This window comes from Haemorhous mexicanus, chromosome 10 (assembly GCF_027477595.1).
Source record: "Haemorhous mexicanus isolate bHaeMex1 chromosome 10, bHaeMex1.pri, whole genome shotgun sequence".
NCBI classification, from domain to species: domain Eukaryota; kingdom Metazoa; phylum Chordata; class Aves; order Passeriformes; family Fringillidae; genus Haemorhous; species Haemorhous mexicanus.
The window spans coordinates 25,825,065-25,966,694 of NC_082350.1; the positions used below are offsets into that span (position 1 = coordinate 25,825,065).

The window sequence follows — 141,630 nt, forward strand, 5'->3', positions numbered from 1 at the left end:
AGCACCACAAACCCCAACCACAGCGTCCCAACAGAGCAGCTTTTGTTGAGCAATAAGGAAACCTTATTCCTCCCCGTGCAGCAGGGAGCAGCTGCAGCTGGAGCTCTGCTCACCAGGGACATCAGGGGCACAGGGACCAAGCTCTGCCCTTCCTGTGGTGCCCAGGCTGTGCCCAGGCTCCTCTGCTGTGTGCTCGTGCAGAGCCCCGAGCTCTCAGAGCTCTCAGAGCTCCGTGGGTGAGGGGGAAGTGCTGGGTGTTGTAGTGGGTTTTTAGATTTGGGCCCATCCAGCACTGCTCCTCTCCTCTGGCTGCTCTCCTCAGGAGCTGGGATGGTGCCTCAGCCCCCCCAGTGTCCCTGCTGGAAGGTCCCCTGGAGCCCTCCCCACTGCCAGCACTGCCATTGAATTGGCACTGAAGTATCAGCTCACCGTGGTACTTTTGTGCTTTTAATATTTGAAACCTGAGTATTTGTCAGTTTTCTTCCCTGTGAGGGGGCTGAGCTCCACGGGAGCTCTCACGGGGCTGGACTGGTTTTATCACCTGGCCCTGAGCACAGGGGTGTGTCACTGTGGCCATCTGGGGACCACCCAGCTGCTCTGTCCTGGACTGGGCTGGGAGAGACTGGGGAACATTTCCAGCTGGAAGGAAATCTGTGCCTGCATGTCTTGTTCCAAGCTGCAGTGGCTGGGGAAGCCCCAGGGGCAGAACCTCTGAACACCTGTCCTGATGGGCCTGGGATAGGTGCTGGTAGCAAAGTTTCATCTTGGATGGAGCTGTTCACAACTCTAACATGCAAGTATTCATTTCCTTGAGCTATCACCAAACACACACTTCATCCCTTTCAAACAAAACACTCTCAACTTTTTACTGTGTCCAGCTGACAGAAATATATTTCAATTAAATATTATATCACAACTTATGATTTTCACTGAGTGTATTAAATAACCCCAAGAATCTTGCTGCTAATTCAATATTACTATTTCACTCAGCTCTAATTGATGTTTAACAGGGTTCAATTTGAATCTCATTATTGTTTGTCAGGAGTTAATTCTGCTGATCTTGGAGTTCACCTGTTCTTTGTGGTTTGGTCTCAGTAAGCACCATCAGAGCAGGAGAAGGGTTTGATCCCTGCAGTGTCCTTACACAGGGACACACATCAGTGCCACAAGCCTCTCAGCAAACACATGATGTGGGTCACATTCTGTGCTGCCTCTGCCTGCATTGGTAAAACAGGTGTTTTCTTGCACCTGAGTATACATGCAAATTGAAAAGAAACTGGTCAGGTGGGTGAGGTATAAAATAGAATCAGCAGCAGTTACCCAGGTGCAACATTTCTACAGGAGTTGTGTTTTATAAATCCCTCCTAACTAAAGGGAGCAGAGGTTCTGTGAGTGAACCTTCCAGGGTTTACAGTCCTGAGTGCTCAGTGTTGGCATAACCTGCCAAGGTCAGAGATAAAACTCCTTTGGAGTCAGGAGTGGGAGAATGAACCATTATCCAATGCTCCAGGAATCCTGTGGGTTGTAGATTTTGTCTGTCTTAGTCCCCCCTTCCTTCAGTTTTGAAAGCTTTATTACTCTTTTTTGAAAGAGCAGTTGTTGTTCTGGTAGAACCCAGAATATGCCCACAAAATACAGCCCTGAGGCACAGCTGTGTGAAGTTACAGGGACTGACCCCTGAGGAAAGAGACCTTCCCAGATTCTCATTCCGAAACATCTTGTTCCATCAGGAACTGCACTTTGTTCATTCTAAGAACCAACCTGCTAATAGGCATTTTGGATTTAATTCAGCCCAGGAGTGAGATTCCTCACTCAATAGGGGTCACTATTTCATGCTCACTTTGGTCTGGAAAGCAGAAGCCTGTCTGGATTATGAGCATTGCTTGGTGACTTGCTGATTAACGTGCATGTCAACATAAGAGACTCTGCCATTGTCTTCTTCATTTTTTCTGCTGAAAAGACAGTTATATTAATAAAGTGGATATGAACTGTTAGTTTGGGGTTTTTATCAAAATAGGCAATCCAGCTAGCATGGGACAATCATATTTATTCAGTTTGGGCACTTTAGTTAATAATGGAGGTCTGTTTTTCAAAGGACAAATAGGGTTTAATATATTGGAGTGAATTTCCATAAAGTCAGAAGCCCAAGGCAGCACAAAAATATGCTGCATTTTCATGTGCTCACCACATTTCCATGCACAAATCAACTTAATTGTGTGCATGTTTTTGCTTGGGGCCTTGTGCTTCTGCTTTAAAATGAGGCAGTCTTTTATTTTGTTTTATCTTAAAGCAGCCTTTCTTAGGAATTGGCTCTGCAGCTCGTGGTTTCTGTGGGGCAGTGGCAGAGACAGTGGGAAAAGTCAGGAGTGAGACTGCATTTGTGCTCTGGGACTGTAGCAAAGCCAAAGGTGCAGAAGAGACTTGGTTCCACAAATCCACAGTGCCTGAATAGCCAGGCTGAGCCCAGGCTGCCAAAACCTCACCAGGTCAGCGTGCAGCCCCTCTAAGAGCAGTCAGGGGGGAAAGAGCAGCAAGGCACAGAGAGGTGTTGGGGCAGGGAGGGTGCTCCTGGGGCCAGGGTCCCTGGGAGTGTGAGCAGGCATTCCCAGTGCCCTGAGGGCCCCCAGGGATCCCCACTCCGTGTTGGGGGGCAGTCAGTCTCACAGCCAGCAGAGGTGTTTGTGGTTCCTTGGCTTGTCTGAAAACAGCAGCAGAGCCCGTCCCAGCCGTGTGTGGGCACAGCCTGGGGAGCTGCTCCCATCCCTGCTCCAGGCTGGGCTGGCTCATTGGGCACACGTGGAAACGGGAGTGTAAGGCTGGACACCTGCTTTGGGCTGAGCTCAGCCGTGGGTAATGGCAGGACAGACCCTGGGGGGCCCTGGAATTGCAGTTTGAGTGGTGACACCTCAGCCAGGTGAGACGGCTCCAAAGGAGCTCTGTGAGAAAGAGGGAACCTGACCTGCAGACACCTGAGAGCCTTACCTGGGAGCAAAGGCAGAGACAGACCATCCTGGGTTGACCCTGGGTGTCCTGCACAGTAATTCTGGGATCAGAGCTAGGCCATTTCCCTGTGCTCTCACCTCTGTAATCGGTGTTGCAGCTCCTGCCCCCAGTGCACAGTGCCACACCACCTTGCAGCAGCCCCCAGGCTCACCCTCCCTTCTCCTGCTCACCCTGCAGCAGCCAGCAGGCTCACCCTTCTGCTGCCCACCCTGCAGCAGCCAGCAGGCTCACCCTTCTCCTGCTGCTCACCCTGCAGCAGCCAGCAGGCTCACCCTTCTGCTGCCCACCCTGCAGCAGCCCCCAGGCTCACCCTCCCTTCTCCTGCTCACCCTGCAGCAGCCCCCAGGCTCACCTTTCCTTCTCCTGCTCACCCTGCAGCAGCCCCCAGGCTCACCTTTCCTTCTCCTGCTCACCCTGCAGCAGCCCCCAGGCTCACCCTTCTCCTGCTCACCCTGCAGCAGCCAGCAGGCTCACCCTTCTCCTGCTCACCCTGCAGCAGCCCCCAGGCTCACCCTTCTCCTGCTCACCCTGCAGCAGCCAGCAGGCTCACCCTTCCTTCTCCTGCTCACCCTGCAGCAGCCCCCAGGCTCACCCTTCCTTCTCCTGCTCACCCTGCAGCAGCCCCCAGGCTCACCCTTCTCCTGCTCACCCTGCAGCAGCCCCCAGGCTCACCCTTCCTTCTCCTGCCCACCCTGCAGCAGCCCCCAGGCTCACCCTTCTGCTGCCCACCCTGCAGCTCAGTCAAAGCTCACACTCAGGTCTCCCCTCTTTGGCTTTCCTGCTGCCCTTGACCAGCCTGGAAGTGACTCTGCTGGGGCTTGGCTGTGGAAGAGCAGGAGGTTGGAGAAGGAGGGGGCTAGTACAAGCCCACATACCCCATTATTCCATGGCACATGCACAGAGGTGCTGCTGGGGCCACAGGCACCGTGGGCTCTGGCAGTCTAATGCCCCCAGCTGTTCCCAGGGTTTTGGTGCTGGCAGACAGGGGTGGATTCCCAGTGTCCTGCCAACACTCACTGCTGTGCCCTGCCGTGGGTGAGTGTGGCTGAGCTCTGCCCCACAGAGGCAAAGCAGGGCCATCCCCGGGGCTGTTCCAGCCCTTCCAAAAGCAGAACTTGGCAGGCACTTTTATGAACTGACAGAGGAAGGTAGAGGCCCATAAAGTGGTGCTGATATGTGCAGTGTGTTTCAGCAGGAGGGAGACATTCTGTTCCCAAGCCTTTGAGATGTTGTGGAGAAGGAAAACACACAATTGGCTTCTCAGCTTCCAGCCCCATGCACCAGTGATGGCAGTGCTGGGACATAAATGCCAGATCTAAAATGAGAGCAGGGACAATCCTGGAATGGTACCTGCACAGGCTGATGCTATCACTGTACTTGATCTGACAGGGAAGAGCTCCATGCAGATGCTAAAATAAAACTGACTCTTCCAAAGCTCCAAGAAGCTGTCCCTGGGAAGAGCTGGTGCAGCTGGAGAGCCCTGTGGCCTCCCAGGCTGGGGGGCTGTGGGATGGCTCCAGTCTCACTGCTGGGCCACAAGGAGCTGCTGCTGGCAGGAACAGGGTCCAGCTGAGAGCAGGGCTGCTCCCTCCCAGCCCTGGGCTGTGGGACAGTGCTGGGACTGAGCACCCTGGCACTGCAAACCTCATGTCCATGCTAGCTGCAGGAAGGAAAACTCTTCCCACTTCTCTTCCACAGTTCATTGTTTAGCTGCCATTTGGTTGCTGGTATCAGGAGAAAACATGTTTTCCATCAGGAATAACATTTTTTTTTCCCCCTGTAATAAACCACAGTGTCTTTGTTGTATGGTTCTGATTAATTGAGTGAGAAGTAAGACCTGTAGGGTTCTTGCTGCTTCTTCTTTCTTCTGGTATTTGGTATTTGTACAAGAATGGCCAGTTGCCAGCTGAGCTGGTTGTACAAGATGAGGAACAGTTTGCATGCTGGGTGTGTGCATGTTACATTTGGGGTTGCTATTAATCCTGAATTTGCTGTTCATGGAAAGCTCATTGGCGTGGCTGCTAAGATCTGCAATGCACTGAGGAGTCACAGCCAGTGCCCACCTTGGGCTGGCAGCATGCCTGCATGGATCGAGTCAGAAATGGGGAATTCCATCAGGATTCAGGGAGAGATTTGTTTAAATTGTGGAGGGATTGACTTGGGAAAACTGCAAGGCAATTTCTAAATTTGTTCCCTGATTGCACAATCTAAATTCTTCCCAGAGTCCCACAGGTGATGCCAGGTTATGCTGCTCTGTCTTCCCACTGCCAGTGGGATCTCCAGTGGCTCCAGGGGGGCTTTTCACAGCTGGGGACTGGTGATGTCACCAGGTGTGGCTGAGGTGAATGTTCCCCTTCCCGCCCTCTCTCCTTCCCTCCCGTGCTCCCTGACTCCAAAGACTTTGCTAATTCTCCTTGGCTCCCCCGTGTTCTCCTTCAGCCCCTCCAGTGCTGCTTTTCCTGGTGCTTTGCTCTCCCCTTCTCTCCATTCCCATGTCCTGAGCAAGCTCCCATCCCTGCTGCTGTTCCTGTTTATACAAGCTGCCTCACGTGAAGGAAATTAAGAAGTTGTTTAGCCAAACTGTCTCACTGCACGTTTTAATTCTCTAGATTTATGATAGAGCAGCTGTGGCTGAATCCCGTTTGAAAAGCTTTTGGGACATTTTCCTATAAGTGTGAAATGATATAAAACCTTGGAAGGGGTGAAAGATTTTTATCTAAAGCAATAACAGTAAAATCTGTTTATGTTCAGGCTGTTTGTAATACAAGACTGATGCATTCTTTCACCAGGGAACTTGCACCTATAGATAATTTTAAGCCCATCTGCCATGTGGATTGGGGTCTCCCTAAAAAGTCCCCACAGTGCTGTTGTTCACCAGAAATGAGTCCTGAATATTTTAGAATTGAGGGGGAAATGGGGCACCACGTGCAGCTTAGCCAACATGCCAAGCAGGTCTGAGTGGGAGTGAGCACAGATTGCTCACATGAACAAAAGCAATCACAGTCTGATCAATTCAGTGCTGGATTCTGCCCTCAAAGGACAAGGAAAGGAAGGAAATTCCCTGTGGAAGGATGCCAGGAATGACAGTGCAGGCAGATTTGCTGCACAGGAGAGTTTGGGTTGCCAGGGGAGCAGCCTGGTGGCATCCAAAGTGCCTCGGGTTACCAACTCAGAGACCTGATGGAGCATGGCTTTACTGCCTTCCTGCCCCAGCCACAAAGCCCATGGCATGCTGTCCTCCAAGGTGACAAGAGACCCTTTATCACCGAGCAGGATCTCAGTTTGGCTTCTCCTTTCAGGCTGTCCTCTGCCTGTCAGAGTGGGGACTGAGGCCACGGGGGCTGGAATGGTGTCACTGGTCCTTATCCTCAGTGTGCAGGGCTACTCTGTGCAAGCTGAGTAAAAAATGCACTTTTCCTTTCCTCTTTCTTTGCACCCTACAGTGGAATTGGGAAAAGAAAAGGAAAAGGACTGTCTACAAATGAAGTGTAAAGATAGTGTGAAAATGAAACAAATTTCCATGGCTTCTTCAATGTGATTTTACAGAAAATGCAGGAATATTTTCCCAGTGGATTAACATCTGATGTATTTCTTCTTTCTACATAAGGAAATGTTAAAAAAACCCAGAAGCTTTAAATAATAAAAGATTCCTACTGGGGCTGAGCAGAGCAGTCCCAATTTAACTAATGTAACTGTACATTCACTCTGGACCTTTGTCAGCACACATTAAAAATACCTCATCAGTTTAACCCATTTCCTTCTCTAGGAGAATCCTGGGAGATCATTGCTGCAGAGTGAATGAGGAGCCACAGCCAGGCTGGGAAGGGAAGCTCTGAAAGTTTAATTTCCTTGTTGCATAATGCCCTGTGTGACTCGGGCTGTCTCAGCACACCTCTGGCAGTGAAATGGGGGCCCTCTGCTATTGCCAGGAGAATTAATCCTGATTTGCATAAAGCTTCCAACTTCCACCACAAAGAATCGTGGCTGATGAAGTTGATGCATTTGAGGTACCTCTGAACAAAGAAAAAATTAAAATTAAGTCTATTTTTTTATCCTTCAGTAAGAGACTGTATTTGCACTAGTTTCTATCACTGCAATGGGACATTTTAAGAGAATAACCTGATTTAATGAGCCTTAGTTATCTCATATATTCATTACTATGAAGAGTGGATTTAGATGAAATAGTATTTTCCTTTTTATAAATCAGGCATGGTAGCAGTGGTCATGTAATGTCCCATCTGCTTTTCCATAATCAAAATTCTCAATTTAGATTTGTTTGCATTGGGTTAAGATAAAGTTGGATTCCTTTAGTGGCTTTATTTTACACTTGGCATGGTCCAGTAACATGAATGGATTTGCTTGATTTGTGATTAATTTTGGAAGGTCAGATGCAAACCAGTGAAGACAGAAATCCCAGGAAGGGTGAGGCTGGAGCACCAGGAAGAGGGGTGGGTTTGTGGAAGCCCCCAAAGCAGCAGCTGATGGAAAGGCTGTGATTAAATGGAGGCACTGCTATTGTGCCATGACTGACAGCCCCAGCCTGCTCAAGGCACGTGGGAAGGATTTATTCACAAACTGTGCCCCAGGTGAAGGAGAAGCCTGAGCCCTGTGCCAGGAGCTCACCCAGGTGTCAGGGTGCTCTGCAGAGGCTCAGTGTGTCCCAGCATGGCCAGGGGGCTGTGCCAGGGATGGGGGCACTGCCAGGGATGGGGCTGTGCCAGGGGCTGTGCCAGGGATGGGGGCACTGCCAGGGATGGGGCTGTGCCAGGGATGGGGCTGTGCCAGGGATGGGGCTGTGCCAGGGGCTGTGCCAGGGGCTGTGCCAGGGATGGGGCTGTGCCAGGACACCCTCGGCCACCCTTGCCTGGCAGAAGGAAAGCCCAGGGCAGGGTAAACAGAGGAAATGACTCGGGATGCCTGGAATAGTTCTGTGTGGGGAGGTTCAGGCTCCCACCAGGAGCCAGCTGAGCCTGTAGCTCTTCCCTGGAGACAGCTCAGGTCTTCTCCCAGGATGTGCAAGCTGCCCAACACTAAACCCACGGGTCCTTGGGATGGAGGCTCTTGATGAGGAGTGCTAAGGGAGAAGTTTGCTTGGTTTTCCTTGTCCTGTCAATCTGTAGTTGATCCAGGTTCCTGTGCTGGACTTCGGGACACATCAGAGGTGCTGGTGCCAGCAGGATTGGGCTGGAAGGTGTGTGGCCTCTCTGCACTCCTTGTTTGGGTTTTTCTCCATTTTCTGGAGGGAGATTGGGATGGAACCCCTAAGCCAGTCCAGTACACAGCAGTGCACTTCAGACTCAGAGATGTGCTCCCACGGCTGGGAAGGTGAAGGATGTTCCTTGTGAGGGCTCACCAGCGAGAGTTTCGTGCTCAGAAGTGACACTCGTGGCTGCTCCTCCCTGCTGTTCCTGCCCTGCCAGGCATGGTGGGCTCAGGGGGCCAGAGCTGCCCTGCCAAGCAGCCCAGGATGGGATGGACTGCTGCCTCACCCTCCTGCAGCACAGACTTTGCTCCAGTCCTGCCCTGGAAGGGTTCCCAGAGCCCCTGGAGGGTTCTGTGCAGGCCCTGCCCTTGCACTGCCAGCTGCACATCTGCTTAGGGAGGTGCTGCACTCTCACTGAAAATAATTATCAAGGGCTGGGGAGAGTTTTAATTTCAGGCCATTTCTTTTAGCAGAATTAGAAGCAGTGAGATTTCTGTGAATTTTAGGGAAAGTTCTGATACAGTTCTGGGATTGACTCCTGAATTTGATGGACTGTCACACAAGGATCAAATCGAGCTGAAAGAAATTGAAGTTGTAGCTGTCATGTGGAGTATGACAGCTGTAACTGCAGAGAGGGATGATCCAAATGGCTTGCCTTCAAACCCCTTCATTTTCCTGCTCACTTTAATCTGTTTGGACAATCTCAGGTCATCTGCTCTGTTACCTGCCACAATTACCTGTCACGGAGAATCTAGAGTCAGTTTTACAGGGGGAGCAGCATTCCCAAAATATCTTAGTGTTGTTCCAGTGTATGTGAAAGAATTCCTGGGAAAAAAAAAAGATCTTTTGTTCTCTTGGCAGTTCTTTATGAAAAGTTTGAGCTTGCTCACTTACAGGGTTTAAATGATGTCTGTTTATGCAGCATTTGTATCAGAAAGGATTTGCACACTGAATGTCCCCAGGTGGGATGGACACAAATGCCTTTTTGTGCTGGACTCTATTGGTTAGCCCCTTTCCTTTGAATGCTTTATCCCTGGATCCCTGATATTCCAGGTCTGTGGGCCAGTGTGCAGCCAGGCTCAGTGTGCAGGGAGCATGCAGGATGGGTCTGACACCCCGGGGGATCAGGAGATCAGGACTGCAGGGATGCAGCCAGGCTCAGTGTGGAGGGAGCATGCAGGATGGGTCTGACTCCCTGGGGGATCAGGAGATCAGGACTGCAGGGATGCAGCCAGGCTCAGTGTGCAGGGAGCATGCAGGATGGGTCTGACACCCCGGGGGATCAGGACTGCAGGGATGCAGCCAGGCTCAGTGTGCAGGGAGCATGCAGGATGGGTCTGACTCCCTGGGGGATCAGGACTGCAGGGATGCAGCCAGGCTCAGTGTGCAGGGAGCATGCAGGGTGGGTCTGACTCCCTGGGGGATCAGGAGATCAGGACTGCAGGGATGCAGCCAGGCTCAGTGTGCAGGGAGCATGCAGGATGGGTCTGACACCCCGGGGGGATCAGGACTGCAGGGATGCAGCCTCTGCCACTGAGCACATACTTGAAACAGTTCAGTGACCTTGAGCATTGAAATGTCTTGGAACAACCTTGGGACAGCTTGCTTCCTTCCAGCATCATTCCATTCTTGTGAAGGGGGTGGCTGAAGGGGGCAGGAGGATGAAAAAGCCAGGAGAACTTCTGCAGGAACAGTGTTCATATATTTAGTGGCAGACAAGATTGCCACAGAATGTTCAAAGGCACATTTCTGCCTGATTTTCCTGTTATTAGTGAAGCTAAAATAATTTCTAGTTTCATTTTTAATAATGGTTATAAGGAATGGACTGGATTCCTGTTATTGGGGTATTTTTATACCTCCCCAAAACGGAGCTCTAAGTGGGTGCAAATTACCTCTGTAATTCACAGGTGTAAGTATCTGCTCCCATTATCAGAAATATTTAAAGGAGGAGTTGGTGGAAAAGCACTTGCCTAAGCAGGGCTCACTGCAAAATAATTATTCCCAGACTTCTACTTTTTCTTTTCCTTCTCCCTCCTTCTAGCAAAGAGTGGAGAGAAGCTGCTGCTAAAGAAATGTTGATTTCCCAGCCCAGAGGACTTGAACTGTGCTTTGGTGAGTGTTTCCTTCCCAGTTCAGTCCACATGCCTCAGCTGGAACTGTGAGTCGGGGTGGAATCTCTGCTTAGAGCCCTTATTAGCCTTATTAGTCCTTATTATAATCTCTGCTTAAGTCCTCATTAGCTTGTACTCAACACTTCCTCGAACAGGTGAAGCCCAAATGGAGCTGGGATTGCCTTGTTTAGTGTGTGAGTGAAACCTTGAGCAGCCTGTGCTGTGACACCTGGGGTTTGTGAGCACCCAGGGGTGCTTTGCCCATGCCAGGGACACACTGGCAGGGCCAGGGTGGCAGCTCTGCCTGCTGTGCCCAGGGACAGCCACTCCTGGCACGCTGTCACCTGCCAGAACTCCAAGGAAAGCCAGGGCATCCTGTTTTCCAAGCATGCCCATTCTCCTGCTCCACTCCCAGGGGTGCACACTCCTGCAGGAGTCTCTCTCTGTCTGAAGGAGAGTTGCTTTGCACAGCGTGGCACAGTCAGTGCAGGGCAGTGGCACACAGAAATGGGCCAGGCTGCAGCTGGAGTGGCCTCTCTGGGGCTGGCCCTTGTGCAGAGCTGTGCTGCTGAGGGGACAGACCCTGCTCTGGGACAGTGTGGGGTAGCTGCAGCTTGCCCACGGGAACGAGAGGCTTTCCTTTGCCAGGACAGGCTGCACAGGAGGGCCCTGAGGTTTGTGGCTGTTTCCAGGTGAGCACTGAGCTGGGCTCCCAGCAGAAAGCAGCTCAGAGACATGGTCTGTCTGAGGTGTGGGTAGGGCTGGCTGAGGTCATCCAGCCTGCTGTCTGCCCCGTTTGAAGCTGGTCAGAATGTGAGAGAGCAGGAAATAACACGGCTGTCATCAGCAATTTTCCAGGCTTTGTCAAGGGACAGCTCAGCATGAGGAAGGCTGACTAGCACTGCTCTCATTCCCAGTGGAGAATAAACTCAGGTAGCCAGGATGGTCATGGGGGGGAAGAAAAGAGATCTCTCACAATTCTTGTCTTCCCTATCCCCTGTACAGAAATGCACATCCAGCTGCTCCAAATGGCAATATTCCCACTTTGAAGTGTTAGTTGGCAACAGCAGTGGGGCAGTGCTAAAGAAATGATGGATTATTAAATTGTAATAAAAGGACTACAGAGCTTTCTCTTCCTTGCAGCCAGGAAGGAATTAATGCCTGTAAGTTCTGGTAGCCAGGGATGATAAAGAGACAGAACCACAGATCTTCATTAGTGCAGAGGTTGCCTATTTGAGCTCGTCATATCCCAGCTGGTGTTACAGAGAGGGGCAAACAGAGCCAGTTCTGTTCTGTGAAAGATGACCAGAACCTGAGGACACTTTTCCGGATGAGCTGTGTTACAGACAGGCTTGAAAGACCAAGTTCTAGAAATATCAGGAAGGTGAGAAATCCTACTAAAGTGAGTCAGTTCAGTGAGCTTCCACTGAAAACTAACTTTTTTTGCTCTGGGATTAACTCTGCATCTTGAGTGGCCAGTGAACCAGGTCCTGAGGTTTTGATTCAGCCCTTGTTCATGTCTGATTCAGACTCCCACGGAATTCTGTGAGAAAAAATGAGTGAAAGTCTGTCACCAAAACTCCTGCAGTGTGCATGCACCACAGCTAGAGATCTGTTCTGTCTGAGCAAACTGCACGAGTCCCTGTAACTTCTGAGACACTCTAGAGCAGTGTGAAGGGATTTCAGGGAATACTGACCATGTGGTTTCCATTACTTTTATTCTTCACACACCAGGGCTTGAAACTCAGATGAAAGACAGGTAGAATCTGGCTTTGGAGGGGTCAAAAAGAGAGCTCAGTCTTCCCTTCTGGCTGGTGCAGCAAAGGTCTGTGGAGGAGAGGGATTCCAATTCTGTCACCCAGCCTTTAGAGCCTCCTGTCACCTCCCTTAAGGGCTGTGGGAATGAATGCAGGGAGCTGGATGACACTGTCCAGCTACATCATTTATGTCTGAATTGATTTCCACACGGAAATTTGCCAGAGTTCCTTTTTTCCAAGGTGTCCCTTCTGGGAAAACTCACTCCAGTGTCTGATCAGGCTGACCTACCCTTCTGCAGCCTCCATCCTGCAGCCCCTCCTGTTGTGACAGCAGTGGGAAAGGGCTTGGAGACATCCTTTTCTCCAGAAGTGTCACTGTGCTGCCTTTTATCCTCTGCCCTTTCTGGGGCAGTGTGAGATTGAGTGGCACTGGGCCATGCCCTAAGTGAGAGGGAGTTAAATGAGCTGGCTCCTGCTGGAACGAGGGGTGTGCAGCTCCTCTCCCCCACGTCCTGCCTGTGCTCTTTATTTCTGCCTGCAGGGTTTATGCTCAGCAGCATTTCTGAGTCTCCTGTGCTGGTGTCAGCTCCAGCTGCTCCCATCTGCACAGGGGGATACAATTCTGTGTGTGCTGCTTCTCCTGAAACAGCACATTTTAGTGTAAATAAATCCCCACGGGAGAAACACATGAGAGAGGAGGACTTGGAGCAAGTGCAAGTAGGGAGGTCTGAAGTGTTCCCCAAAAGTCCTGAAAGCTCTCAGGGATTGCTTTTTTTGCTGAAAACTGGGAAATACGTGACAGGAACAACTCCACAGACCCCCTGGAAATGCCCATGAGCCACTGATGCTCTACAAAGAATTCAGAGAACTTCACTGGCTGGTGATTACTGCAAATGAGGAGGGATTATCTATTGCCTCAGAGTTTGGGCGAACTTGAATTACGGAAACCCCGGGTTTCACCTGCCCAGAGTCTCCTCCGGGTCGGGTCAGAGGCACCGGGCTGTCCGGGCCCGGCTCACCCTGCCTGCACCTGCGGGCTGTGCCGGGCTGTGCCGGGCTGTGCCGGGCTGTGCCGGCTCCCTGCCCGCCTGCGGGGCTCGCTGCCGATGCGGTGGAAACGCGGGGCTGCAGCTCCCTCTGCTGCTGCAGGAGCATCCCCGGGCCGGGCTCCCTGCAGGATGGGGATGCGGTGCAGATGCGGTGCAGATGTGGTGCAGATGCGGTGCAGATGTGGAGCCGCAGCTCCCTCTGCTGCTGCAGGAGCATCCCCGGGCCGCGCTCCCTGCGGGATGGGGATGCGGTGCAGATGCGGTGCAGATGTGGTGCAGATGTGGTGCAGATGCGGGGCAGATGCGGGGCAGATGCGGGGCCGCAGCTCCCTCTGCTGCTGCAGGAGCATCCCCGGGCCGGGCTCCCCGCAGGATGGGAATGCGGTGCAGATGCGGTGCAGATGCGGTGCAGATGTGGAGCCGCAGCTCCCTCTGCTGCTGCAGGAGCATCCCCGGGCCGCGCTCCCTGCGGGATGGGGATGCGGGGCAGATGCGGGGCAGATGCGGGGCAGATGCGGGGCCGCAGCTCCCTCTGCTGCTGCAGGAGCATCCCCGGGCCGGGCTCCCTGCAGGATGGGGATGCGGTGCAGATGCGGTGCAGATGTGGTGCAGATGTGGTGCAGATGCGGTGCAGATGCGGGGCCGCAGCTCCCTCTGCTGCTGCAGGAGCATCCCCGGCCGCGCTGCGCTGCGAGCAGCGGGGGCTGCCCGGGCCGGGTCCCCGCCGTGGGTCCGTGCCAGAGCACAGCCCGCAGAGGGCCGCGGCTGCAGAAACCACCCCAAAGGGGATTTTCACCGTATTAACAATAGGACAAAACTTGTAATGCATTTTGTGCTATTTCCCCCACCTCCTTGGCGGTTTTAGCACCTCATCCTGCAGAAGTGGCCAGTACAGCTCTGCTCCTTTCTCACTCATTGTGCTGCTTGGGCTAAAATTGCCTGTAATTACCATTCCTCTTTTTCCACGGAGCACAAGCCTAGTCTGGACTCGTAGGAAAGCCACAGAACCTTTGAGGACTTGGTGCTGAAGACACGGGGCATTCCATGTGCCTCTGCTTCCAGAGGCTGCTGGCTTTGTCCTGGGTTTGCCTTTCCCCCCTCTTTCAAACTCAAAGAGGGGAAATTTGGGTTAAATCTTGGGAAGGAATTGTTCCCTGGCAGGGTGGGCAGGCCCTGGCACAGGGTGCCCAGAGCAGCTGGGGCTGCCCCTGGATCCCTGGCAGTGCCCAAGGCCAGGCTGGATGGGGCTGGGAGCACCTGGGACAGTGGGAGGTGTCCCTGCCATGGCAGGGATGGCACTGGGTGGGATTTAAGGTCCTCCCAACCCAAACCATTCTGTGATTCTATGACTTTAAAGACTATAAAGAATGGAGATGTGATTAACAATAAGTATTTTAATAATAATAATAATAATAATAATAATAATAATAATAATAATGGACAGAACAGAGTTCTTACCTCCAAAATAAATTTCCCCTTATGCACAGGGAAAGAACATGGTTCTTTGTAAAATTCCCTTTAATGTTGACATTTAGGGGCATTAGTTTAACCTCTCCAAGGCTTCAAAAGCAATTTCCCCCTTTATATTTCAAGCTCACATCAATGCACTTGTAAGGAATATGTAGGTTTTTGCTTTGGTGTTATTGTACCTGGTTTTTTTTCCTCTTTGCTTGTGTTTTTCTGCTGTCAGCCATAGTATGAACTTAATTGTTATAGAAAGCATATTCACTACATGAGATTTTAAATTTACATGTACAGATGAAAATGATTTTTATGAGAAACACTTGTATGCTTCCAGGCCCTTTCCTGGGTCCTGTCATGGACAACACTGGTGGAAAAAATGAGTGTCTAAAACCCACAGGAGCTGGTCTGTCCTTAGTGCAGTTTCTTTGGTTCAAAGCAGGTTTTTCACACTGTGTGTATTTATCAGCAGTCCTTTAAAGCACCATTAGTGTTTGCTGTGATTGCTGCTCCCCTTCTGTGGCATTCCAGCTGCTGATTCACTGCTAAAGAGCAGGGAAATGTGCAGGAAAATCATGATCAAACACCCCCTCCAGAAAATACACAGAGGAAATAACTTGAACTGAGCAGACACTGAGAAAGAAGGTATTCCACTTCACACCGTGTCAAAATGCCATTTTTATTTCATTCTATAGAGTTGAGCATGAGAAGTGTGTGGTGAAGTGACTGAACCGCTCGCCATTAGCCATGCTGCTGACCGCACCAATTCCAGAGGAAGCACTTAGCGATTCCATGGAGTTTAATAGGCTGGTAATCAGCAGGGATTGCAGCTCAGTGTGGAAGGGAGAGTCCCTGGTTTGTTCTGTAATGAGATCTGACAGGAGGGAGCGTGCCCGTGCAGGGGGTTAGTGGCTGCCTGAGTGCAGCGTGCAGCCTGGGGCTCTGCTGCCACCTCTGCCTCCCTGCTCCATGTGCCCCAGCCCAGTGCTGAGAGATGAGCTCTGTGCTTTCCCACCTCTGCCTCCCTTGCTCCATGTGCCCCAGCCCTGTGCTGAGAGATGAGCTCTGTGCTTTCCCACCTCTGCCTCCTTGCTCCATGTGCCCCAGCCCTGTCCTGCTGCTCTCTGCTGAGAGATGAGCTCTGTGCTTTCCCACCTCTGCCTCCCTTGCTCCATGTGCCCCAGCCCAGTGCTGCTGCTCTCTGCTGAGAGATGAGCTCTGGGCTTTCCCACCTCTGCCTCCCTTGCTCCATGTGCCCCAGCCCAGTGCTGAGAGATGAGCTCTGTGCTTTCCCACCTCTGCCTCCTTGCTCCATGTGCCCCAGCCCTGCTGAGAGATGAGCTCTGTGCTTTCCCATCAACAGCTGCACAATTCCAGGGGCACTCCCCGTTCCCATGTCCCTGGGTTGTGTGTGTGGGAGCAGCATCCTGCTGGGCCAGCCAGCTGATGGGAGCAGCTTCCTCAGCTCAATTCCCCCTTGTCATTTTTCAGTCATTCCTGCACTCCAGGCCTTTGGAGTGAAGCTTCTTCATGGAACATCCATGTTTTACCATTTCATCATGAGAATGGATGTGGACTCCATCATCTCCAGTGGTGGTGTGTCTGAGCCTCAGCTGTCACTTCTTCACCCCTTTGAAGGGTGACTGAAGGCAGAACTTGGCTCTTGTAGTGCCAGCATGTGAGCAAGAGCTGTGCTTTTTGTGACTCATATATGTTTATTTTTCTTTGTACGTGCAGTTATCTTGCATATTTCTGGTGCCAGGCTTTCTGCTCAAAGCAGCTGAGCAAGAACAGAGACATTTAGAGGGGATAAGTTGTATCACCAGTATAAATTTACAGGTAATTAAGTGAGATGAAAAAAAACAAACCAGAAATGCAAGCTGGAAAATGGGTCCCTGTTCTGTGCCAGGAGTCCTGGCAATGCATAAAGACAAGGAGAGCTGTTGAAATAACCTGATGCTCATCAGCCACCAAACTGGGACAGGAATCCAAACACTCGGGAAAATGGTTTGTGGTGGTTCTTGTCACACCTGATCCACTTTCCTGGATGCCCAGTATCCACTTTCCTGGATGTCCAGGATCCACTTTCCTGGATGCCCATCCTCCTGTGTCCCTTCTCCCTCTGCTGGAAGAGGGAGCTGAGCAGTGCCAGAGTCTGGGACCAGGGCATGCACTGAGAGCAACTCCACAGGAGTTTCCAATTTCAGAAGGGAAAATCCTTCTCTATTCCCAATTACAGCTTGCTTTGTCCTTATTTTGGGGGGTTTATTTATTATTTCCTAAATAAATTCAGTTAAGTAGTAAGGATTTCCCTATTTTGGAAAATCTCAGGGCCTCTTCCAAATTCTGTTATAATTAGTTCCAGACTATCTCCAACTGTTTTCCTGAGAGGAAACCTTTCCTTGGCTGCAGGACTGTTGGCTCCAGTTCCCTGGAATCCTTTAGCAGTGTGATATCTCCTGACAGGATGCAGGTTTTGGAGTGATTGCTCCAGGCTTTAGCAGAGCAAGATACAGGTCTGGGAGAGATTTCTGGCTCTGCTGCCTGTTCTGGGAGCTGTGTCAGAGGTTGGGTTCCTTGATTCCAGGGGCTGAACTTGGGCTCCAGAAGTTGTTTTGATGTTCTCACTCTGCTTTCAGGGACTTTATCCTATGTTTGAGGAGGTAAAAATAGAACAAAAGCTGCTCAGGATTGTCAGGAAGGACTGGACTCCATCAGGGCTGACCAAGGCAGAGGTGCAGCACAGTCCTGTCTGCTCAGCCCTCACTGAGCCCAGCTCTTGGCAGAGGTGACTGTATGTGATGAGATCAATGTTTCTTTAATTGTTCTGTTTTAGCCTGTGATGTCAGCCTCACTTTCTGATCTCAGGGAAGTTCTACACAGGTGAAAAGGAGGAGCCATGAACTGGGCACTCCTGAACAGTCATAAAAGCAGCAAATGAGGTGCACATGAGCAGAATGAAAGTTCAGATTCTTCACTGTTGTCATGTGAGACCCTGGAAAGCTTTGATTTTCTTTGGTCATATCAGAACCTCCTCTCACACACTGCAAACTCTTCAGTAATTTTGTCTGAACAATCCCACTTGAAATCCCAACAGGCACAGATGTTCAGGCAGATTTCAGAGTGAGAATGAATAATGAAAGTTCATTATGTTCTACAATGTCCCATTTAGAGCAGTCAGGTGGTTCTGAGCCCTGGTGTGAGCTGTGGTGGGCTCTGGGGCTTTCTGAAGGGGCTCTGGTACAGGAGACAGCCACGGGTGCTCCTTTCTTCTGCTGTTTGTGCTTGACAGGGAAAGGTTTCCTGCCTGGGAAGGTGCTCTGGGGTCTCTGCATTCAGCAGGGGGGTGGGACTGCCAGAGGTGACAGAAGGTCTTTGAAACTTCTCCTCCAGTGGCCTGAGGTGGAGATGCTGATTTCTGACGGCGGTGTCCTGTCCCAGGGGATCCCACACAGAAGCTGTGGCTTCAGGCAGCCCCTGTCCCTGCCATCAGTGTCTGTCCCCTCGTGGCAGTGCCCTCGTGTGCCCAGGGCAGCTGTGCCTCTGGCTGTCCTCACCCTGAGTGCCTCTGCTCTGGAAACAGATCACAAAACCCGATCCATCGTGGGAAAATGAGTGTGGAGGAAGTTAAGAAGGAGTAAAAATCTCCCCCCATATTGTTCCTACCCTAATCCAAGCCCTCCTTGGGTGTTGTGGTGATGTAGGGAGACTCCCTTACCTGCTGCCATCCACATGTGAGCAGCAAGGAAAGAAGGAAATATCCATGGGAATGACTTCATTGTTTCCTATCCATGATGGAAGGACAGTCATTTTATTGTGGAGCTTGGAGAATGCAGTGTATAAAGGCAGGGTGGGTTTTCTCCTGGGAGCACAGTAAATGAGTGAAGGATCTTCCTTCCAGTTTTTCTTAGCACATTGTGGAAGATGGAGTTTTCCTGCCGTGGGTTTTGCTGGGCAGGGAGGTGCAGGGGAGCAGGCTGAGGTGGTGGGGAGCAGGGCTGGGCACACTCCCTCCCTGTGTGCAGGTCCTTGGGGGCAGCTCTCGGGCTGTGAATTTCCCTCTGAGGTCAGGCCGAGGCAGCAGTGCCCATTGAGGACACACACAGGAGGGGTCCCTGCTCCTCCAGCAGCCAAGGCTCTGCTGCCAGCCCTCAGCCTGGAGGCTCTGCTCAGTGCACTGCACGTGTTCCTCCTGTTCTTTCACCTGCAGCTTGTTTTGCACCTCGCAGTTGTGTTGGGACAACATGTGCCATTCTCTGTGCCTTTGGGAAGCCACTGACTCCAGGTTTTTTGGATTCTGATTTAATTCCCGCTGGAATTTGGCTTAGTCATTTTGTTTCCTTTTTCTATTTCAGTGTCTTTTCTCTTAAATGTCTTCCCAGCATTCATACAGACCAATGTTCATTGTCTGCTCGTGGCTGCACTTGCACCAAGTGCCCACGAGCCCCACAGGGAGCTGCTGCTCTGATCAGGATTGCTGTTTGAGATGTTTTATAAGCAGATATTTAGGATTCCTACTACATCTGTAAGTGGCCTTGGCAATGCTCAGGGATAAATCCATCCTGTGCTCAAGCAGTTCACAGTTCCCATTGTCATGGTGACCTCTGCCTTGTCCTCATTCAAATCTGGCAGGAGATAAAGGGTGGAACAGTTCTGAGAAGCAGAGGAGAGTGAAAAAAGCTCATTAATATTTCACTGAAGAGTGGTGAATGAAATCACACAGTTACTCCCATGAATTTTCTTATCAGCAAAATGGAGTGGAGGGATCCTGGCACTGGCAGATGTTTTCTTGTGGGAAGAGTTCAGTTCTGCCTTCTGTTTGAACAGATTTGGGGGTTTAAGAGACGTGTTCTCATTGAACAAGGAGCTGTGCCAGACTTGACCAGCTCCCAGTTTTCCCAGTGCCTGTTGCTGAAGGTTAGAGACACCCAGTGAGTGATCCCAGAACGCTGCCTTAAGATCTTTGTTCTGTTCTAATTGAAATTGAGGACTGAAGGGAGGCTGGGCATTGCCAAGGAAATAGGAAATTTACTGTCTCAAAACAGGAGAGCAGATAGGGCACTCTTAGGGGCTCAAAGACCAGTGATATCTTCACTGTGAAAAGGCTTCTGGCAGGTCTTTCAGAGGCACTGATAGATGAGACATTAAAATAATAACAGAATCTGATTCAGGAGCCAGCTCAGTTTCAGAGCTGTGCTACTGGATGTCAGGCCCTGGTGGAGTGCTGGCACAGGAGTGAATAATACAAAATCTGTAATAAAAGCACTGGTAAAGTGGCCAGGAAAACCAAATTACTGCACCTTTTCCTATGAAATAAATCTCTTTTCTGTCCCCTAGGGCTTGTTTTCTGCCATTTGTGAGAAAGAAAGGCCCATTTTGCCATCTAATGGAGCTTGCTCCAAATGAGTTTCAATTTTCTCTAGACTAGGAAATTTTTTGCAGATCCCAACAACTTCAGGAATTCTAGCAGTAAAGGCTTTTGATAGGATACTGAAAATGGGATTATCTAACTTGGGCTCAGGGTCTAACAGTGACCTGTTTTTCCAGGCCCAATGCATCTGGCAGCATCTGGGCATGTAATCCTGGGAAAAAGGGGTTCCTGGTGATTAAAAATAATCCCAGCACCCCAGCACCCCAGCCCAAAAATAAAGCCATCATTTTGGGCTTGGTCTTAACACTTTGTCTCTCAGGTTAATAACTGTAAGCTAAAGAAAGTTGCATATTTGCATTCATTTTTGCACTCATAGCAGTGAAGTTAAATTTAGTTGGTAAAAAAACCTCACAAAAATACCATGTGAGCATACAAATCAGGCTGTTTTGTGAAGCTCAGTAAACATAAAGGAAGCAGCATTTTAATCAAAATGAGGAATTGCATCCTAATCACCTCTCAGCACATGCATATTTCATAAGTACATGTTCTGCAGAGCAAACGCTGTGTCAGGGGCAGGATCCTCAGCTCTCCCAGCCCTAGCCAGGCTGGCTCTGCATGAACCCAGCCTAGTGGGAGCCCAGCCTGTTCTTGGCTGTGGGAAATGTCTGATAACATGGACCAGAGCAGCAGCCATGCTGTGGGGAGCAGCACAGAGCTCCCTGCTGCCAGAGCTGCTCCTGCCTGTGCCTTTGCAGGGCACAGCTCTCAGGTCCCTCCTTGTCCCCAGGTGATGCTCCCAGGAGGGGCCTGGGCTCCCCTGGAGGAGCGGGGTGTCCCCAAGGAGAGGGGACTGGCTGTCCCAGTGATGGGGACACTGTTTTACCAACAGTGGCACTGATGGAGACTCCACTTGCCTGTGAACACAGAGCCCAGTTTGTCATCAGCCCCAGGGAAATAAGATAAACACATGAATTGAAAAGATTCAGCGTTTGAAAATACTCTGGCTCCTTCTCAAGCAGGATTTCTTTTATCTTTCTCTGAAACCTTCCTCTCTGGGGCAGTGAGCCATGGTTTCCATCCAGGCTGCTGAAGGAAGGTGTTTGTGGCCAGGCTTTCCATGGTGCCTGGTGTCCTGCTGACACACTCTGTCCAGCTCGGGCTGGCACTCAGCCTGGCTTCTGCAGTCTCTGTCACACCCTGAGTCCCAGAAACCACCAGCAGAGGGGCTGGCACTGTCCCTGCAGCTGAAAGGCTGTTTGCTAAGTGTGATTTTATCATCTTTGGGAGGTTTCCCCTCACAATCCCATTAAAATATTCATGAGTTCTTTCTCTTGACTGGAATCATTAATAAATAGTTGATGTCAGTGGCATAGCTCTGCACTTCCTTTCTGGATGGGTCTTTGAATATTCCACATGTTCCCAATCTGAAACCTGCTAATCAGGGTGCAGAGCTTTGTCTTGTCAGGTGTTCACCCCCTGAGCATCCCTTCCTCAGGGCCTCTGACCCTGCCAGGGCACTTCCCAAGGCACGGATCCCCAGGAATTACAGCTGGTGGCAGCCCTGGAGCCTGGGCTGAAGGTTCCCCATCAAATGCAGGGTGTAGGTAAGAGCAGTCCTAACCAGCTCGGTTCTTACACAAGTTCCTGGTCCTCTAGAGGCAGAATTTGGTTCCAGAGCTTTCAATCTGTCATTAAAACTCAGTTTGATCTCAGGTCCTGGGCCTGAATTTCCCAGTGTGCTCCCTCTGCCTTCCTTGGAGCTGGGTGGGAGAGAAGGTGATGGGGAAGTAAAGGTGAAGCACTGAGGGGCTGAGGCAGCCCACGGCAGAGCTCCTGGGAATGCACAGCAGGCAGGGAAATGTGCAGCTTTACACATGGCTCCTGCAGCCATTAATTTTATCTTTATTGGAGAAAGTCCCATGGACACAGCTGATTTTCTGCTGCTTCCAGATGGGGTCACAGCTGGGTCACTCCAAGCATATGCCCTCTTGTTTTTATTCCCTCCCTTCAGAAAGGGATAACTGTTTCTTCAGCAGTTTGGATTCTGTTTAACCCTCCCTGTGCCGTTTCCCACCGTGGTGTGCTGTTACAGACTGCACAGCATTGGCTTTGTCTCCAACATGCCACAGACATTTTGGAGCCTCCAAAGCAGGAGTGGCTCCCGAGCAGAGGCATGGCTGGGTTTGCTCAGGGCCAGCTGTGACCTCACTGACACTCTGGGTTTCAGGTGCTCCACTGCTGCTGCAGTGCCACAGCAAACCCAGAATCACTCACCTCCTGCTGCTCCATGAGTTCCACTCCCAGCCTGCTGGGCTCTGTGAAGAGGGGCCAGAGGGGAGCTCCCATCTCAGTGGATCTTCTCTTTGGGACCACTCCTGAGCGAGGAGAATTCACAGCAGGAGAAGGAATAAATCCAAACCACTGAAGGACAGTTCTGGTGTTGGGATGTTCCACCATGCAGGGATGGCAGAGAAGGAAAGAACAGGCACGAGGAGCCTGCAGCTCCCTGCCTGCCTGGCACCGTCCTGCCAAGGACACACACAGAGGTGCCCCCAGGCTTCTGCCCCATCATTACCTGTGCCTTTCTGGCAGAGCTGTGTCATTCCATTCTCCCTGTTTCTTTAGAAAATCTGGGACATGGGGGGCAGTGATAACAGGAGGAAATCCCACCATATTGTAAGTTATGGTAAAAGCTGCCACAGAGAGTAGCAAGGTGCAGTTCAGATCACAGATGCACCGTGTGAGAAGACAAACTGAATAAGTAACCTGCCTTGAACGGGCAAGGCAATAAAAAGTGCCTTTCTTCCCAAGAGCACTGATGAACATTTCCTTGCAAACAGAAGGGGGGAACAGGATGGGCTGCTCTGCCCGCAGTGCCAAGAGCTGCAGAGAGGCAGAGGAAGGAAGCAAGCAGGGCCAGGGACGTGGGTGAGGAGGAAGATCTGAGGGACCCTGCAGGAATTTCCTGGCTCTGTGCCGTCGGGGCAGGGTGCCTGTGGCGGCTGAGGGCACAGCAGAGCAGTTTCTCAGCACCTGGTGAGGCTCGGGGTGGGGTCGTGCGAGGAACGAAGGTTTTCAGACCCCAGGCTGAGCGGAGCGGCCACGGGCGGATGCCAGCGGGGTGCCTCAGTCCCACAGCTCCCTGCTGTCCCCGAAAGGTGCCCGGGAGCACCCGTGTGCCCGAACGGGAGTGGGAATGGCGCAGGGAGGGCAGAGCCCGTCCTGCATCCCGCCCATCCTGCACGGAGCCAGCGAGCACGGGCACTGCAGGCGGTGGGCGAGCCCCGGAGCCGCTGGGCACTGCCGGCAGGGACATCCCGGGCTGGCATCCCGGGCTGGCATCCTGGGCAGTGACATGCTGGGCTGCCATCCTGGGCAGTGACGTGCTGGGCTGCCATCCTGGGCAGTGCCATCCCGGGCAGTGACATCCCGGGCTGCCATGCTGGGCAGTGCCATCCCGGGCAGTGACATGCTGGGCAGTGACATGCTGGGCAGTGACATCCTGGGCAGTGACATCCCGGGCTGCCATCCTGGGCAGTGACGTGCTGGGCTGCCATCTTGGGCTGCCATCCTGGGCTGCCATGCTGGGCAGTGCCATCCCGGGCAGTGCCATCCCGAGCAGTGACATCCTGGGCAGTGACATGCTGGGCTGCCATCCTGGGTTGCCATGCTGGGCAGTGCCATCCCGGGCAGTGCCATGCTGGGCTGCCATGCTGGGCAGTGCCATCCCGGGCAGTGCCATCCCGGGCAGTGCCATGCTGGGCAGTGCCATCCTGGGCTGCCATCCCGGGCAGTGACATGCTGGGCTGCCATGCTGGGCAGTGCCATCCCGGGCAGTGCCATCCCGGGCAGTGCCATGCTGGGCTGCCATCCTGGGCTGCCCTCCCGGGCAGTGCCATCCCGGGCAGTGCCATCCCGGGCAGTGCCCTCCCGGGCAGTGCCATGCTGGGCAGTGCCATCCCGGGCAGTGCCATGCTGGGCAGTGCCATCCCGGGCAGTGCCATCCCGGGCAGTGCCACGCTGGGCAGTGCCATCCTGGGCTGCCATCCCGGGCAGTGCCATCCCGGGCAGTGCCATCCCGGGCAGTGCCACGCTGGGCAGTGCCATCCTGGGCTGCCATCCCGGGCAGTGCCATCCCGGGCAGTGCCATCCCGGGCAGTGCCCTCCCGGGCAGTGACATGCTGGGCAGTGCCATCCCGGGCAGTGCCATCCCGCGCTGCCATCCCGGGCAGTGCCATCCCGGGCTGCCCTCCCGGGCTGACATCAGCCGGCCGCGCTCAGCGGAGGTGTGGCTTGGCGGGGACGCGGCTCCGCTGCCGCTCAGCCGGGAGGGGCCGGGCTGGCAGCATCCCTGCTGCCCGCTCCGTCCTGCCGGCACGGCTCCTCCCGCCGCAGCTCCTGCAGCTCCCGCCGCCTCTCCCGATGCTGCTCCGGCTGCCCCAGCCCGGGCACGGCCGTGCTCTGCCCGCTGCAGCCGCGCTGGCCGGTGAGGCAGTGCCTGCCACCCGGCACGGGGAGCAGCATGCGGACACCCCAGCAGCCCCAATTCACCACCTGACAGCACCGGAACGATCTTGAAGAATTCCTTTTTTTTTTTTTTTTTTTTTTTTCCCCAGCACCTTTGCTGCTTCATTGTTGCCTGGCTTTTTGAGAGCATGAGTTCTGGTCATTAGGGGTGCTGCCACCTGCATATTTCTTCATCAGATGCCACAGAAGACAGTCTAGGAAAACAAAGAAACTTGTTATGTGGAGCTGACAGTTCTGGTTTCAGCTGATGAACACTTGCAGAATCAGTGAGAAGGCAAAGGAAAACATGCCCAGGACAATGTCGGTAACTCCTGGTAATTTGTCACTCAATGGGACGAGCTTCTTGACTGAGCATCACAGCATTACGGACAAACCCAGTGAGCAGAGAACTTGGAATGTCTTTCTGTTCTGCCTGACTGTTGCCATTGCACTCCCGGCCCTTCTGGGCAGCATTTATTCACTAGTTTCCCTGCTGAAACTGCAGACCAAAACCACGGTTTCCATGATTGTGACCTCTTTGGCAGCAGATGATCTGATCAGCATCGGGCCAGTGATTATTTTCATGCTCATGCAGTGGTCAAGAGAAGTCCTCCCCCAGCCTCTGTGCACCACCTCAGCGTTTTTGTATTTATTCCAGGGCATTTCTAGCAACCTGAAAGGGTCTCTTATAGTTTCTTACAACTTCTGCACCCTCAACACGACCGGGACGCTGAGCTGCAGCTCCTCCAAGCGCCGTGTGAGCGTGGTATGGGCCATCCTCACCATCTGGACCGTCAGTCTGCTGCTGTGCTTTTTGCCTCTCTGTGGCTGGGGCAGGTACATCCCCACGTCCTGGGGCTGCTTTGCCGACTGTGCCAGTTCCTACATCCTGTTTGTGTTCGTGGTGTACTCGCTGTGCTTCTCCCTCCTGGCAGGGCTGGCCGTTCCCCTCACCCTGCAGCTGCTGTGCTCAGGTGAGCCCCAGCTGCTGCACACCGAGCACCTGCAGGGCTCTGGAGGCTGCAGCTCCCCCGGGACACGGTGGGGGGATGGAGCTGCTGCCCCTCCGCTGCCACTGCTGGACCCTGGGGACAAAACCCGGGAGCCTTTCCACACCTCGGAGGCGGTTTTTGTGAAGGGTGTGGCTGAGAGCAGCACACAGAGCAGGAGCTCCACGGTGGGCTTGGCCCAGAAACGATTCTCGCTGATCCTGGCACTGACCAAAGTCCTTCTCTGGCTGCCAATGATGGTAAATTCTCAGATGGCTTCACTTTGCAATGCTCACTTACATTTCAGTGGGACGTCACCTGTGGGCCATGGGTTGAAAGAGATGAACAGTGGCCATTGCAGCTGTTCCTCATAGTGTAGTTGAGCCAGCAGAAGTCCTCTCCAGCAGGTCTGTGTCACTGCATGAGTTTCACTGGTGCCCAGTGGGTTTGGCAGAGCCTGGTTCAGAGCTCTGACGCTCTCCCATCACATCATTCGTGTCACGTGAACACCAGGGCAGTAAGGTCCCCCTTGGCACTGCCAGCTGTGGGACAGGGCTTGCTCAGCATTCTGGGGCTGGGAGCTGAGCTAAGCGCCCCTCTGTCCTGTCCTCTGAGACACATCCTTTGGGTTTAAAAATAGGAGTTTGGTAGAAAAATGCAGTTTGGTGGCACCTTTGTAGTGCTGGGGCAGGAGGGAGTGCTGCCGTGGGCATGTGTGTGTGTTTGGGAACAGGAACCTGAGAAAGGGATGGGCTGGGAACAGGGAACATGGGGCACTTCCCCCTGCCCGTGGCTGTGTGAGGCTGGGGCTCCTCGCTACCACACGGGACTGGCTGGCACTGGCAGCTCTTCAGTGGTGCTCAGCATCTATATTTAGCTCCAGTGAGGGTTTTTCTGAGAAATGCCCCATGAGAGGAGAGCAGTCAGTGCATCTCCTGCGCTGTCTGGTGGAGCCAGAAGTGTTGTCCTCAGCAAACACTAATGGCAATCTGTGTCCTACAGTGGTGTCATATCCACAGTGAGATGTTCTCCTTGTTCCTGGAAGCATCTCCTGTGCCCAGAGTGATTTAAATTTCAAAATGCTCTGCCTTTCAGATACAGATGGCTGTCCAGTACATCACTGGGCTGCAGAGCCTTTCTTTTGAGACACTGAGCTTCCTGCTGACCGTGCTGGCTGCTGCAGTCACCCCGGTGTTTGTCCTGTCCCAGCACTGGCTCCACCTGCCCTGTGGCTGCATCATCAACTGCAGGAGGGACTCCTATTCAGTGGCTTCACAAGGGGCCAAAAGTAAGTGTGGAAGGGTTGTTGGTGTGACAGAGCTTGCCACACCTTCCCTGGTAACTTTCTTGGCATCCTCTAGAGCCCTGTTTTTCCTTGGGCTTTGTGTAAAAATAGATGGAGGAACGGAGTGGGTCAGGTGGAAGAGGCTCACAGGGATCATCTGGTCTCAACTGCAAATGTTAAGGGCTAAATATTTCTGAGGATGTGGGAGTTGTTTCCCATTGTCTGTGGTGAAAATCCTCTACCATCAGTGGACGAATTCCCGACATTCCCTCCTTGCTCAGGGAGAAAGAACTCCTGAATCTTAGAGAGAAGCCATCCTCAGTGCATGGCTTTCACTTGCTTTAAACACATCATCCAGGTGCAGAATGGCTTGTGCTGCCCCTGCTGCCCTTTTAGCCACTTCCCCAGAGAGAACACTGCAGTTCATCCAGAAGGCAGCTCCTTCTCAGAAGTCTTTCTTCTCAACAATTCATTTTTCTAATGGAGGGAAAATTGCCTGTTTCCAGCAGAAGCTGGATAATTTATTCCATGTTTTAGCATGCCATTTGCATTGTGTTTGTAATCTCATTTTTCTTTTCAGTCCCAACTCCTAACACAGTTTCTTTCCTTCCTGCTTAGCCAAGCGCGGCGGGTTTGAGTTCAACCTGTCGTTCCAGCAAGGCTGTGGCATCTACAGGATATCCCTGGAGAGCCCTCCCCAGGCCAGCAGGGATGGAAAGCCCTCGTCCTGCCCCAGCCTGGTGAGCTCTGCCTGCGGGCAGCCGGGCAGGGGCAGGGACAGTGGCACCAGGGCAGTGACACACGGCCCCCGGGGCACCCCTGCTGCTGGCCCAGGGCCCTGCCAGGACCAGCAGGGCACCAGCACTGGCCCGTTCCCTGAAGGACCAGAGTGGAGGCTGTGCCACCAGGAGAGCCCCACACCCGAGCTCTCGGACTGGGAGTGGTGCCGGAGCAGGTCTGAGAGGAACCCTCGGCAGGTAAAGGGGCAGTTTGTTCTTCTCTGATAATAACAGTTTCCTTAAGAAATAGGAATGATTTTCACTTCTGCGAGTCCCATTTTTTAGCAAGACTCATACGTGGCATTGTATAATGTTTAGTAACCACAGACCTATTTGCAGGTGTTGATCCTGCAGTAATTTCTCACTTGTCTTCTTAATCATGGGGTTTTCTTATTTTGTGTGCACCTGCATGATTTGTATGTGGTGAGAATTAGGTATGAATTATGTTACCTTATCTTAAGGAATAGGAAGTTTCTCTCCAAAAGATGACATTTTCCAGATGATTCCACCATGGAATTCAGTGGCCATTGGGCATTACAGCAGGTGGGAGTGGGGTGAGAGCCCACGTGAAGTCTGTGAGACAGGAGCTCTGGAAGGCTTCATGGAGGAAGGGATCTCTGGAAGTCACCTAATCCAAGCAGGGTGACTTCAGAGCCAGATCAGCTCGTGCTCAGCCTCTGCACGTGCACAGGAGATGGATAAGGTGTATTTTGTATTCAAGTATGGGCTTCTCTCTCCATCTGATAAACACAAATTTATCATCTGAGTCACAGTAGGAATTTGGCTGATATTTCAAATGGGACTGATCATCCCTTTCATAAAAAACCAATGCTCCCTCTGTGGCAGTGTGCAGAGAAGAATTCTGCATTTGGGGGCAAAAGGGAGTGATGACTCAGCCTGGTTTTAATCTACCAGTTCTGGCCAAAGCCTCATGTGCCATGTACAGCTTGGTAAATGAAATCACTGTATCAGGTTCATAACTCCTTGCAGGAGTTTACAGATGATGTTAAAAAAAAAAAAAAAGAAAATTTCTTTCCCCATGTCCCCTGGTGCCAGTTCAGCTGCAGCCTTGGGACTGCAGCAGGTGTGAGCAGCTCTTTGTGAGCAGCTGGCAGTGACTGCCTGGGGGTGTTTTATGTGCCCTTCTGGACATGCTCTTCCCTTCCTGCCTTACAAAGAATCGCAGCTCATCCCCTTCTGACACCTTCCCAGGTATAACCCCCTGCCAGGCACCGAAGCTCCTATGGGGTAAAAGCTCCAGGCTTTGCAGTCACAGTTCTGCCTGGTTCTGACATTCAGCAGGAGCTGCCAGAGCTTCACAGCTGACATTTGCTTTGCAGCTGGGAAAGGGCAGAGCCTGAAACCCCTGCAAGCTTTGCAAAAATAACTTTAGTGCATTGCTCAGGTTTATGTTGGATGAAAGATCAATTTGGGCCACATGTTGTTAAGCTGAAAACCATCTCCTTTATCCATCCTGCCTGGAAGTCCCAAAGCCTAAGAAAAGTCACTCTGTTCTCATTACTCTGCATTTCCTACACCTGTTAAAGAGGGAGACTCCCCCAGCATTGATTGGCCACATCCTTCTGCAGGAAATACAGGGGCTCTTCTGGGAGTCCATCAATACAGGGGCTCTTGCTGGAGTGCTGCTGATTTCCTCATCAGGAGGAGGGGCTGTAAGAACTGACAGCAGGAGGGAGAGCAGCCATCCCCGTGGATGTGGGATCAGCCAGTTTGGTGGAGTTTAATGTTTGAAGAGCAGGTGCCAGACAGGACCCAGGGTGCCTTTGGTTCCCTCTGGAAGCTGTGGGCTTGGAGAGTGGCACTTCCTTGGGGTGACAGTAATGACTGTGGAGCTGGGTGTCTCTTCATTGTCTGTTCTGTGAGTAAAGAGTTGCTCTATCAAAGTGTTTTCTCTGCAATAATAGTGGCATGAGAGAACGAGGCAGCAGGGTTTATTGAGTATCTGATAGGATGGCTGTAATGGAGAGGGAGAGAGAAAATTGTACTTGTCATTTCCAACGCCTGCTCAGCTGCATTTTTGAAAAATACCTTTAACATCTCATAAAATACCCGTGTATCTCCCTTCCTAAAGGGATTGAGTGTAAATATGTCATGTCTTATTTTGTCTATGCTTCAGTGCCCTCAGGCAACAGGAATCTCCCAGGCTAGCAGTTTGTTCCAGGCTTGCTGATTAGTTTTCTCTACCTCATCTGTGGGTTGCCTGAAGGAAACTCTTAGAAGAGGCTGCACAGGGCCTATTTATGTGCCCTGCAAGGAAAGAGAGGGGGAGGCTGTGCCAGTGACTTCACTGAGGAGCAGGCAGGAGTGCTTAACACGAGAAATACACAGCATCTCACTGGCTGCAGGAAGGCTGTGAGCACTCCCTTGAACCCCAGGCACAGCACAGAGGCTGAGTTAGGAATGGCCTTGAAGGTTCCCATTGCTTCCCCCTGGCTGGTGGGAATCTGCACCCCCTCACCCCTGCTGATGTGCTGAGCTCTCCCCAAGGGGGCTCTTCCTGCTCGGCTGCTTGGAACTTGTTCCTGATTTCCAAAGAGGTTCCTGTGGCTGGAAAATCAGTGTAACACTTCACCTTCACCTTCTCTCCCTGCTGCCAGAGGCGTGTGCCCTCTGCGTGGTGCTGGCTGTCCCTGCTGCAGTTCCAGTGCCACTGGCTGTCTCTGGAGCTGCAGAGGAATGCTGAGAGGAGGGACACGTGCCCAGGAGGGCAAGGCTGGGTGGAGCTCCCACAGCCCCTCCCTCCAAGGTGTCCTCACCTTGGTGCTCTGTTGCACCTCCTGGGACTGACAGACACAAATCCAGGTCTGTCTGCCCAGACAGGCAATGGCAAGTGCTGGGCTCAGCCCATCTCAGGTGAGCTTGTCTCTTCCTGCCATGCCCCCCTGGCTCTGCATGTACTGCAGCCAGCCTCAGAAAAGGCAGATCATTGCAGTAATTAATTTCACTCCACTAATTTGCACTCTTAGGGAAGTAGAAGACTAAGCCTCTATTTTAAAACAAACAGAAAACTCATTGTCTCTGGAAAGAAAAGGCTGGGACCCTTACTGGAAACATTCTAAAAATAGACCTTTTCATCTCAAGCCGTGTTTGACCAAAGTAATTAGGAATGCAAACTCCTCAGAGCTGTTTGAGATTGCTGGTTTTCTGTTTGGGAAGGCAGCAGGGCCCAGTGGAGCACCAGGCACACGGCACGGGCTGTGTGTGCTCTGGGTGCAGAGCCTGTCCCAGGCAGGAGGAGCAGAGTCCAGTGACCTGTGCTCACTGGGGCACTGCTGCATGGGACACTGCTGGCACACCTGTGCTCCCTGGGACACTGCTGGCACACCTGTGCTCCCTGGGACACTGCTGCACACCTGTGCTCACACACTGCTGCACACCTGTGCTCCCTGGGGCACTGCTGCACACCTGTGCTCACACAGTGCTGCACACCTGTGCTCACTGGGGCACTGCTGGCACACCTGTGCTCACACAGTGCTGCACACCTGTGCTGCATGGGACACTGCTGGCACACCTGTGCTCCCTGGGGCACTGCTGCACACCTGTGCTCCCTGGGGCACTGCTGCACACCTGTGCTCACTGGGGCACTGCTGCACACCTGTGCTCACACAGTGCTGCACACCTGTGCTCACTGGGGCACTGCTGGCACACCTGTGCTCACTGGGACACTGCTGCACACCTGTGCTCACTGGGACACTGCTGCACACCTGTGCTCCCTGGGACAGTGCTGCACACCTGTGCTCACTGGGACACTGCTGCACACCTGTGCTCCCTGGGACAGTGCTGCACACCTGTGCTCACTGGGGCACTGCTGGCACACCTGTGCTGACTGGGGCACTGCTGGCACACCTGTGCTCACTGGGACAGTGCTGCACACCTGTGCTCCCTGGGACAGTGCTGCACACCTGTGCTCACACAGTGCTGCACACCTGTGCTCACTGGGACACTGCTGGCACACCTGTGCTCACTGGGGCACTGCTGGCACACCTGTGCTCACTGGGACACTGCTGGCACACCTGTGCTCACTGGGACAGTGCTGCACACCTGTGCTCACTGGGACACTGCTGGCACACCTGTGCTCACTGGGACAGTGCTGCACACCTGTGCTCACTGGGACACTGCTGCACACCTGTGCTCACTGGGACACTGCTGGCACACCTGTGCTCCCTGGGGCACTGCTGCACACCTGTGCTCCCTGGGACACTGCTGCACACCTGTGCTCACTGGGACAGTGCTGCACACCTGTGCTCACTGGGACACTGCTGGCACACCTGTGCTCCCTGGGGCACTGCTGCACACCTGTGCTCACTGGGACACTGCTGCACACCTGTGCTCACTGGGGCACTGCTGCACACCTGTGCTCACTGGGACACTGCTGGCACACCTGTGCTCACTGGGGCACTGCTGCACACCTGTGCTCACTGGGGCACTGCTGCACACCTGTGCTCCCTGGGACACTGCTGCACACCTGTGCTCCCTGGGACACTGCTGCACACCTGTGCTCACTGGGACACTGCTGGCACACCTGTGCTCACTGGGACACTGCTGCACACCTGTGCTCACTGGGGCACTGCTGCACACCTGTGCTCCCTGGGACACTGCTGCACACCTGTGCTCACTGGGACACTGCTGGCACACCTGTGCTCACTGGGGCACTGCTGGCACACCTGTGCTCACTGGGACACTGCTGGCACACCTGTGCTCACTGGGACAGTGCTGCACACCTGTGCTCACTGGGACACTGCTGCACACCTGTGCTCACTGGGACAGTGCTGGCACACCTGTGCTCCCTGGGACACTGCTGCACACCTGTGCTCCCTGGGACACTGCTGCACACCTGTGCTCACTGGGACAGTGCTGCACACCTGTGCTCACACAGTGCTGCACACCTGTGCTCACTGGGACACTGCTGCACACCTGTGCTCACACAGTGCTGCACACCTGTGCTCACTGGGACACTGCTGCACACCTGTGCTCACTGGGACACTGCTGCACACCTGTGCTCCCTGGGACACTGCTGCACACCTGTGCTCACTGGGACAGTGCTGCATGGGACACTGCTGGCACACCTGTGCTCACACACTGCTGCACACCTGTGCTCCCTGGGGCACTGCTGCACACCTGTCTGCTATTCCAGGGCCTGGGAAACCAGGGATTGGGAGGGACAGTCTAGCGAGGGCCTTGTGCTTGAGTCTGTCCCCAGACACTGCAGAACCAGCTGGGATGGTGTGCAGGGTCCCACTCAGCCCCAGCTGCTGCGTTGGCCAATTCCAAATGGAAATCTGTCTGCCAGAGCCTGTTCCAGCTGCTGTGGGCCTCAGATACACCCAAGCTTCCCTATGGACAACATCCTCCCTGGGGAATCCAGCCCAGACCCTGCTCAGGCAGCGGGAGCAGGACAGGGAGCCTGCTCCTGACCCACAGGGAGGCTGGGGGAGGCTTTGCCTCGTGGCAGCCACAGCTGCTTCCTGTCTTGTGTGAGCTCTGGGAGGTGGATGTGTAATTAAATCATGAGGGGATTTGCTTGATGGATTCCGCAGAGATTTCTCTGCTCAGAATGCATCAGCATTCCCTAGGGAGCAAGGACATTTGTGATCTATTCCACTGGGAGTTTTTGGTCTTTGCTTTTAAACAATGCCTGTGCTGGTACAGGGAGCTCTCTGGTGAAATCCCTGTCCCAGATTCCAACAGCCAGGACAGTCTCCAGGCACTGTGGGCAGGGGCTGCATGGGGGATGCCCTGACCTGGGGAATCCCCTCCACACTCAGTGGAACTTGGTGAGGGAAGGGCTGGGAGCTGAAGGCAAAGACTGAACTGCTGGGAACCGTGGGAGTGGGAGGCAAAATACTTCACAGGATGCTCCAGAAGAGTCTGGTTTGCTGGTGGATTCCTATTTATTGCCATGGATGTGTCATGAGAAGCAAAAATGGGTATTTAATAATGGTATCAAGGACAAGATAAAGGTCACTTTCTGTTCTCATTAATAATAATTTATTCTGAAAGTAATTCCAGTAATAATCAGTGCTACTTGGCTGTACCTAAACCCAGGATAAATGCATTTATCCCTCCCTTGGGCCCCATAACCATGGGTTTAGTCCCAGCACTTGCATCCACAGTGCTCCCCAGAGCACAGCATTGTGGTTTGCTCTGACAAATGGATTCTGTACTTTAGAAACAGGTAAAGGTGTCTGGAATTGAACATTGCCACTGGAGCTGTTCAAGTGGGAAATGACAGCATTCAGTGTCTCCCTGGTTACTGACTGGGCAGTGACAGAGGAGGCTTGATGGATCCTTTTCACTTTAACAGTAAATTCTGATTTCTCAAGAGAAAGCTTGAGAAGACTTTCAGAAAGTGATTGGGAAATGTCTCGTTCTCCAGACCTGGAGTGCTCATTCCAGCAAGTGGAGATTCATTCTCCCTCCAGGTGCCTCGTGCTCAGTCTGGCAAATCAGAGTTTGACTAACCAGACATACCCCTGCACTGAAGGAATCAGCTTTTATTTAAACTCTGGTTTTCATATTCTCTAGATTTCATAGTGAGTCACAGGCACTTGGGACTTCATGCACTAAGGGGTATAATAACACAAAAAACTTCTCGCCACTCTTCCAGGTCATAATACCAGGTGTGCAAAATCCTGCAAGGAGCAGGCAGTAAGAGGAGGTAACAAGGGAGCACAGTGGCTGATTTGGGCTGATTTTGGGCACTCTCAGCACAGCAACTGATTGGTGCTGATTTTGGGCAATCTCAGCACAGTGGCTGATTTGGGCTGATTTTGGGCAATGCCAGCACAGTGACTGATTTGTGCTAATTTTGGTGAATCTCAGCACAGTGGCAGATTTGTGTTGATTTTGGGGAATCTCAGCACAGTGGCAGATTGGTGCTGATTTTGGGCAATGCCAGCACAGTGGCAGATTTGGGCTGATTTTGGGCAGTCTCAGCACAGTGGCAGATTTGGGCTGATTTTGGGCACACTCAGCACAGTGGCAGATTTGGGCTGATTTTGGGCAATGCCAGCACAGTGACTGATTTGTGCTGATTTTGGGCAATCTCAGCACAGTGGTAGATTTTGCTGGATTTTGGGCAATGCCAGCACAGTGACTGATTTGTGCTGATTTTGGGCAATCTCAGCACAGTGGTAGATTTTGCTGGATTTTGGGCAATGCCAGCACAGTGACTGATTTGTGCTGATTTTGGGCAATCTCAGCACAGTGGTAGATTTTGCTGGATTTTGGGCAATGCCAGCACGGTGGCAGATTTTGCTGGATTTTGGGCAGTCTTGGCACACTGACTGATTTGTGCTGATTTTGGGCAGTCTTGGCACACTGACTGATTTGTGCTGATTTTGGGCAATGCCAGCACAGTGGCAGATTTGTGCTGATTTTGGGCAATGCCAGCACGGTGACTGATTTGGGCTGATTTTGGGCAATGCCAGCACAGTGGCAGATTTTGCTGGATTTTGGGCAATGCCAGCACGGTGGCAGATTTTGCTGGATTTTGGGCAATGCCAGCACAGTGGCAGATTTTGCTGGATTTTGGGCAATGCCAGCACAGTGGCAGATTTTGCTGGATTTTGGGCAATGCCAGCACGGTGGCAGATTTTGCTGGATTTTGGGCAATGCCAGCACGGTGGCAGATTTTGCTGGATTTCGGGCAGTCTCAGCACTAACGCTGTTGTTCCCTGCAGCGCTCGGGCGGGGCCCTGGCCGTGCCCCTGTGCGCCTTCCAGGGCACCGTGTCCCTGCAGGCTCCCAGCGGCAAAACGCTCTCCTTGTCCACCTACGAGGTGAGCTCCGAGGGCCAGAAGATAACCCCCACGGCCAAGAAGATCGAGGTGTACCGCTCCAAAAGCGTCGGCCACGAGCCGAGCCCCGGGGAGCCGGGCTTTGCGGACACGAGCGTGAAGATTCACCTGGAGGTGCTGGAGATCTGCGCCACCGAGGAGGCGCTGGACACCGTGTCCATCATCAGCAGCATCAGCCAGTCCTCGGCGCACGCCCGCTCGCCCTCCCTGCGCTACTCCCGCAAGGAGAACCGCTTCGTGAGCTGCGAGCTGGGCGAAAGCGCCTCCTACTCGCTGCTCGTCCCGTCCAACAGCGACTTCAGCATCTCCATCCCGGACACCGTGGAGGCTCATCGGCGCAACAGCCAGCAGCAGCACTCGGCCAGGGCGGGCTACCAGGAGGAGATACAGCTGCTGAACAAAGCCTACCGAGAGCGGGAGGAGACGGGCAGCAGCTGAAACAGGGGTTTAATCCACACGCCTCAACTGCTCCGGCAGACAGAGCTGCTGTCTGTCGGTTACCCGGGCAAATACAGTATCGGCTGGTTTTTTCCTATCATGCAATTTTTATTTAGGTGCACTGTTGAATCAATTCAAACTGTTAATGCTCTATCAAGGGGATAACAAATACTCAAGTGCTTTACAGCTGTCCATAGTGGATTTTAAGTTATTTATTTATACACCTATTTATTTGAGGCACACGTGGGTCTAAAGGGAATCCTAAATAAAATCTTAAACCCCAGCTTTGGTGTTTGTTGGCACTGGGTGCGTGTCTGCAGGAACCTGTGGAAACGAGGGAGCAGCTCCACATGTGGGAGGTTACAGCAGTTTTGATTCACTTGCAGTCCTTTTCAGTATCTAAATCAACATAATACTAGAAATATTTTTCTAACACCTGGACATCACTTAAAGCTCATTGGCTGCTCTTTGTTTCACGGATTAAATCTCTCTTCTTGTTGATTAAGCCTGAAAGTATACGAAGATCAAACATTAAGAAAACTATACAAATTCCCCATTCTGCAACACACCGGCCGGTCGGGGCGGGCCAAGGGGAGGACCCCAACCCGGGGTCTGGCGGGTGGGTTCGGTCGGGCCGGGACCCCAACCCGGGGTCTGGCGGGTGGGTGAGGTCGGGCCGGGACTCGAACCCGGGTCCCGTGCGCTGCGGGGCAGCGGGCGGGCGGGCGGAAGCGCGGCGGCGGATGAGGCGGGCGGTGCCGGCGGATGAGGCGGGGCCGCGCCGGGCCGGGCCGGGCTGAGCCGCGCCGGCACCCGCGGCCATGAGCTACGAGCAGCGCCGTGACTGGGGCCGCGGTCGCGGCCGGGGCCGGGGCCGTGGCGGCGATGGCGGCGCCGCCGCTGCCGCCTCCCCTGCGGCGGGCGGGCCCGGCGGGCGGGGACGGCACCCCGGCCACCTGAAGGGCCGCGAGATCGGGCTGTGGTACGCCCGCAGGCAGGGCCAGAAGAACCGGGACGCCGACCGGCAGCAGGTGAGGGACGCGGGGACGCGTTCTGGGGCGGGGGCCTGTGCCTCTGCGTGTGGGCAGAAGCGGAGGTGTGTGGTCGTGCCCGGGCCGTGTGAGGGCTGGTGCTCGGCTCCGCGCTGATGGAGGCTCTGCTTTCGGGCCGTGTGAGGGCTGGTGCTCGGCTCCGCGCTGATGGAGGCTCTGCTTTCTGCCCTAGAGAGCTGTGGTGCGCATGGACGAGCGCAGGGAAGAGCAAATCGTGCAGCTGCTGAATTCTGTCCAGACTAAAAACGACAAAGAGCAAGAAGCCATGTCCTGGTGGTCCGGGGATGAAGAAGGGTAAAGAAATATAATTATCAGTTCTTTTATTTATTTTGAATTGCACAAACTTTCCATAAGCTGGCAGGAAGATGTGTCAGAAGTGATTGACCTTTATTGAGTGTAGTGGTTCAACTGGTTCAAATATCCTCCAGTTTCTCCGCATGTATTGTCACACTGAAATGGTTGTAGTCATTGCTGTAAAACTCTTTCATTATTGCTGAGTTTGGCGTGTTAAATTTCTGCTTAAACTCATAAAACTTCTAACTCATCTCAAGACCTACTACAGTGGATACATGGGACTTTTCAGCCCTCTTGGCCTCTGGAATTACTCTTCCAGAGGTGGCTTTTGGCTTCTGTTTTCAGTTATTGTGCAGTCTTGGAACAGGGTCTGTTGTGGAGTCGTTAAGGATTTGCAGGAATAGCTGGAAGCAGGCTGGTGTGCTGAATGAGGGGATTGGGGCTCCATTTGGCTGAGGGATGCAGTTATGGGGCACTGGATCACACAGTAATTCTCTGATGATGTTTTGTTGCTTTGGGGCTTTGTTTGGTACCGAAGAACGTGTTCTTTCTTAGATCCTGATGTCAGGTTTTTGGTGGTTGGTAGTTTGAGACGTTATTTGGTTTAATGATTTTCACTGTAGTGACAGACCCAGAGCAGCTGGGGCTGCCCCTGGATCCCTGGCAGTGCCCAGGGCCAGGCTGGACACTGGGGCTGGAGCAGCCTGGGACACTGGGAGGTGTCCCTGCCATGGCTGGGGTGGCACTGGGTAGGCTCTGAGGTTCTTCCAACCCACACCATTCCATGATTCTCTGTTCCCATGGTCTGCTGGTTCATTAACTGCTGGATGTAATTACCTGCACTCTTCATGTGGCCGGGCACAGCTGGGGGAATCTGAAGTGCTTGTTCTGTGATTCCAGCCCTGCTCCAGAACAGCCTGCCAAAGTGAAACCAGATGCTGAGAAAGCTCCTGTAAGACAGACACCAGCCTGGGAAAAAACATCCCTGGATTTGGATGTGGAATTTCTCTGTGAAAAAACCGAGCAGGATGCTGATTTAGATGAGCAACTTAAAGAAGACTTAATGAAGAAGAGATCTGATCCCAGATATATTGAAATGCAGGTACTTTTCCCTGTGTTAAGTTGAAAACTTTTCATTGGATTTTTTTTTAATTAAGCTAACCTCAAAATGTAGTATCTTGTAATTTACTAGGAAGTTGTCATGACGTTACTTTTGCTAAAAATTATCTTTAGAATTCATAAAATTCATACCTATTGATAGAACAGTGATTAAAATGGGAAGTTACAAATTTCAGAAACAGTTAGAATCTGACATGTTGTTTTATTGGGTGGGTTTCTCTTTCTTTTTTATGGATTGTGTCCCTGTAGTTATGTCTGAAACTGAGAGCACAACACTGGGCTCTGAAGAAATGGCCTCTTGAAAACAGAGGTTTTGTTTTGAACAGCCACATAGAGAAAATTGTCCTTCCCTGAGCACCAGTTCTCTCTTCCATACCAGGCCCTGCTCTTGCCCCTGTATAATGTACTGAACTGTTGGGCTGAAATAATTTATCTAAATTGAACAAAACTGAAACAACACATGGAATTAAAGTTATTTCCCACAGGCCTGTGTTTATACAAGTGTTGCTGTGCAGTTTGTCATTATTTTGCAGTTTAGCCCAAACTAAAGGGTGAAATCTAATCGAGGTGAAATCTGTTCTGTTGCTTCAGTGCTGAAAAGGTGTTTGAAGAGAAACATTTTTTCTTTTTCCCCAGAGGTTCCGAGAGAAGCTCCCCTCATACGGGATGAGAGAGGTGAGTGTGTATTGAGAGAGATTCTGTGGTGCAGTGCTCCACAGCAGGGGAGAGCACCTGTGCCTGTGCCTGGCAGCAATCCTTGGTGGCCCTCAGCAGGGGGAGAGGCCTCCCAAGTTCTGACCCTGGGGCTGATTCCTTTCCAGACAGTAGCTGGGGCTCACTGATTGTGATGTGGGGCTCAGTACAGCATTCTCATGGGAGTGTAACTGGGAATATCATGGGAATACATGGCTGTTACATACTTTTAATAATAGGTCTTCTTTTTCTGCCAGTTAAACTTCCAGAAGGTTCCTGGTTACACAGATTGTTGTGCTTTCTTCTGTGTATAAAATTGTGCCCTTTGTTGAACAACTAGCCAGTTTAGAATTGAATATAATGCCAATTAAGCCTTTTTAGCTTTAACCACAGACTTACTGGCTGCACTGCTGGCCCTCAGTGCCATTAGTTTCCCAGTCACAGGATAAGGTCAGTGACAGTAGGGGCTGTCATTAATTGATGTTAATTCTTAGGCTGATATCCCCTGTATGCAGTAGAAATTGAGTATTCTGATATGTTTGCTTTTGCAGGCTCAGTGGGTGGTTAGTGAGCTCCTTCCTACAGTCCCTCTATTTGCCATAATGTCCTTGCTGTTAGCATTTGTTTCTTAAAATAGTCATGCTCCCCTTAACAGTCCTTGGGGTGGGGAGGACGAGGCTGGGAAACTCTTCCAGTTGGTGCAAGAAATGTTAAAACATTGTGCTGAAAACCTTTAGTTTGTGCAGGCTTGGAGTCCAACAGGGCAAACTCTTGTGTTCAGCCTTCAAAGATCTACAGGAGCCAAGTAGGAAGCAAAAAGGTTAAAAATGTGTTTCAGGCTTTCATTTTAGTTCTTCCACGTTGCTTTCATACAGGATCTAAAGTATTTAAAGCTAGTGTTGAGGGTGGGCATGATTTAAACCCTACGCATGGGAAGAAATGGCTTCTGTGAGATTTAACTTCAACTTCTTTGGTAGTATTACAGCAAGCAGCCAAGCATTTCTTCAGCTGTTGATACTTGGCTCAGAGTTCATCCCGCAGGAGCAGAGAATTCTCAAAACCCTCTCCAGTGTGTTTGCAGCAGCAGCAGCAATGGTTGTGTCTTTGTGCGGGCCAGGAGCTGGTGAAGCTGATCAACAGCCACCGCGTGACGGTGATCAGCGGCGAGACGGGCTGCGGGAAGACCACGCAGGTGACACAGTTCATCCTGGACGACCACATCGAGCGGGGCCTGGGCTCCACCTGCAGGATCGTGTGCACACAGCCCCGCAGGATCAGCGCCATCTCCGTGAGTGCCCCTGCCCAGGCTGCTGCAGATAACAGCGCTGGCAACCTGCACTAGCTGGGTGTTCGCAAGGTTTGGTGTCCGTGGAGCTCTCCCACTGCAGCCTCCTTCTTCCCTGCCTTTAGTCACGGGTTATATCTGTGGTTTTAATGGATTTGGGCAGTGCAAATGCCCATTAAGATAAAAACTAATGTTGTGTCAGGCCCTCTAGAGGTGTGTTAATGAGCAGGAAAGAATCTAGCTTTCAAATGCTCAGTAGTTACTCTCCTTGAGAGTTCAGTGTCAGGTGGCCAAGCTCTGAAAGGGGAACCTGCTGCTAGTGCCCTGTGTTCCTCGAGAGTCTTGTCCCTGGGTTGCTGCTCTCAGGGGAGGAGAAAATGTGCTCTTCAGGGCATTTCTTTATTTACAGACCTCTCAGTACCAGGTGTTCTGCTGGTGAGCAGCTCAGTCACAGATCAGCCTGATTTTCTTTGTCCCCCTCAGGTGGCTGAGAGAGTGGCTGCTGAGAGGGCAGAGGGCTGTGGCAATGGCAGGAGCACGGGGTACCAGATCCGCCTGCAGAGGTGAGCAGCTCCATGGCAAGGGACTCTTGTTATCCAAAGGGGACAATTTGAAAAGTTCTAAAAAGAAAGAACTCTTTTCCTGCTGGGATTTTCCCCTGAAGGAATTCCTGCGGGGAAGGAATGAGACTTTTGAATTTTAGGAAAAGGTTTGAGTGCATTTACTGTGTTTTATGCCCCATGTGACAGTGACTGCTCTAAGTTAGGCTTTGTCTAATAAGTCCTGTTTTCAGCTCTTGTAAAAGGTTCTGCTGTGGGCAGAAATAAAACTGATGTCCCCAGTCAATGAATTTCAAGGAAAAGTGAAAATGCTAAAGGAGAGAATGCTCCAAACCATATTTCTGTGGAAAGCTGTGCATTTGCTGCACATGTTTATGGACTAATTCTCTGGGACCATGTAATAGGTGCAGTGACAGAAGCTTGCAGAGCAAAAGCTTTTACATTTGTAGTTGGCTATAATTAAAAAATCAGAAGTGGTACCAGCGCATAAGGGAACTCTTTTGTTGAAGTAAAACTGCTGGTGAGAGAGGAGAGCTGAGCCCTCCCAGCATTTTAATTGGGGTTCATAGAATCTCTCTGCTCTTACTCTTTGCTCCCAGTGCTGTGCATGTGAGTGCCCTCTGTGCTGAGCCTGGAGAGCTGCAGGAGATGGCAAAGGGTGCCTGGGAAGTCAGGGCCTCTCCCTGCTCCGTTCCCCAGCCACAAAAGTGATGCAACAGTGGCCTAATTCCTTGTGCTGTGAGTGAGGGAGGCAGTGAGGCACAATCTGCATCATGTCTGCAATGGCACCTGCAGCTGGGGTTTAAGGTTTTAGAGCATTTTGTTAAATACAGAGGAAACTGAGGAGTTCTTCTTGTGTCTCTTTCAGTCGCTTGCCAAGGAAACAAGGTTCAATTTTGTACTGTACCACAGGAATTGTCCTGCAGTGGCTCCAGTCAGATAAGTAAGAGCTCCTGTTTAATGAGACACTGAGTGCAATTATGGAATGAGTCCTGAGCTGTTCCAAACAGTCATGGCTCTGCTTTTTCTTTTTTCTAAAAGCAAAAGTTTAACTTCTTCCCCTTCTATTTCAGGCACTTGTCCAGCATCAGTCATGTAGTTCTTGATGAAATTCATGAAAGAAATCTTCAATCAGATGTTTTAATGAGCATTATTAAAGATCTTCTGAATGTTCGGCTGGATCTGAAAGTCATACTGATGAGTGCTACTTTAAATGCAGAGAAGTTTTCCGAGTACTTTGGTAGGTGAAATGCTTCCTAGAAATGTTCTTCTTAAGTAATTTAGGCTTCTGCAGTATAGTGCAGTTCTTGAATTATAGAATTGATTTGTATCAAAAGAGGAAATTACTTCAGTTTCACAAATACCTGCCAGCTGCTGGAGATGCAGTTTCTCTCAGTTTTATCTCCTTGCAACCTGATATTGCTTCTGGTTTTGCTTTTCAGACACATTATGGAAACAGAATCCACAGAATTTTTTCCTAGTAAATATTTACCATGTTTTAGCATTCTTGCTGTGAGGGGGCAAGCAGATTGAACTTTGAGTTGTTCAGTCTGACAGCTTTTTCCAGTAGCTGGATATATCCAGTTGAATATCCTGGTGTGCAGAATACTGCCTGCTGCCTGTCCTTTTTTTATTCAGCAGCCTTGTTTGGGGGTGAATTCACCATCTTCCCTGACAATTGGAAATGTCCTGTAGACATGGCAGCTATATTGCAGAACTAGTGAGGAGTGTTTATTGCTTCTGTTCTTTCAGTGCAGTATTTCGTCAGCAGTTTTAAAACTGAGTTCTGCCTCCCTCCACAGACCATTGCCCAATGATTCACATCCCTGGGTTCACTTTCCCAGTGGTGGAATATCTGCTGGAAGATGTCATTGAGAAGTTGAGGCAAGTGTTTTTTCTGAACATCATTTCAGAGAGTATTGGGGGAGGCTTAGCTTAGTGTATGTATGCTCAAAGATTAACTTGGCATAAAGAAGAGTTGCCTGTATTTTTCAACAGGAAACCTCCTAAGGGGTGCCCTGTACAGCAATTACAGGTGGCACACAGTTACCTGGGAATATTGGCTTGAGGGGGAGAACAGTTTCTCTGTTGCTGTGGTGAATTTTCAGGTCTCTAAATCAAGCTAGTCTTTCTTGCTGTTCACTTTTTTTACTACATGTTCTCATACTTACTAGGGTTGGTCCCTGCTTTTGTAAGATTTCTGTCAGAAGAAGCTGAAGATTTTTACACATGATTTAGCTAAAGCACAGCATATTGTCCATGGTTTGGAAAACTGTGCAGCTGCTCTAAATTCCCTTAGTTTCAAATGGAATTGTGTTTGCTCCTGCTGTGTAAAGGTACACCCCGGAGAAGACGGACCGCCGGCTGCACTGGAGGAGGGGCTTCATGCAGGGCCACATGAGCAGGCCAGAGAAGGAGGAGAAGGAAGAGATCTACAGGCAGCAGTGGCCAGGCTACCTAAGGCAGCTGCAGGGCAGGTTGGGCCCAAATTTCTCTTCTGCTTTTGGTTTTCAGGCAGCTCTGAAGTGACAGCCATAAATTAGTGCTGTATTGTGTTGCTGGGCTTTAGTAACAGTGGAGTAGTGGCTGCTGTGAAAAATGGTGATGGAATTGTCTGTACAGTTGGCTGGCAACTAGTGAAATGCTGTAGAGACAGCAGGATTAGCTCCCTTTGCCTCTGAGTTGTTGAAGTTAAATTTCAGTTCATTACCTAAGTACAAATTGTCAGTCCCTGGCTCATCAATGAGAAGGAGAGGTCGTGCAAGTGCTTCAAAACAGTTCAGTCCTGACATGGTAATTCTACAGCTGTTCTGAACTGACAATCCCACTGAACTAAATGTGGAGAGCACTTTGGAAGTGCAGGAATTGCTCAAAGAACTGAGCTGATTGCAGGTGGGTTCATGGCTGGGTGGCTCACTCAGAGCCAGGCAGCAGGAGCCCTGGCTTTGCATGTCTGTGCTTTCCCTGCTGCAGGTATTCAGCAAGTACAATCAGTGCCCTGGAAATGATGGATGATGACAAGGTGGACCTGGACCTTGTAGCAGCACTGATCAGACACATTGTGCTGGAAGAGGAGGTACAGTGGGACTGAGCTGGGGGCAGTGCCAGAGCTGGAATGGCTTTGGCTGGTCACACAGAAAGAAGAGAAATTTTTGTTTGCTCTTCTGAGTAATTGAACAGTTTTGAACTGCTGTTATGTTCAGATAAATACATGGAGGTAGCTCTTTTATAGAAAAAACCCCTTGACAGACTGTACCAGGCTGGGTCAGTGAGGTTTCAGATCTCACAGGCCCACCATATGAGCTAGCTCTCTCTGCAGTGTGTGATGCCTTCTGACCTCTCTTCCCTTCACTGCCTCTTTTCCCCATAGGATGGTGCAATTCTGGTGTTTCTGCCAGGCTGGGATAACATCAGCACTTTGCATGAGCTCTTGATGTCTCAAGTCATGTTTAAGTCAGGTAAAACCCAAACTCTCTCTCTGGGACTTCTGGCAGTGGCACTGGGGGCAGACTCCTTTTGCATGGGGTTGCTGCAGTTGGGCTGGATTCATTTTTTCTCTCGTCTCCTCTCCAAAGTGTTCAGCAGTTTTCGTGTGTCTGCTATCCTTTCCTCTGCTAACAGCAACTCATTTTTCTCAGTGTGGGAGTGACAATCTGAAAAACAACCTGACCTGCATCTTCTTCCTCTTGTGCTTTCCTGCAGCTGGGAGAACTTCCATCGGAAACTAAACTCCATTCTGTGTCTGCTTCCTCTGTGCTTCATCCTTGAGCAGCTTCCCCTGCTTTGCTGATAGTTCCCTTAAGTCCTGTTCATTTGAGAGTTTCTTACAACTCTCAAGTACTCTGTGCCTGTCTGACACACCTTAACTTGTCCTTTTGCATCTCTCACATTTCCATCTCACCTGTCTTAGCTGGCTCTTGGCTGTTCAGATGGTGACTTGCAGTGTGGTTGTGTACATTCCACAGATACAGAATTCCAGTTCATTGAAAGATTGAGTGTCAGTTTGTGTATTAAACTTGGCCCATTATTTAATATTTAATATTCAGATTTTAAAAAGGAAGTCTGAATTACTATACATAACTTATTACCATACATAACTTAATGTATTGTCTTAACTCATCATGTTATAGCATCATAAAAAAGGCCTTTATACCTTTTTACTTTAGAATTTGCTGTTATGATACAAATACCTGTGATGTCAGAGCAAGAAGCAGTAGCCTGACTTGCAGCCTATTTTCTCTGTTCTGCATAGTTGATTTAATAGATTTTCCTGTAAAATTGGAAGTTTGTGCTTACACCGTATCTTTTACTGATTTTTAACTTTCAGACAGGTTTATTATCATCCCTTTGCATTCACTGATGCCTACTGTGAACCAGACTCAGGTATGCTTCTCTTTTATTGCAATATTTCACAACTTCAAAAAAAAAAAAAAAAAAAAAGAAGCCCATGTTTGGTTTTGGCAAAGACATAAATGGGCCCTGGATAATTACAGGTGTTCAAGAAGACCCCGCCAGGAGTGAGGAAAATTGTGATTGCAACCAACATTGCAGAAACCAGGTAAGTGCCTGGCTGCCCAGAGCCAGGAAAGCTATGTGTTTAACAAGAGAAGTGGAAGTGATAATTTAAAGTATAGACCAGTGTGGGGTTCCCAAAAATACGTTTGTGTTTGTGCCATTAATTTGGAAATATTTATAGACTAAACAGAGTTTTCCTACAATTGTTTTAAACAATTCAACCAACTATGTTGTTTTGAACAGTTAAACTACAGGAATGCTAAACAATTCCTCGAATGGTTTGTACAGGATAATTTGAGCTGCCTGTCCTCTGTTCAGAATCCAAGTGGGGATTTCTGCCAGACCAAGGAGAATAAATCAGCTCTTTCTCGAACTGTTCAGTAACATAGTTCTTAATGAAATTCCAAAGACAGATTTTTTTAATTGCTGACTTTGGGAGGGAATAAAGAGAGGCCAAACCCAGTCCTAGGTCACACTTGCAAAGATGAAAAGTTGCCTTTTTTTCCCCTCTTTTTTTTCAACAGCATCACAATTGATGACGTCGTGTTCGTTATAGATGGGGGGAAGATAAAGGAGACTCACTTTGACACGCAGAACAACATCAGCACCATGGCAGCAGAGTGGGTCAGCAAAGCCAATGCCAAGCAGAGGAAGGGTCGAGCAGGAAGGTGGGAGCAGTGGGGTGCTTAGGGAAGTTTGGGGATGTTGAGTTTCCAGCAGGGCTGAAGGTTCTTTATTATTTGCATGTGCTGGCCCTGCTGGCTCCTGTTCCTGGGCAGGGAATGATTTCCTTGCCTTCCTGGGAAGCTGAATCGACCTGTGCTGTGTTTAACTCCAGAGTTTCCCTCCTACAGAAGAATGTCCTGCATTTTGTAATTTTTGTCACTGCCCTCACACCTGATTTATGAGGCTGATACAGTAAAGTGGAAACAGTGTAAAAATGATTTCTGTGTTCTCCATGCCTCTTTCCTGCTGATGGGTCTGCAGTAGACTGAAGTGGCTTTTACAATTGAATACACTTCAGCTCTAATTCCTTGTGGAGTTTTGGGAAGCTCTTTGTACGAAACAGAACCATAATGTCACAGTTTCATTGGTCAAAAGCCCCCAACAAATGACCAAACCCATAAGAATAGTTTCTTTAAATCATGGCAGGGTTCAGCCAGGCCACTGTTACCATCTGTACAACGGGCTGCGTGCCAGCCTGCTGGATGATTATCAGTTACCAGAGATCCTGAGGACACCCTTGGAAGAGCTCTGCTTACAAATCAAGGTAAAGGCAGGAGTCTTCAAATATATTTATTATCTACTTTTCCATTGGGATAAGTGGTTGAGAGAATAAGTTAATGCAGCTGTTCAGCCAAAATTCTGTTACACCAGAAATGCTGTGTATTTAGCCAATAATTGCAGCAACTTTTGTAAATGCACACTTGTGTCTGGGTGCATCAAACCCAGGGGAAACAGAATTGTCTGGTATCAATAAAGGGTGATGTCCACTAACAAAAATATGGGCTGTGCTGTCCCCCAAATATCACATATCATTCAATCAGAGAAGCTTCAGTGAGAACGTCAGTGAGTCAATTTATATGATCTCTTAAAAGAATTTTACTACCAAGTAGTTTTAGAACTGGTGTGAATTTCCTTTTTGGCAGTTTGCATGGAATTCCTCAGGAAAGCAGAAGGATTGCCATGTGTATGTGAACTGAATGAAGAATAGATCCTTCTGCTGCAAATTCCATCACTAGTACATTTTTTTGTCCTTAGTTCTTAACCAAAGAAATTCTAACTGGGGCTGTGAATTACTCACACTATTTCAATGGCTGTGGTTACTGCTAACCAGTTTTAGACAACCATCTTTCTCCAGCTGCTGTGATTTTTCTTTCAGATCCTGAGGCTTGGTGGAATTGCCTATTTTCTGAGCAAGCTGATGGACCCCCCATCTCGTGATGCTGTGATGCTGGCCATAAATCACCTCATGGAGCTGGTAAAGCTCTGCTTTGTCTGTTCAGAGCCGTGGTTCTGTGGGTGTCACCAGGCAGGTGTGACTGCTCAGCTCTGGCCACTGCAGCCCCTTACCCTTTGTGCAGGGCCTTGATGGACCCTCACTGCACAGAGGGGACATTCCACACCATCCATGATGCTTAGGGGCCCTGCAGAGTGCTTCTGAGGGACTTTGTAAATGACTCCAAAGAGACACATGACCCTGCACTTCAGCTCCCTGCAGGTGTTGATGTGACTCTCTCCTCTGTAGCCCTGCTGCCTCCCTGCCTTCTGTTGCAGGTGGGTCAGTGAGGAGTTGGAGACAAATAAGGCACGTGGGAGAAGCACCTTGTGTCATTGTTCCCTTGGCTGCTGAGGAAGGAGAGGGTCTTGGCACGTTTGTTCTGCTGCCTCCTTGCTCTGGTGATATTTGTACAAATGAGTTGTAGCCATAGACAGAAACATCTGGTTTGGATGTCAGTGGGTGATACCCGTGTACCAGTGGCTTTCCCAAGGAAATCCTCCCCCTTTCACATGGTGTGTTTGTTCTTTCCTTTCTGCCCTTGTCCTGGCAGAATGCTCTGGACAGGCAGGAGGAGCTGACTCCCCTGGGTGTGCACCTGGCCCGGCTGCCCGTGGAGCCCCACATTGGGAAGATGATCCTGTTTGGAGCCTTGTTCTGCTGCCTGGACCCCGTGCTGACCATTGCAGCCAGCCTCAGCTTCAAGGACCCTTTTGTCATCCCTCTGGTAAAGTCTCACAGATGACCATTACCTGTGGGAATTTCAGAATCCCAGGAGGATGCTGGGACTCAGTGAGGTGTTATAGCTTAAGAGCACTTTCATTAATGTCGTGGTAATTACATTTTCACTAGTGACATTGCCTTTGCATACTATGAATTACCATTTTTCCTGTGTACTGTTTGAACAAACACTAATTTTCATGTGTTACATGCAAAGTACTGCTGTTCAGGTGTACCTGAATTTGCAGAAGAGAACTGTCATGTCAGTCTAGGTATTATGTAGGTTCTGATTTTTAGGGCAAAGAGAAAATCGCAGATGCAAGAAGAAAGGAGCTGTCAAAGAACTCAAAAAGCGACCATCTGACTGTGGTGAATGCCTTCACTGTAAGCATGTTTTCATGTGTTTTTTTTCTTCTAGAATTTTAATTTGAGTAATATTAATGATCCTAAGGAAAAAGCTGATCAGCTTATGCTCTGTAGGCTTTCTTCTTGTTTGGCTTCTACAGAAACATAAAGCCAAACTGACTTTCACCCTTTAGTGTTACATAATCTTGGTTCCAGGCTCAGTAACCTGACTTCTGGTGATCAAGTCTGAAAAAGAAAACATAGTGTTATAGTTACCTTGTTGAAGTTGTTCACTCTTGTCCTTCTGACCTCTACAAGAGGCTGAAGCCAACTTCAGAAGTGTTGGACATTGTGCTGTACTGTGTTATGGTGAGGAGAGGAGGAAATCAACGGCCTGGGAAATGCAGTTACTGCCCAGAACTTTAACTTTGTTCATTCCAACAAAGGGTGGGTGCCCTGGCAAGCACACCCAGCTATCCCTGCCCACCAGGGAAACAGGAAGGCTGTGATTGAGCACATTGTGAAGTTGTGCTTTTCTGCACTGTGGAGTGTGCACATAGACAGGGAGATCAAAGGAGTTCCTTTCTCCCTGGTAGGGAACATGTCACTGGACCTCCAGTTTTGGCTGTCCTTAAGTTTGTAGTGTTCACTTACAGACACCTTACAACTCTGGTTTTCATTCCTAGGGCTGGGAGGAGGCTCGGAGTTGTGGTTTCAGGAATGAGAAGGACTATTGCTGGGAATATTTCCTGTCCTCAAATACCATGCAGGTAACAGCATCCAGCCAGGGTCAGACAGGATCCTGTGTGTGAGGAAGAGGAGGAGCCTTTGGCACAGCATCATTCTCTGCAATCTGTGTTGTTTCCTAGATGCTGCATAACATGAAAGGGCAGTTTGCTGAGCATCTCCTTGCAGCTGGATTTGTGAATAGCAGAAACCCCAAGGATCCCAAATCCAACACCAACTCAGGTACCCCGGAGGGAAGGGGAGAATTTACCCCAGCTGAAATCTCTGCTTGCAGAGGTGCCTCACTTGCTTTGCTGTCTCCTGCAGGTAATGAGAAGCTGCTCAAAGCAGTCATCTGTGCTGGCCTCTATCCCAAAGTGGCAAAGATCCGGCCCAGCTTCAGCAAAAAGAGAAAAATGTGAGGGTTTGCTTGAAAGTTGGTTTGTATTCAAGGTGTTTTCTGCATGGCATAATTTGGCAAGGGGCAGCAGTGGCTTGAGTGCATGAATGAATCTCACTTTGGAGTTTGAGTCATGGTTGTGCATTACTTCCTCTGAGAAGGGTGGGATTGTTGATTTCTTAGCATCTGGATCCCTGCTAACACCTGAAATAACTTGTGTGACCTTCTCATGCCATGCATAATGTCACAGCATCTCAGCAGCACTGCTCTAAAGGGGTTCTACAGCAGCAGGTCAAACACTGCCACTTCTGGTTATTTGGGAAAAGGGACCCCAGGGATGCTGGTCTGTTGATTTATCACTTCTTGTATTATCAGACTTTTTTTTTGTGGTTTTTTTTTCTTTGAAGGGTGAAAGTTTGCACCAAGACAGATGGATCAGTTAATATCCATCCCAAATCAGTGAACGTGGAGGAGACAGAGTTCCATTATAACTGGCTGGTGTACCATTTGAAGATGAGGACCAGCAGTGTGAGTCAGAGCTGTGCTTGTGGGGTTCATTTGTTGTATTATCCCCTCCTGAATGAGGCTGGGTCAGGGTTCAGGGGGGATGTGAACAGCCTTTGTTCTGGGGCCATCCTGTCCTGGGCCATTCCTTGTACACACCATCAGATTATTTCCTTTTGATACTGGGATATTGTACCACAAATAATGAACTTCTCTGGTACAGTTCTTGGGGCTTTTTTGAGGATTTGGGGTTTTTAAGGTCTGGCAGTAACAGGTGTAAATTCTTTTAGTTTTTTGGGGTTTTTTTTCATTTCAATACAGTCTTAATACTTCTCAATATGCTGATGTCTTTTCCTCTCATTGTTATGGAGCATCTGGTTTGATTTCACCACTGTGTGAAAGACTGAAAGACTTGGGACCATTTTTGCCCTTGTGCAATCTGATTTCATGTAACTTTTTTTGAACTGAGTTGCTTCGTGCATTTCTTCAGAATTTGTGAGTAACTGAGCAAGGATATTCTGGAAATCTGTAGGAGTCTCATTAAGGATTACTGGTGGCACTGGAGATACTTTGAGGGTGACCAGACAATTCTGTTGTTGTGCAGATTTACCTGTATGATTGTACAGAGGTGTCTCCATACTGCCTCTTGTTCTTTGGAGGGGATATATCCATTCAGAAGGATAAGGACCAAGACACCATCGCTGTGGATGAGTGGATTGTTTTCCAGTCTCCAGAAAAAATAGCAAACTTGGTCAAGGTAACTGTTTCAAAATTACGTGGAAGGCTCAGTGCTTAGGGATCTCTGGGTTTGATGTTCCTGTGGGCCTATTGATTTATCACTCAGGGAGATGATGTTTGAAATGCACTCCCAGCAAGCAGTTCTTACACCAAGTAAGCAAAAGAGATCTAATTATTTAATTTTGCACAGATGCTGTGGGATGACTTGGTCAGTACAATAGATATCCACACGGATATGGAAACAGGAGAGTGGGGCTCCTCAGTTAACAGGAGTGGGTTCCACAGAACTGTTTAGCATTAGATCCCAGAAGTCATACCTGACTCTTTTTAAAAAAATCTTATTTTTTATTTTAAACCAGTCTTTTTAATCCTGAGGTAATTAGCTAAGTGCTGAGTGGGCTGTTAGAGGCATCACTTCCAGAGGTGGCCGTCTCTCATCAGAGACTGGGTTTTGAGAGACAGTGTTTGGTCCTGAAAATAGCAGTGTGGAAATGAACTGAGGGGAGAGGAGCAGGAGTAAAGCTCAGGAGAGCAGGGGGCCCGAGGCACTGGAACCTCTCTGCTCATGCTGCGTGTAGCTCTAACTACCCTCCTCTTTCCTTTTTCCTTCTTCCAGAAACTGAGAAAAGAACTTGATGATCTTCTACAAGAAAAAATAGAAAGCCCCCACCCCGTGGACTGGAACGATACCAAATGCAGGGACACAGCAGTGCTGACAGCCATCATAGACTTGATCACCACGCAGGAGAACGAGGCCGTCAGGAACTTCGCGCCGCGCTTCCAGGGCGAGCGCTACAGCTGACCCCCCCCTGCCAGCCCAGCACCTTCTCATAGCTGTCCTTTAGCTGGAGAACAACTTCTGTAGGGGAAGCTGGTGATTTCCTCATCCTGAGGAGCAGTTATCTGGAGCTAGTTGGCAGTGTGTGTATGTGCATGTGTTCTGTGCTCGGTGTGGCTTCAGGGACAGAAGGGCAGTTGTTGGATGCTGTAAGGTTCTTGTCCTGCTCTAGCTGTTTTCTTTGAGTTTTTTACCCATCAGGTAACAGATATTTAAAAACCCTGCTAAAATTCTGCTTAGTAATACCTAAACTGTTTTGGTTTTTTTTTTTTTTCTTTTAATGGAGTGTGGTGAGTAATTACACTTGCTGTGTTATTCCAGCTGTGCAGCAGTCTGCTCACCAGCACTTCCACAGAAGGTAATTACAGCTTAATTTAACTAAACTTGAAAACACTTGTTGAATTTGTACGGTGGAAGGAAACAATCTTCAGAAATTCTTCTCCTTTTCTGCATTTCATCCCATTCAATTAATCTTCCTTTGTTTTCTGTCCCCATCCATCATCACTACTGACTGAAACTGCAGAAAGCATGGTTAGATGGAAGTCATGTTGGGTTATGTGTTAAGGTTCCATTGCATTCGAGGGCTTTTTTTGTTTGTTTGTTCTTGTTTTGTATTTTTTTAAAAAGTTCATGTATGGGTTATAGTATTCCATTAAGAGTCTTTTATTGCAAGTCTTATTTCACCTGTTCTCAATGTTTTGAATGTTCTGTGTTGAATGATCTCCAGCTATGGAAGATTATTTGAATAACAACGTTTGTTAAGGATTTTGAGGTTTTTCCTTGAGAAAAAAAAGCCTGAAAATACAACTGTTCTCCCTTCTTTGGTGCTTTGTTGGTTTTTTTTTCTTTGCAAAAATGACCCTAATCATCAAGTTCAGGAGGATTTATGCTTTATTCTGAGGAAAGCAGAGCAGCTCAGGTGCACCTTACAAGTCGAAGGTGGTGGCTAGACTGTGCTTTCCACTGGGTTAACAAGGGATGGAGGGTGCCAAGCTCCTCATTGCCACTGCCAGCTGCACAAAACATCCTTAAAGCTCCCTCCCCAGCCCCAACTGCCTGTTCCACCCCCAGGTGTCCTAACTGAGGAGGCCGAGGAGGAGAATCACCCTGCCCCAGGGCTGGGGATGCTGGAGGGAGTCTGAGGAGGGGGAAGAGAGACCTGGGGGCCTGGCGCGTTCTCTGGGGGACGGCCACATCAGCTTATTGGGATGTTGAAGAGGTAATGCTGATAGAAAGTTTGAATCCTGGTTTTCAAACAGCCAGCTGGAGACAAAGAGTGGTCAGGGTCATGTATTTAATGAAGTCTGCTGCTGTCTTAGTTTCCAGCACCTTCTAGAAGTCTGGGTTATGGAATGTAGCAATTCTGCCTGAATGCAGTAAATTCTGCCTGACCTTAATGTTATCCCCAGTTTGCCTAAATGATGAAGTTTTGATACAGCCTTTGAAAATCATTTGCAGATCACAGCAGACAAAGCCTTGGAGTTCCTCAACCTTGGTGCCAGGATTTACTGTTTATTTCCAGCACTTGTGTTCTAGCCACTTGATTTGCCTACGTGTGTCATTTTAGAAACAAAATACACCTGGGAAACCCAAGAACTTTTGTGAATATTTTGTTGATCCAGGATTTGAGGTATGTGCCTGTGAGCATGATGCTGAGCAGATGGTGCATTCTGAGCATGTGTAGGGTGATTAAAGTTGTGCTTTTTTTACCTTCTTATTTTCAGCAAATTAGCTTTGCATGGTGGAAACAAATGTTCTCTTTGCTGTGGAAGTCACGAACAACTCTGTGGTACAGCATTTGTTAAAGGGCAGCAGATGCAGATGTTGTTTGTTATGTTGCAGGGCTGGCATACAGCAGCAGCAAAGAACAAGCACTGTTCTTAGGAGCTGTTCTTAGGAGCTGTTCTTAGGTGTGCAGTGACTGCAGAGGGTGGGGCCACGTTCAGCTCAGGTGGGCACTGATTTCTGAACAGGTGTCTCTGTGGAGCCACCAGGCACACGGAGCACTCTCACTTGGGGATTTCATTTGGGCACCTGAGAGCCTTTTACTGGCAGCTTGCTTCCTGATCAGGGAAGTTACAGGAGGAAGGGGACACACATTCCATGCCCTGCAGAAATGAGAGCTGATGGTACAGTAACAAACGTCTGTCACTGCTGGGCTTCTAATTAAAAAGGAGGTACTGGTGCCAAGCCCACCTCCAGTTGAAAAGGAGAGTGTGTCTGTGTGTGCTTGAAGTGCAGGGCTTGAGTTTTCAGATTATTTCCTTTGCAACAGCAGTGCTAGTAGAGAAGTCAGTGCTAAAAATGACTTTTTTTTTGGCTAATGAAAATAAGTGTGCAGTGGCTGAGCTCCCTGCCCTGGGCTCCAAGAACAGGAGGCTGGGGAGTTAACAGTTAAAGGTGAGTTTGGACTGGACACAAGGAAGTAGAGCTTCTCTGGGGGAATGCCCAGAGCCTGGAACAGGCCTTGGAGAGGTGGTGAGGGTGCTGAGAACACTCAGGAACAGGATTTAACACTGGCTCAGCCCTGAGGGGGTTGGACTGCACGGGGCTGCAGCTCCCCTCCAGCTGAACAGTGCCAAACTACAAGAAGCAGAGGGAGCTGACTCAGCATCTGACTTTTCCCATCTCCCTCCTAATGGTGTCTCAGCAATGAGATGCTGTCCCAGGCCACTGCTCCAAGTCCAACAGGTAAATGGCATCTCTGACAGATGAGGTAGGACACAAGATTGTGCTATTAATCTTTACAGAACATGAAAATCTAAAATGCTAATGTTTACTGAAGAGATTTCCTTTCTCTGACAAAAATGACATCATTATCAACTGGTGGCTTTATGGCATTTAAAACAAAATCAAAACTTTTTTTAGTAAGGATTTAAAAGCACTTTATTGATTGTTGTCCTATAAAATCACAGAAGTCTTTTAATTCCTGAAGAATTGTGTCCAACAATAGGAAAAATGAAAAATGTCTTTACAAAACATTACAGCATTTTTGGAAAAACTAGGTATGAAAAATATATACAGTGCATTAAAAAAATCTGAATAAAATTAATGCCTGGATTTATACATTCAGTTATGTGTTAAACATCCACACGTGTACAGTAAAATTCGTTAAAACAGTAGCAGTGTTTTTACTATGTTAAATAAGTCTTTGTTCAATTTACAGTTTCATTACTATTTTATCAGTCCACTTATAAATTAATTTGCAGGGCTGTATAACCACTGTCACACTGTTCAGGTGAGTATTTTTGTACAAAATTACTGCCTTGCTAATGTAGTTTAAATTATTAGAGCTACACATCTTTACAAACACTCAATTCACTCACCACTCAAATCAGCATCTTGCAGCATAAAAACCAGCAGAGGCTGGGGAAGGCAACAGGAAGAAAGCCTTGGTAGTACAAGTTGTCCCCTGTTTCTACACTGCTGAGGCAGCAGCTGGTCCTTAAAAAGGAGGGGTTTTCTCATCCACACTCACACCTCTCTCCAGCCACCTGCCCTGAACTCTGCTCAGCCACGAGGGCATGTGTTCCCAGAGCAGGGAGTGCAGTTCATGTTCTCCTCATCACCTGAGTGCTGTTCTGAAGCACTAAGGGAAGTGCAGGACCTCAGTCAACAGCTGAGGGAACCAGAAACAACCGCCCCTGCTGCCAGCAGTTACTGTGCAGTAAAATCCCTGTGCTAGGATGGAGCAGCAGCACCTGCTCTGCAGAGCCTGGTACCTTTTTCTGGCTTGCAGGAATCCTTTGCCCACAGCAGACCTTGGAGCAGTCTGAGCAGCCTCAGGGAGGTGCAGCTGCAGAGTCCTCACGAGGTGGTGCCAGCTCTGCCTGTGCCAGGCTGGGGCCAGCCCTGCACCTGCCCTGGAGAGGGAGGCCAGCCTTCACAGAGGGCAGAGCTGGCACTCGAGTTCAGGGGCCAGGGCTGCTGACACGAGGGCAAGTGTCCCGTGGCACAGGGTCTGGGGCTGCAGCTCCTCAGGAGCAGGACACCCAGACTGCTGGAAACAACTTCAGATGCTCAAAACCAGATGGAGCAAGGGCGTAAGGAGGCAGGAGCTGCAAGAGGGCCCAGGACAATGCTGCAAGGTGCTGCTGCTGGGGCCAGGGCTCAGCTCGGAGCGGTCAGAGCAGGGATCCTGAGTCTCCAGCATGCTGCTGGCTGGGCTGTGGCTCTGCTGTCCCCTGTCCCAGAGCAGCCCCAGCTGGGGTGAGGAGCAGGCTACACGTTGGTTTCCAGCCCCAGCAGGCGCCCCATGCGCTCCATGTTCTTGTCCAGGGTGGCCCTGCAGGTGATCTCCCTGGCACACTCCGAGGGGAACCAGCCCCTCTGGCCGTCCCGCAGGCGCTCCCCCTCGTACCAGCCTGCAGGAAGGGACAGCAGTGACACTCTGCACTGCCCCACCCCAGCTGGGGGCACCAGGGTGCGTTCTGCATTTGCCTTGACTGGCAATCAAGTACCAGTTCAGGACAGCTTTGGCAGATGTTTCTACCCCAGCCAGACTAGGTAAAAAATAGTATCTGCAAAGCATTGCACAATTTCCCTGTCTTTTTTGTCGTTCAAATATAGCTTGAAGTAATGCTATAGTACAGGGACAGAATCTCTGATTTCACAGGTAACTGAGCAACAGCAAGTTAGAATTTAGTCCCTCAAGTACTGACAGTGTCCTGCATCCCTGAGCCAGCACCTGGTGCTATCAGTGCAGTTGTGGGCAGGTCTGGGCAAGAACCACAGTGATCGTGGGATACTCGATCCTGTGTCAAAGCTCAGCCACCATCCTGTGCAGAGCTGCAGCAGGAAAGCCCAGGCCATGGCACGACAGACTGGGGCTGTTTCTCTTGGACAACCCTGGCACCCACTAGAATGTCTGAGCTCTGTAGTTTTAGACAAATTCAATTTCCTACTTGTGGACACCTCCCATGCCAAAACTGGCCAGCAGCCATGTTCTACAGCTGGTTACATCTGCTGCTTCCTTTAGAAACCTGAAGCCAAATGCTCACGTTTTCCTTGGAAGCTGAACTTTTACTCACTGCAGCCCTGTGCTAATAGGAAACAAGTTTTTATAGCTGGATCCCCTGCAGAGGTGACAAATGGTTACTGACAGCAAAGTCCTCACTCACCATCATTCACTTTTTGATAAACCAGAACGACATCAGCGACTTGCAGAGAGAGCTCATCGGCCTGCTTGGCTGTGTACGTTCTGATGGTCTCCACCTGGGCCAGTGCTGGGGAAGGACAGAGCCAGGCTCAGTTAAACCACTGCAGGGCAGGGCCTTCCATTACACCACGCCACCATTTATTTAAAGCATTTCCACTTTCCACCTTCCCCCATGCCTCAGGGCAGGGCAGCCCAGCCCAGCCCCAGGGAGGGCAGGGGCTGCCCTGCAGAGCACTCACGAGCCCAGCAGCTGTGACTTACTGGTCCTGTCCGTGTGCTGCCCGTCGCTGTCCTGGCCCAGCGCTCTGATCCAGCGGGCTCTGTCACTCCTGCAAAGCAGAACCCGTGTCCCAGCCATGCCCTGGCTAGTGGGCAGCTCTGAGGCTGCCCCTACCTCTTCCAGTGCCAGCATCTCTCCCTCCAGCACCTGTGCTAACCCCTGTGTATCACCAGCTCTGTGTATGCTCTGCCTTCCTCTCAGGGCGAGAGAAAGTTCTCACCTAACACTGGTGCTTTTCTCCTTAGGACCCACATGCCACAGGAGGTGCTGAAACACAATCAAACTGGGCTGGAAATCTTTGGATCAGAGAAAACATTTCAGTTTTACCTGCACAAAACTATTCCGAAGGCACGCTCAACTCTCTGAACTGTTTGGCCTTGAAAATTCCCTTCCCCTACTTATCAAAAGATAAGACTAGAAAAATAGGTAACTTAAAATACAGGAATTTTTTTCAGACTTTTGCTCTGAGTGATGATCAGCTGTACTGCTATTTATACTGCAAAGAGCACAGAACAAATCAATAATAAGTCTGCAGAACAAAATGTCTTTTCATACAAAGCCCAGACAACTAAAAATGTCCTGCATTTTTTCCCCAATAAAATTGCATTTCCAAACAAGTCTGAATCATCTCCTGCTTTCATAATGAGATCTTTAATAGAAAGCACTGATGATCTTCAGTTCCTTTCACAGTTATTCTAAACTCTGAAAGCCAACCTAAAACTATCGATTTTTCCAGGCAGGCACATGTCTGGAGCACTCCCTTTCATGTCTCTGTCCTGCCTCCAGCTTCCCCCAGAACAAAAGAACTCTTTCAGTGCTGGGAGGCTGTGTGGAAGTCGATGGCACGTGTACATCCCAGAGCAGGCACTGGCTGCTGCTGCTTTCTAAGGCAGGGCACTCCTCAGGGTGCCCCAGAGAGCAAGGAGCAGAGCTCCTCCTGCTCTAACCCTGCTCTGCTGCCACTGCTGCACCATCCAGCCATCAGCACCACCCCAGTGCCCTGCTCAGGGCCCAGAGCACTCTGCCTGTGCCTGGGGACACTCCTGTGCCACACCCTGCTGCTGGGACACCCACCGGGCAGCACTGACCCCTGGGTGAGGGACCCTGCACAGGAACCTGCCCGAGGCACAGCTACTCTCACCTCTGCAGGCAGGGTAATCGAGGCCTTACCCAGCAGTTTAAATTAATAAACCAGAATAAATAACAGAAACAAATAAATAAATAAATAAATACTACTTTGGGCAGGGCAGGAGGAGCTGCCCGTGGAGACAGCCAGGTGAAGAAATCCCTTTAGTGAGTGTACTCACTGCGTCTCTGCTCCCAGGAGCATCTCCACCCTGTCCCCGGCGTGGTTGCTGAGCAGCACGAGCCTGAAGAGGTGGGGTGCAGAGCTCCTGCCGGGGTGCAGCATCCCCGCCGCGCTCTTCCCGGGAGAGGAGCCGGGGCCGGGCTCCTCCCCGTCACAGGGCAGCACCAGCAGCTGCTCCCGCAGCGAGTGCTCCGTCACGTTGTAACTCTCCTCACTGCAGGGCACGGCAAGGTACAGAACTGCAGTTAGGGCTGAGACCCCCACTCGGTTTGTCTGGAAGCCACCACAGCCACAGACACAGCCAACACCGTGCCTGTGATAGGGACAGTTCCTCCAGCAGCTCCCAGCTCCACTCGGGGGTAACCAGCTGCTGCCAGAGGTCTGGTGTGACACAAAGCCCCAGCTGAGCTCCCAGGGGACATTTGCACCGGTGCTCTGGGAAATAAACACTGCCAGGGCTTTGGGCTCTTTCTGCAGAACGCCTTTGTGCACTCCCAAATGATGGACACACAACGTGCTTCTAATGGAACAATCCTGCTCAGATGCCCTGAACCAGGGAAAGGGTTGATTGGGGCAAGTTTGGGGACTTTTGGAGGTGTATTTTTTTTTAAGAAGTCAGTTCAGTATTTTAGTCTAAAAAACTCCTTAGCCAAGGGAAGAACTGGCAATCCCAGCTGGGAGTGCTGCCATCACTACATGGGAATCTTGTGTCTGAAAAAGAAATGTGTCTTTGCATTTCTGCAATGACTAATAAATGCATTTCTTATGAATTAATCAACTAGTCTGTACATATGCACAGTTAATCATAACAGAACCTCTCACTAATTAATCAGCAGATAAACCTCTACAAATCCTTCCCACTCCTCACTTCCCTGCCACGAACCTGCTGGATCAGACTCTGGCTGCAGGGAATCCAAACCCAAGTAAAAGCAGTCAGTGCATTTCCCACTGACCCCTGGGTCAGTGCTGCACTGATTTCAGCTCGTGCCCTGACCCAGCCCACAGCCAGGTCTGTGTGAGCAGGACTGGGCTGACCCTTCCCAGGCACCAGCCACGTCTGGGCTGAACCTCTCCTCAGGATCCAGCATCCCCACACCTGCTGGCACTGACTGCTCCTCTCAGGACACTGCATTAGTGCTTGGCAAGTATTATGTCATTTTCAATCATTAAAAAAACCCTATCAGATTGTGTCTACACACAGCAGGGGCTACAAGGACAACTGGCAGGAGAAACATTCCCAATAAACCAGAATCTGGACAGTGGGGAAAAGCGGATTTTTATCCCTCTTCAAAGCCTTGCACGCATCCCAAATCCCCGTGTCCCCTCCTGCCCAGTCTTGGGGAGCAGCCCTGTGACTGGAGAGCCTCTGGCTCCCTCCTCTGCAGCACCTGGAGCAGGTCAGAGCCACAGCTCCCCAGCAGTTCCAGCACACGGAGCCGGGGCAGAGCCGGCAGTGGCTGCTGAGCCAGGGCTGGAGATGAACTCTGGGGAAGCCCCAAGTGCAGCCTCAGAAATGCCCATTCTGAGCACCAATGAGGAGAGGTGTCTTAGTGCAATGTTAAGAATCTTCTGAGATTCAGCTGCTCGAGGAAAAGCACAAACACTCAACCCCAACCACCACCAAACATTTGTGTCCATGCTGTGGTGCCATGGCAACGCCGGGGGTGGGAGCAGGGCTCACCCGAGCTCCAGCACTCGGCCAGAGGGAGCCTCAGCTCCTGCAATCCTGGCAAGTGTGCAGGGAAAGGACAGTCCCAATCCTTTATCCTTCCCAAAACTGTCTTTGCTAGGGCATAAAGAATCATCTTTTTAATTCCTCTGACAATTTGGAGTCTCAACTGTGTTTGCCAAAAGTAAATTCTGTTGAACAAGCAGTTACTTGTTGTTTGTAACCCAAGACAGAGGCTCAAATAACTCCTGAACTCATTCCACAGCCAGGACCATGTTACAAGTCACTGTGATTCGAGGACTGACCACAAAAACAATTTTCTACTGGTGAAGCTCTTACCTCTTCTTCTTGGTGATGATGAGGACATCATTGAAGAGGAAAAAGTAAACCTGCTGCTTAGAGGTTCTTTTGGAAAAAAGTCCAGTGTCTTCTACATATGCTGTTAATTCACCCCTTTTCACCAACCACCGAGAAGAGGAAACCAATGGAAATGGCTGCAAGGCAAGAAAATCACATTGCAATCCTTCTAAATTAGAATTTTTAAAAAACAGCCAACAGAGTACAATCTGTTTGGGAAAAATGCTTGAATAAACTCAAAGCACAGAGATTACAAACACTAAGAGGTTACCAAAGTTTGAGGAACTGCATCATTGCTATAACACAGAGGCAGCAGCTGCAAATACCTGGGAATCACTGGGGCACCTATCATCACTGCTCATGGAAAAGAGAAATGAACAGACCTGACTGATCCACTGGGGCTGGAACAGGCTGGGAGAGCTCCCGAGGGCACAGAGCCAAGGCTGACCTCAGCAACGTGTCTGCAGGTGACAGCAGCTCCTGAAGCACTGGGGAGGTGGGAGGGTCCTTGGCACCTCAGGGCTCCTCTTGGAGCAAAGGTGACACCCCTGTGCCACTGCTCTCCTTGGAGCAGAGGTGACACCCCTGTGCCCCTGCTCTCCCTGGAGCAGAGGTGACACCCCTGTGCCCCTGCTCTCCTTGGAGCAGAGGTGACACCCCCGTGCCCCTGCTCTCCCTGGAGCAGAGGTGACACCCCTGTGCCCCTGCTCTCCTTGCAGCAGAGGTGACACCCCTGTGCCCCTGCTCTCCTTGGAGCAGAGGTGACACCCCCGTGCCCCTGCTCTCCCTGGAGCAGAGGTGACACCCCTGTGCCACTGCTCTCCTTGGAGCAGAGGTGACACCCCTGTGCCCCTGCTCTCCTTGGAGCAGAGGTGACACCCCCTGTGCCACTGCTCTCCTTGGAGCAGAGGTGACACCCCTGTGCCCCTGCTCTCCTTGGAGCAGAGGTGACACCCCTGTGCCACTGCTGTCCTTGGAGCAGAGGTGACACCCCTGTGCCACTGCTGTCCTTGCAGCAGAGGTGACACCCCTGTGCCCCTGCTCTCCTTGGAGCAGAGGTGACACCCCTGTGCCCCTGCTCTCCCTGGAGCAGAGGTGACACCCCTGTGCCCCTGCTCTCCTTGGAGCAGAGGTGACACCCCTGTGCCCCTGCTCTCCTTGGAGCAGAGGTGACACCCCTGTGCCCCTGCTCTCCTTGGAGCAGAGGTGACACCCCTGTGCCCCTGCTCTCCTTGCAGCAGAGGTGACACCCCTGTGCCCCTGCTCTCCTTGCAGCAGAGGTGACACCCCTGTGCCCCTGCTCTCCTTGGAGCAGAGGTGACACCCCTGTGCCCCTGCTCTCCTTGGAGCAGAGGTGACACCCCTGTGCCCCTGCTCTCCTTGGAGCAGAGGTGACACCCCTGTGCCCCTGCTCTCCTTGGAGCAGAGGTGACACCCCCTGTGCCACTGCTCTCCCTGGAGCAGAGGTGACACCCCTGTGCCCCTGCTCTCCCTGGAGCAGAGGTGACACCCCTGTGCCACTGCTCTCCTTGGAGCAGAGGTGACACCCCTGTGCCCCTGCTCTCCCTGGAGCAGAGGTGACACCCCTGTGCCCCTGCTCTCCTTGGAGCAGAGGTGACACCCCTGTGCCCCTGCTCTCCCTGGAGCAGAGGTGACACCCCTGTGCCCCTGCTCTCCTTGGAGCAGAGGTGACACCCCTGTGCCCCTGCTCTCCTTGGAGCAGAGGTGACACCCCTGTGCCCCTGCTCTCCTTGGAGCAGAGGTGACACCCCTGTGCCACTGCTCTCCTTGGAGCAGAGGTGACACCCCTGTGCCCCTGCTCTCCTTGCAGCAGAGGTGACACCCCTGTGCCCCTGCTCTCCTTAGAGCAGAGGTGACACCTCTGTGCCCCTGCTCTCCTTGGAGCAGAGGTGACACCCCCTGTGCCCCTGCTCTCCTTGGAGCAGAGGTGACACCCCTGTGCCCCTGCTCTCCTTGCAGCAGAGGTGACACCCCTGTGCCACTGCTCTCCTTGCAGCAGAGGTGACACCCCTGTGCCACTGCTCTCCCTGGAGCAGAGGTGACACCCCCGTGCTGGTGTCACCAGGAAGGGTGGGCAGGGTGCACAAGCCCCCTGACCTGGCAGGGGAAGGGACAGCCTCCTTCCCTGCTCCCCCCTGACGTGCTCTCCTCAGCAGCACCACGGGAACGTCCCCATGGCCCTGCTCTCTCCTGAAGTGTCTCAGCTGCCTGTCAGGCTTTACTGGGAAGGGCTGATGACAGACACTCCAGGCAGACCAAAGTCCACACTAATGAACACAACTGCCTGTTCTCCCCTCATTTCAGCCCCTCTCACATACTTTGAAAAGCCATCCCTTCGTGCAGGTGGTCAGCTGCCTCCCCATTCTGCATGAGCTGGCTTTTTGATCTGTTCATCCCTGGCCCAGCCAACTGCAGCCTGCCTGTACCTGCTGAGCCAAACCCAGAGCTGGGACTGAGACCTCACTGCTGGAAGAACAAACACTGACTCCCTAAAACAAACCCCCACAACTTCTCCCGTGCAAAAGATGTAACATTTAAGAACAAAAACTGCTGAAATCTAATTAAAAATTGAATTCCACAGTTGAGCCATGTACACAAGCACCACGAGATTTGAGTCACTTCCCTTGGGCCCCCGTGAAGCTCTCCACAGTTACATCTAGCTAAATAATAAACAAATCTCCAAAACTCTGTGAGACTGGGCAAGAACAGAAATACTTGAACTAATTTATAATGGCCATAAAACAGAATTACAGTCCCATGATGACTGGTTTACAAGCAAAAAATACTTTTAAAAGTTCTATTTGAGGATGAACCAAAAATTCCTCTAATCTGTACTCCAAATGAGTTCATCTCATTTTCCTAATGGACTCTCTTCCAGAGACAGCTTGGTTTTTAAGTTTTCCTTAATTGCCAAAGGACCAAATCACGTGCACCATGGCCCTGCTGCAGAGAAGAGGCTCTCAGAAGTGAAAAATGCCTTTAACCAGAGCTGGGATCCCTGCCCTGGGGCCTGAGGGGCTGCAGGGCTGGGGCTTGGATGCACAAAGGGAAATCTCACACAAAAGCACAACAGACAAAGCCCCAGGGCAGGGGGGTCACCCAGGAGCCCCAGAGCAGGACGGGCAGGGCTGGGGGACCCCAGACCCCGAGGGACTCCTGGGATCTGAGGGAACCAGGGGCCAGCTCAGCCCCCACACTGGGCTGGACTCCCTGAAGACTTGAGTCTGGTACCACCCATCAGGAAATGCTCTGGTGTCACTTGCCCAGAAGTGGTGTGTTTGTTATTGCTGTTGCTATAAGCAAGTATTATTACTAACAATTTTTAGACAAAATTTGAGAACAAAAATACTTTAGGCAAGTTGAAAATGTCTTTTTGGAGGCAGCATTTGCCCCAAGCCTGACCCAGGGCCTTCCAAGAGCTGTGCTTTTAAAACCATGAACCAACCTCCACTCACTACATGCCTGATAATGAAACAACCTTCTCCCAAAAGAATCCCCACTGTCATGGTATCAGACATCAATTACAGAAATGGGATGGTAGCAACCATTGAATAGAAACAGTAAGTGTACTTGAAGAAAGTCCAATAAGCCTCCCCTACCTATGACTGGGTCTGCTGTTGTTTCCTACAAAAGACTGATTGTACAGGAAGTTTTTAATGGAAACCTGTGATATCACACCCTTGAGGGGAAGGACAAACACCCCCTGGATCCTTCCCTGGCCTCCAAGTGTTTCCCAGACACACCTTTCCCATCAGGTACATAAACAAATCTGAGCAGTGAGCAGCAGCCTTTGGCCTCTTTTCTAATGCCAAAATCTTCACAGCAGCTTTATCTTTACAGCAAAGAATACACTCAGTATTTATTCAAAATCCCTTGTGCTGTAGCATCACCTTCTAATAAAATTAAAATACTTGACCAGAAGTTTTAATTTCTGTCGTGCCCCAACAGTTCACTTTTGAGGAATCACTGTGGGATATGACCATGCTGGTGAAGTTGCCCCGTTCACTGTCCTGGCTGGTCAGAAGATGACCCTCATCCTACCTTGATTTTGAATTCCAGCTGGGAGTTAATGGTGTACATCATCTCCGTCCTCTCCATCTTGCGGGCGCCCTCGTTGCACAGACGCACGAGCTGCAAAGGGACAGGGCTGAGCAGGGCCCTGCCTGGGCCTCCAGCACAACCTGCTGCCCCCTCGGGAGGGCACTTCTGGGGCACACACCCAGCAGGGGCACAAAGGCACTTCTGGGGCACACACCCAGCAGGGGCACATCCCCCTGAGCGTGGTGTTTGCAGGGCCACAGAGACCAGGGCTGGCCCCGTGGCCGCACCGCTCCCAGCTCCCCCTCAGCCCAGTGATCCCACAGGAACCCCATAATTTGGGATTCTCCAGGGGGAACAAAGGTTCAGCCCCAGTTCTGGCTGAGCAGGGCCACTGCTCTGACCCAGGCTGATGATCAGCTCCAAACACACACCCTCCTCCCAGCTGGATTCACTTCCCACACTGCTCCCCCTCCAAACCCAGAATCACCACAGCATCATCCACTTTGGGATCTCTTCCCAAGCAGGAGCCAGTAATTCTGCACAAACCCAGTCTCCAGTGCCCTTCCTAAATACAACAATGAGAGCCTTCAGTGCTCCTCCTGCCTGCATTATTTATGCATGGAAAACATCCATTTTTCCCTGGAAGTACTCAGGAGTGACTTGAGAACGTACCTTGCTGACTTCTTTCAGAGCCTGCTTGCAGTTCTCATATTTTGCTGAATCTTTTGGGGTTTTCTGGCAAATAGTCTGGAACAAAACATCAGTTCAGAGGACCAAGCAGCACAGACTGCAACCCACAGAGATTTCACATCTTAACTGAAATCCAGGAGCTGAATCACAGCTGTGGACTGAGATAAAGAGGGAACACGGGTCACTTGGTCACACTAAGGAATGCCTCCCTGGAAAGGTTTGGGAACAAAGTGATGCTTTGCACCTCTCAAGACGAGGTTTATACAACCATCTCCAAACAAAAAACAAAACTGAAAGAGTGGAAAATAAAATGCTTGATTTGTTTGTTTAGATTATTTCAACCAAAGAGGGGAAGGAGGTATAGGAAAAAAAAACCCAAGAAGGGGAAAGCACCCCCAGTGACACTCTGCAGGAATACTGGATTATTATTCCATTTTTTACCTAGAAATGTACTGCTGAGAAGAGAGAATTCAGTGTCCATCAGTGAACTAACTGTCCAAGTGATCAAATTCATCAGTGCTCAATTTAAAAATACACAGAACAAAATGATCAGTTCTGTTTCTGGCTCCTACCAGTGCTGGAATCTGAGCCTGATCACGATCTGCACTCCTGCTGGTGGGTCCAGCTCCCCACTTAGTCCTGGCACCTTAACTGAAATACCCCCACTCCTGGTGTGGATTCTGCCTGACAAACACTCCCAGGCACTTCCATCACTGAGTCCCTGGTCACTGCACAGGGAGGGACAGCTCAGTGCCACTCACACACAGCTCCCTTGGGAATGGAGTCCATCCTTCAGGTTCCCAAGAGTATTCCCTGTTTAAGGGCCCTCACCCATCCTGCAGGACAGCAGGTCTCATTTTCAGCTGCAGGGTGCATTTCAACACTAGCACTACATACAATTCCTGTGCTGGTTCCTCCTGAGTTTCAGAACCATTCTGACCCTTTACTGTACAGTTTTTCTGCTAGAACATCCAAGTATTTAACTTGTGAATGGGGGAACAGGAGGGCCCAATCCCAGCCAGCAAACAACTGAAGCAGGATTCCATAGAAGGCAGGAAGAGACTGGAGAGAAGCAGAACTATGAGAGAATGTTAACAGTGCGAGAACGAGCAGCAGGGAAGGGGGGAAGCAGGTGTTCTCACATCCATCAGCAAGGGCAGACGAGTGACTCTCTGCATGGGGAGGATGAGGAAGGAGATCATGGGCAGGTTCCGGCAATCCTCGTGGGACTCGATCCGGGACAGCACCTCCTTAAAGGCTGGGTTTGTGGCTCTGGGAGAAAGAGGATGAAACAATTCAAAGGTATGTTCTACCAGACAATTGTGTGAGCTGCTACATTTTAAATAAACCATTATTTTATAAAAAGGAAGTGTGATTTGCAGGACTCAGACCCCCCCAGCACTCAGCTTTATTCCCTCAGATCCACCAGCCCCAGCACTGACATTGAAGCTCAGGAGCTGCCACCCCTGACTGTGAGGGCAGACCCAGGTGTGACACAGGGCCACTGTCACACTGTGTGACACTGAACTGATGGAGGAAGGGGAATGTGAGCCATGACCTGGCAGGAGGGGGCTATGCCAGTCCCCTCGGAGGAGGGCGCTCAGCAGGGACAGCGTGGCGGGGGGCACAGGTGCACCCCAGAGCCCCCAGCCCTGCAGGAGCCCTGCATGCTCACAGCAGTCTCTGCAGGGTGCGCTGCTGGTACACCTCGTTGGTGCAGTACTTCACGTAGGGGTCGAAGGTGGAGCCCGCGTGCCTCGCCACGATGTCGCTGATGTCCTCGATGAAAATGTTGCTCTGGTGCCTGGCCTCCAGCTCTTCAAAGAACCTGGGGGGTAAATTCAAGTGCTCACTTTTACATGCAAACAGCATCTTCCCCTCACAGCATCCCCCTGACACAACTCTGTCACCAACCGATGCCAGCTGGGCTGGCCTGGGCCAGGGCGAGGCCATCCCTCCTTTGGCAGGGCAGCGAGGGCAGTGCTGGCAGGACACGGCCCCAGGACACAGCCCCAGGGCTGCTGCTGGCCCCTGGCAGCTCCGCAGCTGGGCTGGCACAGCCACCTCCCACTCCCCCACTGCCACATCCAAACGGCATCACTGAGCTGGTCAGACCAGAATTTCCAGAAACAGGGTTGGAAAAGAAATGAAAACTTCATACACACATTAACACATTTCCTCTTGCAATTAAAGGCAGCACAGCACCAGAAGTGCTCGATGGAGTGCAGGTACGTGGGGCTGCTGAGCCAAGGACAAAGCCATGTGGTGGTGGAGCAGGACACGGTGCTCCCCATCCTGCAGTCCTCCACTGGAACCAAACAGGGACTGGAAACACTGAAAATGGGCACAGAACCCAAAATCCTGAGCTGCCTCTTCCCCTACCCATGCTTGTTCTGATAGCTTCCCTGCTGTCTCTGTCCCACATGGGAGTCTCTGGCCACTGCACGCCTCCCTCTGCTTTCTGCACTCCCAAAGCACAAGCCTTGATTTCCATGATGCTCACTGGAAATCCCCCACTGCTGGGGTGGAGCAGCTCACAGAGCAGCTCTGCAGGTCACCCCTCACACATGAAAAGCTGTCCTGGCTGAAGCCTTTGTACATCAGCATTCACTGCAAGAATCCTCAACTCCCTGGAGTCAACAAGTTCATACAAAAATTCTCATCCAGCACAGAAACCATTAAGGAAATACTCAGAACACATGAGCTCACATTAAGCTCCAATATTTTGAAATCTCCTTTATTTAATTTCAGCCCTTTATTCAATTTTTTTTGTGGCTCTTCAAATCTGCCACCTTTTTCAAGCGATGCTCTCCACAGTTTGCTTTGCAAACACACCTCGAACATGTGAGAGGAGCAGAACAGGATGAGCAGCAGCTGATTGTGTGCAGCAACAGGGCTTAACTCAATTAAGGCACTCTCCAGGTGTGCCCAGAAGCAGCTGCTGCACTGAGGGGCTGCCAGGCTCTCACTGGCTCAGCCAGAGCCATGACAATCACGTGGACTTTGGTCTGGGTTTGGGTTTAGTTTTTGGGATGCTCTGACACAGGAACTGCAGATGGACTGGCTGATAAGCAGGGCTCTGCCTGCAAGTGCTGAGCAGAATTGCTTACAGCCCTGTCACTGCTGCAGGCACAGCCCTCCAGCACCTCCTGTCCCCCACACAGCCTCCTCCAAGGCACAGCACATCCTGAGCTGCCACAGACTTGTCCTGTGCTCTGGGTTTGGGTTTAGTGCCAGCACCAGCCCCAAGGGGCACATAAGTAATAAAATCACAGAAAAAAGAGCTGTAAGTATGGAGCCTGCAGTGTCTCAGGAGGCACAGCAGAGCCCCTTCCCACACTGGGAGTTGTTTCTCTCTGCTCAGACATGTTTATGGCTGGGAGAACCTCCCACTGCTGCCAATTCACTTTGCTCAGGAAATGAGGAAATCCAACATTTCCTGCTGTGTTATGGCACACTGACAAGGTGTTGGACCCTGCTGGGCCACTGCTTCCACCTTTAGAATTTATCTGGTGCTTCATCAGTGACATCATCAGAGACAGTCCCTGTAAGAACAGCAAAGACATGGGAGAGTAGACGACAGAAAAAAAAAGAAAAGAGAAAAGGGAAAAGAGGGACAAAGAGGAGCAGTATATCAAAGTCCCATCTCCCAGTATGTCCCATAAGGAAATCCTGCATCAAAGTTTGAATCAAAAGCTGTAGTTTTCCATACCAAATCTGCTAATTATTGGATACAATCAGTGAACCAGACACATCATAAACCCTTTCACTTACAATTTTAGGATAGATTCTGCCATAAAGCTCAAGACTGAGGGATGGAACGATTCCATTCAATTTAGCTAACAAGGAATTTGCTGTGATGTGTGCAGCTATTTTTGCTCAATGTCAGAAGGATTTACTTCAAGTATCTCTTTGTTAAATCCAGGACTTTTCTGGTTAAAGTAAGATCCAATTCAGAGAAAGTCAAGCAGCATTGTAGGACAGAATTTGATTTCCCTCATCTTGCCCTTGCACTGTTTAAAAGAACCATCCACTCTGCAACACTCCTGAAGGCCGAGGGCCAAATTCAGAAATGCAGGTTTAGCTCCTGGGTGCTGCTGGCACCACCAGGGACAGAAACCACTGGAGGGGCAGCAAGCAGAATTCAGCCTCCTGCTCCTGGAAACAGGGGCACTGAAGTAACAACTGCCACCGTGAGATAACTTCAGCTAGAAGTAACAAAGATTTCTGATTAACCTCTCCAAATATGAACCTTCTCATCGGGGACAGAATCTGAACACCTGCAACATTATTGTTATTTAGGGAGGGGAGGGAGATTTAAAATAGGAAAAATAGTCTTATTTCCTAGAATTTTCATGCTGAATCAAAAGCAGTTTTTACAAAATAAAAAAGGCTGGAGAGAGGGTGATTAAAGAGCAGAACTGAAATCAGCCTGGGGAGTTCCCACAGTCTCAGTAATGGAACCCATCCCATAGCTACACACACAAATGTAACACCTAAGCCTGCAGACTGAGCCCACGAAGCACCTCTCACTGGGCAGCTGCATGAGCAGCTGGCCCTGCAGCCTGTGTGCTCCCTCTGTGAGCAGCCCACGCCCAGGCCTGCCCCACTGGCCCTTCCAGCTGCTCCTAGTGCCCTGGCAGAAACCCAGGGCAGGGCAAGGCCACAGCAGCCCTGCCAAGACATCCTGCTCCAGAGAGATTCCCCAGAGAGCAGGAAGGTGCCCTCAGCACCTGGGCACGGCTGGGACCTGCAGGACAACAAATGTTGTCCATTCAGCCAATAAACACAGCCAGAGACACTGGGAACACAACAGGGGAATGTCTCTGCCAAGTCATGAACCCACCACAACCAGAGTGCTCAGTCCTGTCATTCTGTGACTGAGTTTAAAACCTGACAGAATCTGTTACAATGGTTTTGTTAGGATCTTTTTCTGTCAATGCTGCTCTGATGTCACAGAAGCATTTGCCCTTTGCTGGCCTAATGGCAGAGAAGGCACAAATGCTAAAGCTTTCCTTCTTCCTATAAACCTGGGGAAGTGACCCTGCAGACCAACTGCTCCCTAATTTCCCTGGGATTCCTCCTTCCCCAGAGAGGCTGCTGGGGAGCTGCCTGACCTGACTGTGACTTCTCGGGCTGCATTCCTGACTCACTCCTGGCTGAGCTGCTCCCTGGCATCCCCACAGCCCAGTCCAACAGCTCCTGAGCAGGGCTGGAGCAGTGAGAGTTTGGGCTCCAGCACACCACACAAGGACCAAAAAAAAGAAATGAACTGCAGCTCTGTGAAGCCACCTTGCAGGAGTTCCCACAAACACACACAGCATGTGCTGCACAGGTTATTCATCTCCACTCCTCTGCCAGAGACATTCCAGGGAGCTCCCAAAAGCAGAGACAGTCTCTGCTCTCTGCATTCTGCTTCCAACAAAGGCAGCTTTGTTCCCCCAGGAATGGCCCTGTCAGGCACTACAGGCCCATCCTGGTCTTACTGGAGAGCTTCCATTAAACGTGTTTCAAGTCAAAGTTCCTAGACAGAGGCTTTAAGCAGCTTCAACCAAAGGTTTTTATAAAGTATTTTTATCAGCTCAGGCTCTTCAGCTCACCAAACTTTTGTCCAAGCAACCAAAACCACTGGTAACTACACTCATACTCAGGTTTTGTACTAGGCAAAGGCTCCTTAAAAACCAGCAGAATGGGACAGATGCTCCATTTCATAACAAAAGGGTGGATTTTGCTACTTTGAAACACCTTGAAAATAGAAAGCCCAGTTTGGAGATACCAAGCTGGTATCTGGTTTAAAATCACTTCCATTGTTTACAGAAATGTTGTTGCTCAAAGCCAGCCAGAGTTTTGTTTTAGTTTAACAGTATTGCAAAACTTGGGCAATAAATTATGTTTTCATTTAAGTTTAAAAAGGAGTTATGACTTCTGATTTTACCCCAAGTCATAAAAACCCAAGTTCTTAAACCATGAGACTCCACAGACAAGAAAGAATAAGATTATAATTCTAGGCTAATGTGGTATTTTTCCATTCTTTTTTCTTCCTCTCCCTCCCACTTCCTTTGAAGACTATTAATCAAAAGGGATGTTAGAGTTCCCCTAAGAGTACTGCTCTCCCCACCCCCACTGCCCTTTACTTTTACACCTCACACTTTGTGTAAGGAGTACCTGTAAAAGGAACTTTTCCTTGAAAATAAAGCCTTTGATGAGCTGCACTCCCTGACACCAGTGCCACCAGACTGGGATGGCTCTGGGGACACACAGCCCCCAGCCTCTGGCAGAAGACCTCAACTGCAAGAGACAAAGAAAGGGGATTGGGAGGGAGAAAGAAAGGGTGCCCAGCCAAACCCAAATATTCTCCTGCTCTGTAGCTCCTGAACTGGGTTTGCACTTGACACAGCACACCAGCCTCCAAAAAGCAAGATCTTGGTGCTGCATGAACTTCAGAAGACAAAAGTCAAAGTGCTGCGCAACAGATGTCCAATTCCACAGACTTTGTGGTGTCTCAGAGAAAAAAGCCAAGAAATGACTTTACTGTGACTGGGGACATGGACCTTCACAAGTTCCACCAAGGCAAATGAGGGTTTAATGCTGAAGAATTCACAAAAGGGACAAAGGAAGGGGGAACAAAATAAAAAACCATTCAGAATCCTTGTTCAACCTTCAGCCCCCCTTGTGAAAGGAGGCCAATATTTCCCTGTTCCACAGGTAAAGAGATCCATGTAAAGCTGTACAGAGCTACAGCTGTGAGCACTCAGCCACTGTGCTCACTTCAGACTGCAGATCAGGGATAGCAAAAGCAACACAGACAGTCTGATGCTTTAGTTATGTGGAATACATCATCCACCTGCTGCTGAGAACAGAACAAATTGCAAGGAAGCCAAGCCACATCCAGCAACCTTTTGAAAGAGAGTGTGAAGTACTCTGAGAGCACATACATATGCATGTCCCGGATTGAATAACATTGGCAGTAATTACCAGTCAGAACAAGACTTTGCTGCACTTGTATCATGTCAGATCTGCCATTTCCCCCTCTTCAGGCACTATCTCAGTGGGTCTGTTTCCCTGGCTCCAGACTGAAGGAATGTGCCCCAAAGCAGCAGCAGCTGATGCCCGTGGCAGCAGAGGCAGGCCCTGGTGCTCTCACAGGGGTGACACAGGGGTGGCACAGAGCCCTGGTGCTCTCACAGGGGTGACACAGGGGTGGCACAGAGCCCTGGTGCTCTCACAGGGGTGACACAGGGGTGGCACAGAGCCCTGGTGCTCACAGGGGTGGCAGTCCCAGAGCACAGCAAGGCCTCAGGACAGCACCCTCTGCATCCCCTGGCTCCAGCCAGCTCTCCAGGGCAAGCATGGAACTCCAGCTCCAATGTAACAGCTCAGCAGGGCAGACCAAGTTTTATCTGATGCCCTGTAAGGACCAGGCCTGAATGCCTGATCAGCATTTAGCCCAGAACTGCTCAGATTGGAAGGATGCTGACTTCCACTACCATTCACTCAGTGCTTTCCTTCCCTCCCCATTTTCAGACACAAATCCCAGGCCAGCCCTGCTCACACTCCTGTGCAGATCTCTGCCACTTGTACTTTCCACCTTCAAAGCAGCAGGAGTTTTGGAAGAAATGCTCCCACTAAAATAGCTAAGCAAGCATCCAAAGAGAAACCTGCTGCTATGGTTAAGGATGCACAGCTCTGGTCAATACAGAAATGCCACACTTACTTTTTGCTTGCCTCATAAACATCTGTGATGTTGGAGAAGAGGTGGTGGCTCTCTGTTTTGGTCATTGTGAGGCTCAGTTCCCTGGAATTTTTAAACATCCGGATCAGAATCTCCAGGCTCAGCAAATAGGAGTGCTCAGAAGATATCACCTCAAATATTGCCTGCAAAGTGAAGGGAGAAAAGAAGAGACTTACTAGTGACTGGGCTTTTTTCCTTAAAAACAAAAAGAAAACGTTGAGCAGGGGTGCAAAGCAGTTTTGGAGGTAAGCTAGAGATTATGACTTAAATATTAATCTCTAGAAGAGTTGCAGCATTAATTATAAATAAGTTATTTAATACTAGAAAAAAAGTCTTTGTTAACAAGTCTATATTCAGAGTTTGCAACTGCAAACCAGGAGACTGAAGAGAATTCAACAGCAGGTGTGACCCCAGGAGTGAGGCTGGAGGGAGCAGGCTGAGGTCCCTGGTGGAGCTCTTCCCAGCCTGGGAACAAAGTCCTCAGCACAGGCAGGAATGGGGCAGACACTTTGCTCCTGATGTGCAAGGAAGGGACAGAGAATCACCTCACCACGACCCCAACACATTCTGGAGCACAAAAACCAGAGCAGGGTGCCTGACACACCCCCAGGGGCTGGGGCAGCTCCCTGGTGCCTGCTGGGCACTCCTGGGTGGCACCTGAAGCCACACTGGGGTTCATCTGCACTAGACCAGGGTCAGGGGACGTGTGAACCCCAAGGACAGTTACACTCTCAGGGGGCCACGTGCACCCTGCAGCTGGTACACACATACCCAGGTATCTTAGGCTTGCAAGAAAGACCTACTGAAAATAATTTTAGTTCAAACCAGTCTGTGACACGTTTTCTTTAGCCAAAATATGCACAGAGATCCATCTCACTAACAGATTCTGAAAGATGGGATGTGTATGAAGACAGGACAGGGACATTAATCAAGGCAGAAGACAAATATATTTTTCTGCAGTGACAATGTATATAACCATAAAATAATCTAACAGGCTCTAAAAAGCAATTTAAAGAGCAGATAAAGAATAAATGATAAAAGGCAGTTTAAAAGAAAGACAGTAAAAGCATGGATTGGTAATGTAACTACAGCTTAAAAATATTTATTTAGGCTCCCACTGAAAGAACTGGCCTCTAAAATTCAAATTAAAAACCCTCAGGCATGAAAACATTTTTTGGTAACACTGAAGACTTTAAATTTAAAAGGAATCCAAAGAACTTGTTCTTTTTGAAAGGATGCAAGTATGGCTCCAGGAAACACAGACTAAGGGCTCCTAAAGGATATACATGCCTTGTCTCAAAAGCTTCCCAGCAGGAGGAGGCTGAGCTATGTCCTGAAGAGGAAAGAAGACACTGGGACAGATTTCCATGGCAGGTAACACTGCAGGGTTCCTAGCCAAGCCCTGCTTGCTGTGGAAGGACACACCTGGGGAGGAGCTGCAGGGACACAGCTGCCCTGGCCAGGCTGGGCTTGGCAACCTCTCCTTCCCTGTGACAGAGCCCCTGCAGGGGGCAAGGGGGGTCCAGCACATGAAGAGGACACAAGGGGCAAAGAGAGAGAGAACAGACAAGCACCCTGATGCAGCTGCTGCTGGCAGGGAGGCCCCTGCCCTGCTCCAGGGCTCAGGGACCAGCAGGGCTCCAGCAGGCACTCCCTGTGCCCAGCATTGCTCACAGGGGTAGGTACAGCCCAGGGGCTCTGTAAAAGCTGCTCTTTGCTCCCCAGAGCTATGAGAACTCCTGTGCCACATCCCCCCTCTGTGAGCTGGAGGTGACTGTCACCCCTTCCCTGGCACAGCAGCGACCCTGGTGCTGCCAGGCTGGAGCACCCCAGGAGCCCCTGGCATGGACACAGGCACCTCAGCACACACTGGGCTCATTTTTTCTCCCTGGGGAGAGAGGACACTTCACTGGAGAGCAGGAAGCCAAGCAAGAACTCTTATCAACAACCAGAGCACCGAGCCAGGTGTGCAGTGCAGCCCTGAGCAGCCAGCCCCAAAGCACAGAGTACCTCCTGTCTCTTCCTTTCCTCCTGGCTGATGGCTTCTGACAGGCCATTCTTCTTCACCTGCAGAGACAAATCAATCGACAGTTTGAATACCTTTTGGGGGAAAATGTGATTAAAAAGAGATGCAGGACTATCAAAACCTAGAAAGCAAAGCACCAAGGAGGGCCTGGCTCTACAGGAGGTCTAAAGACAGGACCCAGATCAGGAGAGACACCAGGGCAAGGGAAGGGAAAGGGCCATGGCAGCACACACGAGGAAGGCCCTGCTCTCTGTGTGGAGCAGAGGCACGTCACAGACACCAGACCCCACACCCCTTTCTGTCAGTCTTCTCCAAAAGCTCCTAACGTGCTATCACCAACAGCTTTCTCTTCTTGCTCCACCTGCTCCCCAGAATTTTAAAGGATATATTGTTCCTCATTTTATTCCTGCACAGCAGGCCCCACAATGCTGGACAGCAGGAATAAGGAGGTGCCACACCAAAGAACAGAGTCACAGGTAAATGCCTGAGGAAGTTACATCAGCATTCCAGTGTGGCAGCCACTAGCCTCTGGAACACAACTCCCAGACTCCCGCAGCACTACAAGCAGACACTTCTGGATGCTGAGCTAATTAAATGGCTTTTTATTTAACAATTACAGTAATCAGGAGCCTGAAAGCTTCACAGCATTCCTGAGGAAGTGCAATGGCACTGAAAGGTGCAATGTAACTTTTTTGTGGATGCGGTGGAAGAGTTTTCTAAAAATACACCAAGGCAGGAAATAGCTGGGAACACATCCCCCAGATTGCAGTGCTCCCTGTCAACACAGGCACTGCCAGAGTGCAGGGAGCTCCACGGGCACCTGCTCAATTCTTGCTCCAAACTGCAGCTGGCACACACGGGTGTGTCCCACTGAGTACACATGAATTCAGGGCATATGAACTCACAGGCCAAGGGCCCAGCCTTACACTCCCCATCCACAGCAACACTTCCAAAGACAGAGCCCCAGATATGGAGACTGCTTTGGCCACCTCTGCCAAAGAAAATTCTATACCTAATTTTGACATTGTTTAAGCTGAAATAATCTAAAAAAACATCACACGTGTGATAAAAAGCAAACAAAAACTTGATTTAAGCTAAGAATATGATCAGAAGGAATGGAAGAGGCCCAACATCACTGCTACTAACACTGCACTGGCTTTTCCCCAGCAATGACTGATTCAACCATGGAGGTGAGGAGCAAAGGATGAAAGGAGGACAGGTAAGCTCCAGTCAGGGACAAAAAGTTCCTTCAAAACAAGGAGGTGCTGAAAGGGGGAACTCACCAGGAATCTACTAAGTGTGCACCATAGCCAAAGTGACCACAAGCCCTTTGATACAGGGAGAGAAAGGGGAGCCAGTGCAGACATCAGCCCTGAAGGCCCCAGATGGTCACACCATGGAGGGGAGGCAGCCCTGGACAGTGACCTGGGAGTGGCCCTGGACAGTGACCTGGGAGTGGCCCTGGAAGGAGGCAGCCCTGGACAGTGACCTGGGAGTGGCTCCCTAAAGCCACTCACAGCACCTGATTTTTACATGAATGAGAAACCAGTCACAACCAAGAACAACATGTGTGAATACAGTTCAGGAAGACAGAAACAGCCTTTTCTATTACTGTTCTCATAAAGAATTTGAGCACTCCACACCTGAAGGGCACTACCCTCAAGCACAGGGGTAGGAGCTGCAGCAGCTGCCAGGACAGCCTCCTGCAGAGAGGGGATCCCTCTGCCTGTGCCTTCCCAGCACAGGCACTGCCCCTAAACACCAGAGACATTCTCCTCCTCCTTTCCTAGCATATGCTGAAACCCAGGACTGACATTTTCCAGCTGACTTCCTGCAACTACTCCAGACTCACTTTTTAACTTCTTAATACACATTGACAGCATGTAATTTTTCCAGAGTTATAAACACAGTCACTATGAGTATCACATTCCCAGATTTTGTTTTCTTCATGCACCACCTTCTCCCATACACTCCCCACTTCCAATTTTGCAAATCAAATACAGACAGTGCACAAGTTTCTGTAAGTGAAGCACAGCACAGAACAGTCTCCTCCTGAGATGGTCTTCATGCTATTTCTGTCTCAAAGCAAATCAGTGTTTTGAAATTATCATTATTATTACTAAATAGCATTCCTGCCAAAATACCTCAGCTGTTGAACATTTAACTGCTAGTTTGCCCAGAAGGCAGAAAACCCAATTTGACTTCATTATAAACACCTTTTTTTTGCAACATGAAGCCAATGAACTGTATTTTAAGTATTTGATTGTTGGAAAAAGAAAATTAAAGCACATATTTACAAAACCACATTGTATTGCCTTCTTTATAATTACTGAAGCAGAGAGATTCCTCTTTTAATACTTTAAAGTGCAAAGGGTCATCAGCATCTGTAAGACAGCTCTGCTAATCAGACCATCTAACCAGCCTCTGGGGATCTCCCTGAGGCATAATCCCTCATTTATTGGGACATACAGAGCTGATGGCCAAATACTCCAGGAGATCTTGTCATGGCATAATCTCATTAATGCCTGAGATGAGCATCTACAACATTCTACAAGTTATGTTAACAAAGAACAACCCCAAACCTTTCATTACAGGGATATCCCTTCAGAAGCCACAGCAATGGACCAAGAATAACCACAGAAACACAGAATTTTTGTGGCTCCTTCAGTCCCAAATTCACATGTACTAGAAAGAGCTGTCTGTGATTAGTAATCTGTCAGGTTATGAGCAGGGAGGGCAGTGAGACTGCAGCCCTGACCAGAGCAGCTGAATTTACTTTGTTTAATGATGCTGCTCTGCCAAAGCCCTGCAGACACTTCCCAGCCTGTGCAAGGGACAGCACAGCACCACCAGCTCTGCTCTCCACTTCTCAAAATGCTTCCCATTAAACATCTGCACTCGAGTCAGCCTAAGAGCTGGGGTGCAGTGATTTAGAACAATTCAGCAGCAACCTGACTGTAACTAACTGAAGCCTTTCTTTAGTACAATTCACCCTTTTAGTGAATTCACACAACCCTTTTTTAATGAATCAGTAAAGCTGTGTCTTTGCCAAATACAGGACTCTAAAATGAACTTGGTTTCATTGGTTTTTTATGTGAAACAAAGACCAGTAACTGACTGGGACCGCCACGTCCTTCTTAGGAGGTGAAAAAGATGATGACAAATTTCAGCCAAAAACTCCAGCAGCGAGTAAGAGAAGACTTTGCTTCAACCCACCCTGAGATCCTGTCTCTGGCCATACAACTCACCACAGAGAGCTGGCTCCACGTTGACCTCAGGGGCTTATAGTGAAAAACAACCTTGTCATCCAACTTCTGCTCTTGGGGCTCAGACTCTTCATCAGAATCTATGTCCAGAGCTTTTTCCTTATAGTTCTGATATAATACAGCATTTTCTGTCAAATAACAACAGTATGTCAGTCGTTGCTACAAAGTTAGTTTAGTCGCTCTCATAAAAATTTAAAGTAACATTTAAACAATGAAAGAAACCAAAGTGTCACTGTGCTGCTCACACTCCACGAGACAAAGATAGCAACTGATTTGGGCTGGACAATGGTGCACTACAGGGACAATGGATCACTGTACCCAAAGATCCTCCCAGACCGAATTAAAGAACAGATGTGGCCTTTGTCAAGAAAAAAAAATAGCAAACAATTTTTTCTTCCTTGGTTTGCTGTACCCAGTTCTGTAATTAACCAGCAATTAGAAAACGGGATTGTGTGTCAGTGGAGCAGTCACTGATCTGCAGGTCTCACTATTTTCATATCCAGGAAAAGCACACTGCCCAGGCCAACCCTTCTTCTGTCAACTCTAAATACTGTCTTCACATTTCACTGTTTCCCAGTTTCAGAGATCTGAGGTCAGAACTATTCCAAATAGAAAGCTGAAAGCCTGTCTGAGTAAAAACAAGACCTATGAACCTTAAGAACAATTACACTCCTGGTGTATTTGAGTTGTGCCATCCTTAATTCAGAACTATCAGTGGCAAAGGAACACAGGCATGGAGCACTCTGCTGCTTCCCAACCTCCTGGCCACACACCCCTGGCAACAGCAGCGAGGACAGAAATTCTACACCACAAAAACCCACAGACAAATTCAGCCATTAAGTAGGCAGGCTTTGAAAGGTACTTTTATATGGGGCAGGCTTTGGATAACACCCAATCTTCCCCTACAAGAGAAGGGGGAACTGAAGTGGAAGTTTGGCTGCTCCAGGCAGGGCCCCAACTCCTGCAGCCCCTCACCTGGCTGGGTGGGTCTGTCCCACCTGCTCAGACCAGGTGTGGCCTTTGGAGCAGCTCTTGGGGAAGGGCCTGTCGAGTTTATACACTTTTCACAGAGGAAACTGTCACAGCAACTGAATTGTGGGAGGCGTTCCAGAGAAAGTTATTAGCTGGGATCATCCCAGACAGGACCATTGGAAGAGAATCCAGAAAACATCATCAGGAGACAGTGTGAGAAGAGATACAAATAAGAGTAGGAAAGGGGACGATGCAAAGAGAACACAGCTCTGAAAACAGAAACAAGAGGAAGGTAACACAGCAGCTGAGATGACCTCAAAGAGTCATTAAACAGGGAAAAGCCAAGAGAGTAGCACTTATTGTAACAGAATTTCTGGGGACTCATCATAGAGGTTTTCTTGTTGAAATATCGGGAAAAGCAGCAAACAGCAAATTTGGCAAACCTCAGAATTAACAAGTAACACAAAAATACTGCACAGACTGTTTTTCTGACACATATCTGAAGCCTAAGTAGCAAGAAAAGAAAATGCTTACAGAGCCCAAGGGTTCAGCCCAGCAGCCTGAGCTGATGAGAAGGCAGAAACAGCTGTGTGATCCCCAGCCCAGGGTAACGACTCAGGGGTGTGCAGGGAGGGCCCAAACCCGAATGGATCAAATGTCCTGCACCTGGGCACAGTCCCAGGAACAGGCAGGAAGGCAGTCCCACCTGGGGGAGCCCACTATGGAACTGCACGGAGCTGTCAGGGCTGAGGCAAACACAGCCGACAGCTCAGCTCTTGGGAGGGACAGGAGCTTAAGTGGAAAAGGAGCCCTTGACACACCTTTTTACTCTGCCACTTCACTGTCTTTAGAATAGCCCTAAGGTAGGTCTAGTGCCAAAATTATAGTCCCGCATCTCAGCTGCATTACTGAAAAACAAGGTACTGAGTCTTTGACTCCATAGAAAGGAAGTGTGCAAAACAATCCTGAAGTTCATTTCCCTTGGGAGTTATTAACAAGTCTGGACAGAACAGGGCTCACCTTCCCCATCGAATGTCCCTTGTCCTTTCAGCATCTTCTGCAGATCATTTTAAGAGAAAAGAGAGATATGTTAGAAGGAAGAGAATGCAAAATAATCACAGTAAGAAGAACGTCTGTTTTATTCAAGACTCGGGCACCAAATCATCAGGCCCTGATCTGTAAACTTCATGTGTTGGACAAGAGTTCAGTAAAAATAATTGTGTCACCAGAGAAAGTGAAAAGCTACCCTAGTTTCACTTCTCTCACGCCTTGTTTACATGTATTTTCAAAAACACACAACACGGGCTGGAGAGGGGTTCAGTGAACTCAGCTCATCCCTCTGTCCCAGGGCTGTCTGCAGAGGTGCAGCACTGAGAGGCTGCCCTTCCACTCTGCAAACAAAACCCCTCTGAGCACTTCCTAAGGGAGCCTTGAGAGCACAGCAAACCTCTGAAATAAAACAGCTGCTCTCATGCAACATGTCCCAGGGCCCAAGAGTCTATTTCACAAAACATCACTTGCAGAGAGCTCTGTAAGGACAATGCAGTTTCATGTTCTCCTATCTTAAACTTAACTCACTGTTTTAAGTCTACTACCAAACCAAACCACACTCTGCAGCTGTTTATAATTTCATCAATTTGTATTCCACCGCTTGCAGTGTTTTCACAGAAGCATCCACTACCATAATTTCAAACTGGCTGAAAACTGTTATAAACCTGATAATTAATTTAAAAGCTACAGCATCAGCTCTTGGCCTGATGTACTTTATTACACAGAAATCTATGAATACATTTCATACAGTAACAAGTTATATCTAAAATAAGGAAACACAATATTACATTATGATAAGTAAAAGAACACTATCAGTATGTCTTTATAATTTAATACACTAACATTCAGTGTAACTCTACTGAGTTACACTGGATTCTACAGGATTCTAAGGGATTACAATCAAGATTTAAAAACAGGCATGCTGCTTTTACTTTCAGGCATTAAAATACCTCAACTGATTTCTATAAATTTAAAAATCACTCAGTGATTTTTAAAAATACTTTAAAAGCAGTATCTCAGAGAAGAGAGGGAGTTCATTTTCTGTCTCTATTCTAGCACACAGACTTTATTAAGACAATGTCCCTTTTTTTTCCTGTTTACTCCTTTCTGGGACGCAGGTTTTAAGCCCGTGGTTCAGTTGTGAAAGCTGGAGAATCCAGCAGGAGAGGCGAGCAGGAGGCAGCCAGCAAAGGCTCTGAACCTCCTGAATTTCAACAGAGCCCGCCATCTCCAACACCTCACTTGGAAAACGGCACTTTTAAAACTCACAGCCACTATGAAAAGTTTTGCGTTAGCAAACAAAGCAATCTGAAAACTCCCAGCATTTAAGAAAAACGCAGTATCAGCAGGCCACACTCCCACGGAGCCAACACCTTCACCTATCACCTTACCTTTATCCTCCCCAGGCTCGAGAACTTCTCTTTATCTTCAACCACCGCTTTCAGGATGGGCTGGGACATTCTGTTTTTCTTCTTGCAGTTGGCGGAGCCGTCCAGGTCCACGCCGCTGACCACGGCCCGGCGGTAGGACGTGGAGCGCAGCCCGCGCCGCAGCGCGCCCGGGCCGCCCTCGGGCTCGTCCTCGGGGTCGCTGCCCGGGGGCGGCCGGGGGGTCTCCACCAGGCTGCGCACCTTGAGGCCCCGCTCGTGGCCCTGGGCGCGGCCCGGGGGCCGGCTCTCGGCCAGGCTGCGGGGGATCAGCTGCTGCGAGCCCACTCTGCGCGCCGCGGGGCTGTGCGTGCTCAGCAGCGCGGGGGGCTCCGCGCCCGGCACGGCCGGCGGCCCGCGCCCGGGGGAGCCCCCCGGCACCTCCGGGGGCCCGGCAGCCCGGCCGCGCCCGGGGGAGCCCCCCGGCACCTCCGGGGGCCCGGCAGCCCGGCCGCTCCCGGGGGATCCACCCGGCACCTCCGGGGGCTCGGCAGCCCGGCCGCTCCCGGGGGATCCACCCGGCGGCTCCGGGGGCTCGGCAGCCCCGGGGCACGGTGCGGGCTGAGCGCTGGCTCCGAACACGATCCACTCCTGCTGCGGGGCCAGCCCCGCGGTCCTGGGCGGCCGCGGCCGGCGGGCCTGCCCGCTGCCCGGCGGGGAGATGGTGCCGTTGGCGGTCGAACCGACGGGGCTGTCCGGAGCCAGGGCGAGCACCCGGGAGCGCCGCTCCGGGGACAGCGCGGGGGAGCCCGGCGGCCGCACGGTCCCGTTGGACACCGATCCCATGGCGGGGCTGCCGGGCGAGGGGGTGCCGGTGCCGGCGGGCTGAGTCACGGAGAAGGCGCACCTGTCCTCCACGGGGAAGTCGGTGACGAGCACTCCGCTGGGGCTCTGGTACGACTGCGGCCGCGGCTTGCTCCAGGCCAGCGGCTGCGGGCGGGGGGTCGCTCGCCGCCTCCAGCGCGGCGCGGCGGGGCCCGCCGGGGGCTGCCCATCCATCGCCGCCCGCCCGGCGCCGCTCGCGAGGGAGGCGGCGCGGAGCGCGGCTCGTCCGCCGCCACAGCCCCGCCGGGCGCGGGGCCAGCGCGGGCCGGGCCGGGCCGGGCCGGGCCGGGGAGGGCCGGGCAGACCGCACCGCCCCACCTGCGGCTCGGCTGGGGGCGGGCGGAGCGGCGCTTCCGCCAACGGCACAGCCCCTGCCCCGCTTGGGCCGGGCTGTCCCCGAGCCCTCCCCTGCCCCGCTTGGGCCGGGCTGTCCCCCAGCCCTCCCCTGCCCCGCTTGGGCCGGGCTGTCCCCGAGCCCTCCCCTGCCCCGCGCAGGTAGCGGCGCCCGCGGGGTGAGCGGGGCGAGCTCGCGGCCGGGGCCGGGCCGTGTTACCGTGGCTTGGGTGAGGAGAGCCGCGGGCAGCACGGGCAGCGCTTCCCCGCCTCGCGGTTGGCGGCAGCCCCAGCCCCGGGCTTCCTGCGGCGGGGACCCGCGGGTGTCCTGCCGGGAAAGGTGTTGGATTGTTCGCTGGGCACACCGCCGTGCCTCAGCTGTGCGGTGGTGCCGCCGCCGGGACCCCCCGGCTGTGCCCCTACACCTGCCCGTTCTTTAGAGGCACCTGGCCGGCTGGGGCTGCCTTGCTGCCTGCCGGCGAGCTGGGAGAAAGCTGGGAGAAAGGAACAGCTTCGTGGTACAGAAATGGGACGTCGGCAATGTATCTGCTGGGAATTCTGACAAACTGCATCACCCTGAAAAACCTGTGTCTGTAAAAATGGTGAAACTTGGCTGTGGCATTGGGACAACATATAGCTTAAACATATATCAATGGAGAGCAAATAGATTTTAAAAAGAAAAACAAAATGTATGCTCGTTTCTGTGCCAGAGCACGAGTTCTGCCGACTCCAGCAGCCCAGCCAAGGGTCCCTGCACTCTCAGGAGGGGAGAGCTTCAGCACAGAGTCCTGAAATAAAGCGACATGGGTGTTTTTCTGCTCCGTTACATTCAGTAATAATTACAACCTGCCCTTATTTTGCTATCTGCTCCTCTACAGTTAAATCTGCCTCTGCTTCCACTGGAAAAAAATAAGGAGTCCTGTGTTTTAAAAGCCATTTTGTCACAGCACAGGGAGCATTTACATTAGAAATCAGCTCCACTTTTAAATGCCACATTGGCTAGGAATGTAAAATACAATATAGAATGCTTCCCTAGTACTGAATCACGAAGCCGAATTGTCTGGTTTCCCACAAATGCATGAAAGGCAAAATCTAGGTGTGATTCTGCTCCTGTGTAATTGGCAGAGCAGAAATAGCTGGAATGTTTGGAGATGCAGGAGGCCAGGCCCTGCCCCACACAGTGACAGCTCTGCTGTGCAGGGGTGCTCAATAAACGACTTGCTTTTTTACAGATGGGCACCCACTTAGGCTCCTGGCTGAACCTGAAGGGAAAAGGGACAGAAAAATTTTGTTAGATTTGTAAATGTCCTCTCCATACTTGCAAGACTTGAATTTGCCAGATTTTATATATCACTGAATAAGAAAAAAAATTGGAGTAGATTGAAAGTGCTTTCTTGTCTTTTTAAATATACAAAAAATTAATTTTATACTGAGCCTGTTTAACAATCAGAAAAAATATAGAAGCAAATGTAAGGACCAGACAACTCTGTGTACATGCACTTAAACTTCAGATGTATTATTAATTCTTCTGCCAGAAGAACCCAGTAAAACAAAAAATCTTGCTTAGAATCCAATTAAGCAATGCACAAAGAAATTAAAATTAACAAATGTGTATGTCCACAAATGAGACAAGACTGCAAATTGCCACTCCAGCTTCAGACAGCCAGAGCTGAAGGGAGAAGCCACAGGCAGAACCTAAGATGTTGGTTTAGCTGTCACTTGGGATTTCCCAATGAATTATTTCTAAAATTATCTTTCAACTTTCCACATGCAATTGCCAAGGTATTGGATATAGTTGCAGCATATTACTTAACTCATAAATCCTAATTATTAATGGCTGAGGTAATCAGCTTTTACAAGATTACTCTCTTGCACATACTTATTCACTGTGCTACAATTACAGGAATAATTTTGATTCCTGAACAGGCACCTCAGTGTTCCATTTCATGCACAGTAAAAGAGAAACAAAACCTTACAATAATAAAATTGCCATCATAAGAAAAGTAAAATCAACTCTGTAATTTAAGAGAAGAAAGAAATGTACACATGGTTATTAAGCCTTCTGACAAAGGCAGGGATTCACTGAAATCCCTGGGACTGTTGTGAGGCAGTGCCCAAACTCAGGGCCCAGCTCCCTGGGGCCAGCTCCCTGCCCGGCACACAGCCTGCAGTGCTGCACCCTTGGCATGGGGGCAGGAACCTGCAGGGCAGCTTTCCACCCATCTCCACAGCCCTGCAGTTAACCCCCACATGGACCTCGAGCACGCGTGAGGGAGAGCTCCCATTTCCCAGCCACAAGACCTAAAACTGGTGCCGGGAATCGGCCCCAAACCAGAAGCATGTCTGTACCTGCCTGCAGGCAAACGCTCCACGATACCCAGAGCCCCTGTTTATCATAACCAGCATGAGGCAGGTGGGCCCAGCTGTGTTCAGTGGGGAACATTTTTATTGCCTGAAAATCTACCAAGGAAAATGGAGGATTATTCTTCTTCTCCCTGCATCCACATCAAAAGTACACTGTGCCTCTCTGTGCAAAGAGCAAATCCAGCAGTGAGACCTGACTTTATTTATGACCCAAAAGCTTCATGTCTCAAGCACAGTGTCCTGTAGGATGGTCCTGGCCATGTCCTGCTGTGCAGGTGACCCTGGCTGCTGGCTGGGGCCTCCCCAGGGGCATTCCCAGCACATCTGCCCCCTCTGTGCCTCCCAGAGAGGGCAGGGTGGGAGTGGCTCCAGGAGAAGTGCCCAGTTGCTGGTTAATCCCCAAAGGAATTGACTGGATGTCCCATCAGTGTTAACTGCCAGCTAGGGAGCAGCAGTACAAATTACATTCTTCTGAAACTCTTCTGTTTCCCTGGTCTGTTCACAGGCAGCTGAAGAGCCAGCCGTGCTCTGCTCAGAGCAAGTCTCTGTCCCAGAATTGGCATGCAGGGGGATAAGACTCCCTCTGTCCCACAAAAACCCTTCCCAAGCCCAGGAGTGACAGGGGTCACCACAAGCAAAGAAAAGACGAGGTGTCAGTGTGACAGAGCCAGGCACTGGGGAGATCCCCTGTCACTGGTTTCACTGCTTTTCCAGGGACATGAACCAAGGCAGTGGAGCCTCTTTCCAATGCAAGCAGCAGGATTTTCCCAAGGAGGACACGGTTACTCCAGCAACACAGGCAATCCCACAGCACTGCCAGAACTCAGGAAGGGTCCAGCCTTCCGACCTCCTGCCCCCTCCTTTTCTCTACAACTGTACATAGGCTGTGAGAGACTTTACTCTGAACACTGCTCAGCCCGATTTTAACTGTTAATCAATCCAGGATGGCAGAAGACATTTAATTATTCCTATTTTCCTCTTAATTGTCTTTTTTGGTGTTGCTAAAATACTCAGCAATAATAGAAAGCTTTGCAGCATTCACTAAAAGCTTTAGGGGAAAAGCACATCTCATTATACTGCAGGAATAAAGGACCTGGTAATGCGCATGGAGCATCAAAGTTGAAACAAGATGCTGTTTTACTGCTGAACCAGGATAAAAGAAAAAGAGTAAGAAAGAATGTGTACCCAAGAAACACAACTGAGGGCTGAGGCGCTGCTGTCTCTGTTACTCTTGTCATGGAGGTTACAAATTCTTGTCTATGATTGCAAAATGAACTTTGTATTTGCTAATATTCAGATTAATATTACTTGTTTCACAGCCGATTTTCTGATCGTGTCTTTTCCTTTGCTGCCTCAGAGGTGGGTGCAGAGATTGTCTCCTCTGTGAGAGAAGGAAGGTGCCTGGCAGCTCCATCATTTATAGAGCTGACTGGGAACTTTCCAACTGGAAGTGTTTGAGATTTCAATATGGTAACCGTATTTTGTGCGTGTGTATTTCATATTTTGATGTGAAAAACATTTCCCACCTTGCTTGTATAACATGCTCTTCTTTGGTTTTGCTTTTAATTTTCCAACACAGTTTATATCTCCCAATACTTTCACCAGTAAAACTCCCACAGGCTTCAAGGTAGATAATCATGCCCAGTTAGATTAGGTCAGTCTAACATTAAAGTAGGTATTTTCTGTCAAAGATTATCAAACTTTCCAAAAGTTACACCTATTTCTAATTTTTGTTCAGTGAATATGAAATGAATCTGAATATTAAAGGAGAATTGTGAAACTTGGAAGTGTGTCCCTTCACCTCCAGTTTAGTCATATACATTCTTTTTTCCAGTTTTACGATTCCATTTTAAAATTCTGACAGTGAATTTCCCCTCAGTAACTCAAAGGCCATTATTTCCATAGGAGAACAGTTAAGAGAAAGTCCTAGAAAATGTAGATAAAAGCTCTTTAATCTGATGACTGTATTTCATAAGATGTTGCTATTTAAAGAGTTTGCAGGATTTCAAACATGACCTAACAAAAGGATGGAGGCACTGCTTGCCATAGCTGGAGAGTTTTTGTGGTTGCCATTAGAAACTCAGCAAGCTGGGAGCCTGCACGGACAGTGTGTGCAGCTCAGGGCTGGCTCTGCTTTGTTCTCCCTTTGTCAGCTGTGCAAGAAGTGCCTGAGCAAGTGACAGGGGGACGGGCAGGTCTCCAAAGGGCTGCTGCTTGTTCCCTAAGTTTGGTTGCTGCTGGTTTCTTTGGTGTGGTTTTTATTTTTTTTTTTTTAAGGAATGAACATTCTGCCCATACAGAAATTTAAAAAAAAAAAAAGAACTCCAATGTTTTTTTATTTGTTTCCTTGTTGATAGATAGCAATTTCTGGGTGTGACACATCACTGGCACTCTGCAGTGGAAGAGGAGTCACCTATTCTCAGCCCCTCTCAGGCTGTGACTCTCAGCCCTTGGCCAGCCCTGCCCTTCCCAGGAGGTTCCAGGTGCCCACTGCTGACTGGGCATGCTGGGGCTCCACAGGCCCCTCTGCCTCTGCAGACAGAGCAGCTGCTGTGAGCAGAGGCTGAGGCTTTTCAAGCCCCTCTCTCTCAGGTGAGGTACGGGAGCCCCTGGCAATGGCTTCCTCGGCTGCAGGGCTCACCTCCTTCTGGCTGGGCAAACGTTGGACTCCATGAGCCTAGAGGTCTTTTCCAACATAACTGGTCTTGTGATTCTGTCATTGGGGTGAATTCAGAAATGCTGAACCTGATTTTCTTTCAAACAACTGATTAACCTGCAGTTATGTGCCAGATTTCTCCTTTGCTGCATTGAAATGCTGGAATTTTATGAATGCCATAGCAACAGCATCAGAAAGTGAGGAAATCGGGAGTGCGAGGCAGGGAAGCTTGTGTCTGTTTTTCTCTAATGAGCTGAAGCTCTGAAGCGTGCCTTTCCCCCTTCAATTCCAGTTTCCCATTTGTGCTCCCCACAGCCAGGCTCCACGCCTGGCTTGGCTGCAGTCCTGCAGTGGAAACTATGCATGGATGGATGCGTGCAGAGCCTGCCTGCCAGGGGCTGGGGACCTTCATTCCTGCCTTCAGCCAGCCCGGCCTTTGGGCTGCATTGGGCCTCACTGGACCTCAATAACCACGAGTCTGACCCAATTCCCTGATCTGCTTCGAGAGGCCTCTCTCACCCTTCCCCTCCCCCTGCGCCTTTCCTAAACATTTTGAAAAATTGGCACTTCTCCTGTTATCTTTCCTCTCCAAGCTATTAAAAGTGTTCCTAATTTAACTCTGATCCTACTAATTAGCTCAAATACATTTTAATTAGTGGGATTTTTCTGCTGTTGGACGTGCCAAAATTCAATTCTAAGGTTTCTCTAAGCTCAGTTTCTGAAGTTGTCTCCTTTATAGTCAGATCCAAGCTCTAATTTTCTAGCAGTCACTTCAGTGTTCTTCTAATTTGGAAATAATTTCTGTCATATTACCTGAGTCCTTTTTCCATCCTTCACCTTACTGTGACTTATTTCCTGACCTGTGACCACACAGAAGAGAGTTGAAATTCTAGACCTGATAGGTGCAGTCCTGAGGAGGACAAAAGGAGAGTGGGTGTGTAAATGAGGATATTGCAGGAGAGAAAAGGCCTTCAGCTGGAACAGCAGCGGGTCAGGAGCAGTGAGAGTCTGAGAATTCATACAGCACTTCTAACAAGACTGAAAAGAGAGAGACGAGGGGGTAGAGACACTCACGGAGCCAAAAACAGATTCCCAAAAGAAAGGAACTCTGGTTTCAAAAGGAAGGGAATAAAGGAGTGGATAGAGCAAGTCCTGCTTTGCCAAGGCCTCTGATGCAGCAGCATGGCCAGTGAACTCTGCCTGTGCAGCAAATCTGGCTGAGACCGTTCATTTTATCAGTGAAACAAGTCCCCACAGACAAAACAATTTTACTGCTTTTTAGTTGGTTTCAAAATTAGTCATGGACTGATTTAATTCCTTAAGTCAAACTGAAGGTGATCAAGACCTTGCAAAAGGCTTTCTTGCAGAGGCAGGGTTGGACCCAAAATAAGCAGAAGTCTTGCCCAGCATCAGTGCCATGGAGAATAAACTGGTTTATAAATGTTAATAAAGAGTTTAAATGCTTTTCAAGTTACTCTGACAAAACTTGGCACGAGAGCCATGCAAAATGATTTCTTGCAGCAGGTCAGCTGGCCAGCGTGGGCCCGGCACAGAGCAGAGGCTGGGCAGGATCCTTCCACATTCTTTACCTAGTTGGGAAGAGCTGGAAAGGCAGGAGCCTCTCTCAGAGCCTGAGGACACGCTGCTCCGATCTCCACCGGCTTTGCCAGGACCTTACAAGTACCTGGAACGCGAGGGGAACGCGGCATCCCCGTGGTGGCCATGGAAACAAAGGAGGAGCTGCCCTAGGGCCGGGACGGCACCTCCCGAGTGAGCAGGGTCCAGCAGTGCTGGCTGTGCTCTGTGAGCAGGGTCCAGCAGGCTGAGCAGTGCTCTTTGGGGACAGCACCTCCCGAGTGAGCAGGATGAGCAGTGCCAGTCCCCAGCAGTGCTGGCTGTGCTCTCTGCGTGCAGGATCCAGCAGGCTGAGCAGCCCCACCAGTGCTGCTCTCTGCCCCAGCAGCGCTGCTCTCTGCCCCAGCAGGCTGAGCAGCCCCAGCAGTGCTGCTCTCTGCCCCAGCAGTGCTGCTCTCTGCCCCAGCAGCGCTGCTCTCTGCCCCAGCAGTGGTGCTCTCTGCCCCAGCAGTGCTGCTCTCTGCCCCAGCAGGGCTGCTCTCTGCCCCAGCAGTGCTGCTCTCTGCCCCAGCAGCGCTGCTCTCTGCCCCAGCAGTGCTGCTCTCTGCCCCAGCAGTGCTGCTCTCTGCCCCAGCAGTGCTGCTCTCTGTCCCAGCAGTGCTGCTCTCTGCCCCAGCAGTGCTGCTCTCTGTCCCAGCAGGCTGAGCAGCCCCAGCAGTGCTGCTCTCTGCCCCAGCAGTGCTGCTCTCTGCCCCAGCAGTGCTGCTCTCTGCCCCAGCAGGCTGAGCAGCCCCAGCAGTGCTGCTCTCTGCCCCAGCAGTGCTGCTCTCTGCCCCACCAGTGCTGCTCTCTGCCCCAGCAGTGCTGCTCTCTGCCCCAGCAGTGCTGCTCTCTGCCCCAGCAGTGCTGCTCTCTGCCCCAGCAGTGCTGCTCTCTGTCCCAGCAGGCTGAGCAGCCCCACCAGTGCTGCTCTCTGCCCCAGCAGCGCTGCTCTCTGCCCCAGCAGTGCTGCTCTCTGCCCCAGCAGTGCTGCTCTCTGCCCCAGCAGGGCTGCTCTCTGCCCCAGCAGTGGTGCTCTCTGCCCCACCAGTGCTGCTCTCTGCCCCAGCAGTGCTGCTCTCTGCCCCAGCAGGGCTGCTCTCTGCCCCAGCAGTGCTGGCTGTGCTCTCTGGAGAGCTGAGACAGGCATCTGCAAGGACTGAAGCCCCAGAGTGCCCCCAGAGCACAGTGACAGTGCTCTGTGGCCTTCTAAGTGATGAGAACCCAGCTTGTCCAATCCTGTGGATTGTGATTCCTGTTTCAGCACTGCTCATGTTTGTACATGGTCTTACTGTGCTTTGCATTTCATTTTTACAGGCTGCTACTGTACATTTTGTAAGGAGGGGTTTTTAATGTTGAATTATGCTCCTCTGGGATACAGAAGACAAAAGGTACGAGTGGATTAAGATACTGGGCATAGAGCAAGAACATTTCTTTCTCAGAAAATGTTGCCTGGCTTCTTCCTAGCAAGTTCTGTGCCGTTAAATACCTCTGGATCCATCTGTGGTGTCAAAGTGCTTTTGTTTCATTTACAGTTCTACTCAGTTTCTCAGGAGATGAAAGGGAAATAAAGTGACTGAAAATGTTTTCAAGTGCAGTCTGAAAGCAAGAGAAACTTTTTGTTTCATTGCTTGGAAACCCCAAAAAGAGAACTGCAAGGAGCAGTTTGCTGTGAGACTCAGGGCTTCCTGTTCTTCTTGTTTCTGCATGTTCTTTCTCTCTTAAGAATTTAGACAAATAAGAAGAGGCACACTCAGCCGCTGGCATGCTCTGCCCCAGGGTGCTGAATTCAGCTGGCACTGCCCAGCCCTGTTCAGCACCTCCCCATGCAGGGTCAGTGCAGCCATGGATAGCATTCCCTGGGAATGCTGTGATGCACTTTATGATCCCGTGTTTTTCAGTGATAAAATCCAGGCACTAGAAGGAAATAGGGAACATGTTTTTCCCTCTAAGACAGAAGAGGAGAACATGTGTTACCAGCCAGTTTGCTCTGCTCAATACCTACTTGCTCTGTATTATAATTAATCAATTTTTCAAGTAGCAAAATAACCAAAGTACGTGATTTAGTCATTTCACTGTGAGTTACATGGGTTCGTTGAACAGACCAACTTTTTAAGCTCAGAGATGTTAAAAATCAGATAGAAGTGCTTTCATGAGGTGAACTGTTGTGTACTGAGGGGAGAGAATATTCATTTTTGGCAAAGAAGATTTTTTCCATCTGTATTTCCATGGGTTTCCCAGGGTGCAGTTGTGCCTGTACCTTGTGGACTCCTGTGACGTGGCAAGGACTGCACAATAAAGCTCCCGGGAAAGGAATTTGGTCTGAGAGTGCAGCCCCAGCCTGGCCCAGCCCTCACCTCTCCAGCTGTGCAACGAGGGATTCACAGCGTCCCAGCTCCTTGGGAAACGCTCCTAAAGGAGTGTGCTGACTTAGAATTTGTTTTTGGCTAATGCCAAGTGCAAGTTTAAATCAGTATACAATAAAAATGAAGTTCCTTGTGCCCAGCTGGGATGTGAGGGGAGTCCTTCAGCAGCTTCAGTGCTGAGATTGGGCCATCGAGGGAAACAGCAAGGTGCAAACTGTCACCACTAGAAACAGTGAAACAGCTTTCTTTTATAGCTTCCTTTTTTTAGATAAAAAGAAATATTTTCTTAGAGGAGCTAATGATCTGAAGAACAAAACACTAATTAAATGGGGTGTTTCCAGACCATAAAACCATGCATGTGCCTTAATGAAACAGGCACACAACCGTTCAACTTGTACCCTGATCCTCTTTACTTTGCTGTTGATGTTTAACTTGATTTCTGCCCACAGTAACATTCACTGCAGCACCTCAGGGCAGGAGGAAACTGGGTCTGGAACAGCCATTTTTTGTATTGCTGAAAGCCCTCAAACGTCACAAGAACTGGAGATGCTCGGGTTCAATCTGAAGGCAAGGCAGAAACACTGAGCAGTGACAGCACCAGTCCCTGCTGTGCATTTTAAACACTGCCCAGTGTCCCCAGAGATGCAGGGCCCAGCACAGCACCCAGCTTCCTCCAGGGCAGAACCCAGCCTGTCCCAGGGCCAGAACCCAGCCTGTCCCAGGGCCAGAACCCAGCCTGTCCCAGGGCCAGAACCCAGCCTGTCCAGGACAGAACCCAGCCTGTCCAAGGGCAGAACCCAGCCTGTCCAGGGCCAGAACCCAGCCTGTCCCAGGGCAGAACCCAGCCTGTCCCAGGGCCAGAACCCAGCCTGTGCAGGGCAGAACCCAGCCTGTCCCAGGACAGAACTCAGCCTGTCCCAGGACAGAACCCAGCCTGTCCCAGGACAGAACCCAGCCTGTCCCAGGGCCAGAACCCAGCCTGTCCCAGGGCCAGAACCCAGCCTGTCCAGGACAGAACCCAGCCTGTCCAAGGGCAGAACCCAGCCTGTCCCAGGACAGAACCCAGCCTGTCCCAGGGCAGAACCCAGCCTGTCCCAGGGCCAGAACCCAGCCTGTGCAGGGCAGAACCCAGCCTGTCCCAGGGCCAGAACCCAGCCTGTCCCAGGGCAGAACCCAGCCTGTCCAGGACAGAACCCAGCCTGTCCAGGACAGAACCCAGCCTGTCCCAGGGCCAGATCCCATCCTGTCCCAGGGCAGAACCCAGCCTGTCCCAGGGACAGATCCCATCCTGTCCCAGGGCAGAACCCAGCCTGTCCCAGGGCCAGAACCCAGCCTGTCCAGGGCAGAACCCAGCCTGTCCAAGGGCCAGAACCCAGCCTGTCCCAGGGACAGAACCCAGCCTGTCCAAGGGCCAGAACCCAGCCTGTGCAGGGACAGAACCCAGCCTGTGCAGGGACAGAACCCAGCCTGTCCCAGGACAGAACCCAGCCTGTCCCAGGGCCAGAACCCAGCCTGTCCCAGGACAGAACCCAGCCTGTCCCAGGACAGAACCCAGCCTGTCCAGGACAGAACCCAGCCTGTCCCAGGGCAGAACCCAGCCTGTCCCAGGGCAGAACCCAGCCTGTCCAGGACAGAACCCAGCCTGTCCCAGGGCCAGAACTCAGCCTGTCCCAGGACAGAACCCATCCTGTCCCAGGGCCAGAACCCAGCCTGTCCCAGGACAGAACCCAGCCTGTCCAGGACAGAACCCAGCCTGTCCCAGGACAGAACCCAGCCTGTCCAGGACAGAACCCAGCCTGTCCCAGGGCAGAACCCAGCCTGTCCCAGGACAGAACCCAGCCTGTCCAGGACAGAACCCAGCCTGTCCCAGGACAGAACCCAGCCTGTCCCAGGGCAGAACCCAGCCTGTCCCAGGACAGAACCCAGCCTGTCCCAGGACAGAACCCAGCCTGTCCAGGACAGAACCCAGCCTGTCCCAGGACAGAACCCAGACTGTCCAGGACAGAACCCTGCCTGTCCCAGGGCAGAACCCAGCCTGTCCAGGACAGAACCCAGCCTGTGCAGGGCAGAACCCAGCCTGTCCAAGGGCCAGAACCCAGCCTGTCCCAGGACAGAACCCAGCCTGTCCAAGGGCCAGAACCCAGCCTGTCCAAGGGCCAGAACCCAGCCTGTCCCAGGGCCAGAACCCAGCCTGTCCAGGGACAGAACCCAGCCTGTCCCAGGGCCAGAACCCAGCCTGTCCCAGGACAGAACCCAGCCTGTCCAGGGACAGAACCCAGCCTGTCCCAGGACAGAACCCAGCCTGTCCAGGACAGAACCCAGCCTGTCCCAGGACAGAACCCAGCCTGTCCCAGGGCCAGAACCCAGCCTGTCCAAGGGCCAGAACCCAGCCTGTCCCAGGACAGAACCCAGCCTGTCCAAGGGCAAAACCCAGCCTGTCCCAGGGCCAGAACCCAGCCTGTCCCAGGACAGAACCCAGCCTGTCCCAGGGCCAGAACCCAGCCTGTCCCAGGGCAGAACCCAGCCTGTCCAGGGCAGAACCCAGCCTGTCCCAGGGCCAGAACCCAGCCTGTCCCAGGGCCAGAACCCAGCCTGTCCAAGGGCAGAACCCAGCCTGTCCCAGGACAGAACCCATCCTGTCCAAGGGCAGAACCCAGCCTGTCCCAGGACAGAACCCAGCCTGTCCAGGACAGAACCCAGCCTGTCCCAGGACAGAACCCAGCCTGTCCAGGACAGAACCCAGCCTGTCCCAGGGCAGAACCCACCCTGTCCCAGGACAGAACCCAGCCTGTCCAGGACAGAACCCAGCCTGTCCAGGAGCAGAATCCAGCTGCTCTGAGGGAGGCTGCTCAATCATTTTAATAGGTTTTGCCTGTAGCACAAGATACAACAGCCTGTGGGTGTCCAACTATAGCCATCCAGGGACTGAGAGTTTAAAAAATCATTCCCAAAGCTCTTGAGAATTCCAAGGGAAATATTTAAGGCAGAAGCAAGATACACACAAAAGGACAGCCAGCTGCAGATGCTCTTATCCTTCGCGTGAAAAGCTAGGAATACTTGAAATACTCCAGATAGTTATGACTGGGCAGCAAACACCACAGCAAAGATCTCTTTGTTTTAAGTAAACCATTAACACAGCAGCCTAATCACAATGATAAAAACCACACTGATATTCTTGGACTAAACTCCCTCACTGTAACTGTCCATCCGAAACTAAAGCTACAAAAACTGAGATGCTTCCAATAGGGGAAAAGAACTCATAAAGAACAAGCTCCTGGGACACAAAGATTGGAAAGCTGATCTTTGAAACACAGGAGGCTTACTAGACGTATGATCTATTATAGCAAAGGATGTCTGCTCTAAAATTTCAGTCCAAAAATAGTCTTTCTCACAGAGTCCTACTCTGAGTGAATACATAATATTAATATAATATAATTAGAAACCTTTCTTTGTCCTTTGCGCAGTTAAATTCCAGTTCTTAATTACCAAACTGATTTAATCCATGGTTATGTTTTTAGAAAGAAAAGTGTGTTTTAACAACAGTCCATACCTGGTTTCCTCGCAATATTGCACCTGGAGGGATTTAGGTACCAATATATTTGGCATTATTTACATGGCTTCTGTTTTGAGCCAAACAGGTTTGTGGAGGAAGAGAAAACTAATGAAAATAAGTGTTTCTAAGTTCTCCTGTCTTTTATATCACATACACAGGTCAAACACAGCAAGGAAATAAGTCTTCAGTTTAAATACCTGCAGTTTTTATGTGGAGTTCTATACCCACAGGAAACTGATATGGAAAGGGAGAAGGACTGGACTGTCCCAAATCTGCTCAGTCACCTTGTTTTCATAAAACACATTTGTAGTTCTTTCCTTCCTTGGTGGAAAGCTCAAGAGAAGTATAGCTTTAATCCATAAAAAACATTAAATCACATTTGTAGATGGTGGGCCCTTGGCTCCATCCCTGCCATGGGAATCTCTCTGATGTGCTAACACAGGCCTTGGTGTCAGCCCTCATCCTGCTCAGGACAGGCCAGTGGGGCCAAGGACAGGACAATGTCCCCATCCTGATTCTGCCAGCAGAGCCAAGGACAGGGTCAATTCCCCAGCCTTAGTGTGTCAGTGTGTAAGGGAAAGGTGTTCACAGCAAGGGTGCTGCACCCTGGCATTCAGCACAGGAACAGGGAGGAGGGATGCTTTATTTGGGGATGAGTCTGGAAACACTGCTTTTATTCCACACACTTCAATGAAGGAATTACTTGGGCATTTTAGGCACATTATTAGTGATCTGTTCTTATATGTACAGATGGACATCCTGTTTTCCCTGGAGAAAAGGGAGCCACAGAAAGGCATGCAGAGGGGACCAGGGGCAGGGACAGTGCCACTGCACTGGGAGATGCCCCCAGAGTGGAAGGGCAGAACCAGGCACATCCCACTGAGCAGGACCAGGGCTGCTGGAGAAGCTGTGAAGGATCTGTCTGGAAGGATCCCAGAGACCCCTCAGGGCTGTAAGAGCATTGGAAAGGCCCCTGCAGAATGAGGGAGTCCCAGAGGGAAGCAGGGCTGGAAGGGGAGCTCTGGCTCTGTGCCCACTCAGCTCTGCATTCCTTTCCCTGGCACACAGCCGTGCCAGGCCTGGTGCTGAGCAAGGCAAACCTAATGCAGGCTCTTTTCCTCTTTTAGCACATGTGTTCATGAGTCTCATACCTGTGCGTGCTCACACACTCTCACAAGCGTTCATTAGGAAAGGAATCCCCCTGTGTCAGGTTCTTTGTGCCAGCCCTGCCCTCTGCCTGCTGGGGTTCCCAGAGCAGCAGCTCATGCACAGCCCTGGCTCTTGGGGAAACACAAGCATTGACAACCTGCCACTGACAAAGAGGAGGGCTCCCTTCACCCCAGGGACTGTTCTCCATGGTCCTGCTCCCTCCCGAAGGGGACAGATATTTCCCTTGTTTCTGCAAAGGGAGGACAGGCAAATAATGAATCCCAAAATGGGCTGTTCCTTCAGAAGCTCCCAGTAACCAGAGCCAGCTGTTCCCAAAGCACAGCGAGCTTTGCACAGGGCTGCAGCACAGGATAGCAAATGGAAAGCAGCCACTGCTCACACATAAGAGCTCCTGTCAGGGCAAAGGAAAAGCTCAGCACGGTTTTAGTCCTGTATTTAAAAAATACAGTAGGGAAAGCTCTTCACAAAGCTAAACTGAGGCAGCTGGGCTGGCAGCTACACCAGCCCCACATTAAGGACCTCAGAACAGGCCCATTCCCAATCCATTAGGACAAGGATTGCAAGATACTATTTTTAAAAGATCCATTTCTCCACCAGGCCATGCACCATCGTTTCACTCACACATACTTCACATTTTGTCCATTCCCGTTTTCTATGGAGAACTGAAAAGACTGTTCTGAGAAACTAGAATGGAACAGAATAGATTTAAATGTGCCTTTGTGATAAACACTGTTAAAGACTGTTCACTTAATAAAGAGTAAACTGTAAAAAAGAGTCCTTTTAAAAAATTAATCTTATGTAAAGTAGGAATAATTACTTAGATTCTTAAACGACTTAGGAATTATTTCATACATTTCAATACCTATTAAGGGTAAGACAGAGAGCAGAAGTGTCCTGCCTTGGAGATTCATTTATTTCATAAGTCACTGCTAAATAGACACTGTGTCTTACAGGGAAATGGATGAGATGGAACAAAACATGACTGGAGAGAGAATTATCCAAGACATGGAAAAACAAGTGAAGAACAGGCAGTTCCAACTTCTGTATTCACAGGCCAAGCCCCAGCCAGTGAAAATGAACAGATGACTTAATCACTTTAGTAAATAAGGGCTCTGTTTGGATGTCCCCAGTTTGAGAGAAAGTTCCTGTCAGGCTCCTTGCCTTACCCCCTGCCCTGGGTGCTGCAGTTCAGGGCTCTGCAGGGCAGCAGGGCGAGCTCCACCAGCAGCTGCAGGGCACCAGCACTGTCCATCCCCTCCCCAGCTCTGTCCATCCCCTCCCCAGCTCTGTCCATCCCCTCCCCAGCATTGTCCATCCCGTCCCCAGCTCTGTCCATCCCCTCCCCAGCACTGTCCATCCCCTCCTGAGCTCTGTCCATCCCCTCCCCAGCTCTGTCCATCCCCTCCCCCACTCTGTCCATCCCCTCCCCAGCTCTGTCCATCCCCTCCCCAGCACTGTCCATCCCCTCCCCAGCTCTGTCCATCCCCTCCTGAGCTCTGTCCATCCCCTCCCCAGCTCTGTCCATCCCCTCCCCCACTCTGTCCATCCCCTCCCCAGCTCTGTCCATCCCCTCCCCAGCACTGTCCATCCCCTCCCCAGCTCTGTCCATCCCCTCCTGAGCTCTGTCCATCCCCCCCCCCAGCTCTGTCCATCCCCTCCCCAGCTCTGTCCATCCCCTCCTGAGCTCTGTCCACCCCCTCCTGAGCTCTGTCCATCCCCTCCCCAGCTCTGTCCATCCCCTCCCCCACTCTGTCCATCCCCTCCCCAGCACTGTGGCCTGTGGGACATCAGAATCCAAGGCCTATTAATCCTTTGTTTCCTCTGCAGTTAAATTCTGTGGAAGATAAAGAGCTGAAGTTGTTCGTGATTTACATTCCTAGACTGATAAGCTTGTTTTCAACCAACCTTCACAAGTCTCCAGATGAAGTCTGACTAAAACTTTGAAGGTGGAAAAAGTGTGAAAGTGTTTGACCTTGGTCATTGCTTCCCCTGGTAGCAACAGAAGAATTGCATTCAATCTTTTTTTCACCTTATTTTACAATATAGTTCAAAAAAAGCGCCTTGCAGCAGGAGAAATGTGAAAAAACAAATGGAGAAAGTTAGATTTCCCTGTCCTTGAGGAGACAGAATTCAGCAAAGCCAAAGTGACCCTGGTTAAAGTACTGGATAATAAATGGATAAGCCTTTCTCCCCAGCCTCCCTGGAAACTTAAGGCTCATTCCTAACAGCTTTTTTCATCTGCTTTCAAAAGCTACCTAAACTGAATTCACTGAAGGTTTTCTGCATCTGACTGATCTCACTGGAGACAGGTGATAAATAAAAGTCCATCAGAGTCCAAGCCCCACATTCCTAAGCAGGGTAAATTATTGCCGAGCCAATCCCACTTCAGTTCTGCCCACATGAAGTAGAGCTGCAGCAAAGACACCCAGTGTGATAACTGCTATTAGACATTAATTATTATCTGCTTTCATTTTGCAGTGCTTTGCAGGGACGAGCATTCACCCAAGCAGCAATTAAATCACTTGCAAAACCCCAGTTTGTAAGAGCTAAACCGATTTAAACAGATCCTCCAAGCACCACGTGTATGACTTGCAAGGACGTCGGCTGACCCTGAGCTCCAAGCACTGTTTTATCTGCCGTGCCTTTTGCCTCCTGAGATGCCTGGTGCACACTGTCCTCATCTGCTCCAGCCTTGCACCCTGCACTGCTGCTCCCTGTTCCTGAGGATGATGCTACCACGGCACAGACAGGGAGGGACAGGGTTTTCCTGCTCGGCCTTTGCCTCCCCAGCTATCAGCCACCATCCACGGCGGCTCTGGCACCCCGCTCCCTCCTGGAAAGCATCCACAGGCAAACCCTGCAGGAACGGGCTGTGCCCCCAGATTCCTGCCTCCAGCAAAACCCCGTGGCTGCTCCGGGACCCTCCTGGCCCTCCCTTCTCCGAGGCTGCTGCAGGAGCCTTGGCAGAGGGCTTTCAGCACGAGTGCTGTTCAGCAACAGCTCAGGAACAGTTCTTACAGACCAGCCTGTCTTGGTAAAAGAAATTAGGAAGCAAACCAGTGAAAGGCAGTTTGGATGAACCACTGGAGAGCAGTATCCTGAGATTTACATTTCAGACTCCACTTAAGGCATAATTCCTCTGGTATTCACTGCAGTATTTCAGCTGTGATGAACACATGTGGCATTAATAAGAAACACAACAGACTGTAACAAGAGTCCCGCTGCTGTCAGTGCAGCTCAGGAGAGTAAATAGAAAACAGTTATTTGTAGAAACACTAAATCAGAAGGAGAGTATTCGAGAGCCTGTGACAGAGAAAGCTGCACAGTTTATTACTGGACTTGGAGTTTATGTGAAGCCTCAGGCAAAGATAAATAAACCTCCTGGCCGGGAGCTGGGGCTGTGTCCAGGAGGGTGGGAGAGCTGCTGGGGAAGCCGTGGGCTGGTGCTGGGGCCAGCACAGGCCCAGCATGAAGCTGAGCTCCTGGTCAGGCTCCTGCTTGGGAAGGACACCCCATGCAGATAACATACCAGGCACTCTTTGTTATATCAAAAAGCACCAATCCAGCCCTTTGATAGGAGCTGGACCCACAGCTCAGCAGCAGCAGAATTTCAGAGCAGGTGTGAGATTGAAGGAAGGCTCAGAAATGTGTTTGTAAGGAGAACAGAGGAGCTGCCTTCCATAGGGAGGCATGGATGTACACATTAGAACTGACATACTTTTTCCAAATTTGTAGTACTGATCAAAGCGTTGGCATATAAAAACATCCCAGAATTTTTTCTCCCCTGTAAATTAGTAAGCTTCCCTCATTCAGTTGTACTTGATTGTTTGTGGGAAATGCCCTTTATAGCAAATAAGAAGAACACTGAATAAAATTATCAGAATAACGCTGTCTGTCAACTCCTGCCTTTCCCAAGGCTGTCAAAAATGAAAGTGTTTAGCATATATAGATCACTGGAGCATATTAAAACTGTGAATTTTGGTTTATCTACAGACTATCCCTTTAAAGAGGCAGCTGAGAGCCCCTGCATTTTGAATAAAGCCTCCAGGAGCATATTGCAACAAATCTCTACACCACCCTTTGGAATTCAATCTGTTCCAAGTCAGGTCGCAAAAGAACCTTCTTATTTTCCTTGTGCCTAGAGAGAGTTCAGCACAGGGCCAAAGGAGAAATGGTTAGAAATATTAAAAAGGGAGAGGAAATAAAAAAAAAAGAAAAAAAAATCTCAGGAGAGCAGATCCTAGAAATACTGAAGTTTAAAGGCTGAGAACTGGCAGACATCCAAGTAACATAGTGGAGAGACAGTGGGGATTGCAAGGAATTGGCAGGCAGACAGCATGGGAGATGCCAAATGAGAGCTCACAAAGAGTGAAATGAATCAGAACCTAGAGAAGGAGATGTGAGAAAGAAAACTCAGCCCAAGGGAGAAGGAGGGAAAGGAGACACGATCCAGGACTCGCAGCTTTACATTTTGGACAGAAATAACTGAAAAACCCCAGATTCAGGGTTCTGGCAGAGAAAGGCAACAGCCCGGGGAGATGGGGCACACAGAGAGAAGCAGTTGCAGGGAACCAGGATAAAGCAAGAGAAGGCAATGGAATGGGAGCCCGGAATCCCTGTGGGCAGGGGAGGTGCAGGTTTCTGTGACCACTTCTCTCCTTATCTCCAGGCTCTGCTATGCAAAGCGAGGCAGGGCTGCAGGATACTGCTGGAGGGAGGGAGGAGCAGATTTAACAGGAATGCATTCATTTGGAAATTCTGTTGGCTTCATTGGAGGTTTCAGAAAAACCTGCAAGTTTAGACTCTTATGAAAGTTGGGCTGGACATGACTCCCAGCCAGTCACAGCTTTATTTCTGTCTCTACCTGCTTGCCATGGTAAAGGAACAGAGCCTTGCCTGCTAAGAAAAGACAGAGTCCTTGTTTCAAGAGAGATTTAAATATAAAAGAATGTGCCACTTGCTTTGCAATCTCTGCAGCATCTGTCCTTCAGCTGCGACCTGGGCACAGGGGAAGCACAAGTGCTGTGGCTCACCCAAAATGCTGAGCAAGTTCCAGTGCCCTCACCTCCCCCTTCAGGCTCTGACCTCTGGAGCCACATAAGTCACTACACAAGGATACATGCTGAATCCTTACCCTGAAATAATCAGTGCTTTCTCTTTATTATTTGTGCTCCCTAATTTTGATTACACAGGTAACACAGGGGGCTGCAGTCAGACCCAGCAGCACTGCACATGGACTCACACTCACCCATCCAACACAAACCACTCAGTTCCAACCCCAGCAACTTCACTACCTTCTCCCTTCACTCCCATTTTCCCATTTGATGCAAAGGTGTTGTTTTACCATCAACATCTGACATACAAGTGCACCTAAATCACTCTCTAAGCAGCAATTGGGGTAGGTAAGAGTGTGTGGGCGTGGAGGAGGCAGGTGGGCTGCTCTGGGCTCCCAAAGCTTGCTGAGCTCGCAGCTCAGTGTGACACGGAAGAAAAGGCAGAGCCAGTGGTGGGTGTCAGACTGCTCAGACCTGTCAGAGATAAGGGTTTAACACCTGGGAGCTGCTGAGGCCAAAGGTCTCTGTGCACAGGGGAGTGCAATGGCACACTTACCTGAACCTCAGGACACTCAGGCTGGCAGCACTGGCATCCACGGCCTTGGGATACCAGGACATCTGCAAGCACAGCAGACACTTACTGTCCCCTGTCTCCAGGTGGAACACCAGCTCTGTGCCAACCTGAGCACACCAGAGGTGCACTCAGAGCATCCATGGAGACAGGAAACCCAAAGCTGTAACAGAATAGCCACCAGCTGCTATGGGTGCTGCTGCTCCCCTTTCATACATCATTTTGCTGTACCAAAATCATGAGAATAAAGGAAATTCTTTGAAGAATGCTTTTATAATTTTTATATTTCATGGGAAAATACTCCTATCCTTTTGTGGCTTTTTTGGGTGTTTTTAGAAAATTTGAGGTAATTTAGAATTTTTAAAGTGTTTTAGAATGTTTTGGACTGCAGCTAGCTGCCCAGAGAGCTGTTGTAAGGAATAACCAATATCATACATCTTATATGCACTGTACAGAACAAGCAGCTCAAAGGTAACTCACCATGTGGCCACATCCTGGCAGCTAAAACTCAGAGGAGGGCACACTGGTGTCCTGTTTGTAACTGGGGCTTCTTCACTCTCCTGAACCAGGTCCTGAACCAGGACCTGTCCAGGCTTAAAACTGGCCAAGGGAGGGATCCCCCAGCCCAGGTTCTGGCAGGGTCCAGAACCATTTCCTCAGTCGTGTGGTTTTGTTAAGAACTACACAGAGCACTACCATGGAACTTGCCCAAAAGCCAAAGCAGAGTGACTGTGCCACACAACAGGCTGGTGAGCTGAGATGGATTTGGGACATCAGCACCAAACACCTCAGGGGCAGGGAAGCACAGAGCCCTCAAATCACAATCACAGCTTTGGAAAAGGCAAAGCCTCTGGGATTTGTTGCTTTTGGTGAAAACTAAATAAAGGCAGTAAAGCTCCTTAAAGAACAGAAAGCTCATGGCAGAGTGTGGCCTCACATGTTTATCCCATGTCTCCAGAAGTACTTGGAGCACTTGCCATGTGGAAAAGCAAGCCAATCAGCTATTTTTGGACTCACTTGATTCAACACATGGGCTGAATTCTGTTAGAAATAACGACCTTCTCATGTAGTTATTGCAAGTGCCACTAGACAGAGCTGTTCATCTGATTTCTAACCTCAGAAATATTTATGAGTGCAGTGATGTGCTAGAAATCCAAGAGGAGTTTGTATTGCAGACTCCTTCAGAGAAGTGGCACACGCCTGTAAGAACTGCCTGGTGTGTGCAGCCAGGGTGTAGCTTTGGCACACACTATAAATAATCTCCTCACTGGAGCTGAGAGCTGCATCTGCCCCTTATGAATTCTCTGGTCACTCACCAAGAGCGAGTGATAAAGAGATGACAGATGAAAAAAAAAAAAAAAAAAATCTGTTTTTTCTTGGTTAAACTACAGTGCATGTGTTGAACTTGAAAATGAAGAGTACACCTGGAGATCTAAAAGTGCTGTGACAAGTCCCTGGCTGTGGAGTAACTGTCAAAGACATTTTACCAGAATTTGGGAAAGGCTCAGAGAACAGTATCTTTGGAAAACAAAGTTTCCATTCCAGGTAGGGAACATGCATTCAGACAGTCCTTAAGGGAGAGCCAGTGGACTGGACTCAAGGACTAGAGCAATGCAGGTTGCTCAAACCCGACATTGCAGTTAATCACTAGGTGATGCCTGACTGGCTGGTGCAGGATTGCCCAGTCCTTCCCACCAGGTAATGCAGAAATCACCCAGGACCTTAAGTGCTTGGAGCCGTGCATTTTCTTTAAAGAAAAGCAAGCTGTCATTTCGGGAGGAAGCAGAGAGAGATCAGCATTAGCACTGGTTCTCCCGGGTTCACACCCTGATTTGCATCACAGGCAACCCGAAGCAGGAATTTCTGGAATTTCTGCAGCAGTAGCTGCAGCTTGATTTGCCCTTGTGATTGGAGTTAAGCACTGCACAGCCCCAGCCAGCTGCAGGCTGTGGCACAGAGCAGGGCTGCCGCAGCACTTCCAAGGGCGTCAGCTGGTGTCCCTGCCGCTCCCGGCTGGTGTGCAGGTGCGTTCCTGTGCCAGGCTGGGCAGGGCACGGCCCCTGCCCGCCAGGGACCCTCTGAGGGTGTGCACAGGCCACGGCAGGGCTGAAACTGCCCACGTATCACACCCCAGGCTCTTAGCCAACGTGTTTGTTGCTCAAGAACATGCCTGCGGCTGCTTTTCCTCACCTACTCAGCTAACTCTGACCTTGGCAGTCACGTCCTGTCAGCCCTTGCCCTGGTCCCACACTGGTGCTTCCCACAGCGAGCTGCTCTGCCCCAGCCACCCTCCTGTCACCCTGCATCACGCTCAGCAGTGACTGGAGGTGAGACAAAAGCTCAGCAGTGACTGGAGGTGAGATAAAAGCCCGCAGGCTGCCTTGGGGTTCCTGCACGACAAGGCAGGCAGTGGATGCACGTTCGGTTCTGCTCTGTCAGCACCGGCCCTGCCCAAAGCCGGCTCCGAGCGGGGAGCGGGGCTGGGCAGGAGCGGCTGCTGCTCTGTGGGACAGCAGGGCTGAGCTGCTCCTCCTGCCCTGGGAAACGTGCAGGGGCACGGCCCGGCCACCAGCACTTAAACCGAGGTCATTAGTCATCGCAATTTCCACTGCTAATTATTGCTGTAAAGCTTCTGAACTCAGTGGCATTTCTTGAACCTGTGGCCTCCTCACTTCTTGCTGAATTTTGAAAGAATTCAGGGGTTGGTCACATCCACACGGAGATCAGAAAAAGGAAACTCTGATCCCTTTGTCAGTTCCTCTGATGGTCTCTGCACATTGGCAAAGGACCAGTCAGGTTTTGAAGATGTGTAAGGCAGAAAGAAGCATCAGCAGGCGTGTAGGAAACACTGCAAGGAAGATTCAGGCACGGATACACAGTCCGGAGGTTGAGTAGCCGTGCTCTGCTCTGGAGGTTGCCGAGGTTGGAGGGTGGCAGCCTGGCGAGGTCAGCAGTGCTTTGGGGACCCCCACTCGCTTTGGCCAAAGGCTGAAGGTCACCCACCCTTAGGTCAGACCGTGACCCTTCTCTCTGCTGAGAGCGTTAAACCACGGCTCAGTGCCGCAGCTCCTCGTTCCCGCAGCTGCTCTCGGTGAAGGTAGGTTTACCGTGGGTCTGTTTCTCGATCCCACCACAAAGCGGCACTGCAGCAATTGCCATCCATTCCCGAGGAAGAGCTGGTGACGCTCCCTTGCACTTGCGTGAACCATTTCGACGGGAATTTTCCTGCCTCTTTTCCATGGCAGAAACCTCGTGCAGAGTTTCTGCTTAGTTCTTCTACCAACTTCTGCCTAAACTGAACTAACAAAAAGCAAAATGATCCCTTTGCTTTAGCAGAAACACAGTGTATCAGAGACACCAGTTGAAGGGAAACATCTCAGGGAGAAAACCAAGAACAGAGAGAGTCTTTCAAAATCTCAAGCACTTTCTTCCTCTGAAGACTGAATGGTTTGGGCCCACTGAAACTCTTGAAAAGATCTCGATTAATGTTAGTGTCAGATAAAGCTGAATATAGTGATATATATTTTATTTCTATAGTGATACCTTTGTCCTCATTCCTCTCCAGTTTCAAGGCTATAATCGAGCTGTCTCTGGCCAGCAGTCCCAGGTTTATGGCAGTTTGGAGCCAATGGAAGATCCCTGGGGGATTTACCATGGCAGCTATCCTCACAGAGGCCAGCTCCCTGCCTGCCTGCAGACGTGCTGTGTTGCCACAGCAAGGATTATCTTTTTGGCTTGGCTCACACACTCCTCTGCTGCCTTCCTCCCTGTGGGGAGCTGGAGATAGAGCTGGCTCTGGCAGTCCTGCTGGGGCAGCTGGCAAGCCAGGCTGCAGTTATCGTCTCCCTCTCATGGCAGGACTGCTTTGGGATGATTTGTTGCCACTGAAGTGCTGCTGCTCTCAGCTGCTGCCAGCCCTGTCTGGCAGCTGGAGCCGCTCCCCTCACGGGGTGGTGCTGTCAGGGCTTGGCTTGGGGACCTGGCCAGGCAAAGTCATGCTCCCAAGACCTAATCCCTCTGCAGTCACAGGAAATACCCCCTAGCTGGGGGGAAAGCAGTGGAGTGAGAGCTAAAGGAACTAACAACAGAATGGAGAGGAGGGATAGAAAAGGGAAGCCAGTTGGGAACTGACCACAGACAGGAAAGCTACTTAGGAAACCCTTACTACTGGAAATTGTCTAAAATGAGTATGAGACTGGAGAACGAAGGAACCAAAAGAGCTCATCAACACAGTGCCACAGATTTCATGCCACATCTCACTTTTCTAATGTGCCAGCTTCCTCTGAACAATACGAGCTCATCCTGGAATTCATCTGGGGTGCAGCACATCAAAATGGCCCAAGTGTTTGAGAGAGAAGATGCCTTGTGTGGACTCACCCTCCCTGCTGCTGTTGGAATAGAGAGACCCAAACGGAGCATCTTGGTATGAATGAGGCCTCAGCTGGAAACCAGAAGGGCCAGGACCCAGGGAAGAGAGGCAGGGAAGCAGACTGTAATTTCTGAGCTCTCTCTGCAAGAGCAAAGCACCATTGCATGTTGCACCTATTTCATTCTGTCAGACACCCCTGTGACATGGACACCACTGCACATGTAAGCACTGTGATAAATAAAATAGACTCCATGTTGCACCATGCTCTGTAGGAAAACTTGTCTGCCTCGACACATAACATGGCCTTGCTTGGGTAATAATTTGACCTAAGTAGTAATCTCTACAGAAAAATCAAGTAATTGATGAACCAAATAGATCTGTTCCTTGGCAGGTGTTTTGCCATCCTGGGTTTTTGTGTGAAATTCAGGGTCTGTGGAGCCAAGCAAACCTTAAGCCTTCTGCTCTTCACCAACCTGCCTCCTTCCACACCAACCTTCTTTTGGTTAAAGAAGTGGGGAGGGAGTTGTGGCTCCTGGGGGCCTTCCCTCAGCACCAAGCACACACTGATTTTTGGAATGTCTCATTTTTAACTATCAGCCTTTGCCTCCCAAACAGGCTTTATGGCTCCATGTCCTCTGAAATTCTTGCAGCTGGAAGTGCAATAAAATGAAAAGAGCTTCAGGAATTGAATGGGATCAACTGGTGCTGGGGAAGGGGAGCTGGGAATAGCACCCATGGGAACAGAGCCCTCTCCACCAGCAGCTGGTTCTGGCATGACCTGCCCAGGGCTGGGTGTCCTGTGGGACATGCACACGTAGAGATAATTCCTGTTCCACCTTCTCTTGCCAGCCTGGAGATGAGCTCTTTAACACTTAACTCAGGCTGTCTCAGATCTGTCTGGAGTGGGCTGTGTCCTCCCTTGGTAGCAGAGGGGAGATGGGACCAGATGTTGAACGGACCAGGGAAGAGGTGCCAGAGCAAACACACACCAGTGACCAGTCCCTGTCCCCCAGTGCCACGTGCTCAGAGGCTGGGGCACTGGCATGGCTCAAGGCCTGACACATTGCATTCACAAGGCTTTTTGGTGATGCTGTGAAGAGCAAGGGATGTTGGGGCCCTTCTCTTGGTGCGCCTCAAGGGCAATTCTGCCTGTGACAGTCCCGCAGCCAAGGTGCTGTCAGAGCAATGCAGCAGGGAAAAACTTCCAGACGTTCTGTGCAAGTGGAGGCAGCAAGGGCAGAGCCCCAGGGAGGTCAGGACAGGAGAAAGGGAAGAGGAGCTTTGGAGAAGCTCTGAGCTGGCATCAAAAGCTGCTGTCATTCAGCATGCTTCAAAGCTATTGGTGTTCACTTAGTTTTTAATTGGAACGAAAAAAGCAATGTTCTTTTTGCTTGCTATTGCTTTGTTACACTTGCCATCTAACTTGATTCATGGTAATCCTCTTACCACAGCCATCTGCCAATTTGCAGTCGATTACTCAGACGTGCTGAGCCCCTCTGGTTGCACCAGAATGTTAATCTGAAGCAGCTCACCTGCTTCCCATCCATCCCAGCAGTGTGTGCCCTTACTGGTGACTGCTGATCAGTTTCCAACATGGACCAAAACTGGACAAAGCTTTGCTTTTCATATAGCAAGAATATTTTATCCTTCCATTCTCTGTGATTAAGCAGATCTTGGCATAGATTATTCTGATTTTTCAGATGAGGTTAAATGCATTTTTAGATACAACATATTCTACATTTCTGTAATTGTGCATCCTTTTGCTTTATTTGCTTTCTCCATATAATTGCAGAGCAAGATGGGTTTCCAAAGCTTTGAACACAAAAATGAATAGTGCTATGGATGCTTAAACTCAATTTACTGTTCAGGCAGTTAATGAACATGCAGATCCACTCCTAAAGTTCAGGGCCAGCAGGTGTCTTTCCCTCATTTGGAGAGACAGGATAGGGCTTACATCCCTAGAGGAGTGGAAAAGGGTTTTTGTCATCAGTGGTTGAAGACAGTTGGGAATTGCTTGAACCTTCTCAAAAAACAAGGAGTTTTCTCGTGTCAAAACACGGCTCAGATTTTGCTGCTGCTGAAGCCAATGGATTCCACATGAAGGGGCCTTCAGAGCTGGAGTGGTGAGGGCTGTCCTGTGCAGGAGGGAGCCGAGAGAAGGGCTGACATCTGGGGCTGAGCTGGGAGGGGCCAGCAAACTCATATTGGAATGTCTGCCTGCATTCCTGCAGAACCAGAAAACAAGGACAGCTGTGGCCCAGGGACTCAGGAGGAGCACACATCCACCTCTCTCAGTTTTGCTTTTGCACTGGAGCTGTTTTGGTACAGGGTGGTGCAAAACGGTCTGCCTTAGTGCTCAGACGACAGTGGAATAAACCAAACCCCAGCTATGTTCCCAGTCCAGCCTGCTCAAAGGAGTGCTTGGGCATCCAAAGGGAGCAGGCAGCTCTGGCCCAGTGTGTAGGGCAAACTGGAGTCATTGGTGATGTCTTTGTGTGTTGTTCCAATGGCGAGTGATTTCTGTTCCAAGCACTTTCCAGAGATGATGCCTGAGATAAGGAGGTGGGACTAATCCTTAGCAGCCTCCCGCCAGCTTTGGCCAGGGAGTTCTGTTCCCAAAAGCATTCCTTCCCTAATGAAGCCATTGCTAACCTGAGCAAATCGCATGGAGCAGGCAGGAGGGCCCAGGAGGCTGAGCAGGAGCTGCTGCCCAGCTTTAATCCAGGAGGGGATTACTGACACACCAGGGCTGCCTAAATGGCTGAACAGGCCTAAGGCCACACAACCCTCCTGCTCCTTTAACACTCTGAGCCCTACACAGCTGCACACTGTGGGACCGTCAGGGTCAGAGGGGAGTAAAGGAAACAGCACGTGCTCTCCAGCTGGCATATTTAATGCTCTTTGTCTTCCTCTGAGACACACGCAGGTTAACTTCAGCTGACAACATATCTCTCATCCAAATACTGCTCCAGATAACATGGAGCCATTGTATTTACCGTGCCATGAGCCTAAACAAGGGAACAGTCTTAAAATCCCATGTCTGCATGCCTGCAATTGGGACTTAAACATGTTAACTTTAAATGCAGAAGCAAGGCACAAAGTTTGAGCCTGCTTCTGTAGTCTAATGACAGCCTTCCCTTCAGAAGCCTCCCAGAGCCTCGAGGGGTGACACCTCAGGGAGCAGCTGGCCCAGGTCAGGCTGTCTGTGACCTGCTACTCAGGAAGCTACTCAGAAATGAGCTGGCTGCAAAGCCAGGGGCCACATGTAGACGATGTGGTAACCATGTAGCATGCAATTAAGAATTGAATGGACACAGAAAGTTGATGTCCTCATGAGTTTCCAGAGGCTCCCCATGCATTGAAGAGGAAACAGAGTGGACCCTACAGCCATTCTTCCCCCTTCTTGTTGGAGCCGTGGTCTGGATATGGTGGTTCCTGTGCACTGGGGAACAACCAGTGCTTTGAGAACCTGCTCTGTGTTCCTCAGGCTCACAGAACCCATGTACCTAAACTTTAAATGAGCCTTTCTGGTTGGGAAAGGGAAAGGAAAAACTGTATTTGTCATCAAATTATCAATAATCTCCAAATCCAAATTGCCAACAAAATATTTTGGAATGATTCTTCAGTGACGATCGAATGTCCCAGGAGAGTGAGGTATTCAGTTTGCTGAGTGACACATGAGATTTTATCATAACAATATCTGGAACAAGAATTGCTGCCATGTTGGTCATAAAGAAACACTAAACACAGGAGGAAAAGCCCTGTGAATTTCTAGAAGACTTGACCATCTGACTTTTCATTTCTCCCCTTATAACATCATGTCCCCAGGTGTGCTGGGTTTTGCCAGTATCTCATTTTACCAGAGAAACAGCCTGCCACCATGAAATGCACTGTTCATTAACTGTCTTCATCAGTGTTCAGTGAAATCAAAGACACAATTCCCACTGACTTCAGTGGACAGGATCATGCTCCACAGCCTGATCCAAAGACAACAAAAGCCAAGAGAAGGTATTTATTGATTTCAGCAGACTTCAGGCCAGGTCAGGATCTCAACCATTCATCACTGTACAGAAGGGAGTTCTGCTATTAAGATGGAAATGAAATATCTTCCTTCTGTATTATCAGGGGGAAGTCATGGCATAATTAATGAAAAGACAAGTCAGAAAAATTATGTTGTCTTTCAGTGAGGAGGAATGTTATCTTGGAAACCAAAACTCCACATGAAACATCCATGAGCAAAGCACTTGAAAAACACCTCTCTACTAATCATATGCTAAAGAGAAACTCAATAAAGACCAACTCCCTCCTTGCTGACTCAGATAGGAAGCTGTGGTGAGGATGCCACAGTATTATTTATTTCATGCTTAACTGCCACCTAAAGTGTTGTCACCTAAATAAGCATCTTCTAAGCAACTGACTGTCTCTGCACTCAAGTGCTTTGTTGGAGGAATGGCTGAAGAAATAATTCCAGAACCAGAGGACAGTGTGAAAGGAGCTACAATAGGAAGGATGAAGAGCTAGGTATTGAGCAGGAATATGGGGTTACATCACACCACTTCACTTTTTCTTACATTCTATCTTCTATCATATTTTATCAAATATAATACAGATTTTAACTTATTCTACAGCTTTTCATTGAGGACCAGTATAATGTAATATGGACTCTGTGTCTAACTTGGTCACAAAGAGGAGGGACTCTCAAATCTGCAGCATTTGCCTCTCAATAATTCTGTTGTGTTTGCAGCTCCATCTCCACCACTCCCCAGGCACTTATGCCCAGGAGACTGGGGCAGCAAATCATGGAGGTTTTAAAAGGAACCGGCACAGAAAACAAATTTCTTACCAACCTTATTTGGTACAGTGAACTTGTGCTCTCTAATTGCTGTGTGGGTAAACCCTTTGCCAATGCACTGTCAAATGTGGGGTAGGACTGTGAGAGGCAAACCCTGTGCTGCTGTCACTGTGCCAGGCTCAGCCTGTCTCATTTTGGGTATTCACATTCTAACTCTGCCCAAACGCACCTGCAGATCCATCACACCAAAAGGCCATGTTCTGATCCATGGCCAGGGGACACAGCTCTCCACAAAAACCTGCACTCCATGCCACCTTCACATGGGGGCACATTGACAGAGGCAGCAAAGAGAGCTGAAGCTGCTCTGCCTGACCAGCACAGACCACAGACAAGAGCTCACAGCTAATGGAAAAGTTCATTAGCAACAGGAACTGGGTTAGATTAATTTCTTCTAACACTGATTGACTTGGACAGCACATTTCACTAACATTTATGCTGCAGGGAAACATAATTATGATTTCCCTGAGTGACAGGATAAGATGACACAAAACATGTAATCAAATTTTGAAAGGGCAAATTAATCCTGTAATTGTTTGATAATTCCTTGCCAGCGTTACTCGAGCTGTTTGATATATCCAATGAAATGAAGATCGGAAGTTGCATCAATAAACACCATTCACAGGACATTCTTGCAGTCCATGTATCACTGTCCCACTGCTTGCAAATGATAACCTGGAGCTGTAGATGGCTGGCTCTGAGTGTCCCCGCTGTGAACTTGGCCTGGGTTTGCTGCCATGGAAATAGTCACCTGCCAGACACTGTCTCAGATGCCCCAGGGCAGCCTTCTGACACGCTGTGCGCTACCAAAGCCTTTACTCCACTACAGCCTTCATGTGTTAGGCTCTGAGATTGATTAAAGGCACAACTGTGTCACAGCTCGGCGGCTGAAGGGACTCCTGATTCTTAGAGCTGAAGGTATTTTCCACCAAGGGGCTCAAAGGAGGATGTGACTGTGTGGCAGAGGTTCAGACACGTGTGTCCTCTCAAGGTGCAGACAGACGTGTCTCCTCACTGCTTTGATTTGTAACAAAAGCATTTGTGACTAGAGGAGAGGGATAAAGAGAAACCTAAATGCAGACAGGATTTAATGAGTTTGAGGGCACAAACCAGCACATGGTTCTCACTGTGCATGGGGAAGGATGGCTGCAGAGAGAGCTTTCTGCCACAACCCCTGTGCTACACTCATCAAACTCAGTCCATATCATCACCAAAGAGGAGATGAGAGACACGGGCCAGGACAAACCCCGTGGACTGTTTGTTACGGCCTGAGCTGCACACAACAGTGGTTCTCCTTTGCCTGTTGTTCAGTATTATTGCAAAATGAGAATTTATTAAGGACAACTACGGAATAATTGATCAGGTTAATGTCTCCGAGGGCAATTCATGCCTGATGGCAGCTGTCAGGTCAGGCTGGCCGCAGCTGAGGCAGAACAAAGCCCGCAGAGATGCCCGGAGGAGGCGGCTGCGGCTGAGGCCGCCCTTTGCGCCGGCTCTGCCCACCTGCTCCCGGACGCGGGGCCACAGCCGGGCCCTGGGGAGCCGGCAGAGCCGGGCAGGGCTGGGCAGGAGCGGCACCTTCCCCGCCTGGCAGCTGGCGCAGCGCCCCGCGGCTCGGCCTCCCCTGCTGGCTGCTGCTCAGAGCCCCAGCGCATGCCAGGACCGCTGCAGCCTGCACACACCTGCACACACCTGCGCACACCTGCACACACCTGCACACGCCTGCACACACCTGCACACACCTGCACACACCTGCACACGCCTGCACACACCTGCACACACCTGCACACACCTGCACATGCCTGCACACACCTGCACACACCTGCACACAACTGCACACACCTGCACACACCTGCACACACCTGCACACGCCTGCACACGCCTGCACACACCTGCACACACCTGCACACGCCTGCACACACCTGCACACGCCTGCACACGCCTGCACACACCTGCACACACCTGCACACACCTGCACACACCTGCACACACCTGCACACGCCTGCACACACCTGCACACACCTGCGCGGCGCTGCGCAGCCCCGGCTGGCACCAGCACTGACACGCTGCTGCTGAAACCAGCGCTCTGCCTTCGGCCAGTTCCACATCTCAGAGACAGAACACTAAAATGCCTGTGAACTCTGCATGTAGCACCCAGGCTCAGAGCAGTTCTATGTGATGGTGACGGAAAAACTGTCCAGATCCCCAAGGTTTGGGTATTTCTGACCTGCTAAAATGAAACTTTTGCTTGCATTGATTTTGAAGAGCTCTTTCTAGATGAAACTGAAATTCCATGTGAACATGATGAGTGACACACTTCCAAGTACAGATCTATCTGGATCCTTGAGGCTGGCCTTTTGGTCATCACGGATTGCAGGTGATTGACATGCAAATTTCCTAATTCTGCTATGAGAAGCCATCACAGGAATAACGTGGTATAAAATCTATAAGGATTTATTTAATCCCTCAAGTTCTTCGTGTATCTAAGCCAATGGAAGGTGGAATAGAAGATTCCATAGGATGAATGGACTAAACAAAATGCAAATTGACTTTCCTAGGTAAAAAAATTAAATGTGGTGTGATTCTCAGATGAATGTGTGATTCTCATTAATGATGCAATAATAATAAATTAAATCCAGGCAGGGCTAGACAATGCCTGGAGAGGGGGATGTGGAGATGAGGCTGAGGCAGAGCTGGCAGCCCTTCCTCCTCCCAGGAAAGCATCTCTGGAGTGAGTGAATTTAAAATTGGAACAGGCAGATAATGCAGGTGCACCCAATGATTTCTGCCCTCTGAACAGAGACCACATTTTTTTCCAAGCCACAGATTCTCTCTCACCAAAGACTTTTCTTCTCTGGCAGATGTTGGGCAGAAGCTTTTTATTATAAACAGATGGGAAAGATTTTTCAATTACCAATTATTCAAAGTAACAAAGAGGCCTGTAGCCTAATTTAGAGATTATATTGAAATAATATTTATGTACATTAAAAATAACTATAAAATAATATTATCAATCTGGATTAAAATTATCACTTTATTTTTCATATTTGAAATGTTATCCTATTCCAGTCCAGTCCAAGAGACTGGGCCTGTCATTTGGACCTGTTTGGGGTAGACTGGAGATGCAGATTCTAAAGGCATCCCACCACTCTGATCTACATTTTCAGCTTCTGCAGGAGGATCTGTGAGGCAGCACAGCCAATAAACTGCATTTTCAGCACCACTAACTACAGTAATCAGTATTAATTATATAAAATTTTTGAATTTATTTTAATAAACACTGACTTGAGTGTGAAGAAGAGAGAGAGAGAGAGGAGAAAAGACAATTAGAAAATGTCAGTCAAGAAGGAACTCCCTGTATCTTGTTGAGATTACCCAAGATACTCACAAGGTCATAGAGAAGGAAACCTGAATTACCCAGTTGGAAAAATTCAAATGTTCCAAGTTTTCTTTGTGTTGCCTCTTTCAAACATATTAAATCTCAGGATCCCATTGGTCCAACACTAAATGAAGCCTTGTTTATTCATTGGTGATGTCTTGAAGAAAGACAGTGGCTTTTCTAGCAGCAGCAGTACTTCTGTTTGTCCTGCACAATCCCCAAACAGCTCAGTGATTCTATAGAGCATACCCTACAAAACTGCCTTTTTCAACCTTCTCCACAGAAAATCTTCCATCTTAGGAAATACCCCTCTGACCTGGATAACACTCAGAAGGGTGAAGAACTAAAGCTTATTCAGAAGCTAAATCAATAACAGGGGATAAATTTTACTTTCTGGTTTACCACTCTTGCATCTGTTATTATTTGAAATATTTTGAAGAGGGGGAGAAAAAGAGGTTACGTTTCCCTGTAAGCTCTTCACTAACACTCCTGTTACCATAATTCAGTTACTTCAGTACTGTTGAAGCCCTGTAATGTTTTTACAGGCATTGAAAATTCTGGGTATTCTCCCTCCCCCCAGTCACTAGTGGGAGCAAAAGCTTTGTGTGACCAAAGCAAAACCACAGAAAAGGACCAATCATTCAGCTCCTGACCATTCCCATCAACTGTACTTGTTTGATTTTCAGCAGATTTCTTTTTCAAATAGTAAAACAAGAACAGATTTTCTTCTTAATTCCTGTTTGATTGCAGGGGGGATTCATGTCAAAGGGTATTCCTGGAGATTCAAATGAGCTGTTAGAAGTGATGTCTCCTAAAGTGTTTAGAAAACATGCAAACAATGTGCATTCTTTGGGGTTCTTTGTCAGGGCAGATGCAACAATAGACCTCAGGAAAGATGAGCAGATGTTATTCTGCACACTCTTCATTTCAGAGGCTTTAGAAATTCATGAGGTCTTTTGTAGGTTTTATGAATCTTCTAATAACAGTGCAGCTGTTCCATTCAGAACCTAAACTTGTCATCAAACGTTTACTTGCATCTGCAGATGTTGAAGGAATGGCCACATTTGACAGGTTTGCAAGATATTCTCTCCAAGGCAGCCAGACAGTTCCTGTAAATTCTGTACCTTTCCCTCCTCCCATGCCCTGGATTCTGCTGTTCCATGGCTGGAATCCTTTGGTAATTCAGTGTTGCATTGCCTCCATCCCTTTAACCTAGAGCTCTCAAAGACAATTCAACTTTCCCAGAATATTTCCACTTTCTACACGGGCAGCATTATGATTATTTTCCAATTTTATGAAAACAGCCATTGAAGCTGTCAACAGCAGTACAGAAACTCATGTCCTGCCACACACGAATGTGTTCTCATTACATTCTGGTCAGGCAAGACAATCACATTGCAGATGGTTTCACTGGAAGACGTGGATTTGATCAACAAATGCACTGTGCTGAGGCTGACTGGATTGCCCAGAGCCAAGCTGTTTTACACCAAGCCTCCTCTGACAGAGCCACCATCCCTTCTGGGTTGTGAATGTCCAGATGGAATATTTAGACCTTTGCTCATTCTGCATTTTTGTTGTCTCACCTTGCATTCACTTTAAATTCACTGATGGGTTTATTCAGCTCTTTGTTCCCCAGCTAACCTTGAAAAATGTTGCTTACCCTTATTCATGTAGTAACTGCTGTAGCAATTGGATGTTCCCCAGGAAAAATCCAAATATCTTCAATATAATGCTTGGCTCCTCTCCAAAGGTAGACAATACTTCACAAGCTTCTGTCTCTGCTCTATGGCTTGAAAATACCCTTCAGTTGCCTCTAGTGTTCCCTGAGTGAAACTAGTGTCCCCCTGCATGCAGAGCATCACAGTGGTCATTCATCCAGTGCAGGAGCCACACAACAGAGTTCCTTTGGTACCTGGTACTATCAGTTTACTTTCACAACAGTAACATTTCTTGAGCCAAAAATATTTACGGTCTGCATCAGTGTATTTATTCCTCAAATGAGAACTTCTCTGCCTTTTGTGTTAAGTACTGGCAGTAGTAGTGTACAGGTAAATACTCACTAATAAGTGTGAACTGAATTTGACATTCCTGAGCCCAGAAGAGAGATGGAAGAAAACACACAATTCACTGAACAGGAAGAGTTGCTTTCAGAAAATTGTTGTGAGGTGGAACAGGCTTGGTTTTGCCATGAAAGACAAACTGACAGTGCTTCACTTGAAGTAAGAGCAGAACTAATGCTGTAATTACTGGCCTGTGGCAGCACTGAAGTCTGTGGAGAGCATCAGACTTGGGATGGGGTTAAGGTGATCTCAGTTCAAAGGAGGGACAGACCCTAAGGACAGAATGTGCCACAGAGCAATTAAAACAGTGGTTGGGCAGGTCCTGACAGAATCTGAATGTGCAAACACACCGAGTGTCAGTGAATGAGAAATCTCACCCTGGATTTCCCCAGCAGCCTTTGTTTTTCTGCAATTAAAAACCAAGGCAGCAAATGCACAGAGGAAGCCCTGGCTCCTGTGCCTCCCAGACAAGGAAGCTTGATCAGCCTGATGATTAGAAATAGAAGAAAGAAGTAGAAAACCAGAAAAAGAATATGAGGTGGGACTTCAGCTGGGGCCTGTTCAAAGAGCTGAGCTGAGTCTGGGGGCTATCAGAGGGCAGATCCCCACTCTTCCTTCCTTCCTGCCTCCCGTGGGGTCTGAGATGATTCCCACCCTGTGACACTCTCCCACCTTGCTGTCCTGTGGGGGGTTGTTTTTGCTGTAGTGAGCTATCCATTGAAAACCAGGAAAAGCCAAGCTGCTCTGCAGGGAGGTGACACTGCAGGTCACAGCTGCCCTGTGCAGCCTGGGCTCTGCTCTCAGCCTGTCACCAAGATCCCTGTGCAGAGCCCACTGAGGACACCATGTCCCAACAAGCACCGCAGCTACAGAGATCCAGAGGAAGTGTGCTAAAGCAATGAGAGGAAATCTCACAACTAATATTTCCTCTTTTCCTAGATCTCCTACCCAGAGGAGCAAGCTGCCAGGTGGTGTGTTGGACTGTATTCCCAGCCGGGAATAGACTGACATGCTGCTATTTTGTGTTTCCCTGAGTCCCGATGGATACCAGCTGAAATGGTAACTACTCTGATTAGCATTCACCTCATGATTTCAGAATAAAGGAAAACAGCTTTTCTTTCTCCTCTAAAGACAGTGTCTGCTCGTTACAGTTTGGGATGTCCATATGTTTCCCAAACTCAGGCTGCAGCCCTGCATATGGAATTGCTGGTAATAGCTTTTACAACTAATTATTTGAAAATACTTAGGCTAATAAAATTATTATGAAGAGATATCCTGAGTTTGCCAGAGATATCTGACTGTGTCGCTGAGGTGGGAGATGAACAGCTGAGCTGCCTCCTGGCAGGTCCCATGTAGTGACCAGGAATTTGAGGAAGGACACAGGCAGTAATGGTTTTTTAGCAATCAGAAATTTGTAACAGCTTTTGTGCAGTTCTGGGCCCCTTTCCTTCCCATGCCACCATCACCAACCACTTTGCAGCACTTAGAGAGGACAAAGTAAATACGTGAGGTTTCTGTGAAGTCCTGTATGTGAGGGAATGCTTCCAGAGCTCCTGGTGAGCAGGACTGGGAGGCAGAGCTGGTGCTCTCCTGCAGATCTACACTTGCTCCCTGCCTCCTCAGCCCTGCTGTGGCTGACACTCCTGCCTGTAACTGCTTCTTCCAGACACTCCAGGAAGCTCAGGGCTCAGAAAGAGAATGGTACTGGAGAAGCTGAGACTCTCTTTCTTAAATAGACTGGAAAATGTCTCACAGGCATTCCTCTCTGCACGCAGAACGGGACCCAGCCTGGATTATTCTGTTGTGTGTGTGCAACTCTTGAATTTGCAACATAATTTAAAGGACAATCTGAAGGCATCTCCAGGCAATAAAAGGATACTAGTCCATAGAATGGGCTGGCAGTGATTCAGTGAAAATATAAGGAGATTAGTATCACCAAGAGGTTACACATTCAGCCTCTGACTCAAGTGAAACTTCTGGTATTCGATGAGAGCACCATAAGCAGAAAGCTGTCAGCCAATCTACCACCAAAACAAGCAGGAGCAGCATCAGGCTACTTTTAAAATATCAGGGCCCCTTGAAAACAATCTCCCAAATCTGAAGCCAATGAAAAAGAAGCACCCAGCTGGGGCAGTTCAGGTCCTGCAGCTGTGGCCAGCGAGGCCTGGCCAAAGGCCTGGCACTGACTGCCCTGGGGTCCCTCCGACCAGAAACAGATGCTAGTGCCTGGGGGAAGCAGGACAAAAGAAAATGGGAATTAAGAATCTCAAAAATGCCCTTACTTATATTAAAAAATTATTAAAAACCAACCAGGAAACGTTACCTGTATGCTTCCAATGCTTATTTTTTCTTTCTAAGAATTAAACCCTCAATATACTAATGAAAGGCCTGAAATGTTTGTAGCTTCAAAGGGCTTTGTCCTGACTTTATTTTGGTGTAATAAGCACTGGCAAAGCTAGTCTATAATTTTGATTAAAAAAAATAAATCTATAAATAAACCAGTGTGGTTCTTGAAGCGTAACTGCATTTCCAGCAGAGGCATACGCTCAACCACAGTATAATAAAGAAACAAAAGACTTGATCCAGAACTTTCCAAAACATGTTGTCATTGTGCCTAGGGGCTTCAGCTGCTGGCTCCAGCCCTTTTCCCTTTGCAGCCAGTTCCAGAGGAACTCCCCTCTCCGGTGCAATCAAACCCAGATTGACTGGTTTTTGGAAGAGACACATTTTTATCGTTGCCTTTCATTTCAGGCACTTCCCCATTCCCAGACTCGCCGTCTCTCCAGCTGGCCCCAGAGGAAGGCCCTGTCCTGCCTGGGCTGGGCACAGTCTCTGCCCGGGATGGGAGCCACAGCTGCTGCTCCACACGCTATTTTTAGATCCAACAATTCTTGAGAAAACGCCTGAAGGATTCATTAAGGCAGCTTTTCCTCCCTGATCCCCGCTGCCACATCGGATACAGCTGGAGCAGGTATCCTCAGAGAGTAGGGCTCCATCCAGTGTCTGCCGGATGAGTTACCGGGGGCTCTGCTTGCAGTAGAAATTAAACCGCAGAGACTGCTTCCACTCCCAAGGAAAGTCATACTCCTCAGTAACAGAACCAGTAGTAACACCTGGAACAGAATTCTCAGCACGACTCTGGCTGGTTTGCCTGGCAGGCAAACATCCTGGGGTGCTCCCAGCCCTTCCAGATCTGTTTTCATTCAGGCAAGGCTGGGAAAACGTGACGGTCTCATGAGCAATAGGTGACCAGACATTTTCAAAAATAGACCATAGTGACAGACTTGGGTTTGAATTGCCGGATTTTTTGGCAAAAGATGCCTTTTGAGCTTATCAGACCCAGGATTTGATCCTTTTGCTTTAAACAAAGGAGTCTAAGCATAAGGATGTGCACAGCATTGTTAAGCACAGTCTCCAGGTTCCTACCTTCCCATGAAAAATACTCCTCACTGTTTTGATATCTAAAAGCTTGTTTCTGGAGTGAAACAAGTGGGATGTTCTAAGCCACACTGCAGTACAATCAGGTATGTCCCAGTCTGAAAACGCTGCTGTCACCAGAATAAAACTTGTATGTAGATAAAATTTATCTACATGAAAAATTGTCCTTTAATCTTAGTTCCACCCCGTAAAATGTAGGTTGCATCTTAAGCTGTTCTGTGCTGTCGGAATAGGTGAAAGGAAGCTCCTTTGTACTCCTCATCTCTCATGCACAGAGCATTAGCACGTGCAATTAGGCGTGACATTTGGGTAAATATTACTTGTGTTAACAGCCAAAGCACCCAGGAGACAGCGATCAGTGAGCAGGGAGAGCAAGGGGAACAAAGCCCTGCCAAGGCAGAGTTTTGTGCTGGCAAAAGTAACACACAAATCTGTGGATTATCATTTTCACCTCCACCTAGCCTAAACTCCTGATGTGTTGTCGGTTCCTCTTGTTCACTTTCTATGAGTATTGGTCTTCATATTCAGCATTACGCTGAATTCTCAGGCATCCTAAAACCACCAGCTACTTCCTGATTTTAATATCCTGAATTTCTTACTTTGTGTGTACAAAATACTCATATTCACCAATTTTATTTAACACTGAACAATTCAATACTAAAGAGGGGCTGAGAATGGGGATGGTCCTGTTAAAAGTTTGCACAGACAAAACAAGAATGCAAAACTAGTACCTGTATGCACAGACTTGCTGCTAGGCACCACATTAGTTTAAAGGTTGTGCACTCTGACATTCCATCACCAAGGGCTGGACTGTAATCCCTTCATGCTTGCTGGGAATTCACACCCTGGGGTTTTCTGCCATTAATCACAGTTGGGTTACTCAGCAGGCTCTGGGCACTGGCTCTGCTCAGATCTAGGTTACTGGGGATTGGCCCTAAGGTCTTTTCCAACAACAAAAGATACAGGTTGAGTCAATTCTGAACTGCAAACTGCTTTAGTTTATCTTTAAAAGTGACACAAAGAAAGAATATTTTATCTGCACATTAAGAAAATGTCCAAACCTTCCCCAAATGTATCCTCATTGCCCTGCATGTGAATGATCTGTGGAATTGGTTGCTCAGGGTTTATATTGTGAAACCACAGGAGATTTGAGACTGGACAGTTTAAATGCCCCGTTCAGTGCTTCCAGAGCAGAGACTGCTGGAGCTGCAGAGCCTGGCCATCGTGGCTGGGTCACCTGCTCGGGGTGGCCCAGAAAGCCCACTGCTTTCCAATGGCCAATTTGCAAAGCTGTGCTCATCTTTACAAAGGACTGAGCTATTTTTTTTCTTTTGTGGTCTCCAGATGTTTTGGGATAAGTTTTGAACATTACATATTGCATCCATATTTATATTTTAAATAAAAACACACAAAATATTTTAAAATAAAACTTGCTGGCTGCTGGAGATGATCAACTGTGTAAACACAGCAAATTGACAGATACTGGACTGCAATTTTTCTTCTGATCAGTGTTGCATAAACTTTGCTTTTAGCTTTGTTTTAATCAGTTATGAATTTGATCTTTTTTTATTCATAAAAGTGAGCTCCAGGACCACCACCACCACCTTTAGCTCCAGTTGCTGGGATCACACACCACCACAGAGGAGGTCTGGTGTCAGACCATGTAATATTCAATATCTATTATCACATTCATGAACTGTAGGTGTTTAAAAGTCATAAACTCCTTTCCTGTTCAACCTGGCCTTTTGGATGTGGGGAGCAATGGGCACTGCAAGCTGGTCACACCATCATTTCATGTCAGGGCTGAGGACACTGGGCATAAACCTCCCTGGGAAGTGCACATGCCTTTTCAAAATGCTCTTCTTGGGATCCTTCACCAAAGATTCCTTAAAAACCTGACCTGTCATGCAAGAGGATGAAATGTAAAAATGTATAACTCTTGCTTTTCACTTCAGAGAAATCCGTATCTGAGGGTGGAAGCAAACACAGAGCTATTTCCTTTCAGAGAAGCTGCTCCTACCAGCCTTCCCACCGCAGAATCCTTAACGGCCGTTTGATGGACTTGCAGTGGTGAATGAGTTCAGGATTGAGACATCATTTCATTTTATACCAAACTCCTGGTTATTGTGGGGTTTCACAAGTGTCTGGAAATTTTTCTGAACTCTCAGAGTGGGAGTAAAAGCTGCATTTTCTGCAAGCACCTGAAGAAGTTCTCGCAGAGTTCCACGGAAAGATGAACTCCCCTTTTCAGAGGATTTGTCTCTGTTTAGAAACTCGCATGTGCGAGCCTTGTCGGTGGCACAGCTCCAGCACCATCTGCTCCCGTGTCTCCAGAGCACAGGCAGAGAGCAGCTCTGACAACTGAGGCTGGAGCACACGGCCTGTTTGCAGCACAGAGCCACTGCACACCAGAAGGCCTTGAACGAGGTTTGCACTGTCCTTTCACATCCATTTTAGCATTTTCTGCTCTTTTGGTTGAGTACGTTGGCTGTTGAGTTTAAAATTCAGAAAAAAGGAAATAATTCCTTGATATTTCTCTGAAAATCTACACACGTGTTCAAGGAAGCTGTGTATTCAAGCTTCCACTTTGTGTGGAAAAAGACAAACAGGGTAACAGAACTACAATTTTTTATGCTCAAATATGTATGTCCAAATTATTTTGGCACAGGAAATAATTTGAAAAGTTACAGAACATTTGGGTTGTGAAGAATGGAGCTCTCCTGCCCTAGCTGTGTCTCTGCATTCAGCAGAGGGAAGGGGTGCACTGTGTCTGCACGGACACCTTGCTGCGCAGCCTCTGGGATCCCATCACGGAGATCACTGCTGTGCACAGGAGGGAGCTCTGGAGTCACCCTTGGGCAAGGCAAGGCCAGCTGAGCTGCTCACTCTCCTGGCAGCTGCCAGAGACATAAACAGCAAATAAAGCACTCCCTGTCCCTTATCATGTGGCCCAGCCACATGATGGGGACAGGGAGAGCCCAGCCCTGCCCTCCAGACGAGAGCCATGGGAAGTGCAGATGATGCAGGACAAGCTACAGTTCTGCCTTGCTTGGCGCCCTGCTGAAGGCCACGTTTGTTCTTGAGCAACCACTCAAATACCACGTTTGAGATCATGAGAGTGGGAGAATGCTCTTAATGTGACAGAGATCCATTCTATTCACTCTTTCAGAGCTTCTTCCTCAGCATTTTCTGCCTGTGACAAAAACATTGCTTGGATTCTCACAGAAAACATGTGACCTCCAATAGTAAGAGGGTTGTTTAAAGAAAGAGGTCATTTCTGCAGTGGCCATCAGTTGTTATGGATGGTGATTTCACAGCACCTGGAGAAGGAACAAGGAAAGGCACCCAGCAGCTCTGCAGGCAGTGCGGCCAGCCCAGGGCAGATGTGGCACCTCTGTGAGCACCTAGGGCTCAGAGGGAGCACTCATTTTCTCCACCCAACTTCTGTGCCTGGCACACAGAGCTGCACTCCAGACAACGTGTGGCATCTGTTCTAGCATGGAATTAGATACAAAACCGGGAGAAAGTTGGGTACGTGAACTACCTGTGTGTTTGCTCACTGCTGTTGAGTTTGGCCAAATCTGTTTGGAGCTGGGAGCAGTGAAAAACCTGTCAGTATTTACATGCCTCTGGAACAGCTCCATTCTTTAATCATTTCTGAGCTCCAAGTAAGCAAGAAAGGACAAATGAACAGCTCTGACAACATACTGACTGACAACGTGTTAACATTTTTAAAGCACTCCAAGGGAGCTTTCCAAATAGGTTTTGGAAGGTGAAAGAAATGAACAGAATGCAGTGTGTGCAGCCAGAAGTACCGTGTGATGGTAGCTTCAGTGATTCTTCTGCAGTACTGAACATTCTTTGACTTGCAGAAACTCAAACAATCTGTCTCTGAAGAAATAGCTCCAGGATGTTGCGACAGGAAGGAAATGTACTGTGTAAATGCTGGAGCATCTCATGGAACTGAGAGATGCTGTGCCTAAGAATGATTGGGAAACATTTAGGTAATACATGTGTCGAAAGAATAGGATCTATATGCTTTGAAACACAGAAAGCTGATAAAGTTGAAATTACAATGAGACACACATCTGCTGCCCTGTGTCCATTGCAAAGTCACCTGACGTGGCTCTGTGTGCAGTGTGATCTGTGATGTAGCAAAGTACAGCCCACACTGGGGCCCTTCACCATGCCCCAATGTTAATTTTTGTGTTTAATCCACCAGCATTGAACTCTGGGAATAACAGGGGGTGTCCAGGTTAATTCCTAAAGCAGAGAAGGAAGGAGCAAAGAGCAAGTGCTCCATGAGCAGTTTCAGGGCTTACCAAGGCCAGTCCTCTCTACATTCCAAGAAAGGAACAAAATTAAATGCACTTGGAAACTCAATTTGACAGCTGTGAGCACTGCTCTGTGAGTGCTGGAATGGGACCAATTTGTCCCTAAGATAAATCCTGAGTTTCTTGTAGGTGTTGAACTGTAAGTATTGAAGCTGCATTGAGTAATGGTGTCCAAGGAAAAGGGAATTTATCCACTCCAGGCACCAGCCAAAGCCTATAATTTTTCCTCAGAAAATTCCCTATTGATAGCACTCACAAGAGCTTTCCCACGTTGATATTTTTGACAATGCTGCTTCTATTATCAGAACAGAAAACACACCCATTTTTGCTATTGTGAGTGTTGCAGCTACAAATTTATTCTCTCTATTAAACTGTCAGTGACTTTTTGCTGAAACTGTTCTCATCTTCTGGAATCTGGCTGCCTTCATCTGCGCTGAGAAATAAGGGAGAATGATCCATCCAAATTCCCAGAAATCACTAACTTGGTGAAAAGTTTTCATACTGTATAACCAGTGATACATCTCCAAAATGCTCAGTTTACCCACCACCCGAGGCATGTGCAGAGGATGAACTTTTCTACTTATGTTCTAGCACTATCCACACATTTAGAGATGACATCTGACTCAAACTCACACAAACATCTAAGCAACAAGTTGCTAACACATACACTGTGCTAACAAACCAGCAAAAGCAGGGGGGTGTTGGACTTTTTCTCTGAAAAAGGAGGAACTGATACTCTGAGCAGGGCCTGAATTCCACACACTCCTGGTCCTGGGGTTCAGCTTGACTTTTGCAGCCATCAGTAGCATTTTGGTTACATTTTCTTACTCGTTATACCTAAAAGCCATCTTACTGAAGCAGAAAAGTTCTGGAATCATTTGGGAAACAAAGTCTGTTGGGTTAAGTAGGGATTCTAAGAGCCGAGCGAAGTGAATCTGAAAGTGACAATACCCGAGAGTGCCACCTTGTGTTAATTCCGAGGGACTGGGGAGGGCTAGCTGCGGTTAGGTGCTGGGGCAGCCTCACCAAGGCTCTGCTTGAAGGGCCATACAGAAAGTCAGGTTATGTTTCATTGATTGATTGTAATCCAGGTACAGTTTGAAGTGAACAGTGAGTCACATCCATGACAGCTAACAGTCTATACACATGGCAGCCTACTACTCTGTAGTAGGGAAACGGTGCCAAAATAACTAAGAGGCAATTCCAAAACAAGCCAAGGCAGACCCGGATCCATATTTAGCTTTAAATTACAGAGTATCGGGAAAAAATGCCAGGTTGTCAGCTTTTTATGCTGCACTCCATGGAACGCTGACAAGAAGCAGGGCTGCATGGCTGGAAACCAAAGTCGGGCAGAGGGCAGGGCAGGCTTCGAGAGGAGCAGGAAAGGCCAAGTTTGAAGGCAGAACAGTGTGGAAGTGAGGGAGGTGGCCGAGCCCTCGGGAGGCAGTGTCTCCGAGGGAAGGCACTATCCCGGGCAGCTGGGGAGGCTCTCCAGCCAGGCCAAGCCCGTGGCTGTGGCTCTGCTGTGCCAGGAAGGAGGGGATGGAAGCATGTTCTGCAGCCAGATGGGGGATGGCTGAAACCACCAGCAGCCACAACAGCCAAGGAAAATCTCTTTAGACAAGCAGAACTAATGAAAGGACTGAGGGCTGGCAGACGATCGCCGCCAGTGCCAAGGTCTCTGGGGAGAGCCACACAGCTCCAGCTCTGTCCGACTGAGCTGACAGCTTGAGTGACTTTCAAATTCTTGCATTAGCAGAGATTTTTAATCATCACTTAGTGCTGTATGGTCTGGGAGAAGAAGAGGAAGGAACTGTGCCTTCAGACGGGTCCCACAAAAGCCTTTGGTACTTTCAGTTCTGCAGAGAATGGAAATGCCACGCCAGGGCATTAACTCCAGATCATTCGAGCTGAATGTAGATATTTACAGTCTTCCAAACAGCATATTCCAAGCATACAGTTAGCATGAGTCATTAATCCTCCCATCCCCTGACAGCACAGTCAGATCTTTCGTTTTCACATGAGGAAGTTGCAGTAGTCATACACTTTGATAAGAAGGAAATTAGGTATTAAAAAAAAGAAGAGTATTTTTTGGTGATGAAGCCACTTAGCTACTGATAAACATACCAGCCATGGCTGGGGTTGAAATCATCATTCCCACCGGTGAGGACACAGGCTACAGGTACCCCACAGCAACACTTTATTCAGGATGAAGGGTTCTGCACCTCAGATGGACTCTGCTCTGCAACACTGACGTGGTGTCTGCCTGCAGAACCCAGCCCCAAAGCCACATGTCTGCGGAGGTGCCACCCCACAACAAGGCAAAGACCCACACTGGGGGTTCCCAGTGAGTGATCCTGACCATCTGACTCCTCTGGAAAGCCCCTGCTCTGTTCCACTGGAACTAAATACAAAGAGAAGTGGCCCATGTGCACTAATTAGGAAAACAGCTACAAGTAGATGAACGCTGATCAGGACTTCCATAGCCTGATTTTATTGATCACCTTAAGTACAATTTTATTAAGCTACCCTTCTGATGGTCTTGATTCTTAAGCTTATGCAGGGAACAGCAGCATACAGGCATCTTGACCCCATGTGAAGCCTCTGGAATTACTGGGATACAAAAGTAATAAAACACTGCAAGGCCAATACAGCACTGAAGGTTTAGCCCTTCCCAAAATTGAGATCATCTGATATTTTTAGAGAAATATTTTGCTTACTTTGCAACATTTAGTTTTACTGTCATATTCCTTCCCAAAAGAAGTGGAATTTTTTAAAAATCTGATTATAACAATAATAATAAATCAATATGTGCCAATGCCTTCATATATTGAACTTGGAAAATATTTTTTAAAACCAGTCCCTTACATATCATCAGACAAGGGAATGCAAATAGTGGAGAATTGTTTTTGTACCCATTTTCCACATTTGTATATCTTCTAAATTAGGGGTCATAAGCTGTAGCAAATACAGAGTTTAAAATCCAATTCATTAGCTCTATGAGCCAGCAGCAATCATTTAGGTACTGTAGGAAGAATGTAAGTGATTTGGGAAGGAAAATGTCTTGGATTTTAAAATCTATTTACCATTTCTACATTAAGCAACAGCTGTTGTCAGAGTTTTAATGCTAACTTGAATCATAGACGAAAATGTTAAACTAGTGCTTTAAAAAATCCAGTGGAATTGGAGCCCAGCTGTACTGTGGAATACAATGTGTTTTCCTGTCCCTTCACCAGATCAGCTGCTGAGGTGTTTGGAATAACATCCCTATCAGAAGGGGCTGAAGCAATGGAACCTTTTCCCCACTACTCCACACAAAGGTGGGAGCTGTTTCTCTTTCAGATAAAAAGCCAAAACCAAGCAAAAGAATCTGCTGAGTGTCAGGCCACGGGCAGTGGGGCTTTCTGTCCCAGCAGAGCCAGGGAGGAGCCCCAGGGACACATGCTGGGCCCTCCTCGTGGGGCTGCTGCACAAGCCATGCACTAGACCCAGGCAATTGGCAAGGAACAAACAAAAATATCACATCCAATTGCACAAGGAGCAGTGTGTGTGTTGGTAGGAGAGTAAATCCTTGCTGCGAGTCATCCTGAACATTTTGCAGCTCAGGAATCTCTCCCCCTTCTTGCCATCCACTGGAGCCACAATGGGCACCATGACATGAATAAAGGATATTGTGCCCTTCTGCCATTCTGCAGGCTCTGCTGCTGGATCTTGTCAGCTCTAGCTTTAACAGATGCTGATTACTCTTCTACAGGTCTTGTTAGACCCCACTTGTACCCACCGTTCAGCCCTCACACACATTACACTGGGAAATCTTTTGGCCATATGAAAAAACCCCACAGACATAAAAGTGTGAAAAACCAGAAAGCCTTGGGAAAAACTGGCAAGTGGAAACATTTCTATTGTCTTTTTGACTATATGAAATTGCTGTAGCTCAGTACATGCCACAAAGCACATCACAGAACTATTAAACCTCTTAACACAACATCTTGACATTTTGATTTCCAGACTCACTGAGGTATGGTTGTTTTCCTTGCTAAATTCACCCCATTTTTCTCTGAGTTCACCTCACTTTTCACTTGTAGCTTCCTTCATTCTCTTGCAACAATCCATCTCCATGCATTCTTTCTCTTCCTTCTGTATCTCCACTATTTGAGAAATTTATTCCGTTTCCTTTCCTGGTACAATTGCTGGTTTTAATGCCTCTCCCTCTGTTCTGTGTGATGAGTCTTCTCTCTCTCCTGTGACAGTCACACAGCCAGGCTTCTTGTGCCAGGAACACTGGCCAGCAGGGGCCTGGAGGCCTTGGATGGCCATGCCTGGACTAGGTGGGCACCACCCCATGCTATGGGGGGAAACCTGAAAATAAGGATCTCATTCAAGTGAGCGTGTTGTCTCCTGCTGAACATCTTGGAGCCTACTGGAGAGTGAGAAATATTCATTCTCTTTGGGAGGTTTTTGACTATTTTCCCACTTTCAGCATACATAAAAATACTGCCTACTTTTGAAAACTCCTCTTGGGATTTCTTTTTTCTATTTTTATTATAAAAATTATAAACAAGCCCACTCACAACAGAGAACCAACACACATGAGGCTGTCCTGCCTTGGCAATGCAACAAGGATGCCTCATGCCCAGCCCCACAGGGCCTCCAGGCCATGACCAGAGTTCCCCGTTTCTGTGAGACCCCAGCCCCCAGAGAGCTGCTCTAAGGCACCAGCACGGCTGGTACATCACTCAGCCACATCAACACCAGTGGCACAGGAACCATTTGCATGTCAAATTCACAAATTAAACATGTGAACAGATGACAAGTGAACATCTTGATTCACACTGTGTTTCTCCTGCTTGTCAGCTCCTGGCAGTTAAGAACAGTCACTCCAAAAAGTGCTAAAAATAACACAGTCAGGCCCTGCCTTCAAATTCTTTTTTTTTCTCCAATTTTGCTTTGATATTCTGCTCGACACTGCTAATAATGAAGTTAACATGGCCCAGAAACCCTTGCTGTAATTTTGAAGTAATATCAGAAATTCATATGACCTATGAGCAGAAGGAAGGGCAGAAGGAGATGCAAACATCCAGCTAAGCCATGCTATCAGTCCGGACTGTTTCCTCAGGTGACATCAAGACAGCATAAAGAAGTATGAAAGTACAAAGACTCACAGACTAATTTGGGATCTGACCCTTGTCAGGGAGAAGTGCAGATCTACGTCCTCTCTCCTGGGATTAAGGAGAGGTTCCCAAAGGCTCAGTGCCCATTTCTGTTGTGCCACACGACATGATGCACGAGATGTTCTACACTGTGATTTCCCACGTTTTCTCTATGGCCTTTTAAAATTTCTCCAAACTATAATGGTTTCCCCATCCCTTCCCTGGGATAACAGACTCCTTTTGCCACACGGAGAAGACTCCTGTGATCTCTGATCCGATCTCCAGCAGTCTCCTTTTGTCTGCCCACGGCCCCACAGGGGTTGGGCCCCCTCCTCCTTCTCGCTTTCCAGGGATTTCACACCAGCAGCCCCAGCGTCCTGCCCCGGCTCTGGCTCGTGCAGAGGCTCCCCGCTGTCTCCTGAGCACATTTCACGGCTGGCACAGCCCCGAGGCACAGCCGACATCCTGCGGGAGGAAAACCATTCCTCACAGCCAGCGTCACGCTCCGGGACAGCGACACCAAGCAGCTCTGGAATTACCGGCTGTGAAATAAAATTTCCACTGAATTAAGCCCAGTTGATGCTCAGAATTTTTGATGTAGCTCTGGAGTCTTGACAATTCTGCCACAAAACTCACAGAACACAAATGCATTGGGAAAAATTCAATCAGATGAAACACTGTGTGCTCAAAAAACTACAATTGCTGAAGCCCAAGTCCCCATCAAACAGTGAAAATTAATAAATGGAAACGTCCTTTTCCAAAAGTGACAAATCATTATTACACTTTGCCTGAGGGAATCCTAAACTGATCTTATTGTTCAAGTGAGTAAGCACAAGGCAGATTAACAATGTCTCCTAAACACCAGTTTTGAAGGCTGATTGTAATTCCAGCCAGGGAAAGGGGTTATCCCAATGCCAGTTGTGCACTGTCAGCTTCTGAGCAGAATTACCATGCTATTAGTGTTTCTATGTGTAAAATTCTTGTCAAAACAGACTTCTAGTTTTTGAAAGAAAACAAGAGGCAAATACAAAATCATCAAGGGTTTAAATGAAATATCTCCTTGGAGTGAAATATTGTCTAAAATACCACATTTCATACAATGTGTTAAGACACACCCTGCTTTACACATGACACCTGGTATTCTAATTTTATTTAAAATTATGTGTAGCTGACATATTTTAACAGCAAAGGGAAACTAGTCTGTAGTTCTGGAGCTACTGAGCATTTTAAGTCCTGCCCAAAAGCAGCATAATATTTACAGATATCCAAGTGCTGTTAAGGTGAGGATGTCTGAAATAATATAATAGAAATAAATAGCATTGACAAGTAAGCTGTAGGAGAATATAACATTATTTCTATTTGTGATGAACTGTTCATTAATACAGCAATGAGTAACACAGCAATACAATAACACAGCTGTAAATATTAATTTTATAGCTTCAAAATATACAATGAACTAAAAAGCAAGAGATTAATTCACTAGGAACGGTACAACCACCAAAGATTTTTACAGCAAAGTTTAAAAGCTACTGTGGAAGTTGACTTTATAGCAACTATCACATTTATTTCATGTATATTGTTTCTGTGGCATCATCAAGGGAATAAAAAATTCACACAGTGCCTTTTTTGTTTAATTATGATAACAATCATTTATTCCAATGGCATACAGATAAAAGCAAAAGGTATCAGGAGACTTTAATCCGAATTTAGTTCTTTGCCGATCCTGTTATTCCTGCCTCTTTATGCCACAGGTTTATGTTGTATTGGTTAAAAAAGTAGGCAAGATTCCACAGATTTAGAGAGAACTGGTGATTGCTGAATGATCCATTAAGAGATGCATTTTGCAGAAGGAAATTCCCCAATACTTGTAGCAATAATAACAAACAAATCTCATCATTGAAATCACCATGACTAAAACACAGGATGATCAATCTTGCCAAGACTGTATTTGTAAATTTTGATTTTTAGATTTTTTTTTTTTTTCACACTGAATGAGGAGATTAAAGTAAAGCAATTTCTTCTGCTCTCTAGAGAGCCTGGCAACATGAGGTGTTTGCACTGATAGCTCCAATACACCCACTGGCACCTCACTGCACACCCCCAAACCAACCAGGCTGAGACACACGTGGGTCAAAAGGTTAATGGGGATGGTGACCCCTGCTAAGCATGACATAGAAAAGATTAATGTAGCTTTTGCTTATCTACATGAAATTAAAAACTGCAGAGGATAAAGCCTTTACACTGATCTTTGCTGAATGACTATGCGAAAATTAAATATCGCAACTGACTTGCTCATCTTTGATGTTTTTAAACTGATAAACAGTTTAGAAACATCCAGGAAAAGGAGATTACACAAAATATTTTTGGCACCTTGGACAATGCAACCAACAAAAAATGGGTGAACATCACTAGCCAATAAATAAATTAAATCTCATCTCTCTTGCTCCAATTCACCATTTATTTCCAAAAAAGAATCATCATAAATGGCAATAGGATGTAACAGAATGACAGAAAAAACAGTCTCAGGAGACCTGACTCTTACACTGCACTCTGTTTCTTTCCTACAAATTTAACTCTTCCTTGCCTTACTTCTTCCTTTGCACAGTGGAAATGATAGCACTAATGCCTTTTCTTTTGTCAAACACCCTGGAATTTGCTGAGAGGGAAAAGCATCGCACAGAAAGGCAGTGCAGTCACCTGTGTGCTGGGTGACACAGTTCTCATGGCACACTGACCCAGCACAGGCTGTGCCCAGGGGGACAGGGCACAGACCTTGTCACACACAGCACTTCCAGCCTCACCACTCTGAATGGCCTGTGGGTTTCTTTGTGACACCGTTTTTCTAAAGGAAGTATGTTTCCTTTTCAGCAGAGATACGTTTCTTACGAAGGAAACCACAGTGTCACACTTTTCCTGAGCAGACAGGAACACAGCAGCACATGTCCAGCCAGAACTTCACCAGGGTGTTCCTGAGGCCAGTCACAGCCCTGCTCAGGGGATGCTGAGCTCCCACTGGGGCCGTGGAAAGGGGCACTGCATCTTCAAAGGAAACAGATTTGCTTCAGAAAGGGGCAAGAAGTTGAAGAAACATCTGTAAAGACTGATAATAGATTAACTTCCTGAAATTCTTTTACAGCTACTGCTGTGAAAAGCAGGAAGTATGGGCAAGAGAAGGAAAGAGAGTTGCAAATAAGGGAAGAAATCTTTGTCACCCCCAAAGCTGGCTGGATTGCAGAATGGTGCTGGAGATGAGACTGGAGGTGTCCTTAGTGGGATCTGTCTGCCCTGATAATGGAGAGAAAGAGCCAGCAGTGTGGCTGCTGTCATCTGCCAGCTTTCCACCTGGCTGCAGGGTAGCAGGAGGAGTGGTGTGGCAGGGTGCACATCCCCAAGGCAGAGCTCCTTTCCACCCCAGCCAAGCTGGGCTGCAGCAGGGATGAACAAACCTTTACCACAGCATGCTCACAACAGGTCACTGCAACCCAAACTGGCACTCTAAAAATGAACCCTTGGTGACAAGGAATGCCAGCTTTCCCAAGCTATACTGGACCTAAGAGGATGAGGGTGTTGAATACAGTGTTTCATCCCTAAATATTGAATTTCAGAATATTAAGTGACAAGAGTATATACAGACGCAGACACACTGTTTTCTCCTTTCTGTATATGTATTTGAATAAATATTATACAAACCTAGCAGATCCCCTCTACAATTTGATCTTTAAAATAAAAATCCAGTGCATTCCTCTCAGGATTAATTGCAAATCTTTGCAATTTGCTGTGGCAAACTCGGCCAAAATTACCCTGTTGCTTCTCAGCTTTCTAAGGAAATGCAATTCTTCTATTAATAACTGCTGTAGCACAAACCAGATTTTATCCCATGCTGACAGACAAATCTGAGTTAAAAAGGGATCTCAGTTACACTTCCCAATAAATCCTCCAAGCAGGCCATTTGATTTTCCTCTCTCCTGTGCTTTCCAAAACTTCCCCAGCTCCTGAATCTGCACAGCTTCTCTGAATCCTTTCACTGTGCACGCTCTAAATAGCCCCAAGTGTTTCCCAGTGCAGGCAGTCCCTTTGCCATGGGGCCATGCTGCAGGTGAAGCACAGCTTGTTCCACCTTCCCTGCTCCCTACTGCTGCTCCAGGCAGTCACACTGGAATCCCCAGTTCCACTGAAATGAAGTAATTACTTTTTAACAGTGAAGTTATTAAGGTGCAGCAAAACATCCGTGAAATAAAGCAATTATCCTTTCTGCTCTAGCATAAAACATATCTGCTTTACTCTTCTTCCCTTTATTTCTAAGGAGAATCAATAGTTCTCTATTGAATAAATCCCTGCCCAGCAAACCAGGTTGTATTTCCTGCAGACAGTTGATAGCTCAGTCTGACTTAATGGTCTTGAGCCATACTGACTTCCACATTTTAACATAGGAATGCTGCAATAAATACCAACAACAGTAAAAACACCTGAGATCTCTCTCTGTATCTCTAAGTGAAGGAAATTGATAAAATAGACTCGAGCAAAGCAGTGCTTTATTTATTTATTTATTTACTGCCAATTTGAGCTGTGTCCATTTCCCCTAACCTCTCTCCAGGCTTTAGCAATACTATTTGGAAAGAACGAAACATTCAACCAAAGATGTTGGATGTAACCAAGATACATCTTCCGTCCCCCAAAGAAAAACTGAGATTTCCCCCAAACCTCTTAATGTTTTGTGAGAATAAATAATCTCCTAGTCCTCCCCAAGTGAGGGAAGTACGTTCCTGGTGAGGGGCCACACGCTGGTCTCTGCCAGTGCCACTGCTCTGCTCCTGTGGAACCAGGCCTGGACATGCACACTAGGTAAGTTAAACTATTAAGATCTTCCACAGTAGCTCAATATTCTTGCATCAAACTGCACCCAAAAAGGAAACAGAAGCCAATATTGCCTATTAAGCAGAGACAGGCTAATAGCAAGGAAAACAATTAGTAACTATTATGCAAATTCTGAATTGGCTTTTCTATTCAGCCATTTTTTGGCATCCCTGAAAACGGCTTTTGTTCACACTAATATTTGGGAAAGACGTTTTACTTATGCAAATAGATGCATTTCTAAAAAAAAAACCAACCCAAATTGCATGTAAATGAGCGTATTTGTGCATCAATTAGTGAATTTGAGTTTTCTTTGCTGCAAATACACATCCATTTCAAATGGTTGTAAATGACTAGTGAGAGGGACAGGAAAACATAAATGAGTCCATTTTCCTGAGCACTTGACAGACACCAAAATGCCCATTGTGGAAGAGATGGGGAGCTCTACAGATGGATAAAGACAGCAGCACAAAGCAGCATAGGCTACAGTACTGTAATTCTTAGTCAACCTTTTAAGTCTTCTGAAACACAAGAGAACAAATGGTATTCCAGAAAGTCCAAGTTTATTCTGCCCGTGTTCTGCTGGCATGCTAAAAATACTCACTGCAAAGGGCACCAGAGATGTAACTAGAGGGATACTTAAAAAGTGACAGTCAGTGGAGAACAGATTGCTACTGAAACCAATCCCAGCTGATAGGATTCCTCTTCTGGGCACCGCTGGGCACTGCTGTGCAGGGAACCTGGCACAGTGAATTGATTGTGTCCTATTGATTGCATTGTTTCTGGCATTACTATCACTCTGATTTGGGGTGATTGTAGCTTTAGAAGGAAGGATCAAAACACACTTCATGAATTTCCTGCCTCAAAAGATTAGGGATTAGACATGTGGAAGCATTTATTTACCCAAAATACTCTTAATTTTGCAGTCTCTTGCTTTTATGCACCGCAATTAGAGCAAAGTAGCTAATTTGCTTCAGCAAATATTCAGGTATTCCTTCAGTATCCCATCCACTGTCTGGGGAGGTTTTTATGCTCTCAAAAATTCCCACATTTCTTTAAACAGTAATATAAAACACACAGTGGGTATTTAAAAAGTTTTGAAACTGTTCAGGCAATAATATTCTCATCTGATCTTAATATTGCTGTTTATGCAGCATATATAATTAAAAGCATTTTCAGTATCAGCTTAATTAATCTCAGAAGTTCAGTATTCAAAGAGCAGAGGAAATAAGCTTTTGCTGCTCATTATATATCATGCAATTATATGATGAAGACATCCAATCATAATTATGTGCCACAATAATAATTCTGTGTCAGAGAAGTTCCATGATCTAGAGGAAATAAAAAGGCACGCCTTGAACAGTTTGCCTCAGGGCCTGAAGGGGCGATTTCAGAGAGTCGGGATGCTCTCGAAAGGCGAGAAGAAAGCAGGTTGGCGGTGGGAGGATCTCGCCGCCGGGAGAGCACACAAGCCCTTCCCGCGGCCGTGGTTCCCCAGCGGGGACGGAGCAGCGGCCAGCGGCCAGCGGCAGGCTGAGCGGAGCGGGGACAGAGGACAGAGCAGCGGCCAGCGGCAGGCTGAGCGGAGCGGGGACAGAGCAGGGGGCAGCGGCAGGCTGAGCGGGGCAGGGACAGAGCAGGGGGCAGCGGCAGGCTGAGCGGAGCGGGGACAGAGCAGGGGGCAGAGGCAGGCTGAGCGGAGCGGGGACAGAGCAGCGGCCAGCGGCAGGCTGAGCGGAGTGGGGACAGAGGACAGAGCAGGGGGCAGCGGCAGGCTGAGCGGGGCAGGGACAGAGGACGGAGCGGGGGCTGGCGGCAGGCTAGCGGAGCGGGGACAGAGGACAGAGCAGTGGCTAGCGGCAGGCTGAGCGGAGCGGGTACAGAGCAGGGGCTGGCTAGCGGAGCGAGGATGGAGCAGCGGCCAGCGGCAGCACTGAGCGGAGCGGCGGCCGCAGCTGCCGGGCTCCACACGCGGCGCTTGGGGCAAAACGGCCTGAACTCCGCCGCCTGCTGTCTCCAGAGACAAGCATGCTAACAAATTAAATAGATGGCTCAATGCCTCCTTTCCAGAGGTTTGAGCGGCAGATCGGCATTCTGACTCGCTCTGCATTCTGAAAAGTGTACCTGGGTGTGGGAAATGTCACCCCCTGTTCTCCCTGCATCAGCTGGGAACCAGCTCCTACCCCAGGGGCAGTGTGAGGCGACTGTGCACGTTAAGGCAGAAAAGATTTACACGAAGAATAGGGGTTAAGTGTGAACACCAGGAAGCCATTCAGAACTTCTCATTGGTTAAGTTATTCCCCAGCTTGTAGTTCACAACTGCTCCAAATCAGAAATCCCTTCATATTCAAGGACCCTGTCCTCAAAACCTGACCATTTAAACTAGAATATCTGAAAGCAGTAGATTACACATCGAAAATAAATGTGTGAGTTATTTGACAACCACACCTTAACTAGTTGTTCCAACAGCTACAGTGCACTAATGTACTGCAGCATGTCTACTGAATTAAGAGTTAATTAGTTATACTATCTGTGTGCTGAAAGGTGAGAGGGGGTGCTGCCCACTCATTAGCCAGACATCATACAGTTCAGTCAACAGAGAGCAAAGAACTTGTGTGTTTTGTTGTAATTATGCACATAGGAAAATCCTGAACACAGGTTACTAATAAAATATGAAGTCCTGTAATTATCCTCACAAAATTATATAACTATTTAATCTGTTTCTCTCCTGCTAACCACTGTGTGACACTCAGCAGAATGTACTGCAAAAACCACTTGCCAGGCTAAGTAATTTAAACTGTCTAATTTTAAGTGTAAGCATTTGAGCCAAAAGCTCTCCAAGGCCCCTCAGAAAATTTGAGGCAAAATTGTGATAGTAAATTAAATCTTTGAAGCCTACCTGGCTTCAACAGCCAGGGAATCCATCCAGGACTCAGCATGAATTGGGTCTTCCACCAAGGAGCTTGGTGTTGTTCTAGGAAGTAAGAACTATTATTATAAAACCAGGAAAAATGCAAGAGTAATAAGCATTGAAAAAAATACTAGAAATCTTCCCATTCCAATACATACATCAATCATTCCCTATGCAAAATACCAAGGGAAATAATTGCTTCAGCTTAAATCACAGATCAGAGTGCAGAGTACAGTTTAGGCCACAGCAAAAACTGCAGTTAAAAAAGCAGTGATAGCTCTTGGAAAAAGGAAGTGAATGGCTCCTGGACAGCAGAGGGTCACATGCTGAAAGCTGAGGACTGGAGAGAAGTCCCCAGATGAGGTACAGTCAGCCTGGGCTATTTCTCACTGTACAGACCACTGAGCTGAGGAATTTTTCAAAAGTAAAAATCAAGATGGGTTACGTAGTTAAATCATAATGAGAATTATATTGGCTTACACATGCAAAAGGTTGGGCCAGTCAGTAAAAAACACACTGCAGAGGCTGTAACTCACAGGTGCACAACTTCTGCATCAACCATTAGCAACTCAATCCTTCTCTTCTGGTGAGGCATCTGTCTTCACTCTGAGCCAGTGGTTTGAGTCTCTCAAACCACTCCAAATACTGGTGATAATGGACTACACACACACTGGAACAGCAGCATCTTTATTCTCTAACACTATCCCAAATATGCCATTCCCTTTTCCTTGTTGTTCCAGTTACAGCTAACCCTTGTCATTGCAGTATTATTCCCTCAGCAAAGGAACAGAACATGCCATTCCTAAGAAGCTGGCAGGAAAACCAGCAGAATTCATCCTTCCTTGAAAAGCCAGTGACTTTTGCTAAAGCAAGAGTGACTTTTGCTAAAAAGAAACCATTAAGGAAGCAATAATGATCGGATTTTATTAACTCACACAGAGGTAAAAATCTCTTCAGTTTCTATCCCTTTGTGGGTTTTACACCACTAAAACCCAGGTGCTGTAATGGCCTGAATGGGGCAGAGCAGGTCATTAATGCTCAGCCCCCTGGTGCTAAACTGCCTCTTACTGAACCCCTAAATTTCACACACTGTTGCCATGAGCACAGCATGCATATGGTACATTAGATAAATGAAATTAATTGACCTTGGACTTGGGATTCTTAACTCCCTATGCATAGCATTTGGGAAAACAGTTCCTCAGAAGCTCTCTAACCCATTTTTACATTCTCTCAGACCCTGTGGCTATGCTAACCTACAGGTTCCTTTAGCCCCAGGTTGTTACACCACCTCAATATAAAAATAGCCTTCTGCCGAAACAAATAATATTATTTTTCACTGCAAAGAAAGCACAGAAAGCATCAGTGTCCCCAGGCAGTCTCCAGGGTGCTAAACATGCTATTTCAGTTTAGTACTGCATGTACTGTGAACACACGCAGTACTCCCACACGGAGTGCTGTCTGATCCATTCTCGTTGGAGAACTCTCAGGCACCAGGAGCTCTTTCCTTTCCTACCAGGAAATCCCAGGAGTCAGCTAACCAGTACTGGTTAAATAAAGGTTTTGCCCTTGCTCTGCATATTAATGAGTACCCCCATACTTATCCACAAAAATGTATGCCTATCTACAAAGATTACCTGGGAGCTGTAAAACCCACCTGTTTGTAAGGAATTTTCACCCCTGCAGTACAAGTCATCTCAAGCGCCTTTGAGGGGGTCCCAGCATCTTTCCTTCTGCAGAATTTATTGACTCCTGGGGAGCTCCTACACCTCTAAGCTATCCTGTCCTGTCAGGGCACTGGAGATGACCGAGGGAAAGGAGGAAAGCAGAACCTTCCAGCTGGTTCCATCCACTCTGGAGAGCAAGCACCTTCCAGCTGCTGCTGCACCACAGAGTCACTGCTTGCTGTGCCACACTGCCCTCCCCAGAACACTGGCCCAGCCCAGGGCTGGCTGTGCACACCCTGCCCCAGGCCTTTACCCCACTCACAGCCATGCTGATCGTTCCATTCCGGAACAGTTAATTCAGGGAGGCAGAGAGCTCAGCCAGGTGCTCTTTTCTAGAGTATTCACTTCCTAGGCCTCTTTCATCAGGATTACATTCTAATGTCTTACTAAACAGAAAAATCTGAATTCAGGCACTTGGTGTAGAAAACGTGGATAAGCTTGGAATGAATGACCCTTATGGAAAGTGTGCCTTCTGAAGAGCTGTAATGCAGGAAGAACTTCCTGAGCAGGCCAGTGCAGTTCAAGTGTGATGTCAGGGTCATTATTCCAAGTTTTTACCAAAACATCCTGGATCAATGCACACTCAGAAAATGGAAAACCTTTATCAGGAAAGCCTGATGGAGGTCATGGCTTGGCTTTTGCATTATCTACCACTGTTATCCTCTGTTCCACACAAACCCCTGTAACAGTTTGAATTAAGTTTCAGACGCAAATGTTCTGTAAAACACAAAATAGGCACAATTAGATGTAAGACCCAGTATCCTCTAAAATCCTTTTACTGATCTTAAGAGAGTTGCAATTTCACCTTTCTTTTGATAGATGACCTTTACCAATGTTAGATTTATACTTGTGACCCACAGAGTCAAGGAGAGGCAGGACTACCCCAAACTCCCAGTGTCTCAGGAGGGGACAAGACCAGAGAAACATTTTCTTTCTTCAGCTATCAACCTCCTATAAAATCTGTCCTTACTAAAAATGTACCATAGGAAAGCTCAGATGAATAAGGAACAATACTAAGAAGAGATCCAATAATCAGTTACTTATTTTTCACATGGAAGAGTTCGAAGGGCTGCCAGCACAAGTGTGTTGGTATGCAGGAGCTGAGAACTAAAAATAGTAATATAAAAGTGAATGCTTTTTCTTCCCCTTTCTTTATGCTTTATTTCTCCTCACTAAATGTACTTTGCACATTGTTAGGTAGATATAATATGTGTAGGAGGGATTGTCGAGGTTGCCATGGTTTCTCATTTTTAATGAGCTTTGAGACTTCATAATCCAACCAAATACATTAATAATTACTACATCTATTTTTTCTCCCTTCCCCCCTCCCTCCAAAGCACTCCAAAAATTACTGGTGCTAAAAGTAAAACCAGTGATTTGAGAGACAATAAGACATCAAAGCAGAAGCCCACCCTCAAGGAGTTGGCAAACAAAGGCTTAGGGAGGAAACAGGAGAAAATTACCACCGTGAGTCAGGGATCTGTTCCACGGCCTCGTGTCTCTCTAACATCTGAAGTCAGCACAGTGTTTTGTTCGGTTGGGTGAAAAACTCCCCAAACACACAGCAAACCAAGCCACACCTGTCAGAATCAGAAGCTAGTGAACCACTGAAGGCTGGCTGCCCCTGCTCTGGTACTGTTTGCTAACTCTGTTCAATGTGCAAGGACAGACTGAAGTGCTCAGGAGTTTGTGGGCAGCCACCTCCCCCAAACACACAATTCCAGTGCTTATAGCCTGGATTTAGCAAAGGAAGGGAGCAATTGTCTGACTTCAAAACCAAGAATCTGAGTGGGACAACTCAGGACTTAGAGGCAAAGTCTTTTTTCACTAATTTACTGACTCAAAGTAAACAAGACTGAAGAGGCAAAAAACCACTACTCATTTAACAAACAAACAAACAAACAAACAAACAAAATCTGTTTCCTCCATAAAGTGTTTTGTTTTTACACTACTGGGTCAAGTAAACTGAGGTAAATAAGATTAAATAAAACACTGCCAGCTAAGTGTACAGCTAAGGAGTAAAGCACTTAATGCTTCAGCAGCCATTGAAACATTTTGCATGAGAGCTTGCTGGCTGAAGCCATTTACTGTCACATCATTTTTGATGGTCTCCTGATACTGATGAAATAGGTCAAGGTGTAGAGGGAATTTAGGCTCTGGGTCTGTGAATAACTTCTTGACCCAAACACATTAGCAAAGGTGGATTTGTTACTTGCTGCCAGTGTTCACCTTACCTCGGGCAGTGGGGAGGAACAGAAATCCTTCCCTTCCATTTGAGGGCAGATCAGGTACAAGTGCTCTATTTTTATACAGGAGAAGGGAATTGTAACCCACAGGAAACCATCCAATTGGTACCAGAGTGCTTACACAGCTCACAGGCTGGGAGCCCTAGCCAAGCAGCTGGGGCTGAGAGCTCTCAAAAGCATCAGGCACTGCACGGACAGAGGATGGAACCTCCGAGGGCTCCTTGTGGAAATTCCAACACATGCTGTCTTGCAAGG

General features: G+C 49.1%; 3 protein-coding genes across 3 annotated transcripts; 2 read left to right on the forward strand and 1 right to left on the reverse strand.

Moving 5' to 3' along the window:
- Positions 1 to 24,719: 24,719 nt before the first annotated feature.
- Positions 24,720 to 36,003, forward strand: GPR149 (G protein-coupled receptor 149). The gene is made up of 4 exons (XM_059855899.1): positions 24,720 to 25,710; positions 26,546 to 26,738; positions 27,354 to 27,712; positions 35,218 to 36,003. The coding sequence occupies exons 1-4, from the start codon at positions 24,730 to 24,732 to the stop codon at positions 35,770 to 35,772; spliced, it is 2,088 nt and encodes a 695-aa protein (XP_059711882.1). The 5' UTR covers positions 24,720 to 24,729; the 3' UTR covers positions 35,773 to 36,003.
- A 575-nt stretch (positions 36,004 to 36,578) lies between these two features.
- Positions 36,579 to 52,380, forward strand: DHX36 (DEAH-box helicase 36). The gene is made up of 25 exons (XM_059855897.1): positions 36,579 to 36,803; positions 36,997 to 37,118; positions 38,019 to 38,220; positions 38,874 to 38,912; positions 40,048 to 40,218; positions 40,699 to 40,778; positions 41,644 to 41,718; positions 41,849 to 42,015; positions 42,578 to 42,659; positions 43,112 to 43,252; positions 43,749 to 43,851; positions 44,146 to 44,233; positions 45,103 to 45,158; positions 45,269 to 45,333; positions 45,815 to 45,958; positions 46,443 to 46,560; positions 47,173 to 47,271; positions 47,843 to 48,016; positions 48,307 to 48,393; positions 49,041 to 49,124; positions 49,224 to 49,323; positions 49,408 to 49,498; positions 49,888 to 50,008; positions 50,589 to 50,741; positions 51,339 to 52,380. Exons 1-25 carry the CDS (start codon positions 36,594 to 36,596, stop codon positions 51,522 to 51,524), a joined length of 2,958 nt encoding a protein of 985 aa, XP_059711880.1. The 5' UTR covers positions 36,579 to 36,593; the 3' UTR covers positions 51,525 to 52,380.
- A 2,039-nt stretch (positions 52,381 to 54,419) lies between these two features.
- On the reverse strand, positions 54,420 to 82,572 carry ARHGEF26 (Rho guanine nucleotide exchange factor 26). The gene is made up of 14 exons (XM_059855898.1): positions 81,523 to 82,572; positions 80,102 to 80,138; positions 78,092 to 78,237; positions 74,828 to 74,884; positions 72,800 to 72,960; positions 66,761 to 66,913; positions 66,228 to 66,357; positions 65,068 to 65,142; positions 64,396 to 64,485; positions 60,316 to 60,470; positions 58,306 to 58,521; positions 56,980 to 57,047; positions 56,681 to 56,785; positions 54,420 to 55,924 (listed from the first exon to the last, which is right to left on the reverse strand). Exons 1-14 carry the CDS (start codon positions 82,555 to 82,557, stop codon positions 55,782 to 55,784), a joined length of 2,571 nt encoding a protein of 856 aa, XP_059711881.1. The 5' UTR covers positions 82,558 to 82,572; the 3' UTR covers positions 54,420 to 55,781.
- Positions 82,573 to 141,630: the final 59,058 nt, after the last annotated feature.

What these genes read in the sequence shown, in the direction of transcription:
- GPR149 (XM_059855899.1), top strand. Translation starts at nt 24,730, where the DNA reads ATGAACACTTGCAGAATCAGTGAGAAGGCAAAGGAAAACATGCCCAGG. An exon ending in TTCTCTGGCTGCCAATGATG is followed by an intron (nt 25,711 to 26,545) that starts GTAAATTCTCAG and finishes TCTGCCTTTCAG; the next exon opens with ATACAGATGGCTGTCCAGTA. An exon ending in GGCTTCACAAGGGGCCAAAA is followed by an intron (nt 26,739 to 27,353) that starts GTAAGTGTGGAA and finishes CTTCCTGCTTAG; the next exon opens with CCAAGCGCGGCGGGTTTGAG.
- DHX36 (XM_059855897.1), top strand. Translation starts at nt 36,594, where the DNA reads ATGAGCTACGAGCAGCGCCGTGACTGGGGCCGCGGTCGCGGCCGGGGC. An exon ending in GGGACGCCGACCGGCAGCAG is followed by an intron (nt 36,804 to 36,996) that starts GTGAGGGACGCG and finishes TTTCTGCCCTAG; the next exon opens with AGAGCTGTGGTGCGCATGGA. An exon ending in CTACTGTGAACCAGACTCAG is followed by an intron (nt 45,159 to 45,268) that starts GTATGCTTCTCT and finishes GGATAATTACAG; the next exon opens with GTGTTCAAGAAGACCCCGCC.
- ARHGEF26 (XM_059855898.1), bottom strand. Translation starts at nt 82,557, where the DNA reads ATGGATGGGCAGCCCCCGGCGGGCCCCGCCGCGCCGCGCTGGAGGCGG. An exon ending in CTCTGAAAGAAGTCAGCAAG is followed by an intron (nt 64,486 to 65,067) that starts GTACGTTCTCAA and finishes GTCCCTTTGCAG; the next exon opens with CTCGTGCGTCTGTGCAACGA. An exon ending in GCAGCACACGGACAGGACCA is followed by an intron (nt 56,786 to 56,979) that starts GTAAGTCACAGC and finishes GTCCTTCCCCAG; the next exon opens with CACTGGCCCAGGTGGAGACC.